Genomic DNA, 144,179 nt, shown 5'->3' with positions numbered 1-144,179 from the left:
TATAGCCAGCTCATGCTGGGAAGAACATTTACATTATTCACAGACCCTAACCCTATACCCTTAGGCATTCTTATGTTTACTGCACTCTCATGTTTAGTTGTCTCTCTTGTTCACTAGTCTTCCTCTCTGACCCACGTAAATTGGTGTGTTCCTGGCATTTGTTTTCTTCAAAACATCACCCATTCTCTGTGAACATTAACATACTGATGTAACGAGATAACTTGTGCATTCCTGTTACCTAGACCCACTGATAACTTTTTCAATTAAAGCCTTCGGAAAAAGGAGCTAGGGAGACTTCTTGAGGAAGAGGGAAGGACCTCTGCCCCTTCTCCCGGAAAACAGAGAAGCGTTTGCAATGACTTGTATTTATTCCCCCCATCCGTGACACCCTCCAGACGGGCTCTGCAGGATTCAGAATTTCCGATCCCATCTCAGCTGGCCCCAGACAGTAACCCTCAGATCCCATAGTGCTACACTCCCCGAGAAGCTCTCCGCTTCCGCGCGACAGGTGTTGCCCTTACTGGAGATGAAAGGCAAGCAGCGGTGGCGCTCCCCGACACACCCCACGCTACGATGACCAACCCCCATCCTGAGCCATCCTGTTAGCATAAGCTTTGCAGGGACTCCCAGTGAGGCACTTTGCTAGCATTAACCATAATGAATAAAAAAGACACTCCTATCACTCAGGAAATTCCAAAGATGTAGGGGTCAACTCCTAGGAACCAGGGACAATAATCTGTCCACATTAATCCCATCTGAAGGGATTTTTGGAACTAAAAAAGACCTCAAATAACCAATGCAATCTTGAGGAAAAAAGAACAAAGCTGAAAGCATTACTTTCTTAATTGCAAATTATATTACAAAGCTATAGTATTCCAAGCAGTATGATATTGGCATAAAACCTGACACATAGATAAATACATACCTTAAAATCATCAGAGACTTTATACTAAAGAGAACCTTACAGATAAATGTGAAAAAGAATTTAATTGAAAATCTAAAATAAATAAATATAAAATGATTCACATAAAAAAGCACTAAGGCACTAACACATTTTAAAAATTATTATAAATCAGATTATTTAGTATAGAAAAAAATACAAGACAAAGCTGTTAGATAACTAGATGCTCATGTTTCAGTGAGCAAGGAGGTGGATGTTTGGACAGGTAAAATTATATCCAATGTGTACTTTTTGTCACTGACAATATTTATGATTTTTAACAAGTAGATATTATTGACATTTCAAAAATATTCTAGTCTTTCAGTTATGAGAAAAATACTGCCATACAGAAGAATATAATTTTATATCCTGAAATTACATCTATTTTTTATAAGTTAATGTGAATGATTTGAAGTTGCCTTATACTTGACAATCTATATTGAAATATTAATCCTGCATTTGGCTTATTTTACTGTATAAGGAATAGGGGAGTTTATAATTGCTATGCCAAGTGATTCCAGAACATCAAAAATTAATGTGTTGCTTCTAAACCTGAAGCATAGGCCTATAGAAGTCAAGTACAGAAATGTAACAGCTATAATTGAAATTGGCTGAAAATCCATGCTAAAGATTTTAATAATAGAGCTACATGAATTTTGACTATTTCCATTCATAACATATTTGTAGGAATTCTTACACCTTCATGAGGAATAAATATCTTGAAATTCTTAATTTCAAGCTTTAATTAGGCTCCAAACAAAACATGAAAATCAAATGACATCATCTTTCTAACTGCTGAGATGCTCTTGAAGTTAATGTCCTTTATATACTTCAGTACTATAGACAAAAAAAAAAATCATGAAATCTATATTCTCTCCATTGTAATATCCGTAGTGATCAGTAGCTCATTAGATTTCTGATGGCTTTGATTACAAGAATTCAGCCCCAAGAATCTTTATCAGAATATCCTTGAATTCTATCTCACCATTAATGGCTTGAGGTTATATCTGGTTGATAGGAAATGTTTAATAATTGTCTAAAACATAATAAACACTCAATTCAAACCCCATGAAAGAATAAATACATGCTTAGATATCATCAGAAGAGATTCATACTTATCCCAGTTGCTTCCAAACATGCTGTCAGAGAGACCTAATCTTAAAGAAAACTTATTGGAGGGTATAGAGGTGATGCTGGAATGTCCATTGAGGCAAAATCTTGAGTTTCTGTGTAATTCTGCACAGAGGATAAAAAAAAACTCATGTAATAGAGTGGAGTCTTGGAGCCTTGGACAGACAGTGGAATCAACTTTTGCATATCCTAAGGGGTGAGAAGTGTGGTGGAGGCTCGAGAGTGTGGGCTGGGCACCCAGGGGCACCAGCACCAGAGGGACATTGAAATGGCCAGTTGGATCCCCCTATGAAGAACAGGGTCTGAATCATAAGCAGGGACCTCTAGACCACAACATCTGAACCCAAAAAAGCACACAGACAAAAGGCAACCGCAAAAAGCTTAGTGGTGCTCTCTGCCAGAGACAGGTGGCTTGAGACACAATGAAACATTTAAAGGGCCAACGCAAAAATTTGCAGTGGCAGCCACCTTCCTTGGTCTCTGGACAGTGGACTGGAGCCTGAGGAAAGATTGGTGAGGAAAGCTTTGTGGAAGGAATTGAGACGGCGGCCAACGGTGCCATGGTGATGATTCGCCTTCCACTCTGCAGCTTACATCTTGCTCAGGCATAAAGGAAACAATATCCTTGCCTTCAGGACACTCCACGCAGGACTTGCTCACAGGCCTGGGTGCTGAGTGCAGTGCAGCCAGCAGAGATAGTAGATCCCTGGCCAAAGGGGACACAGAGCTGCCTAGAGAACCTTGAGGAGAGACTGGAGACAGAGGCGTTGGGGAAAGAACTCTGGGAGTAGCTGGGAGGTTCCTGCTACTGACTTCTTCCCCATTCTACAATCTCCATCTCACTCAGGGAGGCCAAGCTCCAAAGAGGCAGCAGTGGAAAAGGGAAAAAAAGCCCTGCTCTCAGGACAGTTCAGCCGTAACAAGAGTTGTGTGCAGGCCTTGGTGCTGAGTGCAGAGCTGCCTGCAGAGATAGTAGACCCTTGGCTAAAGGGAGCATAGAGTTGCCTAGAAACTCTTGAGGAGAGAATGGAGTCAGAGGTGTTGGGGAGGAAACTAAGTGAGTAGCCAGGGGAATCCTGGTTATGACTCCTTCCCCATTCCCTGTCTCCTTCTTGCTTAGGGAAACCACTCCCCGGAGTGGCAGCAGTCTGTATAGACACAATAGCCCTGCCCTCAAGAGGCACTACCCTGCCCTGTAGTGCCTAAGCCGGACAACTGGGGGCAGAGTGAGTGGATTAACAATTGCAGGAGAAGACACAGACATTAGATTCCTGAAAGTCTCAAACAGGCTGCTTAAGATCAGATAGGGTCAACAACTGACATCATCAGAGGCACACCTAGAAAGAAAAGAAAAAAAAGTCATGCCTACCACCATAGAAGTTTAGTCCACAAAGTCAGGAAATCGAGACTGATCAATTTAAGAAGCAGAAGCAAAACAAAAAAAAAATGAAAAAATTGAAAAAAATTGAAAAAAAAAGAAGAGGAAGACTCTCACAAATAATGGGAAGGAAAAGAAAAATCCCCCAAATGAGGGAAAAGGAGGAATCCCCAAAAGATAACTAAATGAAATAGAGGCAAGTAAACTATCAGATATTGAATTGAAATCAGTGGTTCTAAGGAAGCTCAATGAGCTCAGCAAACTGAAAGAGAATTATAAGAAACTACAAGGAAACTATCAGAAATTTACTGCAAACTATATAAACCTGAAAAAGGACATAGAACTTATCAATAAGAGACAAGAGGAAATGAAGAATACCATTTACGAATTGAAGAACACAGTAGAAGGAATCAAAAGCAGGCTAGATGCAGCTGATGATCAAATCAGTGAGCTAGAGAGCAAGGTAAAAAAAAAAAAAAGCTCCCAGAAAGAGCAAGCAATGGAAAAAAGACTCAAAAGGAATGAAGAGGCATTTAGGGAAATGCAGGACAACCTGAAATGTAAAAATATAGGCATAATAGAGATACCAGAAGAGGAGAGGAGGAACAAGGGATAGAGAACCTGTTTGAAAAAGTAATGATGGAAAACTTCCCTAATTGGAGGAGAGAAAAAGTCTCCCGTGTCCAGGAAACACAGAAGGTGCCATTCAAGAGGAACACAATGAGGTCCACTCCAAGACACGTCATCATTAAAATGGCATCTATCAAAGACAAAGAAAGAATCCTAAAGGCAGCAACGGAGAAACAGATAGTAACATACAAGGGATCCCTGATAGGGCTAGCAGCTAACTTCTCAACAAAAGCACTACAAGCTAGAAGAGAATGTCAAGAAATATTGCAAGTCATGAAAAGCAAAGGCCCACAGCCAAAACTGCCCTACTCAGTAAGGCTGTCAATTAATATGGAAAGTGAAATAAAGAGTTTCCTAGACAAAAGAAGACTAAAAGAATACATCTCTACCAAACCAGCACTACAAGATATGCTTTAAGGAGATGAAGAAAAACAGTGAGAAAGAGAACACAGGTAAAAAGGGAAAAAATGAATAAGTTTCTTTCAATAATAACCCTCAATGTAAATTGACTAAATGTCCCAATCAAAAGACACAGGATAGCTGAATGGATAAGAAAACATGACCCACACATTTGCTGTGTACGAGAGACCTACCTCAGAACAAAGGACCTACACAGATTGAAATAAAGGGATGGAAAACAATATTCCAAGCAAAAGGACAGGAAAAAAAAAAGCAGGGGTAGCAATACTTATATCAGACAAAATAGATCTCAAAACAAAGGCCATAAAAAGAGACCCAGAAAGACACTTTATAATACTCATAGGAAGAATCCATCAAGAGGACATTGTATAAAATATATGAATCCAACATAAGAGTACTGAAGTATACAAGGCAAATCTTGGAGGACTTCAAGAAAGACATAGACAGCAGCACACTGATAGTAGAAGATTTTAACACCTCACTGTCAAAAAATGGAGAAATCTTCAAAACAAAACATAAACAAAGATATTGTGAATGATGCATTACATCAAATGGACATGACATATATAGAAACTTTCATCCCAAAGAAGCAAAATACACATTTTGTTCAAATGCACATGGAACATTTTCAAAGATAGACCACATAATAGGACAAAAAGCAAGTTTCAACAAATTGAGGAAAATTGAAATCATGACAAGCATTTTCTCAAACCACAAGGGCTTAAACCTCGAAACCAACCTCAAGGAAAAACGTCAAAAACTTTCAAACTCATGGGGACTGAACATCACACTATTAAACAATGAATGGGTTAATAATGAGATAAGAGAAGAAATGAAAAAGCTTCTGGAAACAAATGAACGTGAATGTACAAAAGTCCAAAACCTATGGGAAACAGCAAAGGCAGTCCTGAGAGGGAAATTCATAGCAATACAGATCTACCTAAAAAAGACAGAGACATTTCTAATAAATGTCCTAACCCTACAACTTCAAGAATTGGAGAAACAACAACAAACAAAGCCCAGAGCAACTACAAGGAAGGAAATAGTCAAGATCAGAGTGGAACGGATTGACGTACAGACTAGTAGAACAATTCAAAAGATCCACCAATCCAGGAGCTGGTTCTTTGAAAATATAAATAAAATTGACAGGCGTTTAAGCAGACTCATCAAAAAAAGAGGGAGAGGACCCAAATAATTAATATCAGAAATGAAAGAGGAGAAATAACAACTGATACCACAGAAATACAAAGGATTGTCAGAAATTATTAAGAACAATTATATGCCAAGAAATTTGAAAACCTCAATGAAATGGACACATTTCTAGAGAAATATAACCTTCCAACATGAATGAAGAAGAAGCAGAAAGCCTGACCAGACTGATAACAGCTGGGGAGATTGAAGCAGTAATCCAGAAACTCCTGGCACACAAAAGTCCTGGGCTGGACAGTTTCAGAGGAGAATTTTACAAAACATTTAAGGAAGAGCTAACCCCTGTCCTTCTCAGACTATTCCAAAAAATTCAAGATGAGGGAAGAATCCCAGACTGTTTTTATGAGGCCAGCATCACCCTAATCCCAAAACCAGTGAAAGACCCTACAAAGAAAGAAAACTACAGGCCAATTTTGCTGATGAACATAGATGGTAAAATCCTCAACAAAATATTGTCAAACCACATCCAGCAATACATTAAAAGGATATTCTACCACAATCAAGTGGAATTCATCACAGGGATCCAGGGATAGTTCAATATATGCAAATCAATAAACATAATACATCACATATACAAAAGAAAAGACAAAAACCACATGATCATCTCGATAGACGCAGAAAAAGCACTCAATAAAGTACAGTACCTATTTATGATCAAAACATTCAGCAAAATGAGAATAAATGAGGCATTCCTCAACATAATAAAGGCCATATATGAAAAACCTACAGCCAACATCATTCTAAACGGCCACAAACTAAAATCTTTCCCACTAAGATCGGGAACAAGACAAAAACGTCCACTTTCACCACTTCTGTTCAACATAGTATAGGAAGTCCTAGCCACAGTGGTCAGACAAATAAAAGAAATAAAAAACATCCAAATTGGAAAGGAAGAAGTAAAACTACCATTGTTTGTAGATGACATGTTGTCTGCATAGAAAACCATATTGACTCCACTAAAAAACTACTCAACCTAATAAGTCATTTTAGCAAAACAGCAGGATACAAAGTCAATATTCATAAATTGAAGGCATTTTTGTACATGAACAATGAAATGGAAGAAGTAGAAATCAGAAAAAAAATACCATTTGCTATAGCAACAAGAAAAATAAAGTACCTAGGAATAAATTTACCCGAGGAGGTAAAAGACCCATATGCAGTCCTCTACTTGTGTTCCTTTGCTTGCCGCTTCCTCTTTTTAGCCCTATAGTATCCCTTCACTCTCTCCTCTGGTCACTGTCAGTTTTCTCTTTATTTCCAAGTCTCTGGTTCTATTTTGCTCATTGGTTTGTTTTGTTGATTAGGTTCCACTTATAAGTGAGATCATATGGTGTTTGTCTTTTGCCCCCTGGTTTATTTCACTTAGCATAATGTTCTTCCGTTCCATCCATGCTGTCATGAAGGGTAGGAGTTCCTGCTTTCTTTCTGCTGCAAAGTATTACATTGTGTAAATGTACCAGTTTTCTTATCCACACATTTACTGATGGACACTTAGCTGTTTCTAGCACTCGGCTATTGAAAATAATGCTGCTATGAACATTGGGGTGTATAAGTTCTTTTCACTTGATTCAGGATTCTTAGGGCATAGTCCCAGCAGTGGGACCACTAGATCAAAATGCAGTTCCATCTTTAGTTTTTTTAGGGAATTCCATACTGTTTTTCATAGTGGCTGTACCACTCTGCATTCCTACCAGTAGTGTACTAGGGTTCCCTTTTCTCCGCAACCTTGCCATCACTTGTTCATTAATTCATTAATGACCATCATTTTGACTGGTGTGAAGTGGTATCTCATTGTGGTTTTAATCTGCATTTCTCTAATGGCTAGTGTTGTTGGGCATTTTTTCATGTGCCTATGGGCCCCCTGTTTGTCCTCATTAGAGAAGTGTCTGGAGGGATCACATTACTTGATATCAAACTATATTACAAGTTCACTGTAATCAAAACAGTCTGGTAATGGCATAAGAGCAGACACATAGACCAATGGAAGAGAATATAGAGCCCAGAAATAAACCTAGGTCAATAGAGTCAGTTAATATTTGACAAAGGGGGCAGGAACATAAAATTGAGTAAAAATAGCCTCTTCAATGGATGGTGTTGGAAGATCTGGGTAAGTACATGCAAAAAAATGAAACTTGACCACCCACTTACACCATACACCAAAATAAACTCAAGATGGATAAAAAACTTAAATATATGTTGTAACATCACAAAAGTTCTAAAGGAACACATAGAAAGGAAAATTTCAGATATCCCACCCATCAATAATTTCACTGATACATCCCCTAAGGCAAGGGATATAAAGGAAAGAATAAACAAATAGGATTACATCAAAATAAAAATCTTCTGAATGCCTAAAGAAAACATCAACAAAATGGAAAGGGAACTGATCGTGTGGGAAAACATATTTACCAGTGATACCTCAGACAAGGTTTGATCTCCAAAATATATAAAGAACTCACATGACTCCACAACAGGAAGACAAACAATGCAATTAAAAAATGGACAAAGGATCTGAACAGTAACAGCAATTTTTATAGTAAAAATACATTTTATCACATCTGAAACAGTTACATGAAACATAAAAATGCATTAAGAATCTCTCATCTATGGAATGTCTCACTTATTCACTTATTATTTTATGTACATCAGTCAGAGAGATTTTATTTTTGGTTGAAGGGTAAAATATGTAATAGTGGATGGAACATAAAATAAAAGAGGTTAAAAATAAAATTCGTATTTTCCCAAACTTAATCATTTCCTTTAAAACCCAATTGTAATTTTAAAAATGACTATATTTATAAAAGACAGATTTAGGCATTTTCTTGGAACTTTTTATTCTGATGTCCTATAATCCTAATGTTTGCAAAATTTTTACAGTAAATAAGAAATAGGTTAGAAGGATGTTATAGAGCCAATAAACAGATATTCCAAGAGGTGTTGTCAGTGTATTCTCATTGCACTTGCTACTGTTCCCAAAACTGAGGTAACCATGGTGATTAATGTTTACCTACATGTATTGAGATTCTGTTTACTTCTGAAAATATCCAGTGAGTTTGCTACAAAAATTGGCCTTGAAACAGCATGGAAAAAGCAAATTAGTAACTTAGACAAATTATTTTTATGCTTTTCATTGATGTCAGATTAATATAAAATGCTACAATCAACACAGCGATTCAGAAAAATGCTATAATCTAATCAGAAATGAACTAAATTTTAAAAACTCATTGAAATATTTGATGAGATACTATGTTTCTATGTAATGTAAACAAGATAAGTAAGTTACATGATTTTCAAGAATGTTTTAAAGTATAGGAATAGTATTTAAAATATTATCATTTCCTTTTCTATGTGTATATTTGTATCACTTTAAATCTATACATTTATTTCATTATTGCAGAAAATCTATGAGTTAAACAGAAAGGATTATTTCCCTCACATTTTTTCCCTAATTTTTTGGTCAGGAGTTTAACACTCAGAGAAAACATGTGATTTTCCTAGTGACATTTGGAGATAAAGCTAGCATTAAAATTAGGCTTATGTGCTTTTTACAAAAATTGAATGATATAGGAAATTAGCTTGGGGTTTTGAATAATTATTAAAATATTATCCAGGATATAATTAGCAGACATATCAATAGCTCATCAAATTTTACATATATAACCTTATTTTCCTTTATCAGTGATTGGGCCAGTTTGTTTTCTTTCCTTTGTCTTTTCATTATCTATGGTACAGTGACACTGTGGTTGGCTTTATCATCATTAATTATTTTTGAATGATGGTCATGCTTTCTTGCATGGCATTTATCCAATGTTCGTTGAAATAAGGGCTGGAGATAGAAACTTGGGCAAGGCATTGCCACCATCATATGAGTTGTTTCAGTGCTCTTCTACCACATTTTGTCCTGGAGTTTTCACTGCATCATCCATTGGCAGAAGTCCTTTACATGAGTGTCTTTTCTCAACTGACCACAACAGCAGTGAAAGCATAAATTTCTCCTCCATATCTCATTCTTTTATACCCCATTGCCCAGTAAAATTGAGGGATTCAGTAAGTATAGAGATCCTGCATCCAATCTACAAACCACACAGAACAGCAAGAATTTATGAGCTTCTATCTTCAGGGTGGTTTATCTATGGATGGAGACTGCTGTATGTAATTGACAGAATACATTTGTACTCAGCATTGTTCCATAACTTTGTCTGAACAAAAGTGTATTTAAAAGATAGCCCTGGCTGCTGTGGCTCAGTGGATTCAGTGACGGCCTGTGAACCAAAGGGTTGCTGGTTTGATTCCCATTCAGGGCACATGCCTGGGTTGCAGGCCAGGTCCCCAGTAGGAAGCACTCAAGAGGTAACCACACATTGATGTTTCTCTCCCTCTTCCTCCCTTCCCCTCTCTCTAAAAATAAATAAATAAAATCTTTTAAAGAAAAGATAGTTTTATTAGTTTCGAGTTTGAGGTTGTGGTCGTTGCTTAGTCTTATTGACTACTGAAATATTCTTCTTACTTTTTATCTCTCCATTTTATTGAATTTATTATACATTTGGTATTCAGAGTGGTTACTAGAGAAATTGTTATACTCTGCAATTTTAACCATATTTTCTCTATGTGTAGGGGTGGGGGATTGTATCAATCTTTTCCTTAGTTGTATGTATGTGTGTACATATTTTTGTACACACATATGTGTGTACATATTTAGTGTGTACTAAAAAGTTGAAAAGAAAATGTTTGCAGCAGAATAACAATTCTCTCTTTTCTTAGGTTTTTCTGGGCTCTTTATAGAGATAGAAATATAAGTAGATATATGAAATTGTTCTATATAGTCTATCTTCCCTGATAACTATTATGTAACTTTTTATTTAGGAATATAGAATTAAAATTTGGATGTTTAAAGAAAAGAAGTAAATAAATTGACTAATTTTCAAAATTTGTCACTTGATAGTAAGCCCTACTTTGTTAAATGTCGCCTGGATTTGTGGGAAGACAGTGATATCCAAGTTAATGTTATTGTAATGTCTAAAATCATGATTTTAAATAGGATCCCTTACAGTAGTGACACAGCTAAAAACAGGATAAGATTTGATAAATGTCCTAAGTGGGTGTGCAATTTCTAGCCCAATAGCTGACAGATTTATGGAACCAGATTGCCTCCTCAAAACTCATCCCAAACAATAGCCATGGCTCACCAGAACTCCATTCTTCCCAATCTCATCTACGTAACCTGTATTCTTATCTTGAAAAGTATTTTTTCTTTATTGTTCACACAAAATTCTTATTTTTTAAAATCCATATCCATTCACTCATTTAACATATATGTATAGAATGTTACAACGTATCAAGTCCTGTCTTGGGCAAAGTGAATTGAATAAAATTTTGACGATCATAGAGTTTATAATCTTGTATGGAGGAAAAGGCAGATAATAAATGAGCAACCAGATAAAAATATGATATTTCAGATGATGATAAGTGCTGTGAATTGCAAAAATTGAGATTAAGGGAATATTAAGTGTAGGCACTCTGATTTTCTGAAGAGTGTTCAACGAAGGCCTCCCTGATAAGGTAATGTTTCAGCAAAGATCTGGAAGAACTGAAGGTGCCAGTAGTTAGGATATATAGGGATGATCTTTAAAGATAAAGCTACAGAAATGAAAGTCCTGGAGTGCTTACTATAGAGTGCCATCAAAGAATATGTTTGACTTGTGTAGAGTGAACAAATGAAGTTGTGGAAGGAGATGATATCAATAGCATCTTGGAGACAGAGCACAGAGAGGTCTTTAGAATTTATTATGAGAGAGATGAAAAGACACTGGAGCCCTGGCTGGGTGGCTCAATTGATTGAAATGTTACCTTATGCACCAAAAGGTTGGGGATTTGATTTTCGGTCAGAGCACATTTCTAGGTTCCCGGTTCAATCCTTGGTAAAGGTGCATATGAGAAGCAACCAATTGATGTTATTCTCTCACATTGATGCTTCTCTCTCTCCCCCCATTTCCCTTATTCTTGTCCTATAAAAAATTAATAAACATAAATTTCCAAGAGGATTAAGAAAGGAACTGGAGATTTTATCAGAGATGTTATACGGTATGCCAGTAATCACTTTTATTGCCATGTGGATATACTTATGGAGAGTGAGGTACACAAAATAATGTGTGTGTGTGTGTGTGTGTGTGTGTGTGTGTGTGTGTAACTAGGAGGCTATTACTCTTTCAGATTACTTTGGATTAATATTACATATGAGAGGTACTTTATTTTCAATCAGTAAATATATTAATAGCATTGACATAGTTTTCTTAAATCTTGGTTCAGAATATTGACTAGACATTAAATTTTAAGATGACTAGAAAAAGGTATTATTTCTCTTTCTGAATACATATATATAAGAAAAGTACTGCTTTTATCAAAAAACATTCAATTTCTGTAGAAAAATCATACATTAGTCATTATTATTAATATAACTTTCCAATTTTAATCCTTTCATACTATGAACAAGCATATCTTAATAATTACAATAAGTAAAGAGGAAACAATCCAGATTTTCAAAAACTTACAAATTACCATCTGAAGATGTTTGAGTGTGTCTTTTCAGTTTGTTTAAATTATATATTCAAAAAATAAATTATTACCGCCATGAACAAATGAGTACATTTTTCTTAATAAGATGGATATCAGTTAAATATAAAAAAAAAGTTATTATTTCCACTAATAGAATCTTTGAAGCTGATGATATTTAACAGTGAAGTACTTATTGGAGCAGTTTCTGTATCTATAGATATATTTAATTCTATGTCAAAGATATAATAAGATCAAGATCCAAGAGGGCAGAGGAGTGAGTGGAAGTCACACTGACTTCCTCCCAGGAATAATTTGGGATTGCGACTAAATTGTAGAGATAGCACCTGGAAAACAACTGAACAATAGTGAAAGAGGAGCCTTAAAACCTCGGATAGACAGAGGAATCAGCTTTGGCACACCTTAATTGGTAAGGAGTAGGGTACAGGCTAGAAAAGGAGGGCTAGACACCCATGGGTGGCAGCGCCAGAGGGATATTGAAACAGCCAGTTGAACCCCCCCCCCCCGGAGAAGAGCAGGGATTAAACCATAAGCAGGGATCTCCAGCCTACACCATCAGAGCCCCAAAAGCACATAGATAACAGCCAGCTGTGAAAACCATCAGGATGCTCTCTACCAGAGACAGGTGCCTGGGGATGCAAGGAGCCATTTAAAGGGGCAGCGCAAAAATTTGTAGTGGCAGCCAATTACCCTAGGCTCTTGTGGAGACAGAAGAAGAGAGGGCTGGAGCCGCCTGGGGAAAGACTGGGGAAGGAGTCTTTGGGGAAAGAACTGAGAAAGTGGATGGCAGGGTCCCGGTGTTGACTCACCCCCCATTCTGCAGCTGATATCTTGCTTAGGTGGGCCACTCCCTTAAGCAGCAGTGGCATGAAAGGACATATTAGCCCCATCCTCATGAGACCCTGTACCATCCAGGCATTGCACAGGACTGGGTGCTGAGTACAGAGCAGAAATCACAGATGGTAGGTCCCTGGCTGAGGGAGATGCAGAGTGGATGGGAATCACTTGAAGAGAGTCTGGATATGGAGGCACTGGCAGAGAACTGAGGCAGTAGCCTGGGAGATCCTGGTGCTGACTCCTCCCCTACAGGGCAGCAGCCATCTTGCTCAGGCAGACCACTCCCCTGATTGGCAGCGTGAAAGTATCCAATACCCAGCCCATAAGAGGGACCTTGCTCCACCCTGACTGCTAAGGGCAGAGTGACTAGATTAACAACTGGAGGAGACAGACAAAGAGAGTAGATTCCTGGAAGAGTCTAAAGGACTGCCTAAGGTCAGATGGGGTCAACCGCTGATGTCATCAGACACAGAACAAGAAAGAGAGAGAGTAAAAAAAAGCGGTCTCCTACCATAGAAGCTCACACCACAAAGTGAAGAGAGATCAATTTAAGAAGCAGGAGCAAAAAGGAAGGGTCTCACAAATAATGAAAAGAAAAAGAAACACTCCCCAATTGAGAGAAAGGAGGAATCCCTACAAAGAGAACTAAATAAAATAGAGTCAACTATCAGATACTGACTTCAAAACAACGGTTCTAAGGAAGCTCAGTGAGCTCAGTGAGCTCAAAGAGAATACCAAAAACTAAAGGGAAATTATGAGAAATTTATTGCAAACCATATCAGCTTGGAAAAAAAAAAAACATAGAAATTCTCACTAAGAGGTAAGAGAAAATGAAGAATTCAACCTCTGAAGAACACAGTACAAGGAATTGGAAGCAGGCACGATGAAGCAGAGGATTGAATCAGTGAGCTGGAGGACAAGGTAAAAAAAAAAAAAAGCTTCCAGAATGAGCAAGAAAATGAAAAAAAGACTCAAAAAGAATGAAGAGGATTTGAGGGAAATGCAACAACCAGAAATGTAAAAATATGTGTATTATAGGGATATCAGAAGGAGAAGAGGAACAAGGGATAGATAACCTGTTTGAAAAAGATGGACAACTTAATTAATTTGAGGAGAGAAAGGTCATGCAAGTCCGGGAAACATAGAGGGTCTCATTCAAAAGGAACCCAATGAGGCCCATTCCAAGACACATCATCAGTAAAATGGCAAATATCAAAGACAAAGAGAAAATCCTAAGGCAGCAAGGGAGAAACAGGGAGTAGCATACAAGGGAACCCTGGTAGGGCTAGCAGCTGACTTCCTAACAGAAACACAAGCCAGAAGGAAATAGCAAGAAATATTCCAAGTAATGAAAAGTAAGGGACTGCAGCCAAGACTACTCTACCCAGAGAGGCTCTCAGTTAAAATGGAAGACAAAGTAATGATTTTCCCAGAGAAAAGAAGGTTAAAAGAATTCACCTCCACCAAACCATCTCTACAAGAGATGCTAAAGGGACTGTTTTAAGAAGTTGAAGAAAATAAGTAAGAAAGAGATATTCACAGGTACAAAGGGAAAAAATGAATAAGTTCCTATCAATAATAACTCTCAATGTAAATGGATTAAATACTCCAATCAAAAGGCATAGGATAGCTGAATGGATAAGGAAACATGGCTCTCTCATATGCTGCCTACAAGAGACCCACATCAGAACAAAAAACCTACACACACCAAAAATAAAAGGATGGAAAGAAAATATTCTGAGCAAATGGACAGGGAAAAAAATTAGAGGTTGTAATAGCTATATCAGAAAAAATCAATTTCAAAACAAAGGCTATAAAAAGAGACCCATAAGGATACTTTATAATACTCAAAGGAAGAATCCATCAATAAGACATAAAAATTGTAAACCTATATGCAACCAACATAGGAGCACCCCAATATATAAGGGAAATCTTGGAGGACTTCAAGAAAGATAGAGACAGCAAACCACTGATAATAGAGAATTTTAACATCCCGCTGTCAACAATGGATAGATCTTCCAAACAACATCAACAAGGATTTTGTGGAACTGAACCATGCATTAGATCAAATGTACTACACTGACATATATAGAACCTTTTATCCCCAAAAAGAAAAATACACATTCTGTTCAAATGCATGTGGCACATTTTCAAAGATAGATCACATGACAGAACACAAAACAAGCTTCGACTAATTAAGGAAAATTGAAATCAAGAATTTTCTTGGACTGCAAGGCTGGAAACTAGAAACCAATCACAAGGGAAAAAAATCAAAAACATTCAAACTCATAGAGACTGAATAGGATGCTATTAAACAATGAATGGGTTAATAATGAGATAAGAGAAAAAATCAAAAAGTTTCTGGAAACAAATGAAAATGAACACACCACAGTCAAAACCTATGGGACACAGCAAAGGCAGTCCTGAGAGGGAAGTTCATAGCAATGCGGGCCTACCTAAAAAAGACAGAGACATTTCAAATAAATGACAAAACCTTCCAGCTTCAATAACTGGAGAAAAAACAACAAACAAAGCCCAGAGCAATTACAAGGAAGGAAATAATCAAGATCAGAGCAGAATTGAATGACATATACTCTAAAAAAACAATTAAAAAGATCAACAAATTTAGGAGCTGGTTCTTTGAAAAGTTAAACAAAATTAACAAGCACTTAAGCAGACTCATCAAGAAAAAAAGGGAGAGGATCCAAATAAATAATAATAGAAGTGAAAGAGGAGAAATAACAACTGATACCACAAAAATAGAAAGGATTGTAAGAAATTAGTATGAACAATTATGTGCAAAGAAATTTGGAAATCTCAAAGCAATGGACAAATTTCTAGAAAAATATAACCTTAATGAAGAAGAAGCAGAAATTGAATCAGTCATCAAAAAACTCCCAACACAAAAGCTCTGAACCAGAAAGTTTCACAGGAGAATTTTAGAAAACATTTAAGGAAGAGCTAACCCCTGCACTTCTCAGACTATTCCAAAAAAAATTTCAAAAAGAAGGAAGACTCACAAACTTGTTTTATGAGGCCAGCATCATCCTAATCCCAAGATCAGATAAAGACACAAGAAAGAAAGAAAGCTGCAGGTGAATATCGTTGATGAACAGAGACACTAATATCCTCAGCAAAATATTGACAAACCACATCCAGCAATACATTGAAAAGATCATCCCCCATGATCAAGTGGGATTCATGCCAGGGATGTAGGAATGGTTCAATATTCACAAATAAATAAATGTAATACATCACATTAATGAAAGAAAAAAAAAACACAGATCATATCAAGAGATGCAAAAAAAGCATTTGATAAGGTACAGCACCCATTTATGATAAAAACACTCAGCAAAGTGGGAATAAAGTGGGCATACCTCAACATAGTAAAGGTCACATATGAAAAACCAACTGCCAACCTCATACTCAATAAGCAAAAATAAAAGCTTTCCCACTAAGACAGAGAACAAGAAAAGGATATCCCCTTTTACCACTTCTATTCAACATAGTATTGGAAGTCCTAGCCACAGTGGTCAGACAAAAAAAAAAGAAATAAAAGGCATCCAAGTTGGAAAAGAGGAAGAAAAACTATCATTCTTTGTAGATGACATGATAGTGTACATGGAAAATCCCATAGACTCCTCTGAAATTCAACTCAACCTAATAAGTGAATTTGGCAAAACACCATGATAAAAAGTTAATATTCAGAAATTGAAGGCATTTTTGTATACCAAAACTGAAATATCAGAAGCAGATATCAGGGGGAAAAATCCCCTTTGCTTTAGAAACAAGAAAAATTAAATACATAGGAATAAACTTATCCAAGAAGGTAAAAGACCTGTATGCAGAAAACTACACACACTGAAGGAAGAAATGAAGGAAGGCACAAATAAATGGAAGCATATACCATGTTCATGGATTAGAAGAATTGACATCATCAAAATGTCCATACTACCCAAAGGAGTCTATAGATTCAACACAATCCCTAGTAAAATATCAATGACATATTTCACAGACATTGAAATGTTCACAAACATTGTTCTGTTTCACAGAACAAACATTTCAAAAATTTATATGGAAACATGAACGACCCCAAATAGCTGCAGCAATTTTGGGAAAGAAAAACAAAGTAGGAGGGATCATAATACATGACATTAAACTATATTACAAGGTCACTATAATCAAAACGGTCTGGTACTAGCATAAGAACAGACACATAGATCAATGGAACAGAATAGAGAGCCCAGAAATAAACCCATGTCTCTAAGGTCAGTTAATATTTGACAAAGGGGGCAGAAGCATAAAATGGAGTAGAAATAGCTTCTTCAACAAATGGTGTTGGGAGAGCTGGACAGGTACATGCAAAAAATTGAAATTCGCTTGCCATTTGACAACATACACAAAAATAAACTCATGATGGATAAAAGATTTAAATGTAAGTCAGGACACCATAAAAGTCCTAGAGGAGAACATAGGCAGGAAACTCTCAGATATCGCATGCGCCAATATTTTCACTACTATGTCTCTTAGAGCAACGGGCATAAAGGAAAGAATAAACAATTGAGACTTCATCAAATTAAGAAGCTTCTGCGTGGCTAAAGAAAACATCAGCAAAATAGAAAGGGAGCCAACCATATGGGAAAATATATTTGCCTATGATACCTCAGATGGGGATTTGATCTCCTAAATATATAAAGAACTCACACATCTCCACTCCAGGAAGACAAACAATCCAATTAAAAAATGGGCAAAGGTCCTCAACAGACACTTCTCCATACACAGAAGAAGGACATACACGGGGCCAGAGATATATGAAAGAATGCTTAGCTTCCTTAGCCATTAGATAAATGCAAATTAAAACATCAGTGAGATACTACTTCACATTGGTCAGAACGACCATCATAAATAAATCAAGTAACATTGGGTGCTGGCGAGTTTGTGGAGAAAAGGGAGCCCTAGTACACTGTTGGTGGGAATGCATACTGGTGCAGACACTGTGGAAAACAGTGTGGAATTTCCTCAAAAAGATAAAAATGGAACTGCCTTTGACCCAGTGATTCTGCATCTGGGATTATACCTTAAGAATGCCAAAACACCAATTCAAAAAAACCTGTGCACCTCAATGCTCATAGTAGTATAATTTATACTAGTCAAGTTCTGGAAGCAACCATAGGGCCCATCAGTAAACGAGTGGATTAAAAAACAGTGGTATATTTACACAATGGAATACTGAGCAATAGTAATGAAACATTTCATTAATTTTTGAACTGATTGACTTTATAGAGATTTAAGTGGGAAGATTAATGTTGTGGTTTTATTCCATTTTGCCATTGAAATAATTATATGGGGGCAATCCTAAGATAGAAGTATTTTTTGGTTGTGAGAAGAAATAAAAGACTTTTTCCATGTCTATATGAGCTATGTTATCTGAAAGTTAAACATCTGTGGTTGATATACAAATGTATATGTTCATTAAAAATAATCCCTCCATCCTTAGAGTGCAAGCTTCTCTCATAATTAAAGTTAAATCACATAGTGATATTACAATTTATTAATTGTTGTTAATAAAGTATTAAATCAGATTGACTCAAGTTCTTTGTTCTACATTATTTGTCCTATTTAGTATTAATATTCTACCCTAAAAGCTCTGTTTTACAAATCATTTTAAATTTTTTGTAATGTTCTGTGAAGTATTTACAAAATAATCATTTGCACTAAGGAGATGTCATCATATTTTTCTGACAGAATCTTTGAGTTGATGGTTAGTTTGACAATGAACTTGGTTTTATCCAACATACGTTTTTCATGATGTATCGACACATTTTTCATATCTGTACAAATGTCATAGAAAGAGTTATGAAATGTATTTTCCCTTAACTGATCCACCTTCCTAAAGATGGTTATAACTGAATCTATAGCTTCAAACTTTTGTTGAGTTAAATGTATGAGATAAAGGTAAAATCGTGTACACAAGCAATATTTTATTTATGTGTGTATTGAAATTTAAACTGTTTTCAATTTTCCAGCACTTCCTGATTATATTAAATTAAATAAGTATAACACATTATCTTTTAAAGGTGCTGGTAAAATATTTTTTATATGTTTTTCAGATAAGTAACAATGAAAAACCCTTAGAGAGTAATATGATTTTTGAAAGTCAGGATGGTTTTAGATTTTTTCCAAGAATAAAAACATAAGAGGCTTATTTTTGTTGTCAACTTTTCTTTAAAAATAATAAATTTAACGTACTCCTATTACTTTTTGATTTTTTGAGGTGAGGTAGAAGGACATTAATTGAAATGTGTTCAAAACATTGAGTGCCAGTGATATCACAGATTCTTCAGTTTCCATTTATTGATAAACATAAAGAAAAGTTGGAAGTATTAGATCTAACAAAAAATGATTATAATGGAGAGAGGAAGATGGGGGACAAGTGAATGGAAGTCACGCTGACCTCCTCCCAAGACCAAACTAGAATTGTGACTAAATAGTGGAAAAATCACCTGGAAAACAATGGCACGATAGTGGGAGAGGAGCCTTGGAGCCACTGACAGACAGTGGATTCAACTCTCACACATCCCAATGGGTGAGAAGTGCGATGGAGGCTCGAGAGGGTGGGCTGGGCTGGGCACTCACAGGCACCAGCACCAGAGGGACATTGAAAAGGCCAGTTAGCTCCCCCTGAGAAGAACGGAGTCTCAATCATAATCAGGAACGTCTAGAGTACAGCAGCTAAAATCAGGAAAACACAGAGACAAAATGCACCCCCAAAAAGCTTAGGAGTGCTCTCTGCCTGAGACAGGTGGCTAGGGATGCAAAGAGACATTTAAAGGGCCAACGCAAAAATTGCAGTGGCAGCCACCTTCCTGGATCTCTGGGCAGAGGCAGCAGCAGAGTGGACTGGTACCTAGGAAAAGATTGGTGAGGAAAACTTTGTGAAGAGAACTGAGATGGCAGCCTGCGGAGCCCCGGTGATAACGCACCTCCCACTCTGCAGCTACCATCTCGCTCAGGCATAAGGGAATCAGTTAACCTGTCTTTTGTGCACTCCACATGCAGCTTGTGTGCGTGTGAGCTGGGGGGCTAAGTGCAGACAAGTTGGAAGAAATAGAGGATCCCTGGCCAATGGGGTCACACAGCTGCATTGAGAGCCTTCAGGAGAGACTGGAGATGGAGGTATTGGGGAAAGAACGGAAGGAGGAACCGGGGAGTCCCAACTCCACCCCCATTCCGTAGTCTCTATTTAGGGCAGGTAGGGAACGCCCCCAAAGAGGCAGAAGCAGGGTGCGCATGAACCAGACTGCCCACGATTGCAACGTGGTTTGCAGAAATAGTGGATCCCTGGCCGAAGGGGTCACGGAACTGCCCAGAGACCCCAGAGGAGAGACTGGAAACACAGGTGTCTGAGAAGGAATGAGAGGAGGATCCAGGGAGTCCCAACTCCTTCTCCTTTCCCTAGTCTCCAATGTGTGTGGGCAGGCCATGACCCCAAAGTGCCAGAAACTGAAAGCACACAATAGACAGCCCCAAACAACCCAGTGCAGGCGCTCCCACACGCACATGCCAAGAAGCCAGCGAGGGTTGGCGAGTGCGTATGCAGACCCGCGAGGGCTGGCCAGGGCTCCAGCAGGTTGGCACCCACGGGGCCTGCGAGGGAGTGCACAGATGGGCGAGGACAGGTGTAAACTGGCCTGCGTGGGCCCGCGAGTTCAGAGTGGTCCGCAGAAATACAAGATCCGGGCAGAAGGGGTCACAGAGCTGCCCAGAGACCCTGGAGGAGTGACTGGAGACAGCATTAACTGGAGACAGGATTAACCAGAGAAATCTGGGGCTGACTTCCTCCCATTTCTGTAGTCTTCATTTTGCGTGAGCAGAGGAAGCCACTGAAGAGCCAAAAGCGGGGAAAGCACAGAATAGAAAACCCTAAAAGGACTAGTGCTGTGGTGCCTGCCAGGTGGGGGGTCAGATGAGTGCACGAGGTCGCGAAAAGTGCCCCTAGGCTGGGGCAAGTGCGTGCGTGCCCAGGCGGGTAGGGGATCCTGCTGGGCGAGGGACCACACTCAAGGAGCCGGCCTGAGAGTGCAGAGCTATAGATAGAAATAGTGGATCCCTGGCTGAAGGGGTCACAGAGCTGCCCAAAACAGGAGTCAGACACACACAGTAGACTCTTGGAAGGCTCAAACAAATGACCCAAGGTCATATAGGGTCAATAACTGACATCATCAGAGGCAGGTCCAGAAAGAAAAGTAAAGCAAAAAATTAAAAATTAAAATTAAAAATAAATAAATAAATAAAAGACCTGCCTAATACCATATAAGTTTAATTCACAAAGTCAGGAAATCTAGACAGATTAATTGAAACAGAGGCAAAAATTAATTAATTAATTAATTAATTACATACTAGACTCTCACAAAAATGGGAAGAAAACGAAGTTCCCTCCAAATGAGTGGAAAAGGGGAATCCCCATAGAGGGAATTAAATGAAATAGAGGCAAGGGAACTATCAGATATTGAATTTAAAACAATGGCTCTAAGGAAGCTCAATGAGCTCAGCCAGCTCAAAGAGAACTATGAGAAACTGCAGAGAAACTATCAGGATCTTACAACAAACTCTATCAACCTGGAAAAGGACATCGAAACTATCAAGAAGACACAAGAGGATATTAAGAATACCATTTCTGAATTGAAGAACACAGTAGAAGGAATCCAAAGCGGGGTGGATGAAGCCGAGGATCAAACCAGGGAGATGGAGGATAAGGTAGAAAAAAGCTCCCAGAAAGAACAAGATGGAAAAACGGCTCAAAAAGCATGAAGAGGCATTTAGGGAAATGGAGAACAACCAGAAATGCAATAATATCCGCATAATAGGGATACCAGAAGGAGAAGAGGAGGAGCAAGGGATAGAGAACGTCCTCGAAAAAGTAATGATGGAAAATTTCCCCAATGTGAGGAGAGAAATGATCTCATGGATCCAGGAGGCACAGAAGATCCCACTCAAGAGGGACCGAAGGAGGTCACTCCAAGATACATCATCATTAAAATGGCAGCTATCAAAGTTGCCTAAAAAAGATAGGAATATTTCGAATAAAAGACCTAACACTGCAACTTCAAGAACTGGAGAAACAACAACAAATACAACCCAGAGCAAGTAGAAGGAAGGAAATAGTCAAGATTAGAGCAGAACTGGATGACAGAGACCAAAAGAACAATTCAAAGGATCAAACAAACCAGGAGCTGGTTCTTTGAAAAAAATAAATAAAATTGACAAGGCTTTAAGCAGATTCATCAAGAAAAAAAGGGAGAAGACCCAAATTAATATCAGAAATCAAAGAGGAGAAATAACAACTGATATCACAGAAATACAAAAGTTTGTCAGAAACTATTATGAACAATTATATGCCTAGAAATTTGAAAACCTGGATGACATGGACAAATCTCTAGAAAAGTATAATATTCCAACACTGAAGGCAGAAGAAACAGAAAGCTTGAACAGACTGCTAACAGCTGGGGAAATTGAAGCAGTAATCAAAAAACTGCTGGCACACAAAAGTCCAGGGCCGGACAGTTTCAGAGGAGAATTTTACAAAACAGTTAGGGAAGAGCTAACCCCTGTCCTTCTCAGACTATTCCAAAAAAATCCAACAGGAAGGAAGACTCCCAGACTCTTTTTATGAGGCTAGCATCACCCTAATCCCAAAACCAGATAAAGACCCTACAAAGAAAGAAAACTACATGTCAATTTCACTAATGAACATAGGTACTAAAATTCTCAACACAATATTGGCAAACCACATCCAGCAATTCATTCAAAAGATTATCCACCACGATCAAGTGGGATTTATCCCAGGGATTCAGGGATGGTTCAATATACGTAAGTCAATAAAGGTAATATATTACATAAATAAAAGAAAAGACAAAAAACACATGATCATCTCGATAGACACAAGAAAAAGTATTCGATAAGGTATAGCACCCATTTATGATCAAAACACTCAGCAAAATGGGAATAAATAGAACATTCCTCAACGTAATAAAGGCCATATATGTAAAACCTACAGCCAACATCATACTCAACGGGCAAAAACTAAAAGCTTTCCCACTAAGATCAGGAACACGACAAGGATGAACGCATTCACCACTTCTTTTCAACATCGTATTGGAAGTCTTAGCCACAGTAGTTAGATAAGAAAAAGAAATAAAAGGAATCCAAATAGGAAAGGAGGAAGTAAAGCTATCATTGTTTGCAGATGATGTGATAGTATACATAGAAAACCCTGTAGACTCTGTCAAAAAACTTCTCAACCTAGTAAGTGAATTTGGCAAAACAGCAGGATTCAAAGTCAACATTCAGAAATCAAAGGCATTTTTGTACACCAGTAATGAAATAGAAGAAGAAGAAATCAGAAAAAAAAAATACCATTCAATATACCAACAAAAAAAATAATGTACCTAGGAATAAATTTAATCAAGGTGGTAAAAGACTTATACACAATAAACTATACAACATTGAAGAAAGAAATTAAGGAAGACACAAATAAATAGAAGCATATACTGTGCTCATGAATTGGAAGAATTAATATCCTCAAAATGTCCATAGTTCCCAAAGCAATTTATAAAATCAATGCAATCCTTATTAAGATACCAATGACATATTTCACAGAAACAGAACAGACATTTCAAAAATTTATATGGAACCATAAAAGACCCTGAATAGCTGCAGGAATTTTGAGAAAGTAAAACAAAGTAAGAGGGATTACAAGTCTGGACATCAAACTATATTACAAAACCACTATACTCAAAACAACCTGGTACTGGCACAAGAACAGACCCATAGACCAGTGGAACAGAATAGAAAGCCCAGCAATAAGCCCATGTGTATATTGGCAACTGATAATTAACAAAAAGGGCAGAAGCATAAAATGGAGCAATAATAACCTCTTCAACAAATGGTGTTGGGAGAGCTGGACGGCTACATTCAAAAAATTGAAATTGGATCATCAGCTGACACCATACACAAAAACAAACTCAAGATGGATAAAAGACTTAAATATAAGTTGCAACACCATCAAAGCCCTTGAGGAGAATATTGAGAAGAAACTCCCAGATATCCCATGCAGTAATTTTTTCACTGATATGTCTCCTAAAGCAAGGGACATAAAGGAAAGGTTAAATAAGTGGGACCTAATCAAAATAAGAAGCTTCTGCATGGCTAAAGAAAACATCAGCAAAATGAAAAGGGTGCCCACCGTATGGGAAAACATATTTGCTAATGATACATCAGATAGATGTTTGATCTCCAAAATATATAAAGAACTCATTCAACTACACTCCAGGAAGACAAACAATCCAATCAAAAAATGAGCAAACGAATTGGGCAAATGCTTTTCCAAGGAAGAGGTGCAGAGGGACCCGAGACATTTGAAAGGATGCTCAGCATCACTAGCCATCAGTGAAATGAAGATCAAAACTGCAATGAGATACCACCTCGCACTGGTCAGAATGGCCATCATAAACAGATCAACAAACAACAAGTGCAGGCAGGTATGGGGAGAAAAGGGAACACTAGTACACTGTTGGTGGGAATGCCGACTGGTGCAGCCATTGTGGAAAGCAGTGTGGAATTGCCTCAAAAGCTGAAAATGGAACTGCCTTTGGATCCAGTGATTCCCCTGATGGAACTATACCCTAAGAATACCAAAACGCCAATACAAAAGAACCTATGCACCCCAATGTTCATAGCAGCACAATTTACAATAGCGAAGTGTTGGAAGCAACCTAAATGTCCATCTGTAGATGATTGAATCAAAAAATTATGGTACATTTGCACAATGGAATACTACACAGCAGAAAGAAAAAAAGAACTACTAAACTTCGCATCAGCATGGAGGGAACTCGAGAGCATTATGCTAAGCAAAATAAGCCAGGGGGCGAAAGACAAATACCATATGATCTCACCTATAAGTGGAACCTAACCAATAATCCAAAGATGCAAGGAAAATAAGACCAGCAACACTGAAAGGAAAAGAAACCAACAGAGACAAGAGGGAAGGAGTGCAGTGGGTGGGGGAAAGGGAAAGGAAATGGAAAGTCAAGGAACATATAACAAGGACTCATGGACAAAATATAAAGGGAAGAGTTGAGGGAGAAAGGGAGGGGACAAGGGAAAGTGGTGGGTGGAAGGTAGAGACAAATGTATTTGAAAAAATAAATTAATTAATTAAAAAAATAAGGTAGATATTGTTATTATCCACATTTCATGGATGAAGAAATTGAAGTCTTCATCTTCAGGGATGACACAAGTAGTGAGGAGCTTGAACGCAGGCCCTGTGGCTTCAGAGGCTGTTTTTTTACATCTTTTCATGGAAAATTAAAACCATAGATGCTGAGTGACCTTTTTAAACTGAGTGGTCTCAGCAGTCCTCTCTGAGGAGATGGTCAAAAGCTGATATCTGAATAAAAAGAAGTCAACTATACAAAGACTAAAGCAAAGAACAATATGTTAAAAGGTTCTAAGGCATAAATAAGCTTTGCATAACAGAGCATCAAAAAGACCAGTGTGGCTGGCAAGTCAGGGAATAAGAACAAGATGAGGTGATTATGAAGAGGTCAAGTCAGCTAGGACTTCATAAACCAAGAACAAGAATGTGAACATTTGTTATTTTTAAAAAATATTGCTATGCCAAAACAATAAATTTTAAAACTTGCATTTACTGTTGATTATTCATACTTTTTTTTTCATAGTAACTACCATGAAATTTGTACCAATAAGGGAGGAAAAAAATATGGACACATTGCAATAAAGGATTTTAAAATCAACTTTTGGATCTTTGAAAACGAATAGAAAAAAAATGCCTGGCTTTTGTAACACCTGCTTCTATGTCATCTTACATAGTTATTATCTAAATATTGAAGCTTGAAAGTTATTGGATTCTTAGCAAATGGTGGTAGTGCTTCAATAAGAGCTAAGGCCACAGTTGTTCTATATCACACACTTTTTTGCCTGCAGTTCTACAGCAGACATTTTCTCACATTCGAATGTTTTCAGAATTGGTTTTCATCTTACAATGAAGTTGTACATATATATACTACCAAAATAATTGGCAGCATCTTTCAGAAGTTGCAATTTCTGCATTTTGCTGGGAAAAGGAAATAAGAAAATTGAGCTATTTAAAATTCCTGGAGAAGCCAGTGTCACTGAAACAAATTGTTCCACTGTATCTGTAGCTCCTTGGAAAAGAGGTAGGCCTTTTCATCATTACACTCTAGCTCTGATTCCCAGAAATTAACACAGTGTGAAGATGGTGTTCCTAAAGTTAAAGCCTGGATTCTATGTCTTCAATCATCACTTGGCCTTGTATGTTTCACAGCCATAGATGGACCCTTCATATTGACCCCGTTCTTCCTCAAATGTGTCCCTCACTTTTATCTCCTGATGTATTCAAAATTATGTGGAACTTTTAGCTCAAATGCCTCATTGCCTTTCTCAAAATTAAAAGATATAACACACACACACACACACACACAAATGATTATAACGGATGTTTTATTCTAGCATTAGATTGACTTATAAACAATATCTTCAGATACATTTATATAAAATGTATAATAAATACTTATCAATATTTGTTGTAGTTTATGTTGTTTCAATATTTATTAACATTAATAACTCAGTCCATAGGAAATTCTTTAAAAATTAAACTTATATATTAACATTATATATTTTATATCTGTGAAATGTCATTGGTATTTTAATAAGGATTGAGTTGAATCTATAAATTGTTTTAGGTAGTATGAACATTTTGATGATGTTAATTCTTCCAATCCATGAACATGGTATATGTTTCCATTTATTAAGGTCTTCCTTAATTTCTTTCTTCAGTGTTCTATAGTTTTCTGAGTACAGGGTTTTTACCTCCTAAGTTAGGTTTATTCCTAGGTACTTAACTATTCTTGTTGCTATAGCAAATAGGATTTTTTTCCTTCATTTCTCGTATTTACCCCAATATTCATAGCAGCACAATTTACAATAGCCTAGTGCTGGAAACAGCCTAAGTTAGTGCCTATTATTAAGTGAGTGGATAAAAAAGCATACATTTACACTATGTAATTCTATGTAACAGAAAGAAAGAAGGGACTCCTACACTTTGAGACAGCATGGATGGAACTGGAGAATATTATGCTAAGTGAAGTAAGTCAGGCACTGAAAGACAAATACCATATGATCTCACATACAAGGGGAATCTAATCAACAAAACAAACTAATCAGAAAAATAGAACCAGAGACTTGGAAATAAAGAACAAACTGGCAGTGACCAGAGAGCAGGAAGAGGGGGATAATGGAGGGATGAAGTAGAAGGGTCATCAAGAAACATGTATAAAGGATCCATGGACAAAGACGTTGGTGAATGGGAGGATTGAATGTGGGAGTTTGGGGTGAGTGGGGTGGAGGAGAGTAATGGGGGAAAATGGGGACAATTGTAATTGAAAAACAATACAAAAATTAAAAATTAAAAACAGAAACAAAAAATTACAAATTTTAAAAATTAGTAAGTTAATTCTTATTTCTTTGCAAAGAAATGTGATGGGTAGTCAAATTAATAATTTACCATCATAAAACTACAATAAATTAGTGTGAATTTCTATGCAGTGAAATGAAACTAAAACTTAAAGAGAAATAAGACTTTTGACTATTAATGATGATATAATTTTAATAAATTGTATTATGAATCCATTATTATATATGGAGTATAGTATTATTGAAAAAGTCAATATTAATAGTATCAGGTATTACATTTTTGCAATAATATAAATGTTTGCTGAAATATTTTGGATATCTATTTTTGGTTTCAAAAATACTTTGTGATCGTATAAGAAAAGTTGAAAACAGGTGTAAAGGGACCAATTTAATCAGTTAGCTACTTTTAGCAGGGATTAAAAAAGATAAGTCTGAGTTGATTTTTCTATATTATATAAATTTAAAGTCAGGAAATAAAAATTATTGCACTTGGGAGAAACTGTGTAAAAGGCTAAAAGTAAGTATGGCTGGATTGTTAATCCTCATGGATGTCAATCTGCTAGCTGAGCTTCCAAAGTTTGCAGGTTTGTGAGGATTGTGTGATTAGTTCTGACCAATAAGTAGGAGCCACTGCAAAAGAGCTAAGTTGCTTTTCCATTTCACTCTTTCCTTCTTCAATGACTTTGAGGGCTATTAGTTATAGATGGCATAGTTTCATGTTTCAGGAGAACCTACAACCTAGATCACACTTTGTGCAAGAAATAATTTTGTGGTATTAAGTAACTGGTGTATGGTGTTTATTATAGAAGTATGCATTATTTTGATTAATACCAACACTGGTAGTTTGAACTGAAATTCTATTATATTGACAATCCAAAGAAAAAATATTTACTTAGTGTTTGATCAGTGAGAAGCAGGGAAAATGATGTTATTGCCTGGAAAGATGAAAATCCATATTATTGAGGCTAAAGAATTTGATCTATGTATCATTTAATATAAAGGGCAAAACAAAAAGGTGGAGGTGGAGTGTCAGACAAAGAGAAGAGTTACTGATGACTTGAAGTATTTTAGCTAAAGTGAGATGTAATCTCTATTTATTGAAGCCTGGAAACACTAAGAGAAGAAAAGTTTTGGTGTTGGTGAATACCACAAGTTAAGTTTTGGGTACATTAAGCTTAATGTGCTAAACACCCAAAGAAATGGGATTTTTGTTTTAATCTCTAGAGCTTTCAGACATTTAGAGACTGAAATATAAAGAAGGATCCTTAAAATAAACTAGAAAGGAACTGTCAATATTATGGAAGAAAAAAAAGGAAAAGGGAGCCAATGGAGGAGAAAAGAGAGGAAGTGCAGGAGGGGAGAAAGAGAGGAGAAAGGGCTGAAGAGAGTGGGATAGAGGGAGGAAGGGAAGAGGAGCAGAGGAGTGAGTTGGAAAAGCAAAACTGACAGAGGAGAACTTGTATGCTAAGTAAATATTTTTAAAGAGAGAATGTGAAACCAACTTTGACAGATACTTTTGCTAATTGGTCAGAAAACATGAGAATCATGTTACAGTGCATTTGACATGATATATTGAATAGAGATTGGTGTCCTCAGTGAAGGAGATTTGTGCCTGATGATCTCTATAATTTTTCCTTGTGCACTAAACTGTTTCTGTGAGTTTGACACATTGGAAATATTTAATAATCTACATACATTGCCAGTGGCTTCATCTAGGCTGTTATTGAGTGCTTCACCAAGTCTTATTTTTTCCCTTAATCCTATAGTCATTGTTAACTAGTTCCTTTTTAAATAGCTTTCTATAAAAAGTTTTGGGTGCTTCAACTATTTTTTTAGGACCTTTACATCTACATAGTATATCTTCTAACTTTAGACTTCTCAAGCCCTTTAAACTCATTTTTCTTTGTTCTTTTCTATGGCGTGATACAAGAATGAGCTGAAAACATGATTGGATCACGTAGCTCCATAGACTGATTGTGTCCTGAGGTGAAGCTCTAAGAAACTGACAGCCATTAACTTGTAGTTCAGTAAATTGCACTAACCAACAACTCAAGCCTGTACATCCTCTCTGAATGTTTAAGAGTTTTTATTAGATAATTTTTCATTGAATTTTGAATTATAATCAATGAATAATTCAAATTTTTCTGAAATACAAATTAAACAAATAAATACTATAAAAGTTACACAGTATATTATTTTATGTTGATATTGTTATTTATTAGATGTATATGTTTTATATAAAATGTTCAGCAAGTAATAATTTATGTCCTTTTTTGGGTATTTAACCTCAAATGTTAATTTTGCTATCCCTTTTTTAATAGTTTATTTTTATTGCAATTTTCCATTACCATTTATTCCCTCATACCCTCTTCTACCTCTAGCTCCCCTCCCCCGCCACCCCCCCAACAAGCTTCACACTGTTGTCCAAGTTGTGCCCATGAGTACTTTTTCTTTTTTGTTCTATCCCTCCACCCACAACTATCCCACCCAGATCTGTCAGCCTGCTCTCTACTTATGATTCTATCTTTATTTTACTTGTTAGTTCAGTTTGTTCATTAGATTTCACATGTGAGTGAAATCATATGGTATTTCTCTCTCTCTCTCTCTCTCTCTCTCTCTCTCTCTCTCTCACTGGCTTATTTCACTTAGCATAATGTTTTCCAGGTCCATTCATACTGTCCCAAAGAGTAAAACTTGTTTCACTTAAAAATGATTTGCGATTGAAAATGTTTTGCTATTTACCTTCATAATATCAAAAATATTGAAACATAAAAATACGTTATTGGATTCTGTCTAGGTGTGTATTGGGTTGAAAGGAGAAATATGCAAACAATGGGAGTCTATTCATGTAGTCGTCAAGTCAAGCTCTGAACTTTCATGTGATGAAGTTTCTGGAAATAGTTTGAAGTGAACATTGGTGGTAATATTTTTTTCTGACTCTAAAGTCAAAAAGTCACCTCCACCTTAGGGCTACTTCCATACTGGACACATATATTTTACTCCTAATGCATTCAATCCAGAAACATTAGTATGAAAAAAATGGTATTAAGCAAAAAATAAATATATTGTGTCCACTTCCTGACAGAGAAAGGATGGAATGCTACATTCCTGGTGATTATGCTAAAACATTCAGTCATTTCTACCCCCAGCAATAATTGATAGCTTGAAAAATATAAAGGGTCTGGCACAAATATTGCCCCATTTTTATTACAAAATATTTTATTACAAAAATCATAAGCATGTAATTGTATAATATAAAATATCACACCCAAGCACACCATATGACATTCTAGGTGCAATGTTCAAATTAAAGCTACAAATTATTATATCCATATTTTTAACCTATCAACAATGCTGAAGCAATTGTTATTTCTGCCAGATCCTATAGACTCTATACAATGAAGAAAATAGAATAAATGAGCTAGAGGAAAAGTAATTGCCAGGAAGTTGGGGGAAAGGAGATTAACACAAAAAATAGCAAAGTAATATCATAGAAAGTAGGTAGAAGTAAATAAATTCAATGAAAACATTAAATCAAGATCAATAAACCCCACAATATAAAGACTATAAAGATTTTAAAACCTGCTTCAAATAGAGATTGTGAGCAAACTCCAAAATCCTTAATTTCTTAGACAGTGACATTTGGGGTTATCTCCAAATGGGGTCAGTGAGAGCAGTCTGAATGAGGTTTTGGAAGATGACAACTAAACCAAAAAAAAAAAAAAAAGACAAGAAAAAGATCAGCTGAATAGATTCATTCCACCCTCCAAAATAAACTAATAATCAGCTCTCTGTTGAGATGAACCTAAAGGTTACCAATCACACACATATTTATAAGGTTCTCTTCTCATACTGAAAATTAGGTTTATGCTTCATCATCTTAGGAAATCTAGTTAAGTTTTATCAGTGTGGTATATGTTACATAATTTTGAAAATGCCTTTTTGCAATCACTTCCAGTGGAAAAATCGTGTTGTATTATTAAAAATATGGTGGTCCTTAGTGTTTAGGCAGGATTCCTTTGTTGCCTAACAGATGATTCTTAAAGAATATCTTAATTACCCTATTAGTTGAGAGAAAGGTAGACATCAGTTACTTAATTAATTAGGAGGTAGGAGACAAAGTAGTTTAGCGTCCTCTGAAATGTAAAACTCTGCATCTCAATAGGTACTAAATTATAGGATCAACCAATTAAATCCATTTGTGATATCATGCAGTTTATTATTGGATTTTATTGTAAAACAATGGTTAACAAAGTCCCGTGTCCACCCAAATTGTGTAATATGTGAATTTCTTTTCATTAAAAATAAAACCTCTTAGAACTCTGAAAATATGTTTCTGAAACTGTATGGGGTATGGATTCCATCTGTCTCAGTCTTACACAAATTGATTATAATAAATTCAACTTTCAATGACTCATTTACACGAATATCAGGACTGCAATACAAATAAATATAAAGCAAGTTAGGTTTTATATATTAGTCTGTGAGACCTTAAATTAAAGTGACCTTATCTCTAAGACAAAGCTTCATTTTCAGTCTATTGGTAAACAATTTTCCTGTGCCTTAGAAAATGACCTAGGCTCTGGATGTTAGTTATTTCTACAATGAGATACCAACATTAGAAACTTTCTAAAGGCCAGTCAGCCCTCTTTCCTGGAGGCACTCACTTGGGCATTGTTTCAAATTCAGTATGATCCAGTAATTAACTAGTTACCAAAAGTCACAAATTAGTCATGAGAAAATATGGATGAAATTGTTTTTATTATTATTTGCCTGTTCAATGTACTTTCTGTTTTTAATTTACTTATTCTATATATCTATTTCCTATTAAAACAATCATTTTATATAGATGTATTTCGTGGACTGAATTGGGTCAGATTTGCATTTTTTACAACATTGTGGAAGTACTTTTATAACACAACAGAAGATGAAATTTGGTTTCTTTCCTTTAGTGGATTTACAATTTGCTAACACTGCTATTTTCTCCCTGATAGCAACTTTAGAAATCTCAAATGCTGAGCTAGCAAACTAATCTGACAACAACTAATCTGACAGTAAACTTCAAAACATAGTTTTCTTTCATAGACATTCTTTTGCTCCATCTAATTATCCTTCAATAAAAAGTAATATTTTGGCTTATGCAAAAGCAAGTGAGACATATTTAATTCTGCCATGCATATCTTATGATACTGATCAGAATGCAGTTAAAACCAATGAGGAAACTATAGCTGAAAGATGTAAAACAAATTCAACTATCATTTGTCTGTGTTCCCTAAAGTTCACCAAAGAACCTTAAAACATGTAAAATGTAATCCATTAACTTTCAATGGATCCCATAGGAAGGTAATACAGATTCACATTCACAGATCACAATGTTACATGAATCCATTTTCTTTCAGCCCTCTGGGAAGATTTTAATTCAATATGAATTTCAAATTTAAAAATAGAAATGTACATGTAAAATAAAATTATTTCACAATCCTATAGTGACAGCTCTAGAAATAAACCCACTAAATAAACAAAGGTCATTATTCATTTACTGGATTAATCGAAGTGTCAGCAGAAAATGCAGAACACAAGGATAATTCTCTCAAGGAAAATCTCCATGAGGAAACTTCGGCAGCATCAAGATTTGTATATCTCACCTTATCCTCTTGGTGTAACCACTTGTACCATAAATACCCCCAATTCTTTGATGGCATTTAATCAGTTCTGAAAAGTTCTGCTTGAGTGCTTGCTATCCTGCAGAATTTTTGGTACTTTGTTTTTTCACAGAATTTATATGTAGATAAGTCTCTTGGACAACTAGCCACAGGGAAGTATATGTGTAAAGAGGAAGAATTGACTAAGAAAAGACTTGACTGAATCTTGTATTTGCATATCAGGCAAAATATTTAAGTGTCTTGAAAGGGTCAGATGAAAATTTTTTTAAGACTTATAAATGGGAAAGTGAAAAGCCCTTTTACCTTTCCTTGGGGAAGTATGGCTTCTATATGGTTTCTTTAATTACTCTTATATCTTAACATTTCTATTTTCCAGAGAGCAAAGACTGTTATTAAAGAGTTCAGATGATGTCAGCTTGGGCATCTATAACAAATCACCATAGACTTGGTGACTTAAAAATAAACATTTATTTCTCACAATTCTAGAGGCTGCAGAATTTAAGACAAAGGTCCTGGTGGATTTGGTGTCAGATGAGAGCTCTCTTCCTGGCTTGCAAATGGTCATGTCCTCATATGCGGGGTGGAGAGAGAGAAAGAAATCCTCTGTCTCTTTTTATGAGGACACTAATCCTATTCATGAGGGATTGCCTTTATGATCTTAATAACTATCAGAAGCCCCACCTCCTAATATCAGCACTTCAGAAATTAGAGTTTCAAAATATAAATTTGGGGTGACACAAACATTCAGTCCATAACAGATGACAAACTTTTGATATTAATGCAAGCTGTAAGATTTTTCTACAGCTATGAAGAAATTTCTCTCCAAACTATTATGGAATATTCTTCAATGTAATCTTGTAGGTATGTATGTATAATTCAAAACTTGATAATTTTCTAATTCTGACCGCTTAACAATCCTTATTTAACACTCAGGAGATACTTCCATTTTTCCCGTGTCTTCAGATACCTAAAAGTTAGCGGATATGAACCATTTTTAGATACAAAACACATAGTCAGTTTCTTTGAAATCCTTAAATCAGTTTCAGTAAAGTTTAGTCTTTGTTCTGTATTGGACTGGGAAGAAAGTAAAACTCAGAGAGAAGAGAGAAGAGAAAAGTAGGAGCAATCTATTAATCAAAGACTTTCTTTGTTAAAATCTAAATATAGAAATTTAAACAGCATATGGGACTTGGATTTGGAATCACAGACTCTCTTTTTACATTCTTCAGGTAGTATATTTTCTTTGTAATACTATAATTTGGGGGGCCTTGTTTAAAGAATTAGTAATCTCTCTACTTTCTTCACAGAGATGTGAAGAGCAAAGCAAGTAGTATATGTAAAAATAGAAGTCTTATAAACTGGAAAACCACTGAATTTTCATAATATCTTTTAATTGTTTAGTAGTTTAATTAGTGAGCATTTTTGAATGGCTGCTATTCACTATGCATTCTAGAGGACAGTGTTTATGCAAGATTATGAAACATTAGTGAATAAAATCGCAGGTTCTTAAGTTTTAAAATGGGTCCTAAAAAGAGTAATGAAATTTAAGAAAGGTAAGAATAAATGTTATGAAAAAGAAATACTCACTCTAATAATCCCCTGACAGGGTTTTGTTGGCAATAGAAATTTTAAGGATCTTGTGAAGAAAAGAGGAAGCATTGCAGCTAAAAGACTAAACAAATTGTTTTTTAAAAAAGAGATCAAAGAGCTAGCCCTGGCTGGGTTGGTTGTAGTATCATCCAGTACACAAAACAATTGTGGGTTTGATCCCAGTCAGGGACATATCTAGGTTCTATCCCAATCAGGGCATATATGGGAGGCAGCCAAATGTTTCTCTTTCTCTCTGTCTCCTTCCACCCCTTCCCCTCCCTCTCAAATCAATAAACATGTCCTCAAGTGAGGATTAAAAAACAAGATCCAAGGTCCAGACTGTATTCTCAGCCTGTCATCTGTGTCTGATTAGTTGCAGCTGAACTGCACCCTCATTCTCAGAATCAACTTTTGTTTATACTCAGTGCCATCTCCACTATTGTACAATTCTTTTTCTCTCTCATTTCTCCAGCTCAAATTTTGGAGAGAATCATATTGGCACAGGTATAATTTTGATCTATTTTGCAAAGATTTCTTGCCCAGCAGCACTTATGGGTAACTGTCAAGCCCATGGAATCCCTACCATTTCAGATTCAATCAGCTATTACTCAGGTGGCTGCTTTAGCTTATTAAAAAAATAACTACCAATTCCCAGGGAGAACCTTCCAAGCCATTTCTTTAATCAAGGAAATGCATTTGGCAACTTTGTTACATAAGGGTTACCATCTTGGCAGCCACCAAAACTGAACAGCTTCAAATGTGTAAGTCAAGTGAACTATCAAGGCAGCAATGAAAGACTGACGTTGGCCTTGTTTGACAGATAAAATTAGAAATTAATAACCTGTACTACTTCTCACATTGAGTAGTTATCTTGACTTTCAAGACATGGTTGATCATAATCGATAGGTAAATAGCTCTCTGTTTCCTGAGATATAAGCTTGAGAAAATCTGGCCATGCAAAGGTATGTGAAGTTATACTTTCAAGGTGCCAAGTTATACTTTCCATGTCTAAGAAAATGTGTTTCATAGTGAAGGTTATTCTTTCACATAAACATTTTTAAATGTTTTGAATTCATAATATAAGGCTATTTAAAAGGTTGACTCTATTGAAGAAACTATGATCAGTTTCTTTTATTCTGGATACACATTAAATTTTTACTTCATTTTATATTCTGGTTCATCTCTGACTGTTAAAAACCTGGAATTTGCTCCACACCTTTATTCCACAAGAATCTGGCCCTTTCTGATGGTAGTCCCCTCTGCTGGACTTCTCCTTACCTGTGTCATTTCCCCACAAGCTCCAGTTCTGCCCAGTACCCTGCTGGAGTGATGTTCCATTGCATCCTTCAAGTTTGGCTGCCTGCCTACCCTGCTCATGACAACATTTTTTTACTTAACTAAACAGTAACTGCAGATATTAAACATGCATCATTTCTGTCCAAGGTTGTTATTGTAATAAAACAACATAGTCTACATTAGTTATAGTTAAATATAGTTTTTAAGGTTTTTATTGAAATTTCAAAGGCTACTTTTCAAAGGCATTGTGAAGTTAGGAGTTTAAGGTCAAAGTCGTTTTTATTTTGAAACTCAGTCTTTTAAAACCCGGTTATCAGCAAGGTCTCTTCTGAAGAATGTATTATATATAAATGTTTCAATCATGGTTCATTTTTAAAAATAAAGATGGAAGGTCACACATTTTTTATCTGATTGCCCTTGGAAATATGGAACTGTGAGTGAGATTAGGAAACTGTTTCCTTCTTCATTGTAGTTATTACACTTGTAATCTCTAATGGTCTGTTCCCACAAAATATGAATGGCTCTGCTTCAAGGCCATCTGAACAATATTTAGTTTTTGATAATGAAAACAAAAGAAATATACTCAAAGGCAGAAGGATATTTCAAAATAATGATACAATCACATTCAACCAATGTATTGAATAGCACGTTATGTTATTGTTGAAAAATCTAATATCCCCTCCTATCAAAATGGGAAGCTTGTTCACACTTTTGTGAGTATTTTTTACTCTCACAATATAAGAACTGCAGCATTTTTCTGTTACCCATATCCATATTTACTGAAATATATTGATGGTTGGAAATATTACTAAAACTTTCTATCACTATATTGACTACAAAATTTAACTTTTGACTAAATATAAAATTAGTAGTGAATCAAAACCATGAATGAAGGATAAATTTCCAGTTATAAAATAAGTTACAGGGATATAATATATAGTATAAGGACTAAAGTCAGTAATATTATCATAGCTATGTATGGTGACAAATAGTTACTAAACATTTTGAGGTGAACACTTTGTAAGTTACATAAATGTTGAATTGCTATGTTTTACACCTGAAACACATATAATATTACATGCCAACTACAATTTAATTTTTTTAAAAGACCATGAATGATTACACAAAAAGAGCTTTCCAGTGTTTTTTCCAATTATTTGACATAGTTATTGTATAATAGTATTGATTTTTCTGCATGAACTGTACTGACTATAAATACAACTACTTCAAGAGGAAAATTGCATTTCTATCAATTACTTTTCATTTCTGTATATCTGAATCTTTTTTATATGTGACAACACTTTAAAGTAATGTATGACCAAGGCAATTGTCTTCATCACCTTAACAGTTTTATCTAAGCAATGGGAGAATATTGTTTAATATGTGTAAGATAGAAAACAAAAAGCCATATTGTCAATAGAGTTCCAGATCTGAAAGTTCTTTATCATTTGATTTTTCTACTAGAGTCCACTGACTTTTATCTAACTCAAAATAACACAAATTAAACATAACTGAAGCTAAACTCTATTTCCTGGTACCTAATGGCTTGGAATGAAGAAGTTCAAAAATTGGTTGAATGGAAAAATTGTTTGATCCATTCAAACAATTTTCTTGGTGAAAGTCTTATTTCATATTAGTGGCAGCAGATCCTGAGATATTAAAATGACACACTGTGCATGGGAGGATAAATACTTCATAATAAAAACTGAAATTAAATTGTAAAGCAAGTTAAGAACATTTCTTCTCACTCACTTATTCAATCAACAGAATTTGCTGTGTGTCTTTCATGTGCTGATCAGTTTCTTTGTGAGTGACACAAAAATGAATAACCAAAAGTTCCTTACCATGAAAATGGATAATCTATTAAAAGAGACATCCATATAAATCTATAAAAGTAATACAATGGGGTAATGATCTGTATGTTGTTATGGAAGGAAGAAGAGTGGAAACGACTTGATATTTCTGAGGGGCTTAAAAAATGGAAGAGTTGGCTTTGGACAGGTAGATCAGTTGGTTACAGTGTCATCCAGACACAACAATGAGCTGGTCAGGGCTCATAAAAGACGCAATTAATGCATGCATAAATAAATGGAACAACAAATTAATGTTTCTCTATCTATCTCTAAAAGTCAGTAAATAACCCATCTGATGTGGCTATTCATCACATCACATTATTCATCACATCACATTATTCATCACATTATTCATCACATCACATTATTCATCACATTATTCATCACATCAGTTGGTTGGGTGTCTTCCCACAAACTGAACGTTTTCTGATTCAATTCTTGATCAGGGCACATGCCTGGTTTACAAGTTCAGCCCCCAGTCAGGGCACATATGGAAAGCACCCAATCAGTGTTTCCTTCTCACATTGGTGTTTCTCTCTCTCTTTCTTTCCCCTTTCATTCTCTTCTGTCTAAAATAAAAAATAAAAATAATATTAAAGAATAAATACAAATAAAAATCAGTAAATAAAAATTGAAGGAATAAATGGAAGAGTTAGATCATATAACCTGAGGGGAGTTTTTCATTAAGAGATGCGGTTATTTTAATTGTTTAGAGCCCACTGTCATGTATCAAATAAATTACAGCACATAAAATCCACTTAAAAAATGTAGTTATTGCCTTGGTCAGGGGCTCAGTTGCTTGGAGTCTCATCCTGTACACCAAAACATTGTGGATTTGATACTCAGTCAGGGAACGTACAGGAGGCAACTGATTGATGCTTCTCTCTTACATCGAAGATTCTCTCCCTTCTTCTCTCTCTCTTAAAAAATTAATAAACATATCCTTGGGTGAGGATTAAAAAAGAGTAGCTATCAGCAAAGGTGGGAAAGAGAAATAGCATAATTGCACATTCCTTTAACTTTTCATATTTATTCCAACACCTAAACTGGCATAGCAGCAAACTCCTTTGGGGGAAATATGATGTGAAAGAAATACAACACTGATGACTCTTCCAAGACTGTGATTTAATTGTGTCCAAGCTTCACAAGGTCAGAGAAAACTGGAGTTATATCCAAAGTACCATCTAAGTAAAGAATTTATAACTGGATCAACCTTCTTATCAGAAACATTTACCAATCAGAAACATGCACATTGAAATGGCCAATTTCTCCCAAGATTTCTACCTGAGAGTTGGGTCTTCATTCTTTCAAACACCCAATTAAGTCAGTGAGGGTCTTATTTTTATTAATTAATCATTCAAAGATAGGTTTTGTTTTACTTGAAATCAAAATATTCTATGAGGACCGCTCAGCAGCTACTAAATTCTGCATAGAGCCAATATCCTCTCATATGTCTTCTGATGGTATAATCATATTAATAATTAGTAGGGATATTTACAAATTCCACCTGGTTTTTCCTTTCCTTTATTCCAGTCTCTGTACACAACCATATCTCTAAAAGAATTTATCACAAAGAAAACCCCTAAACATTGTAATGCATATTTTACAATCATGTTAATATTATGGAATTTATCCCATAATAAAAAAGGGAGAATCGATGTAGATGCCTAACAAAGGATAACACACTAAATTGCTTATGGCAAGTGTCACAAAAATAGCTTCTGTATCATATATAATGAATGATTTGTTTTTAATTTATATATGTTATTATAGTTAAAGTTACATACAATGTGCATGCATTACAAATAAAGAATATGTAGATAAACAAAAATTCTGTGAACACATAAATTTAGTTGCTGTGTGTTTTACATCACATTCACAAAAAAAAAAAAAAAATAACTGACTTGGTTCAGAGTAACCAAAAAGATGATCTGAGTTTCAAGGCGGCTATGAATTATGAATTAAAACACAATAAGTAGTCACTGTTTCATGAAAATGTAAAATAAGACAATGGGACTAAGCACCATCATTTTAGAAGCCTGGAAAAGAGAGTCAGTACACAAAGAGATGTTCATGCATATGGATCTCAGGAATGTCACGTTAATGAAAAACAAATGTGGTACTCAGTGGAGGTTAGAAAAAAATAAAAATGAAAAATGCTGTTTCCATTCTGACTAAACTGGTTTTTAAATAAAGTTAAAACTCACTATGCACTACTAAAAGAAACACCCCCCAATCAAAGGAAAAGGAGGAATACCCACAAAGAGAACTAAATGAATAGAGGCAAGTAAATGATCATATATTGAGTTCAAAATAACTGTTCTAAGGAAGCTCAAGGAGCTCAGTGAGCTCAAAGAGAAACTATAAGGAACTTACTGCAAACTATCTCTACATGAAAAAGGACAAAGAAGCTATAAATAAGGGACAAGAGAAAATGACGAATACACTTCTGAATTGAAGAACACAAGAGAAGGAATCAAAAGCAGACTACATGAAGACGAGGGTCAAATCAGCGAGCTGGAGGAGAAGGTAGAAAAAAGCATCCAAAGAGAAAGAAATTGAAAAAGACTCAAAAAGAATAAAGAGGCTTTTAAGGAAATGCAGGAAAATCTGAAATATAAAATATTTGTGTGTAATAGAGATACCAGAAGGAGAAAAAAAAGAGCAAGGGATACAGAACCTGTTTGAAAACTAATAATGGAAAACTTCCCTAACTGGAGGAAAGAAAAAGTCACACAAGCCCAGGAAGCACAGAGGGTTTTATTCAAGAGGAACCCAATGAGGCCCACTCCAAGACACATCATCATTAATATGGCAACTATCAAAGGCAAAGAGAGAATCCTAAAACCAGCAAGGGAGAAACAGGGAGTAACATACAAGGGAGCCCCAATACAGCTAGCAGCTGACTTCTCAACACAAACACTACAAGCCAGAAGGGAATGGCAACAAATATTCCAAGTCACAAAAAGCAAAGGCCTACAACCAAGACTGCTCTACCCAAAAAGACTTTCAATTAAAATGGAAGGTGAAATAAAGAGTTTCCTAGACAAAAGAAAGCCAAAAGAATACATCTTCACCAAACCAGCACTACAAGATATGCTAAAGGTACAGCTTTAAGAAAATGAAGAAAAAGAGTGAGAAAGAGAACACAGGTACAAAGGGAAAAATGAATAAGTTTCTATCAGTAATAACTCTCAATGTAAATGGACTAAATGCCCCAATAAAAAGACAAGGGATAGCTGAATGGATAAGAAAACATGACCCACGCATTTGCTGTGTACAAGAGACTTACCTCAGAACAAAGGACATATACAGACTGAAAGTAAAGGGATAGAAAAAAAAAAATCCCAAGCACATAGAAAGGGAAAAAAAAAGCATGGGTAGCATGGGTAGTGCTGGTTTGGTGAAGATGTATTCTTTTGGCTTTCTTTTGTCTAGGAAACTCTTTATTTCACTTTCCATTTTAATTGAAATACATTTGTCTCTGCCTTTTTGGGAAGAGCAGTCTTGGTTGTAGGCCTTTGCTTTTTGTGACTTGGAATATTTGTTGCCATCAGACAAAATCAATTTCAAAATAAAGGCCATAAAAAGAGGCCCAGAGGGACAATTTATAATACTCAAAGGAAGAATCCATCAATAAGACATAAACATTGTAACCTATGTGCACCCAACATAGGAACATCCTAATGTATAAGGAAAATCTTGCAGGACTTCAAGATAGAGACTGCAACACACAGATAGTAAGAGATTTTAACAGCCCACTTTCAAAAACGGATAGATCTTCCAAACAAAACATCAACAAGGATATTGTAGAACTGAACCATGCATTTGATCAAATGGACTTAACCATCATATATAGAACCTTTCATCCCAAAGAAGCAAAATACACATTCTGTTCAAATGCATATGGAACATTTTCAAAGATAGACTACATGATAGGACAAAAAGCAAGCTTCAACAAATTCAGGAAAATTGAAATCATGACAAGCATTTTCTCAAACCACAAGGACTTAAACCTGGAAACCAACCTCAAGGAAAAACTTCAAAAACTTTCAAACTCATGGAGACTGAATAGCACACTATTAAACAATGAATGGGTTAATAATGAGATAAGAGAAGAAGTCAAAAAGTTTCTGGAAAAAAATGAAAATGAACACAAAACAGTCCCGAACCTATGGGATACTGCAAAGACAGTACTGAGAGGGAAGTTCATAGCAATATACGCCTACCTAAAGAGATAGAAACAGTTCAAATAAATGACCTAACACTCCAGCTTCAATAACTAGAGAAACAACAACAAACAAAGCCTAGAGCAACTAGAAGGAAGGAAATAGTCAAGATCATTGCGGAACTGAATGACATACAGACTAAGAGAACAATTTAAAAGATCAACAAATACAGGAGCTGGTTCTTTGAAAAGATAAACAAAATCAATAAGCCTTTAAGAAGACTCATCAAGAAAAAAAGAGAGAGGATCCAAATAAATAATATCAGAAATGAAAGAGGGGAAATAACAACTGATACCACAGAAATACAAAGGATTGTAAGAAATTAATATGAACAATTACATGCCAAGAAATTTGAAATGAAGTGGAAAAATTTCTCAAAAAATATGACCTTCCAACAACGAATGAAGAAGATGAAGACAGTCTGAAAGGACCAATAACAGCTGGTGAAATTGAAGCACTAGTTAAAAAACTCCCAGCACACAAAAGCCCTGGATGGGAAGGCTTCACAGGAGAATTTTACAGAATATTTAAGGAAGAGTTAACCCCTGTCCTTTTCAGACTATTCCAAAAAATTCAAGATGAGGGAAGGCTCTCAAACTCTTTTTATGAGGCCAACATCATCCTAATCCCAAGATCAGATAAAGGCACAGCAAAGAAAGAAAACCACAGACCGATATCACTGATGAACATAAGATGCTAAAATTCTCTATGAAATATTGGCAAACTGCATCAAGTAATACATTAAAAAGATGACCCACCATGATCTAGTGGGATTCATTCTAGGGATGCAAGGATGGTTAAATATTCACAAATCAATAAATGTGATAAATCACATAAACAAAAGACAAAAACCACATGATCATCTCAATCGATGGGGAAAAAGCTTTTGATAAGGTACAGCACATATTTATGATGAAACAATGAGCAAAGTGGGAATAAAGTGGGCATACCTCAACATAATAAAGGACATACATGAAAAATCTATAGCCAACATTATACTCAATGGGCAAAAACTGAAAGCTTTCCTACTAAGATAAGGAACAAGACAAAGATGTCCGCTTTCTCCACTTCGTCTCAACATTTTATTGGAAATCCTAGCCACAGTAATCAGACAAGAAAGAAAAATAAAAGCATCCAAATTGGAAAGGAAGAACTAAAACTATCATTGTTTGGAGATGACATGATAGTGTGCATAGAAAACCCTATAGACTCAACTAAAAACTACTCAATCTAATAAGTGAATTTGGCAAAACAGCAGGATAAAAAGTCAATATTCAGAAATCGAAGGCATTTTTGTACAGCAGCAATGAAATATCAGAATCAGAAATCAGGAAAAAAATATCATTTGCTATAACAACAAGAGAAATAAAGTACCTAGAAATAAACTTAACCAAGAAGGTAAAAGACCTGTACTCAGAAACCTATACAATATTGAGGAAAGAAATTAAGGAAGACACAAATAAATGGAAGCATATACCATGTTTGAGGATTAGAAGAATTTACATCATCAAAATGTCCATACTACACCAATAAATTTATAGATTCAATTCAATCCTTATTAGAATACCAATGATGTATTTCATAAACATAGGACAGACATTTCAAAAATTTATATGGAACCATAAACTACCCCCTATATCTACAGCAACTTTGAGAAAGAGAAACAAAACAGGAGGGATCACGATACGTGACATAAAATTATATTACAAAGCCACTGTAATCAAAAGAGTCTGGTACTGTCATTATAACAGACACATTGTTCAGTGGAACAGAAGAGAAAGCCGAGAAATAAACCTATGTCTTATTTTCAGTTAATATTTGACAAAGTGGGTAGAAGCATAAAGTGGAGTAATAATAGCCTCTTCAACAAATGCTGTGGAGAGAGCTGGATGACTACATGCAAAAAATTGAAATTTGATCATCATTTGACACCATACACAAAAATAAACTCAAGATGGATAAAAGACTTAAATGTAAGTCACAGTACCATAAAAGTTCTAGAAGAGAACATTGGCAGGAAACTCTCAGATATTCCATGCAGCAACATTTTCACCTACATATCCTCTAAAGCTAGGGACATAAAGGAAAGAATAAACAAGTGGTAGCTCATCAAAATAAGAAGCTTCTGCATGGCTAAAGAAAACATCAACCAAATGAATAGGAAACCAATCATATGGGAAAGTATATTTGCCAATGATACATCAGATAGAGGTTTGATCTCCAAAATATATAAAGAACTCACACATCTCCACTCCAAGAATACAAACAAAAAATGGGCACTTCTCCAAGGAAGAGATACAGAGAGCCCTGAGACAAATGAAAGGATGCTCATCATCATAGCCATCAGAGAAATGTAAATTAAAACCACAATGAGATACCACCTCACACAGATCAGAATGGCCATCATAAACAGATCAACCAAAAATGGGTGCTGGTGAGGCTATGGAGAAGAGGGAACCCTAGTTCACTGTTGGTGGGAATGCAGACTGGTGTTGCCAATGTGGAAAACAGTTTGGAATTTCCTCAAAAATCTAAAAATGGAACTGTCTTTTGACTCAGCAATTCTGCTTATACCCTAAGAACCCCAAAATACCAACTCAAAAAAATACACACCCCAAAGTTCATAGCAGCACAGTTTACAATAACCAATGCAAGAAGCAACCTAAGTGCCCATCAGTAAATGAGTAGATCAAAAAACTATGGTACATATATACAATGGAATACTATGCGGCAGAAAGAAAAAAAGAACTACTACCTTCACAACACTATGGATGAAACTGGAGAGCATTACGCAAAGTGAAATAAGCCAGGGAGTGAAAGACAAATGCCATATGATCTCACTTATAAGTGGAACCTAACCAACAAAGCAAACAAGCAAGGAAAATATAATGAACAACATTGAAAGAAAAAAGAAACCAACAGAGTCAAGAGGGAAGGAGGGAAGTGGGGCGGGGAAAGGGAAGGGGAAGGGTCAAGTCAAGGAACACATATAAAGGACCCATGGACAAAAAGCCAAAGTGGGAAAGGATTAAGAAATGGAGAAGAGGAGGGGGCAGGGGAGAGTGGTGGCAGGAAAATGGAGACAAATGTATTTGAGCAATAAAAAGTAAAAAAAATAATAATAAAAAAATTTTACTCCCAGGCTTATGAGGACAGGAGAAACTGGATTAGATATATGTTTATCTAATCTCACAACATCGTTTTAAAAAATGGGCATGGGCAAAAGAAACTAAATATCAATCCAAATTGTCACTCTTCTAAATGTACTGATTCTTAATGTTCTGAAATATGAAATACTTATAACATTTAAAGTGAATGCAGCAAACGTTCTCATTATGCTCATCTCTCTTCTATCTAATTCAGATGTTGACCTTTCCGGAACCTCTTTTTCTGCCCCTACTTTCAATCATCAGAAAGGTGATTATTATTTTTTTCAAAGCTCACACTCTGATCTATAATGATCTAACAAGAGACCACTTGATAATATTTCAAATAACATAGGTTACTGTTTCTAGGAAATCTCCTAAAAAATGAAGTCCAAATTTTCATAATCTACTAATACTTATAACCAAAGTCTCCCCTGCCAAACAAACAAACAAACAAATAAACAAACAAGTGAGCTCACCAATGAATACAATTTCCAGTTAGAAATAAATAAGTCCTGGGGATGTAATATACAGCATGGTGATTACAGTTATTAACACTGTATTATATACTTGAAGTTTCTGTGAGGGTATATTTTAAAAGTTCTTACACAAAAATTTGTCAGTTATGTAAGGTGATGGATATGTGAACTAACTCTGTGATAATTATTTTGCTATATATAATATGTGTGTGTGTGTATAATTACTATGTTGCACACCTTAATCTTATACAATGTTATGTGTTAATTATATATCAATAAAACTGAAAATATTTTAAAAGTAAAAGAATAATATAAAGTAAATACAATTTTAACTCCTTTAAAACCTACTGTGATTTGTCACCAACACAATGGATTAGTCCACTGGCTTCCTAACTGATCTCAGTAATTCTAATGTCTTCCTTTATATATTCCCAACACAGAAGCTACCTGCATCTTATTAAAATGTAAGTGAGAGTGTATCAAATTTTTCTTAGGATTTACAAGTCAGAATTTAATCCCACAATGGCCTATAAACGCTTTTCCAATCTGACTCCTTATTCTACCTCACTCTCCTAGTGTTAACTTAAATTAGTATCTTATTTATCCCTTTTTCACTTCATACTTGCTGTCCTCTCTGCCTGGAATTTGTTCTCCACAATTCATCACCAAGCCCATTCTTTGACTTTTTTTCTGGTCTTTGCTTCAATCTCCCAGTGAGGCCTTCCCTGACTAAGTTTTTTATGTTCAGCTTAACTAACAACATCTATTACCCTTTCTTCATTGGCGTTCTCTGTAACAATTATTGTTATCTATTCTGCTATATATTTTTCTTACTCGTTTGAATAGTTGTAGACTTCCAGCAGAATTTGAGTGGTTAGAGGGTAGTGATTTGTGCCTATTAAGTCCTTCAATGTCACCCCAGACTAGAATATGTCGTAGTGTATAACAGGTCTGTAATAGATATATATTGAGTGTGTTGTTTAAATACAGAATTTCAGTCCCTCATAAAGTTTATTAAGGAAATTATTAATCACTGTGCTCCTATACTTTACATGGTATTAGAAGGATTTATAGATTTTTATAGTTTAGAAGAAATATGAGAGCTCCTGACCAAGGCCACAATGCAAGTTAGTGTCTATATAGCCTCCTAGGCTTATTAGAACATGGTTATAATAACTACCTACTGCACAAGTCAACATTTAGAGTTGCCAGTTTCTTAAAACTGATAGAGAATGAGTAAGTGAAACTATGTCATAAAAATAAAACCACAGAATTAAGAGAGACATCAATCATTCTAAAATAATAGATACAGATAAAAATAGAAGATGGTGATTATTAACATAATCACAAAATCTCTGTAAAACTGTCAGTAAGATAGATTTTGTGCCATTAATTATTGATACACCTATTACCTAAGCTTGACAACTTGAGAGGATTGACTATTCCTGACAGTAAATCAACTTTAGTACAAAGGTTCATAGAATTGGATCTAATGCCTCTGCTACTGTAAGATTATCCTAAGAAGTGTTACTGCAAATACCTATTTTATATATTAATTGTTAGGTATGTTATGCATAAACAATTTGTTCCATTAAGAGAGAGTACCTAAGGTCTTCCTATTTGGGATATAGAGAACTCATTTAGCAAGATGATTAGAACTAAATATTCATTTTTAAAATTGGACGCCATCCAAAAATTATTCCAGATTCACATTCTATCTATTTTGGGGAGAGTAATAAAACATTGCAATTGATTTAAAATTTGTATTACCATAGATACACTCTGCTTCATTCCCTCATGCATTATTAAAATGATACCACTTTGCATGGAAATAATTTATAAAATATAAAATTATGTAATGTCATAATTTCTGGGCCAAACTTTAATACAATTCATTTTATTATAATTATAATAGAATATTTAAGGTTGGAATAAGTGTCAAAGACCTAAAATCCACTATTTTATTTCTTAGTGCTGAAAAGTATCTGGTTTTCAATGATTAAAAAGGCAGCTCATAATTAGTATAAATAGTATATTAATATTTTCTATATAAAGTTATTTAAATTTATTTTAGTTTGTTAGAATTCCAATGGAATGAGAGAATGTGGTATATATATATATATATATATATATATATATATATATTAGAATCTGACTAATGTGTAGAAAACAATTTTAAAACTCAAAACAGAAATTTGGCAATTACTTGTCTCTGGAATGGAAAAGTTTGTAAGAATTACAATTTTTGCTTATTTGAACTATTCACCTAGGTCTTTAAAATGTTTTTAAAAATTTATTTAAATGCATAAATATTTCCTTTTAGCAGTTGTCATAAACATCAAATTCATCTATGTTTAATGGTAACATATTTCATGTATTTGAAATGTATGAAATGAGAAAATCACATACACTGACAAAATTTAATAATATATTTTTCATATAAAGATCACATTTATAACCTCATGCCAGTATTTAATCTGCTCATGTAATCATTTGGCATACAAAAAAATGTGTGTATGTGTGTGTGTTTCAGTACTTCATAAAGTAGATACACAAATGTACAGATGTGGTGAGGAAAAGGTTAATTATATTTCTTGTTAAACTCTGTCACAGAGAGAAATAAATCAGGTAACATGTACCGATTTGTTTGAAACTATGCTCTATAGACTGGCATGGTCACTTTAATTAATGGTTGTACCTGCATTTACTAGGAAAACTGGGAATTAATATTTAATACATTCATCATGCTTTCATGGGAAACGAAAATCACAAGATAGCATAAAGAACACAACGTATTCTAAGGAGTAAGGTAATTTTTCTACAAGAGGTGAAGAGTAGGTTGTGTACCGAGAGTTCCAACATCTGCAGCAGTCTGGACAAGCTGTAAATGACACTATTTCAATTACCGTGAATGGCTTGCTTAGTGCCATCCATCTCTGTGTCCTTTAATCGTCTAAAGTATACGCTGTAAGCTTTTAACAGAAACAATTACCTAAGTGTACTAGGGACCAAATAAGCTGATTGCATGATTTGGGGAATGGAACCAAGCATTAAAAAATAGTTCCCTGGCATTTTTAATTAATGATAGGACATGCTGGGACAGTTTGTTTTTAATTATTTCATGAATAAGATTTTCAAAAACTAAGCTGCAGCCAACTTACAACTTTTTTATAAAACTGATTTCTACAGCATATTTTCATCAACTTGTCAAATTTCTCATTAACTTTTTTAGCTCTAATCCCAATCTCGTTAGATAATGAGAGGCGTGTTCAGAATCTGGGGTAAAAAAGAATGGTAACCAATTTTAGTTAAAAACATGTTTTTAATCGATGGGTAGACACAAAAATGTTCAGCAAATTATTTATATTTATAAATTAAAAAATGGGAATTTGAGCCCTAGCAAGTGTCACTCAGTTGGCTTAACTATTGTACCATAAACCTAAAGGTTGAAGGTTGCGTACATAACCTAGGTTGTGAGTTAGGGTGCATTAGAGAGGTAGCCAATGGATGTTTCTCTCTCGTGTCTAAGTTTTTCTCTGTCCCTTCCTTTCTCTCTCAAATCAATAAGTGTATCCTTGAGTGAGATTTGTTTTTAAAAAGGAGAATTTAGAAGTTTTAAATTCTCTGTACTTGTTAAAAATAAAATAATCAGTAATGTTTCATCTAATTTTTTGTCATGAAAATTAGAAAAACTGGAATTGCTATCTATTTTGATAGGGAGTATTAGACATGTTTCTGAAAAACATGTCAGAGGTGAATTTGGAGGAAAGGATATTGTTTGTGATTCCTTTTTGTCAAGTGGACATATCTAATGGATACAAATATGATTAAAGTGACAGTACAAAGTTAGTGTTGTAAATATTTGGGAAGCTTCTTAATGTAGATGCTATTAGATCCATGAAATTATATTTCATCACCAAGAAACCAGTGTCAATAGAAAAAAAGACACCTAAGGTATTTTTGTACTAACAATTCTTAGACATAATTGTATTGACAAGGGGAAATGACAAAAAATTACCAGTAAATTTGCAGGGAAAAAAAGAAAGAAAGAAACACAGATTATGTTAGTCTGAAAGCCAAGTATTAGAAACATTTCATGGAAGAAGAATTTGACCAGATATTAGGTTCCCACTGTCAGGAAGAATGTGGACTGCAAATTGGCATTGGCCTCTAAAACACACAGGTCATTTAGTCATCTTAGAGTGAGTGGATGCAATTGTTTTACTGAAGTGGGTTTATAAAACCATGGTAGAGAGAACTTAGAATTGTATACATGGAAAATTATTTTGAGGAGTTTGCTATCAAATGAAAGATAAAAATAAGGCAATGATTGGAGGAAAGTAAAGTCAAGAGAGTTTTGTTGTTTATTTTTAAATTTTGTATTAATTTATTTTTTTAAATATATTTGTCTCTGCCTTCCCCCCTACCACTTTCCCTTGCCCCCTATTGTTATTGTTTTATTTGTTTATGTTTTTTAATATGGGATAAATAGTGGCATTTTTGTATGCTGATGAGAAAGACTTACTAAAAGAGAAGAATTGATAATATAAATAGCTGTATCCAGTGTATGCTAGGCAATTTTATTTTAGTAACTACCCTAGGAAATTCTTCTAACACATAAGTTCAAAACAATGATTTTTAAAAAGTAAATTAGGTTAGAATTTTCCCTTCCTTAATAATTGATACTATTTTATGTAATTATCTTCACATTTTCACTATGTCATTTTCCTGTGTGGCAAGAGTGTTTTTATTTGGATGGTAAACCAGTGATAAAAATCCCATTCCTTACCATAAGGATGGTACCAAGTAAACCAAACCTGAAATAATCAGAACATGGTATCCCTCTGGTTAAAAAGATTGAGTCTAGTCATGGGCCATTCAATGTGAAGCTTGTTCTGCACAAGAAGATCTGTTCATTGGAGACATGCAAGTGTTGCAGTGATTTGCTAAAATCACTGATTTAGATTTGAGAGAGAGAGAGAGAGAGGAAGGGAAAGAGAGAGAGAAAGATCAATTTGTTGTTCCATTTATTTATATATTAATTAATTGATTCTTGTATGTGTCCTGACCAGGGATGGAACCTGCAACCTTGGCATTTGGGACAGCGCTCTAACCAGCTGAGCTACCTGGCCAGAGCCAAGCTTAGAGAATTTTAAACAAACTATGCCAGAACCTTGAGCAACTGTACCTGGGAATTTTAATTATACAAGTCAATACATCCTCTTTATTGTTTAAATACGTTTGAATTGAGTTTTCTATTTCTTAGAATTAAAATTATCTTGAGTCAGTGATGGGCAGAAAAGCAAACCCTAGTTTAAATAGTGGGCACTTACTAATTGTGTAGTGATGTTGTTCATGGAAACTTTTTGTTTGTTTGCTTGTTTGTGGGTAGAAACATGTAACATAAAGAAGCATATTTTCCAGTAAAGAAAGCTTTGATTACCCTGGAAGGCCCAAGATACAGTCTATAAGCCTCATTTTTCCATTCTGTCTTACACAGCTTCCTTTGGTATAACTTTCTTTTTTTTTTTTTTAATTAATTTATTTACTTTTTAAATACATTTGTCTCTGCCTTCCCCCCACCTCTTTCCCTTGCCCCCTCCCACCTTCCCTCCCTCAGCTCTTCCCCTTTGGTTTTGTCCATGAGTCCTTGCTATATGTTCCTTGACTTTCCCCTTCCCTTCCCTTTCCCTGCCCCCCCCTTCCCTCTTGTCTCTGTTGATTTCTTTTCCTTTCAGTGTTGCTGGTCGTATTTTCCTTGCTTCTTTGCATTGTTGGTTAGGTTCCACTTATAGGTGAGATCATATGGTATTTGTCTTTCGCCCCCTGGCTTATTTCGCTTAGCATGATGCTCTCCAGTTCCATCCATGCTGTCGCAAAGTTTAGTACTTCTTTTTTCTTTCTGCTGCGTAGTATTCCATTGTGTATATGTACCATAATTTTTTGATCCAGTCATCTACTGATGGGCATTTAGGTTGCTTCCAACACTTGGCTATTGTAAATTGTGCTGCTATGAACATTGGGGTGCATAGGTTCTTTTGTATTGGCGTTTTGGTGTTCTCAGGGTATAGTCCCAGCAGGGGAATCGCTGGATCAAAAGGCAGTTCCATTTTCAGCTTTTTGAGGAAATTCCACACTGCTTTGTTGGTGGGAATGCAGACTGGTGCAGCCACTATGGAAAGCAGTGTGGTATACTTTCAAGTGAAAATTTTAACTAAATGACTTTTGTTTCTATTCAAATTTATCAGCCTTTGACACTGAGTAGGATGTAGTTGTGCACCACCATTGATATTCATTAATAAGGTACTGCTTTTATGAAATTCTTATACCTCTTGGCATAGTACAATATTTTTTCACAAGATCTAAGAAATGAAGAAAATAACTTGGAAGTGTATGAATAGATTGGAACTGAAAAACTTGTTAATTCAAAGGATATTGTTAATTACATACCATATGATCACATCTGTATAATAGATGGAATTAAAAACCAAAGGAAAAAATTCCTATTTTGATGAAGTTTAAAACCTAGTGTAATATTAGACATACAAACATGTAAAATTCAATATTCCGAATGCTATGTGCTCTTGACACATTTAAAAGAAGAATTTTGGTAATAATTGGAAGAACAATTACTTCTGCTTGAAAATGCCAAGTTAACCTACTACAAGATGAACACTTTTTAAATAAGACAAAATATAAGTAAATTTATCAGAAATAAAGTCAGGAGGAATATGGTGTTTATTGCTCTGAAACTGTATACTCCTCCAGAGAAAGATGGTGACTTAGTCTCAGTTTTATATGAGGTCTCACATTGTAAAGGTCATGAAGTAGATACCTCATAACTATTGCTTGAACTGTTCGTGAAGGGCAATTGAAAATGTTAGAAAGAATGGAAGGAAGCAGGAAACACACAGGAACCACCATTGTGGAAGAACTATTGACTGTTGTGTGTGCTGCTAGCAGGGTAAATGAAGAGCTGAGAGTAATCAGAAGAGTTTTGTTAACAAAAATTTACGGCAATGCGTAATTACGACCTGTGAGAAAATGAAAGTTATAGCACGGAGAGTCTTATGGAGCAGGCTAATTAATGTTGATTTTATCACTTCAGTAATGAGTAGCTACAGAAGAATTAGGAGAAAAGATGACATGATCAGCATTTTGGAGAGTTGACAAGAATGGAGGAAAGGTGAGAACATTTAGGAAATCATTGCAAAGGCCAGGGAAAGATTTTACTGCCCAAGCTACAACAATGATAGTGAATCTATACATAAGGAAAGAAGCCTGAAGTGTCTATCAGTATAATAGGGAGTAAAACAGATCATGGACGATGATTAGTAGCTGCAGTGGACAAAAGTACCAAGATTTGCAGCTTGTAGAGTTGAGTTGATAACAGAGTTCTCTTTTTTTCCTTAACACTGTACAAGACGGATGAAAGATGGTGAAGGGATTAACCAAAGAACATTTATGCATAACCCATGGACATGGACAAACAATATGGGAATAGGCTCTAGAGGGAGAGTATGGGGCTCGGTGAAGGTAGGGAAAGGGAGAAAAAGTGGGAACACCTGTAATAACAAACAATAAAATAAAATTTTAAAAAAGAAGAGATGTACATGAATAAGAATTAAAATTCTGTTTGGAATTTAGGACATAATCAACAATCTATCTAAAAGGTGTCAGAATGTATGGTTTCCAAAGTACAGATGCTTTTATGGGTCCTGTAATTATTCCAGAAGTGATTTTTTTTTTGGCGAGGTAAAAAAGAAAACGTCATAATAAAGTCTTAGCCTTCATACTAGACAATTCTTTGGCCCTGGACAGTCAAAAGGCCACCAGGTGCAGACAAATTAACTTTGCCAATTTTACATCTTTTTAAAATGTACCCATTCATCAATAATATGCCTGAGAAAAGATGCACCATCAGATAAAACGCAAGGGACTTCCTACTATACTCCAATTTCCTCCATTTTTACCAAAAGGAGCTAACTTCTCATCTGCCCCTAATCTTACTATGCTGCCATTATTGCAGAGGTTCATAAGTGAACAAAACTGAGAAAAATCCTCTAGTCTCATGGATTTTATATTTTCATGATTAAAAGTATAGTATGAAATATCAGTGTTGAAGTTGAGAAAGTAGATGATAATAACTGAATAATAAATTGTTGTGAAGCACATGTTGTTTCCAATTATTTACATTCAAAAGAATTCAAATGAGATATATAAAATTTCATCATATAACAGAAAAAGATCAAATAATTGAATGACATTGTCATGTCAACACTTCTGAATTTTTCTACTTATTTATAACCACATTTCCTAGTAATACACTATGAAAATCAAAATAGCTGATGATGCTGAATCCTGTCTTATTCTTGCAGGAAGCAATGATATTTACATGTAAATACTTTGCAAAGCAGGCCTTCTCATCTCAATAATGTGCATTTTCATAATTTTGTTTTAATACTCAGTAACTATTTACCACAAATGTAACATCTGTTGTATACTAGTTACATTTTTAATTATGCCTGATTCTAGAAGATGCTTTTGAAATGTTTAGCAAGTTCTGGTCAAATACAATTTAAAGGTATTTTCTATTTAAATTTATAAATATATAGAGACATGATATAAATGTAGGGATAGACAGATGTTGAAGATTGTAATAAAGTAATGCAAAAAACTTTAAATCATAAGATCATAGTATATTTGAGTACATCTATTTGTAGAAAGTTTAAGTAAAAATTTAAGATAAAAACAAAAGATATAAATCATTCTATTTAAAAAAAAGAGCTTGATTAAGTAATATTAGTGCTTCAGTTTGGCATTTAGAATTGTGTGTTTTTTCTAACACTAGAAGTGACCATATTGTGAATTACCTTCTCTAAAAGTCTATAAGCATCTTTGAGGGCCAAGTTCCTGCCTCATTCATTGTATCCCCTATAGCAATACTTACTAAGCTTATTAGTTATTTATTAATGAGTAACAAATTTTCGCCAAATTGAGTGTCTTAAATTAACAACAGTCACTATTTCAGAGATGCTCTTTGTCAAGGGTATGAATACACCTTAGCTGAATCTACTGATTATGGATCTCTAACTGACATAGGTCAATTGAAGAATTGACTGGGAAGGACTGACCTATTTGCTGACTTTTGTGTTTGTTGGTGAGATCCAGTTTCTCGTGGATGGTTGGACTGATGCCTGAGGTGATCACATGAGTTGTCTGTCTCTCTGTTCCTAGATTTGTGTGCTTCTCCATGGGCATTTCACAACATTTTTCACCTGATCAAGCAAGCAAGACAGTTCCAGCAAGAGAGAGATGACAGACTAGTAAGAAAGCCACCGTCTTTTGTATCCTAGCCATGGAAATGATATTGTATGATTTTTGTTTTCTTTTACCAATTAGAAGCAAGTCACCAGCCCACACTTACAGAAAGAAAATACAGGTATGAATACTGGAAAGAGCCATGACAGAGCTCCTGAAAACATGAGGTCAATATGCCTTTAAGTAATAAATCTTTAAATGAAGTAAACTCAGCACTGACCGGGCATTCACATACACCAGGATGGAAAGATGCAAACATTATACACAATTTATTTCCTAAACCAAATGCAATATTTATATTTATTTAGTGTAAAAAATGTTATAATGCATCATTTAAGTCCTAGACATGCAAATATTAAACTAGTAGAAATATAAACAATGCAGTTAATTTAGAGACATCATATTATATGAAAAAAATTATCTTTTCCAAGGAGGCAGGAGAATCTTTATGGTACCAGTCTCTTGGAGAAATTTTAAATCCATAAGAGACAACCATAGAGGTATTAAGATTAGGTTTTAAGGGAAGAATTATCTGCAAATTATTAGATATTTAACCAATTATATTTCATTGTCTTATTCAATGGCTCAGTGGTTTTAAGAACATGGCCCAGGCACCCCAAAGAACTTTTTCAAGGTGTCTGCCTGCCTAAAATTATTTCCATGGTAATATAAAAACATAATTCACCTTCCTACTTCATTCATTCAAGAGCAAACAATAGAGTTTCCCCAAACATATATTACGTGTGATCTTACAAAGAATGAAAAAGTAGACATGAAAATCCAGTTGATGTATATATTAAGTCAAATTTTAAATAGTATAAACAATTTTTTTGAAAAATATAATTACCTTTCACAAAAAATCATTTATGTTACATATAACATGTAATATTTAATGAAATAATAAATATATGCTATTAAATTTAGCTGTCATAAATATATAAATATATTTATATATTTATATTATATATAAATATAAATATAAATATAGCTGTCATAAACTAAAGATCTTTGGGATCCTTAATGATTTTTAAGAGTGTAAAAGCATCCTAAGACCAAAAGTCTAAGAAAACTGAATTAGATTCCTCCAAAAGCACCAGTGGGTTTTGTGGGGATTGGCGTGCCCCAGAATGTCCCCTCCTGGCATACAGGTTATTTCTAGCTGTAAAAAATTAAAACGCCAAAACTCAGGAAGAGTTTGTTTGTTTGTTTTTACCTCCTCCTTCCCTTCTTTAAAGAGATTCAGATAGAAAACCCCGCTCCAGGAAGAGAATTTGAGCATGTTTGCCTTTACATACTCACTTTAGCACCTAGGAAAAATCCATGCACATCTGTTCACTAGAGTCCCCTTGGTCCCATTGTTTTTGTTGCCTAACAAAAAATCTCTACTTTCTTGGCTATCTGTAAGTTGCCTATTTCCCCTTTGAACTCACAAACATGGTTCCCCCTTTCTTCTTTAGTCAAAATGACATATATGTATCTCATCTTGTCTTACTGTGTTTGGAATTTTCTTGTTCATGTGAATTTCCTCTATGCACATACCAATATTTGACTTTCTCCTGTTAATCTGCTGAGTGTTTGAATTATTCAATCAACCAACAACAACAACAACAAAACAGATAAAAGGGAAGTTTCTATGGCCCTAAACAGCTTAGATGAAAAACACTGTTTTTAGAAAAATAAATTTATATTATAAGACTTATTTTATAATTCAGTTTGCTTAATTACATTCAAAATGTGGACGTTATCACTTCAATAAGCAAAAACATTCTTGGAAATTATAATCATCTTTTAAATAATAAAATCATTATGTGTGTGAATGTAAAATCAATGGCCCCCATTAATCACAGCAAGAATATTTATTACATTAATGTAACTGGAAATATTAGAACAATAGTTTTACTATCTAATAGAGTAAAATTATAAAATCAAGGTCATAATTATTTTAACAAAATCAGTGTGAAGGCACAATATAATGGTTTTTAATTTATTTTGGGTGTATATTTTAATAAGGCTTGCACTTTATATTGTGGAAAAATAAGGACTGTAAGTGGCGTGGGATACATTTTACTAATCTACTGATATGAAAATACACTAATTTTTCACAATATATTAAAAAAACCTAGTATCTCTAGTAATATATATTTGGGAGATTATTTTCCTTCAATAATTAGTTTCAATGATATGCTATTGTAGGACATTATCCTCAATTGGTGTATTAAAAGTAGGAGCAGAAGTCATTACACTGGGCAGAACAGTATTGTTTTGTGATGAACTATGACACAAAAGCCTCCAAGACAGTTAAAAAGCCCAAATTTTATTTAATTTTATTAAGAGCCACTGCATTTAAAATGGGAAAGGGGCCAGTAACAGATTACTAGTTGCAGCTCAAATAAATTTAATTGCTAGCTTTGTATTTCTCTAATCACAGATTTGCTCGATTGTCCTCATTTGCTGTGTCCCAGGAAAAGCACTTATAATTTCATCAAGCATCATGAAGGTAGAATTCTTTTTTGTAAAAAAGCTAGTTCAATAGTGGATGAGTCTATAAAATAATATTAGTTATCTTCCTCAAGCACTTAATCTGTAGAGCAAAATTTTACAAGATACAATTTACATCGTTTGGCTTTCTATTCTGGTTAGATTATAGAAATTTGCAAGAGACCACATGACCATAATAACAAAGAAGAAAAGATTCCTAATTATGAAAAAACTAATCAGTGAGCTAAGCATGCAGATAAACTTTAATTGCTGAAGAAGAAAAGTCCACATTGCTAACAATTGTGAACATGACACAAGGAGAAACAAATATTACATAGAACAGGGTGGAGGAATCAGAGTAACTTCCAACAAAAACTGAATGGCCATGTCAGGACTAGCCTAACAGGTTGCAAATTTAGAGAACCACAATCACAGTAATTCACCTGCCAATTTTGTCTTGAGGGATCTTTGTGAGCACAGAGCAGTGCATTGAAAGCAAAGGCAAGAAAAGAGTACTGAGAAAGAAAGTCTAGAAACATGGGTTTTTGTGAAAACTGAAGGTCAGCAAGTGGCCAAGGACTCTGGATAGGGTAAGACTATTGAGAAAAATATCCAGGGGTATAACTGGTTGTACCTTGCAAGATCAAGGCAGGGGAGGCAGGTCAGAGGAACTTGTGGAAACTTTTTGCTGAAGGCACAGCGATGGTCATGAAAGGCTGAGGGTAGTACAGGAAAATGTAAATGAATTATTCACAAAACAGCCCTTTCTAAGCACATGGCAGCATTTTGAAAGTTATTGGTAGTAGAAAAAGAAAGCTGAGAGAGATACTCAAAACATCACAGGGACTTTGCTGAGCTCATAACGGCAGCCCAAAAAAGCAGCACATAAACCAGGATCATTTAACAAAATCACTCAACACACACAAAGTCCTCAACAACTGAAAGCAGCACCCAAGAAAGGAGGTGGAAAAGCAATATGATTAAGAAAGGCATCCTGAAGAACATAAAGTAAATACCTGAGCATCTCTGGAAGTGGTGACTGGGATGTAAAGAAGAGAGAGCACTGGAGTATTGACATTGCTTCAAAATTCAAGTCTTGCCCAAAATAAGGCGGGATAAAAAGGAGAAAATTTTGATTCCATCTTAAAATGTTTGAAGCCAGTAATTAATGAATCAAAATAAATACAAAAAGCAAACACAAAACAAACTAATCTATAAGGTACATGGTTTTCTTCTTCCACCCAGACAGCCTGATAGAGAAAGAGAGTATAAATATTTTCTATTTTAGTCTCTATATCTTTTTTTACAAACAGAGCATGTGGAGAAGTGAAAAAAGAGACCCATTATAGGAGATGAAACAGCAATCAAAGCCAGTGTGTAGAAATTTAAATGAGCAGAAAAAGGCTTTTTCAAAAAATGGTATAAATACATTAAATAACCTAGTGGACAATTTCTGAAACGTATAAACAGATGGGAGATATTCAAAAGGAAATCAAACTGTAAAAAGAAATAAAAAATAATGGAAAAATTCATTAGATGAGCTTAATCGTAGTCAGGGGAAAAAGGGAAAAAATGACAGTGAACCTCAAAACAAGTCACTAGAAATTAATCAAAGTTAAGCATATAAAAAAATCAAGAGTGGGTTTGAGACCTATGCAACAGTATCATGTGTTTAACATGTATGTAACTAGGGTCACAGAGAATGAGAGAAGATTAAATAGTAATGGACTTGACAAAATATTTGAAAAGAAAATAGCCAAAGTTTTCAAAGAATTGAACATTTGAGTATTTATATATGACTATATATTTAAAAAGTTTATTCAGAATAAATTTATATCTAATATACAAACACACAAACTGCAACAAACATATATGATATACCCATATATGACTGTAAGTCATGTTCATACATAGTAATATGTATATATATAAGAATGTTTTATATACTTATAAAGAACATGTATGTATGTACACACATTTAAATATTTTTATCAAGCTTCCAAAATCTAGTAAAAACTATATAAAAATAGAGTATCATCATACTTAGTTGAAACATGTTGAAAACTTTCTGCTGAATTGGGATAAAAATATATGTCTACTTTCATTATATACATAAAGTACTTCATGGGATCACATTCAGTACAACAATGACAAATAAATCAAAAGCATAAAGATGAGAAAGGAGGAGAAAAATTTTTGAAATACAATTCAATTACATATTTAAATATAGAAATATATTCATCTATATGTATATATGTAAGTGTGTATGTCTTTGTTCAAAAGCCCAGATATTTACAAAAGTACTTAAAATATTAAATAAATTCAAAAAAATTTCATAATGCAAAGTCAATATTAAAACATTAGTTGCATCACTGTATACTGAAAGCAAACAAACACTTGGACAGTTAAATTTTGAACATATTATTTACAGAAGCATTGAAAGTTATCAAAAATTTAGGGAAATCTAACAAAAGAAATGTAAGACTTTCATGCAGAATAAAACTAATCAGAAATGAGAAATACATTTTAAGACAAATGCCATATGATCTCACCTATAAGTGGAACCTAACCAACAATACAAAGATGCAAGGAAAATGAGACCAGCAACACTGAAAGGTAAAGAAATCAACAGAGACAAGAGGAAAGGAGGGAGGGGGGGCGGGGACAAGGAAGGGAAGGGGGAAGTCAAGGAACATATAGCAAAGACTCATGGACAAAACCAAAGGGGAAGAGCTGAGGGAGGGAAGGAGGGAGGGGGCAAGGGAAAGTGGTGAGGGGTTGGCAGAGACAAATGTATTTGAAAAAATAAATTAAAATTAAATTAAAAAATAAATAAATAAAACTATATTAATAGAAACACATACTGTGTTCATGGATTGCAAGTATACATGTTGTTGTCCTCTGTTCTCAAAATGATTTGAAACTTCAACAAAACCGTATAAAAATTGAAGTAGGCTTTTTTTTCAATGTTAGCAAGCTAATTCTAAATTTTATTTAAAATAGAGAGAAGCTATAATAGCCAAAATGCACTTAAGAAGAATAAGTTAATTTGGCAAGCTTAAGTTTATTTTATACATTTCTGTAAAGAAACAGCAATAGAGATAGTGTTTTATTATCATAAGTGTAGACAAATTGATCAATGGAACAAAATTTAAAAAGTTAGAACTAGACCAACTCATACATCATTAATTGATTTTTTGACATATGATAAAGTAATTTGACAGGGAAGGAAAATCAATTCTAGATATGGTGTTGGACGAGCTGGATACACACATGCAGAAATAAACTTTGAACCCTATCTTAATACTAAAATATAAAAATAACTAAAGATGAATCATGAACCTGAACCAAATTGGAGCCATAAAACTTCTAAAGAAAAAAATAGTACTTTAACTGTGATCTTGCAATAAACAAAGATGTGATAAAAACCACTAAACATTAGATAAAAATAATAAAATTTACTTAAATAACATAGTAACTTCTAATTAAAGAAAGTAAAACAGAAAAAGTAAATCTTTTCATGAGAAGATATCCTTAGCACCTATATTTCACAAAGCATTTATATTTATAACAAGTAAAGATTCCTGCAAGTCAATGATACAAACACATCCTAAATTATAAATTGACTAAAAGATCTAAAAAGACACTCCACAAAAGAAGATATACTAATGCACACATGGAAATGTGCTCAATAAAAATTAAATAATAAAATGAAAACTATATTATATTGTAATACCAATTTTTAGACTAAAAAAATGAAAATCATTAGTAATACTAAATATTGGCAACTTTGTAGAACTGAAACTGGCATTACATTTCTGATGGGAGTATAAAATGGTATAAACTTGTTACAAGGTTTTCGACACCTTCTCATAAAGTTAAAAATATATCTATTATGTTACTCAACAATCCTACCGCTATAAATTTACATACAAGAAACTTAAATATATGTTCATAGAAAGTCTTGCATAAGATGTTTTCTAGTAGTTTTATTTATAGTAGCCAAAAACTGAAAAAAAATGTCAAATTGTGATTTTTAAAATATATTCATGCAATATATTTTGAATTCATGAAATATTTATATATAACAATATAAAATATATAATATATTTGCAAACATAATATATTTGAAAGAAACAAACATGGATACATGCAACAACATGGATGGAGCATAAAAATAACAGAAGGACCTGGTGCTGGGAAAAAGAAGCTAAACAAGACATAGTGCATCATACTGTTATATTAGTTCAAGAACACAAGAGACATGAGAGAACATTCTCGTACAAAGGTAGTATTATGTCTCAGTTTGGATCGTGGTTATATGCGTGTGTATATCATTTTCAAAACTTATTTATCTGTTTACTTAATAGCTGCAAATATTATTTTATACATACCTCAACAAAAATATAATTCTGTGATATTTTTACATAGACATTAAATTATTAAATAGTTTATATGAAAAGGGTTAACTCTTAAAAGTAACTCCAGATCACGGCAATTCCATTTGGGCAGAATTTAAAAAACTGCTTTCTTATCACTTGTATAATGATCTGGACATTTTCTCAGTATTTACATAATAATTATAGTTCTTTAATGAGGACTCCCAAGCACCTACTATATGACAGAAACTGTGATATTTGTCAGGGATACAACAGTGATTATAAAATGATTATAGATAGGTAGTTAGATGATGATAGATAGATGATAGACAGATAGATGATAGATAGATGATAGATGACAGATAGATGATAGATGATAGATAGATAGATAGATAGATGGATAGATGGATAGACAGATTCCTGAGCGCCTACTATATGACAGAGTCTGTGCTGTTGTTTGTCAAGGGAATAACAGTGATTATAAAGTGATTTGTATTGCTTTGGAAGTATAGTAATGAGCAGACTGAAACTACTAATAACTAAAGGCAATAAGATATAGAATATTAAAAAATCAATTATTGACAAAATTGAGGCAATGTATACCTATGTTTTAAGATGTGTTTTACATTATGCTAAGTTTAAAGATCTCTCTCTGTGGTTATATTATTCAGCTCTGAATCTGCTTTTCAAGGCATTTAAAGTTTACATATAGTGTAAAGAATCTCTCTTCAAAATGTACTAATTACTTGACCTTCACATGACATTTAAAAATCAATCCAATGAGGAAAATTTTAGCAAATAATGGTAACCTCAAGAGAAAGAACACCATAAGCAGGTAGATAAGAGCAGTAATTATAACTTAGATCAATTTATATAAATAATACATTAATGTTCATTAATGGCATTAATAAAGTATATGGTGGTTGTTCCCTCTCATTGTTTCTATTTTCTCCTTCAAAGGAAAACAGGTGACATGCTGAGTCTATGTGTTAATTTCAGAGAAAAGAGGGGAATTCTTAAAATAACCAAGTAGACTTGTGGTATAAAAGTGACTGGTAAATAAGGTATGCTTTCTGAGAATCATGAAGCATCCACATGTGTCAGTGGTCATTAACCATAATCTGAAATTTATTTGCATTAAATTTGAGTTGCTTGCTCTGCATGGAACTTGCTACCATTTAACCCTTTTCTAATATATATCTTGTTTTTTTTTACCTTTTTAAATTAAGTTCATTGTGGTGACATTGATTAGTATGATTATATAAGTTTCAAGTAAACAGTTCTGGGATATATCATCTGTATATTGCAATGTGTTCCCGCCATCTTTCAGTGTCCTTTTTCTGTATTTATATATGTTATAGCATTTACCGCTGATGTGGTATGATATCTCACATTCACAAATCCCTGGTTAGAAAGAGGAGACAGCAGAAAATTGCTTAAAAACTTGTTTTAACCAAACTTCTTACCCTGTTGTTGTATTATAACCACTAAAGCAGAAATAATGGGAATACATGTAATTTTAAGACTATTTTGAGTAGTTTTAGTATGTGGGTGGGATGGTAGACCTACCACAAGGTCTATGCCTTCATAACCTTCAATTCATCTTCTATTTCTTGTGTCAATTTTCTTATGTGCTCCTTGTAATTTCATGAAGGTGTATGGTACACCAATGACAGACTTTATCACAGCAAGTCTCTCTCAAAATTTTGTCTTTCAATTTACTTTTAGTATAACACCAGTATTTAAGGGTAATATACTCAATTAAAACAGCATGTTCCACATAAAACTAAGAATAAATAATATTAATTTGATATTCCATCATTTAATAGATCATCATTCTTACCCTTATCTGTTAAATCTCATAATAAAGCTAAATATAAAAATGAATATGACAAAGATTATCTTAATACCAGGAAAAGACAGAAGATGAAGAAATGAAATACACCTTTAATTATGAATTTGTGAAGTCATATATTCTATATTTCTTTTTTGTTGAAGACATTCCACAGCTGTACCTATGTTTTGCTGTCCATTCTGTTGTATATGCTCAATACATTTGGTTAATCATTCATTTCAGGATTAGGTGGTCTTTAGAGGTGACATTGCTTTTACTCTGTATCATCTATTTCCCTTTAGAGTCAAACATAGTTTTAGAGAAAGTTCTGAACCTCATCAGAAAATGTGGAAACAAGCATTTTGTCTCAGTATACACTAAAATAGTATAGAATTGGTATAAGGATTACTCTAGGTTCAATCAATGAGAGACTTTTCTATATTCTTGGATGTTCCTCAGATGTAACATAGGTTCCTAAAAAGGCTCTCTTGCCCCAAATGTTTCCCAACCAATGGATTTGACTAAAATAAGAAACTACAAAATCTGTTGTTACAGAAACTGTACGTTCTTTGAGTAGCTTTTTTCTGTTTATAGATTTCTTTATCATTGTATCAACTCTTGTTCATCATTTGCTTGCAAAGTTATGGCTGTGATACCAGCATATCTCAAACAATCAAATGGGATAGGAGCTGACACTAGGAGGTATTTCTAAAATACTAGATTACTTCTGATACTGATATGAAAATAAAACATGAATATGTCGTCTGTTATTAAGAACATGTATAATGTTTGATGTTAGTTGAGAGCCCTATATTTAAAAAATCATAGTTGAAAATTTTGGTTTTCTAAGGTTTTTAACTTTAGCCTGTATTTTATACTTTTTTTCATGTCTTTAGTATGTGGAACCAAGAACTCTGTTCCCTGAAGCTCATAGAGAAGTTATTCAGGAAGACTAGTTTGGGCCTTATATTCATAACAAACTCTACTCTCTTTGCATTTTAAAAAATCGAAGTCAAGGAACATGTATAAAGGACCCATGGACTAAGCCAAAGTGGGGAAGGATTGAGGGTGTGAGGTAGGGGTGGGTGGGGCAGGGAAAAGTGGTGGTAGAAAAATGGAGACAAATGTATTTGAACAATAAAATTTAAAAAATCAATAAAAAATTAACAATAACAAAAAACAATAAAAAATTTAAAAAATCGATAATTCTTTTAGGGTTCCAGGTTTTTTTTGCAAATGTTAGGCCAGATTATTGACTGAATGTAAATTATGCACATAAGTAGATGAGAATGAAATTAGTTGTATTAACTTGCCAGGATTCATTGTTGCCACTGTTGCTTCATATTCAAAGGTGGTTTAGTGGACACCATTGTTAGAATCCCATGTACTCAGACTCTCTAAGTTTAAAAGATAAAAATGGACTGCTTTGTGCTCACTTAGTTATTCTCCACACTTATGAGTATTTAAAACTCACAGATACAGTTATTTACTGTGTTCTACTTTTTCAGAGAAGCCCCTTAAACATTAATAATTCCAAGAAGCTACATTACAATAATTTTATAATTATGGTTATAAATTACTTTGTATGATGTTAAAACTCAGTTTTAATATGTGACATCACAATTTATTGTTCAAGGTTCATCACCCACAAAACAATTTTAGTCACATAAAGGGAACTATACATTTAGATAATTGTACAAATGGATTTCATTTAATTATTTCTAAAACAGCTCAAATTCATAGCTCAATTAAAAGGTGATGGATTGCACATAATTTGTTCCCTTTTTATGGGTTATAGATTGGAGTCAAAATTACCTCAGGAGAGCTTTTTTTCCTGCCTGTGGTGGTTTCACAGTCTGTCGTTCTAAATATACAGTTACTGCACCCCTGATTTCATTTTGTCACAGCAGGTTTCTGGCTTTTAGTGTTTTTCTGTTTGTGTACTTACATATTTTAAGAAGATATGCTAACCAATACCCATACTTGAAAGTCTCAGGGTATCTAGCAGAAATTTATTGCAGATAATATATTTTAACTATTTTAAAGTCAGAACTCACAGTTATAAGGTACTGTTACTTATTTAGTACAAAAGCCAGTTCACAAAATCTTTACTGGTTTCAAAATCTTCTTTACACACTCTTTCAAAAAGATCTACTTCAGGGAATTTAGAATTTACTGCCTAAAGACAGTAAATTGGAGACTGACATATTCCATGTAAAATTGTAAAGAATAGGTAATTATATTAAACAAACTTTCTTTGCCAAAGACATAAACAGCCCAAGGATAACATTTCTTGAGCTTTTTCAGTTTTTGAAATATTGGACAATTCTGTAGTACAGCAGATTGCAACTTGAACAGTTGGCCACAAATCTTTAAAAACAAAGTGTTTGTCTTTCCTCAGCTGACAGTTGAATGAATACAAAAGAGAAAATTCAATTATATTTTGCAAATACAAGGGAAAGACTGCTCAGTAAAACTTTCCATGTTATACTAAATTAAGTAGAAGTGCATATGGCTATATCAGATTCTAACAACTGGTTTAGATAAGGATAGATAATGTACTTGTGCATTAAAGTTTATGTCATAAAGTCAGGCAAAAATGACTGGTCCTTATTGGATTGCAGATTAAAATTAATAATATCTTTTCAGAAACATTTTTCAATATTTCTATATACACTGTCACCAAGAGGACCCACTGTTCATTCAGCTTGACAAAAACTTAGATATAGTTCTGCCTAGCTTTTGGCCCTGACTTTCCTTTTCCTAGAACATTTACTTTAAAAAATTGTAAAAGTAAATTCTTACCCTTTGAGATATAAATGTTCTCCCACCCTCTGGCCAGATTTACACCACAGGAATAATGTCTTTCTTAAGGACATTGAATTGTAATTACCTAGAGAGACAGTGCTCCCAACACCACCAGTCTCTGTGGGAGGGTAGTAGCCCATAGGAAACAATCAGCAAACAATGATGGCCCAATCACCTTAATAAAACTAGTCTGCAATGTCCTCCATACAATTTTTAAAAAATTACGGTTGATGTTCATATTATTTTAGTTTCATGTGTACAGCATAGTGGTTACACATTTATATAATTTATGAAATGATCCTCCCAATATTTCAAGTGCCTACTTGGCACCATACATAGTTATTACAATATTATTGACTATAGTTCTTATGCTTTTTTATTGTACATCCCCATGACTATTTGTAACTGCCAATCTATACTTTTTAATCCAATACTTTTCCATTAGCTCACTCCAGGATTTAAAAATCTCCCAGACTTTTGTTTCATGGGAAAGCAGTTCAGTCTCCCTTCCTTGTTGCAATAATTTTGAATAAAGAAGTCCTTGTCTGTTTAACTCTTTATAATGTGTTTTCCTTTGACAACTTATGAAGTCCAACTACTTCAATCTCAACAAATGACTCAAGAACAAATACCATGATGCTGAGAGGTTCGCCTGCACTATGCATTTTCCCTTTTCATGGAAAGTGTTATGTCTAACATTGTTAAAATTAATTTGATTTCCAAATGCATTGACATCAATAACCAAGCCAGTAATTCAAAGTTTTATCTCAAATATTTTTAAAGTGGTTTTTAAAAAATGTCACTGCTTTGGGGAAATCAAAATACCCATGCTGTGGATGCACAGGTCAAGCTGAAGGAAACAGCCCACGTTAAATTGTATTCAGAAATTCAATATTAAAACTTCAAACAAGTGTACTGATAATGGCAGAATATCATCCACCATCACCCTGGGGATCCTCACCGAATGCAGTCCTGTGTACAAACATACACTAGGTTGACTTGAATTTTTAAATTTATATCATGTTCTCAGTTTATCTTCTAGCTAAAAGTGCTAATGAACAAGAGAAACCACAATATAGACATAAAGGAAAAAAGAAAACAAATTTGGAAGAAAATAATTTTCAAATTATAGAAGTTCAATGTGCTTAAATGGAGGAGAAAATGTGAAAATAAAAATTAATGTAAATAATTTCACACAAATTTGTTATTTTACTTTCCATTGTCTTACACAAATTTGTATCTTTTTTAAACAGATGTATATGCTTTGGTGAGTGCTTTCAAAAGTTAAAATAAATTGAACCAGCTTAGTTAAGGAAAGAGATTATCTTAGAATTTGATTAAAAAATACAAATGATTTTTTTTGTTTAATTGGAAAAATATATAATTTATTTTATTGTATTTTTCCATATCTTTTATTCCCCTTATACTCCCCTCACACACCCCACAATCACCACACTGTTGTCCATAGCTATGATTCCTTTTTCCTTTTTGATTGATCCCTCCAGCTCCTAACCCCCAGTCCTGCCCTGAGCTGTCAGCCTGCTTTCCATCTTAGTTGTCTCTATTTTGCTTGTTAGTTCAGTTCATTAGATTCCATATATGAGTGAAACCATATGGTATTTGTATTTCTGTGACTTAGCATAATTTTTCTAAATCCATTCATGATGACACAAAGCGTAAAAATTTATTCTTATTTATGGTCAGGTGGTATTCCATTGTCTAAATGTCCCATAATTGTTTTATCCAATCATACACTGATGACCAATTAGACTGTTTCTATATCTTGATGATTGTAAATAACTCGGCAATGAACATAGAGGTGCTTATGTTATTTTGAATTAGTACTCCAGGTTCCTTCAAATAAATTCTCAGAAGTGATATTACTGGGGTATAAGGCAGTTTCATTATTAATTTTTTGAGGATCTTCATACTGATTGCCACAGTGACTGCGCCAATCTGTATTCCCAACAACAGTGCAAAAGGGGTCCCCTTTATCTACATCCTTACTGGCACTTGATTTTTGACTTACTGATGATAGCCTTTCTGTCCAGGGTCAGGTGACATGTCATTGTGGCTTTAATTTGCATTTCTTTCATGATTAGTGACATTGAGGATCCATTCATATGTCTATTGACTATCAGTATGTCCTTTTTGGAGAGTTGTCTACTCAGGTCCTAGACGATTTTTTTAATTGGGTTGCTTGTTTTTTGGTGTTGAGATTTGTAAGTACTTTATAAGTTTTGGATATTATCCCCTTATTAGTTGAATCAGCTAATATGTTCTCCCATTCTGTGCATTGTCTTTTATTTTGTTGATGATTTCCTTTGCTATACAAAAACTTTAATTTTACATAATCCCATTCATTTATTTTTTTCTTTTATTTCTCTTTCCTCAGGTATATAGCCAATAAAAAATTGCTATAAGCAATATCTGAGATTTTCCTGCTTATGTTTTCTTATAGAATTTTTATGGTTGGAGGTCTAACATTTAAGTGTTTGATCCCTTTTAAATTTATTCTTATATGTGTTGTGAGAAAGTGGTCCAGTTTCATTTTTCTGCATATATCTGCCCAATTTTCCCAATACCATTTATTAAGTTAAGTATCTTTAGACAGTTGAATGTGCGTACTTCTTCTGTTGCATATAAATTGACTATAAAGGTGCGGGTTTATTTCTGGGCTATCTATTCTGTTCTATTGCTCTGTCTATTTTTATGCCAGTACCATGTTGTTTTGATTACTATGGTCTTATAGTATAGTTTGATATTAGGTAACCTAATTACCCCAAATTTGTTCTTCTTTTTCAAGATTGCTGTTAAGCATACAAGATGCACCAGGAGTTTTGACCACCAGTCAGACAGCTAGAAGGGAGAACCCACCAATGAATTAGCCACCAACGAGCAAAGCTAAGTACAAGAGAACCCGCACAAACTGAATAAAGAGCAACATTAAAACACCCAGATCAGGAGTTCAAAGGGACTGCAACAATGAGTCCCACAGAACTCCTACCATAGCAGTCCTCCCCCATGGAGATAGGCCGGCAAAGCAGACCATCCTCACATGCAGAAATAAACAAAAAGAATCACCTAAAGTAGGGAGAAAAAGAAAGAACCTCCAGTCAAAAATAATGGCGAAACCCCCAGAAAAAAAAAAGAGCTAAATGAAATTGAGCTAAGCAATCTATGAGACATAGAATTAAAAAAAAATGGCTATAAGGATGTTCAAGGAACTCAGTGACAGCTACAAGGAAGTGAGTGGGAAAAAGGAAATCGAAACTATGAAAAATTACCAGGATAAAATGAAGAATACAATATCTGAAATGAAAAACACACTAGAAGGAATTAAAAGCAGGCTGGATGAAGCAGAGGACCAAATCAGTGAGCTATAAGACCAGGTAAAAAGAAATATCCAGGCAGAGCAACAAAATGGAAAAAGATTCAAAAACAATGGGGATAGTTTAAGGGAACTTGGGGACAACATGAAACGTAACAACATAAATATCATAAGATTACCCAAAGTACAAGAAAGGAGCAAGGGATAGAAAACTTGTATAAAAATAATGTCAGAAAACTTTCCTAACCCAGAGAGGGGAAAAGCCATTCAAGTTTAGGAACTACAGAGGGTCCAAATCAATATAACCCAAAGAGACCTCCAAAACACATCATTATTAAAAAGCCAAATGTCAAAGACAAAGAAAGAATCTTAAAGACATCAAGGAAGAAACAGCAAGTAACATACAAGGGAGCTCCTATAAAGCTATAAGTGGATTTCTCAACAGAAACACTACAGGCCAGAAGGGATTGGCACAAAATATCCCAGATGATGAAAAACAAGGGCATACAAGCAAGACTACTTAATCCAGTAAGGATCCCGTTAAAAATAAGTGGTGAAGTAATGAGCTTTCCAGACAAAAGAACACTAAAAGAATATATCTCCACCAAGCCACCACTGCAATAGGTACTAAAAGGACTGCTATAAAAAGAAGACTGATAGAGAGAGAAAGAGAGAGAGAAAAATAGAGAAAAACATATGGCACAAATGCCAATGAATAAGAGTTATCAATAATTACCTTAAATGTGAATGGATCAAATGTTCCAGTCAAAAGACAGGGTAGCTGAATGTATAAGAAAACATGACCTGCATATATGCTATCTATAAAAAGACTTAATTCAGGAAAAAAGATGTATACAAATAAAGTGAAGGGATAAAAAAAAATCTATTCCAAGAAAATGGACACACACAGAAAAGCCTGGGTAGCAATACTTAGCAGCCAAAATAGATTTCAAAACAGAAGACCTCAAAAAGAGACAGAGAAAGACAAATCATAATAATTAAGGGAAATATCCATCAAGAAGATATAATAATTATAAACATATACACACCCAACATATGAGCACCCAAATATATAAGGAAAGTCTTGGAGGACTTCAGGAAAGATATAGACAGCAATGCATGTACAGTAGGTGATTTTTACACCCCACTGTCAACAATGGATTGATCTTCCAAACAAAGAATCAACAAGAATTTGTGGCACTGAAGGACACAATAGATTAAATGGACTTAATTGATACATACAGAACATTTCACACCAAGGAAGCTAAATGTACATTCTTTTCAAATGCACATGGGACATTTTCAAAGATAGACCACATGGTAAGACACAAAACAAGCCTCAACAAATACAAGAAAATTGAAGTCATAAGAAGCATTTTCTCAGATCACAATAGCTTGAAAGTAGAAATGAGTCTCAAGGAAAAACTCAAAAAACATTCAAATTCATGGCGACTGAATAGCATGCTATTAAACAATAAGTGGGTTAATAATAAGCCCAAAGAAGAAATCAAACAGTGTCTGGAAACAAATGAAAATGAACACACAACAGCCCAAACATATGGAACACAGCAAAAACAGTCCTGAGAGGGAGACTCTAATAATACAAGCTTACCTTAAAAAGCCAGTAAAATTTTAAATAAGCAACCTAACCCTATATATCTACAAGAAGTAGGGAGACAACAACAAAGCCCAGAATGAGTAGAAAGAAGGAAATAATCAAGACCGGAGCAGAATTAAATGACATAAACACTAAAAGAAAAATTCAAAGGATCAATGAATCCAGGAACTGGTTCTTTGAAAAGATAAACAAAAAATTGTCAAGCCTTTTACCAGACTCATTTAGAAAAAAAGAGAGAGGACCCAAGTAGATAAAATCAGAAATGAAAGAGGAGAAACTACAACTGATACAACAGAAATACAAAGGATTATAAGAAATTATTATGAAAAATGATATGCCAAGAAATTTGACAACCAGATCAAAATGGACAAATTTATAAAAACATATAATGATCCAAAACTGAATCAGGAAGATGCAAAAAACCTAAATAGACCATTAACAGCTAGTGAAAAGGAAAAAGTAAAAAAAAAAAAAAAAACCAAAAAAAAAACTCCTGCACATAAAAGCCCTGGAATGGATGGTATCACAGGAGAATTTTACCAAACATTTAGGGAAGAGCTAATCCCTATACTTCTCAACCTATTCAAAAAAAATTCCAGGAAGATGAAAGACCCAAAACTCTTTTTATGAGGCCAAATTTGCCCAATTCCAAAGCAAGATAAAGGCACAACAAAGAAAGAAAACTATAGGCCAATATCGCTGATGAACACAGATGCTAAAATTCTCAAAAAAATATTGGCAAACCACATTTGGCAATGTATTAAGAATATCATCCACCATAATCAAGTAGTCTTCATCCCAAGGATATAAGGGGGGTACAAAAATCCATAAACATAATACATCATATAAACAAAATGAAAGACAGAAACCACATGATCATATCAATAGATGCTGAAAAAGCATTTAATAAAGTACAGCACCCATTTATGATAAAAAAAATACTCAGCAAAGTGGGAATAGAGGGACTATACCTCAATATAATAAAGACCATATATGAAAATCCTACAGCCAACATTACACTCAATAGGCAAAAACTAAAATCCTTCCGCATAAAATCAGGCACAAGACAAGTGTATCCGCTTTCACCACTTCCATTCAGCATAGAATTGGAAGTTCTAGCCACAGCAACCAGATAAGAAAAATATATAAAAGATATCCAGATTGGAAAGGACAAAGTAAAACTGTCACTGTTTACAGATGACATTATAGTGTACATAGAAATCTCCATAAAATTCCTCAAAAAACTACTCAATCTAATTAATGAATTTGACAAAATAGGAAGATATAAAGTGGACAATCAGAAATCAAAGGCATTTTTGGATACCGAAAAATGAAATATCTGAAACAGAAATTAGGAAAAAAATGTCATACACTAAAGCAACAAGAAATCTAAAGTACCTAGGAATAAACTTAACCAAGAAGGTAAAAGGCCTATATTCAGAAAATTATAGAACATTGAAGAAAGAAAGTAAGGAAGAAACAAATAAATGGAAGCATATACCATGTTCATGGGTTGGAAGAATTAATATCATTAAAATGTCCATACTACCTAAAGCAATCTATGGATTCAATGCAATTCCTTTAATATACCAATGATTTATTTCAGAAATATAGAACAAATATTCCAAAATTTACATGTAACCATAAATGACCCCAAATAGCCTCAGCCACTTTGAGAAAGAAGAACATAGTAGGAGGGATAAAGGCCACTGATAATGAAAACAATCTGGTACTAGCATTAGAGCAGACACATGGATCCATGAAACAGAATAGAGAGCCTAGAAGTAAACCCATGTCTCTATAGTCAATTAATATTCAACAAAAGGAATAGGGGCATAAAAAGGAGTAAAAATAACCTCTTCAATAAATGGTGTCGGGAGATTTGGATAAGTACATACAAAACAATATATGACACTAGACCACCAACTTACGCCTTACAACAAAATAAACTTAAAATAGATTAAAGACTTAATTATACATTGTGACATCATAAAAGTCCTACAGGAGAACATAGGCAGGAAAATTTAAGCTATCCCACACAGCAATGGTTTCACCAATACATCTCCAATGTCTAGGGATATAAAGGAAAGAATAAACAAATGGGACTCCACTAAAAATTTTCTGCATGGCTAAAGAGAGCAACAGCAATTTAAAAGGGATCCAACTGTATGGGAAATTATATTTACCAATGATACCTCAGACAATGGTTTGATCTCCAAGTTATATAAAGAATTCACCTAACTCTACACCAGGAAGACAGTCAATCTAATTAAAAAATATGCAAAGGACCTCAACAGACACTTCTCCAAGGAGGATATTCAGAGGGCACATAGACATATGAAAGAATGCTCAACATCAAGAGTCTTCAGAGAGGTGCAAATTAAAACCACAATGAGGTACCAATTCAAACCAGTCAGAATGGTCATCATTAACAAATCAACGAACAATAAGTGCTGGTGAGGATATGGGGAAAAGGGAACTCTGGTGCACTATTGGTCGGAATGCAGACTGGTGCAGCCACTGTGGAAAACAATATGGAATTTCCTCAAAAATTGAAAGATGGAACTGCCTCTTGATCCAGTATTCCCACTGCTGAGATTATACCCTAAGAACCCTCAATCACCAATTCAAAAGAATTTATGCAGCCCTATGTTCATAGCATGTTATTTACAATAGCCAAGTACTTGAAACAGCCCAAATTCCCATCAGTAAATGAGTGGATCAAAAAACTTTGTTACATTTTGGTACATAATAGAATACTATGTAGCAGAAAGAAAGTAGGAACTCATACCTTTGCAACAGCAGGGATGGAACTGTAGAGCATTATGCTAAGTGAAATAATCCAGGTGGCAGAAGACATACACTGTAGGATCTCACCTATAATTGTAAACTAATGTAAAGGACCTGTGGTAATAGACAACAGGGTGGGGATTGACCGAGTGAGCAGAGTGGGGGCAGTTGATGGGGAGGGGAGAGCAACAGGGGAAACGTTGGGACAATTGTAATTGAACAATTAAAAAAAGATTGCTGTTTATATGCGTGGTTTTTAGGAGTTCCATATAAATGTTTTGAAATATTTATTCTAGCTCTGAAATACATCACTGGAATACAATCACTGATAGAAATTGTCTTGAATCTATTGATTGCTCTGAATAGTATGGACATATTAGTGATGTTAATTTTTCCTAACCATACACATAATATGTACTTCTACTTATTTGCCTCTTCTTCAATTTCTTTCTTCAGTGCCCTATAATTTTCCAAGCATACATCATTTACATTCTTGGGTAGATTTATTCCCAAAATTTCTTTTTGAAGCAATTGTGAATGTGATTGTTTTCTTAATTTCCCTATCTGATTGTTCATTATTGGCATACACAAATGCAACTGATTTCTGCATATTAATGTTTTATCCTGATATTTTACTTATTTCATTAATCAGTTCTAGTAGTTTCTTGGTATAATTTTTAAAGTTCTCTATGTACAATATCATGTCATCTACATGTAAAGAGAGTTTTACTTATTCCTTTCCAAGTAGGATGCCTTTTATTTCTTCCCCTTTTCTGATGTCTATGGCTAAGACATCCAGTACTATGCTGAATAAGAGAGGTGACCAGAATAAATCCCACTTGATCATGGTGTATAAGCTTTTTGGTGCATTGCTGTATTCAGTTTGCAGATATTTTGTTGAGGATCCCAGCATCTATGTTCATCAGTGATGTTAGTCTGTACTTTTCTTTTGTAGTGTCTTTTTCTGGTTTTCTAGTTAGGATAATGCTAGCTTCATAAAATGAGTTTCCCCTCTCTTGAATTTTTAAAATTAGTTTGTGAAGGAAAGTTGTTATTTCTCAGAATGTTTGATAAAATTCACCTGTCAAGCTATCCAGACCAAGGTCTCTCATTCTTCCTGATTTAGTTTTGGAAGAATGCACATTTATAGAAATTTATCCATTTTGTCCAGGGTGTCCAATTTGTTGGTACATAGTTGTGTATAATATTTCCTTCCAATGTTTTGTCTTTCTTTGGTGTCAGTTATTATTTCTCCTTTCATTTCTGATTTTATTTATTTGGGTCTTCTCTCTTTTTTTCTTGATGAGTCTGGTTAAAGGTTTGTCAATCTTGTTTATCTTTTCAAAGAACCAGTTCTTGGATTAATTAATCTTTTGTATTTTTTATAGTCAATATCATTTATTTAAGCTTGGATATTTATTATTTCCTTCCTTCTACTTTGGGCTTTGTTTATTTTTTTTTTCAGACTCCTTGGATGTAAGTTACATTGTTTGTTTGAGCTTTTTCTTGCTTTTAGTTTTTTTAGGTAGATCTGTAATGCTATAAATTTACATCTTAGGACTTCTTTCCTTGTGTCCCACAGATTTTGGGTTATTGTGTTCTAATTTTCATTTGTTTCAAAGTATCTTTTGATTTCTTCCTTGATCTCATTTTTGACTCTTTCATTTTTTTAATAGCAAATTTTATTTATTTATTTCCTTTTTTTAATTTATTTTTTTATTTTTCCTTTCTTTCTTTATTTATTTTTAAATACATTTGTCTCTGCTTGTTATTTACCTTCCACATCTTAGCGTATTTTTTCTGCTGCTCTCTTGTGATTGACTTGTAGTATCATAATATTGTGGTCAAAGATTATGCTTGATATAATTTCAATCTTTTTCAATTGACTGAGATTTGTTTTGTGTGCAATTTTAGAATATGTTCCATGTGCACTTGACAAAAATGAATATTCTGCGGGTTTGGGATAAAGTGCTCTCTAAATATCAACTAAATCCATTTGATCTAGTGTATCATTTAAGGTCATTGTCCACTCTTGATATTCTGTCTGGAAAATTTATACATTGATGTCAATGAGGTATTAAAAATCCCATAATATGCCCATATTTTTGTCAAACTCTCCCTGTATGTCCATCAAAATTTACTTTACATATTTAGATTCTCTTGAGTGGGATGCACAAGTGTTTACTAGGTTTATATCCTCTTGGATTGTTCCCTTTATCATTATGTAGTATCCTTCTTTGTCTCTTACTATAACCTTGGTTTTAAAGTCTATTTTGTTAGATGGAAGTATTGCTACCCCAGATTCTTTTTTCCCTTTCCATTTGCATGAAATATCTTTTTCCATCCCTTTACTGTTAGCTTGTATCTTTTCTTCTGAGGTGGTCCTCTTGGAGACAGTATATATACGGGTCTTGTTTTCTTATCCATTCAACTACACGCTGTTTTTCAGTTGGAACATGTAAGCGTGTTTATTGATAGATTATACATTTATTGCCATTTTACATTTTACCTACTTTCTTGTTTTTTTTGTTTGTTTTGTTTTTTCTTCTTTTAATGTAAGCCTTTAAAATCTGTAGCAATACTGCTTTGGTCTTAACTAAATCCTTTAGCTTTTTCTTATCTTCGAAGCTCTTTATTTGCCCTTCAATTTTAAATGGATAAGGTAGCCTTGATAGTAGGTCCTTCCTTTTCATCACCTTCAATACTTCATGACAATCCTTTCAGGCTTAAATTGCTTCTGTTGAGAAATCAGATGACAGTTTAATGGGTGCTCCCTTGTAGCCAACTAACTGCTTTACCCTTGCAACTTCTAAGATTCTTTCATTGTCTTTTAGCTTTGCCATTTAAATTAAGGTATATCTTGGTGTGGGCCTCTTTGAGTCAATTTTGTTTTAGGCTCTCTATGCTTCTTGAACTTCTGTGTCTTTCTTTCACCAGATTAGTAGTGACATGTTCAGTCATTATTTCTTCAAATAACTTCTTGATCCTTTGCTATTTCTCTCTCTTTGTGGTATTCTTATGATGCAGATGTTGTTACATTTCTTGTTGTCCCAAGTTTCTTAAACTCCTCTCATTTCTTAAAATTATTTTTTAAAAATTTTTGCTACTCTGCTTGGGTGTTTTTTTCTACATTTTCTTCCAAATCCCTAACTTGATCTTCTGCTTTGACAAATATACTGTTTATTCCTTCCAGTGTATTATTTATTTCTGATACTGCATTATTTCTGACTTGTTCTTTTTTATGATTTCTATGTCTTTTTTCATGCTGTTGAATATTCTTATAATCATTACTCTAAACTTTATATCTGATAAATTGCTTACTTCCATTTCAATTAGTTCTTCTCTGGCAAGTTCCTTGTTCCTTCATTTAGGACCTGTTTCTTTGTCTTACCATTTTGGCTCCTTGGTTGTCTTTCTTTCTATGTATTAGGTTGATCTCCAGAGACTTTGATGAAGCCTTATGTCAGTTGCTGCCTGTAACTGGCCCTGGGCAACCTTTTTGGAGCTACCAGTGATCCACAGCTTGTGGCTCCCTCTGTCAGCCTGGCTGTGTGCAGAAAGAACCAAGGTTGGCTTTTACCAGCACTGGGTCTGGGAGGGGGTCAACCAAATTCTTAAAGCTCCCAGAGATCTGCCTTGGTCTGTAGACTCTACATTATGCTTTGTCACTGATATACTCTCAGCTCTACTCCTCAGCAGCCTGGTTTGAGCTCCATTGAGTAGAGTGAGAGGGGTTCCTACAGGTGGGGCAATTGCTTCCCCTCAAGCTGATGTTACTTTGAGGGTAGTGCTCTGCCCATAGAAAGGTGGCTTCTACAGTGCAGTGAATGTCTGAGCACAGGGAACCTGGAGGCTGACCCTTCAGTTCTCTCTCTAGAGCCAACAACCCCAGACACTCCTCACATATGTCTACCATTCTGCCCTCCCTCTGTCAGAGCCCTGGGTAAGTAACTGCAAATGAAATTTTGCCTGTTGGCTCTTGAAGAGTCTCTCTGTATTTCTAGCCATTTCTCTCTGGTGGATAGAAACCTTGTTGCTTTTCACTGACAGATGTTATTTGGCTTCCATTTCCTATTCTAGTGCTTAAGGCTGGGGAACTCAGCATGGGGTTTAGACCCCACACTTCTCAGGGGGAACACCGCACCCCGGCTGCTGAACTATCCCACCCAACATTCTCATGCCTCTCCATTCATACCAGTCTTTTTGTGGCAATGTTTCTTCCATAATTCTTTGGTTATAAGGATTCTCTCCAGCTAGTTTTAATTCCAGTTTGGTCAGGGGAGGAGGTTAGAGTAGTTTCCACCTATCCCTCTGCCATCTGGGATCTCTCAGAACATCCATAATTTAATTACTACATAGTCTGGCTTGTAATGAGCATTCAGTGGATGCTTTTTAAGTATTCTTTCTGTTCACATTACTAACTACAACACTGAGTTGTCAGACAAAAAAAAATAACTTGAGTTTACATTTGACTTTAAGTATTACTTGCTTGGACAAATTGCATATACTCTGTGACTTCACTTTCTTCTTCTACACAAACGTGAGCTCTTTCCCCAGCTTTGTGTCCAATGTAGGAATAACTTGGAACCCTTTATTGTAAGGGAGTTAAAAATAAAAGTTAAAAAAAACCTATTAAAAGCCCCTGAAATTTCCTTTGTTTCCAGACTGAGACACACACTTTAGCACCTTTATAGGTCTCCCTCAGGTCTCTCTGGATGTGCCCTGGGCCACAGTCCTTACCTCAGTGAGGCACAAAGTCCTATATAATAACTTGGGCTGGCCAGAGATACAATCCTTCCTCTTGTCTTTTATCCATAAATAGTCATCCAACTTCTCATATAACAGAGTAAAGTCAGAGAGAAAGGGAGGGAATAAAACAGAAATGATATTTAAAATATTTTATAGTTAAAAATATATGATTTTTTTTACTACATATTAGTGTGCCCATCTAGCAGGAATAAAGAATCACCTTGAATTATATGACAAAAAAAACAGACACACACACTCAATGCTTTAGTAAATAAAAAGACAAAAATAGTAGTTTTAGTTTAAGATATATGCCAAAGTGAGATCTGGGATAAGAATTATTTGATATTCTTGGAGAACTAAAAGATAGAAAATGAGATAAATGCTGTGTTTTACACAGGAAGCACATTTTAAAGATTTGAAATGAACTCTCCAGAATTAAATCATACAGTGATTCATGTTGCAAAGTTGAAAAATTATTATTTAAATGTTGCAGAAACTTTGAGAATGGAAAAAAATGCTAGCAAAATACAATGTAAAATATACAAATATCAAGGGTGTAAATTTGTATTTATCAACTACATCTAACTCCAAGCAGAAAATGAAAAACATACTAGGAAAACACCATTCTATAATCCACATTCTTGGCATAATAGATATGGATGCTTAATCAATTTTGTATTAATACTATTGACTTTCAGGGTTCAAATGAGATGAAATTCTTTCAGTGAATGTGCAGTAAGTATTGTTTTAAAATATGTGCAAATTAGGCAAATACATGGTGTTTTTCCATTTTATTTTTTTGAGAACAAAAAAACTCAGAAATTTTGTTTTAAAATATTGTGCCTAATATACATTTAAATATTTCAGTGTTGGACATGGGTTTGAAAGCAGTGGAACACACACATCAAAGAAAATATATTCAACTGATACTTAAGTCACTTTGGTTGGGAATAAGAGGTTCTCCATAGTTAAGAGCTTGCAATGTCTTTGACTTGACTTTTAAGAACATGTAAAACAGATAGCATCATTGTTGGAGCTGCCTAAATGGGAAGATGGTTCAGTCAAATTTATTCTTCAGAAATAAATAAATAAACAAGAGAGGGAAGTGGCTTCAAATTAGTATTTTATGTAAGTAACTCAAGTGAAAGTTATATCTTTCAGCATGTTTTCTGGTAAGAAATAATTTTTAGGTAGATAGTAACCATTCAACAGGAAAATTTCATATGTAATACCACTAAAAATTATAAGAATAATGGTCTACCACACAAATTAAGAGTATATAAACCCAGCAAAGTCCTTGTTATGCATTTACAAAACTTGTTGTAATATCACTTTCCTTATAGTCTTAACCCTAATTCTTCACATTATCTTAAACCATCCAATCAGAAACAGATCTAATAAGACATTATGGATCAAAGAGTCCAACCAGTTAATGCTACAGTGAGGGCAGTAATGTAGATAGCTTTAGGCTCAGATTGATAAAAATAATTTTGGGGAAAATCTAGATAAACTAACAAGGTCTATAGACTCATATCCCAGTAATACCTTTAGAGTAATTGTGCTGTTTCATTCACCTTGTCTTTTGCGTATTACTTGTTGGAAGCTTTTTGTTGCAGCAGTAGAGATACTGGTGAAATAAAACTTTCTTAAAAACAGTGAAACACTTCACCACTGTAAACAGGTTAATGCAAAACAGACAGGAAAACAAATATCCAGCATCAAAACCAAATTAAAGGAGAAAAGGCAGGAGACTGTTCATAGGATGCTCTAGTCAATTCAGTGGGTCTCGTTACAGAAAACACACACACATACATAACACAAAATAAATACAAAGCAAACAGTCTAGAAAAACTACTTAAGTCAAGGAGTTTTAAAGAATCAATTCTAGCTGTTTAAAAAAGGGTTAAATTAAGTCAGTTCAAAGTGCAAAAACTACGCCTGGAAAAACATCAGTAATATCTGCAAATGGATAACTGACAATGTGTCAGCCAGCAGAAATGTGTCCTTTGTAAAATAAAGAAAATAGATCACATAAATAAAAATGATAACTGGTGCATGAGCCATTGTTCTGTGAGTATGTTGCTGTAAAACATTGAGGCAAAACTTTAAATGAAAGGAAAATGTAAATACCTTGGAGCATACTACATTTAATGATACATCAATATTTTTGTTTGTTTTTCTTTTTAATTAATTTATTTTATTTTTTATTTTTAAATCATGTTTATTCTATTACAGTTGTCCCAATTTTTCCCCCTTTGCCCTCCTCCACCCATCCCACTCCACCCCCCTCTTCCACAGGCAATTCCTACTCTGTTCTCCATATCCATGGGTCATTCATATATGATCTTCATTTAGTCCTTTCTCCTCCTTTCCACCGTTGTCCTCCTTCCCCATCTCCACTGGTCACTTTCAGTCTGCTCCATGTTTCCATGCCTGGGGTTTATTTTGTATGTTAGTTTATTTTCTTGAATAGATTCCACTTATAGGTGAGATCATATGGTATTTGTCTTTCACCAACTGGCTTATTTCACTTAGCATAATAGTCTCCAGTTCCATCAATGTTATCGAAAAGAGTAAGAGTTCCTTCTTTGTTTTCTTTTTTTTTTCCTTTGAATTTAGATTTACTTTATTTATATTTTTAAATTTCAAAATCCATCATAAAATATTAAAAATTTAAAATCCATTTTAAAGCCTCAATATTAAAACAACATGACACCAGCAGAGAAATAATCAAGAATATCAATGAAATAAAATGAGCATTCTAGAAACAAATATATATATCTAACAATGTGATATATGATTAAAATTAAATATTTCAAATCAATAGGGAAAATAAGGCTTATTCAACAAATAAGGTGTATGGACAACTGTATTACTTGAAATAAAACTAATACAGAGCTCTATTTCACACATTAAACAGAAAATATTCAGGTGAGTTAAAAATCAATATGTAAAACCTGAAGAGTTTTAGGAGAAAATACAAAATAATATTTTACGCAGCAATTTTTTCACTGATATGTCTCCTAAAGCAAGAGACATAAAGGAAAGAAAAAACAAGTGGGACTTCATCAAAATAAGAAGCTTCTGCACGGCAAAGAAAACATCAGCAAAATGAAAAGGGAGCCAACTGTATGGGAAAATATATTTGCTAATGATACATCAGATAGAGGTTTGATCTCCAAGATATATAAAGAACTCACTCAACTCCACTCCAAGAAGATAAATGATCCAATCAAAAAATGGGCAAAGGACCTGGGCAGGTGCTTTTCCAAGGAGGAGATACAGAGGGCCCAGAGGCATTTGAAAGGATGCTCAGCATCACTAGATATCAGAGAAATGCAGACCAAAACCACCATGATGTACCACCTCACACCAGTCAGAATGGCCCTCATAAACAGATCAACAAACAACAGGTGCTGGCGAGGCTGTGGAGAAAAGGGAACCCTAGTCCACTGTTGGTGGGAATGCAGATTGGTGCAGCCACTATGGAAAGCAGTGTGGAATTTCCTCAAAAGGCTGAAAATGGAACTGCCTTTTGATCCAGTGATTCCCCTGCTGGGACTATACCCTGAGAACACCAAAACGCCAATACAAAAGAACCTATGTACCCCAATGTTCATAGCAGCACAATTGACAGTAGCCAAGTGTTGGAAGCAACCTAAATGCCCATCAGTAGATGATTGGATCAAAAAGTCATGGTACATATACACAATGGAATACTACGCAGCAGAAAGAAAAAAAGAACTACTAAACTTCGCGACAGCATGGATGGAACTGGAGAGCATCACGCTAAGTGAAATAAGCCACGGGGCGAAAGACAAATACCATATGATCTCACCTATAAGCGGAACCTAACCAACAATACAAAGATGCAAGGAAATTATGACCAGCAACACTGAAAGGAAAAGAAATCAACAGAGACAAGAGGGAAGGAGGGGGGGCAGGGAAAGGGAAGGGAAGGGGAAAGTCAAGGAACATATAGCAAGGACTCATGGACAAAACCAAAGGGGACGAGCTGAGGGAGGGAAGGAGGGAGGGGGCAAGGGAAAGTGGTGCGGGGGAGACAGAGACAAATGTATTTAAAAAATAAATAAATAAATAAATTTAAAAAACAAACAAAAAAACACAAAATAATATTTCTTTTATCCTGAAGTAAAATATTCAAACCTAGAAGCTATAAACTAAAATATTGACAATATGACTATATTAAACATGTAAGACCATACTGTAATATACACTTAAAATAAGTTAAAGGACAAGTAATAGAATAGGAAAGTATTTGCAACACATCTAAAACAGCTTTAATATTATTTTTTTTAGGGAAAAATTTCTACAAATTTTAATCAAAAAAGGGATAAAGAATACCAAAAAGTCATTTCAGGTTTTTAAAAAATAATAGATATAGGCAATAAATATACTAAAACAGGTTTAGTTTAAACAAATAATAAAATAACAACGAAAATAACACATCATTATCACAATCAGATAAATAAGTATTAAAAATATTGGTAATATCAAGTATTGGTGACTGTGAAAGGAACTGGGTATTCATAGACTCTTTCCCTTCATCTTCTTAAAGCAGTCCCATTAGCATATTTTGCAATGCTGGTTTGGTGGAGGTGTAGTCTTTTAGCCTTCTTTTGTCTGAGAACCTCCTTATTTTGCCTTTCATTTTAATTGAGAGCCTTGCTGGATAGAGTAGTCTTGGTTGCAGGCCCTTGTTTTTCATGACTTGGAAAATTTCTTGCCATTCACTCCTGGCTTCTGTGTTTTTGCTGAGAAGTCAGCTGCTAGCAGTACCGGGGCTCCCTTTTTTATTACTTCCTCTTTCTCCCTTGCTTCCTTTAGGATTCTCTCTGTCTTTGATATTTGTCATTTAATTATGATGTCTTTTGGAGTGGGCCTCAATGGGTTCCTCTTGAATGGGATCCTCTGTGCTTCCTGGACTTGCATGGCTTTTTCTCTCCTCTAATTAGGGAAGTTTTCCACCATTACTTTTTCAACTGGGTTCTCTATCCTTTGCTGCTCTTCTCCTTCTGGTATCTCTATTATATGGTTATTATTACATTTCAGGTTGTCCTGCATTTCCGTAAATGCCTCTTCATTCTTTTTGAGTCTTTTTTTCATTTTCTTGCTCTTTCTGGGAGCTTTTTTTCTACCTTATCCTCCAGCTAACTGATCCGATCCTCTGCTTCATCTAACCTTCTTTTGATTTCTTCTGTGTTCTTCAATTCAAAAATTGTATTCTTCATTTCCTCTTGTCTCTTTTTGATAGTTTCTATATAATTTTTCATGCTGATATAGATTGCAGTAAGTTGCTTGTACTTTCCCTGTAGCTTTTGGTAATTCTCTCTGAGCCACTTTTCACACCTTGCTGTTATCATTGTACTTTTTGGGCACTGGTGCTGCAGGCTGGAGATCCTCATTTATGGCTTAGACCCTGCTCTTTTCAGGGGTATCAAACTAGCTGGTTCAATATCCTTCTGGTGCTCCACCCCTGGCCGCCCCGCCTGCCTCCCTGAGTCTCTACCATACTCTTTACCAGTTAGGTTGCGCTAAAGCCGATTCTTCTGTCTGTCCGAGGTTATATGGCTCCTCTCTCACTATTTTTCATTGTTTGTTCTAGGTGATTTCTCCACAATTTAGTTGTAATTCCAGATTGGTCCTGGGAGGAGGTCAGTGTGACTTCCAGTCACTCATCCTCCATCTTGATTTTCTCTAATGATATAATAATTTTTAAGAGCCACTCATGAACTAGTCAGAATGATGGTTGACATACTGGAAATTTCACAAAACCTATTTTCGGAACATATATGTCCAACTAGTAAAATACATGCCTTGAGCAACTACTTAATTTCTACTAAGTTTTGCTTTTTATTTGCCTATAAAAGTGCCTTGCACATATTTGGTGCTCAATAAATACCAAAAACATGAAAGGAGATAGATTATTGGGTCATAAACAATGTCTGCTGAGGAGCTCTATAGCATTTCCGAAAACTTATAAAGAAAGCATGATATATTTAAATATTTTACTGAAAAACAACTATATATTTGATCCACACAAATTAATATTATTTTGTACTTTAAACATAAACAATTTAAAAGAGAATTTGTTAGGTATTTCTTTTGCTCAGAGGGACTGTGATAAAAACATTCAGACATTAAGGAGTAAGCAGGTTTGGGAATTTGGGAAATATAAGATCTTTGCAGTCCAGTCCAAACTAATGCCAGTCTGAGGACTAATTAAAGTGGATTTAGTTGTTTAAATGCAATATGCTCATTCTTAGCAGAAAATTTGCATTTTTTCCTGAAGCTGGGAAATTAACAATTTGGCTTTCTATTCCTCAAGAAACAGGTTTACATTATATTTTTTTAAATAATAATTTTTTAAATTTATTTATTTTTTCAAATATATTTGTCCCCACCTACCCGCCACAACGTTCCCCTGTCCCCCGCCCCCTACTCCCTACCTCAATCTTTCCACAGTTTGACTTTGTCCAAGAGTCCTTGCTATATGCTCCTTCACTTGCCCCTTTCCCTTACTTTTCCACGCCCACCCCTCGCTCCTTTCCTCTTTCTCTGTTGGTTTCTTTTCTTTCTTCTTTCTTTCTTTCTTTCTTTCTTTCTTTTTTTTTTTGTTGCTGGTATTAATTTCCTTGAATCTTTGTTTTGTTAATTAGGTTCCACTTATAGGTGAGATCATACGGTGTTTGTCTCTCACCCTCTTCCTTATTTTGTTTAGCATAATGCTCTCTAGTTCCATCCATTCTGTTGCAAAGTGTAGTAATTATTTTTTTCTTTCTGCTGTGCAGTATTACATTGTGTAAATGTACCATAATTTTTTGATCGAATCATCTACTGATGGACATTTAGGTTGCTTCCAAAGCTTGGTACTTTAAATGGTGCTCTTATGAACATTGAGGTGCATAGGTTCTTTTGCATTAGCATTTAGGGATTCTTAGGATATAGTCCCAGCAGGGGAATCACTGGATCAAAAGGCAGTTCCATTTTCAGCTTTTTGAGGAAATTCCATATTCTTTTCCACAATGGCTGCACTAGTCTGGATTCCCACCAACCATGTACTAGTGTTCCCTTTTCTCCACAGCCTTGCCAGCACCAGTTCTTTGTGGATCTGTTTATGATGGCCATTCTGACTGGTGTGAGGTGGTACCTCCTTGTGGTTTTGATCTGCATTTCTCTGATGGCTAGTGATGCCAAACATCCTCTCAAGCGTCTCTGGGCCCTCTGTATCTCTTCCTTGGAAAAGCATCTGCCCAGGTCCTTTGCCCATTTTTTGATTGGATCATTTATCTTCTTGGAGTAGAGTCGTGTGAGGTCTTTATATATTTTCGAGACCAAACCTCTATCTGATGTATCATTAGCAAATATATTTTCCCATATGGTTGGCTCCTTTTTCATTTTGCTGATGTTTTCTTTAGCTGTGCAGAAGTTTCTTATTTTGATGAGGTCCCACGTGTTTATTTTTTCCTTTATGCCCCTTGCATTAGGGGACATATCGATGAAAAATTGCTGCATGGGATATCTGAGAGTTTCCTGCCAATGTTCTCCTCTAGGACTTTTATAGTGTTGAGACTTATATTTAATTCTTTTATCCATCTTGAGTTTATTTTTGTGTATGGTGTCAGCTGATGATCCAGTTTCATTTTTTCGCATGTAGCCATCCAGCTCTCCCAACAGCTTTTGTTGAAGAGGCTATTATTACTCCATTTTATGCTTCTGCCCCCTTTCTCAAATATTAGTTGCTCATACAGACCCGGGCTTATTTCTGGGCTTTCTATTCTGTTCCACTAGCCTATGGATCTGTTCTTGTGCCAGTACCCGATTGTTTTGAGTATAGTAGCTTTGTAGTATAGTTTGAAGCCCAGTATTGTGATCCCTCTTACTTTGTTTTTCTTTCTCAAAATTGCTGCGGCTATTTGGGATCATTTATGGTTCTATATAAATTTTTAAAATGTCTGTTCTATTTCTGTGAAATGTATCATTGGTATTTTAATAGAGATTGCATTGAACTTATAAATTATTTTCGGTAGTATGGACATTTTGATGATATTAATTCTTCCAATCCATGAACATGGTATATGCTTCCATTTATTTGTGTCTTCCTTAATTTCTTTCTTAAATGTTGTATACTTTTCTGCGTATAGGTCTTTACCCTCTTTGGTTAAATTTATTCCTAGGTACTTTATTTTTCTTCTTCTATATCAAAAGGTGTTTCTTTTCCAATTTTTTTGTCTTCTATTTCATTGCTGGTATACAACTATTGCCTTTGATTTATGAATATAGACTTTGTATCCCATGTTTTGTACAATTCACTTACTAGATTGAATAGTTTTTTGGTGGAGGCCTCAGGGTTTCCTATGTACACTATCATGTTATCTGTAAACAATGGTAGTTTTAATTCCTCCTTTCCTGTATGAATGCCTTTTTTTCTTTTCCTTGTATGATCATTGTGGCTAGATCTTCTAATACCATGTTGAATAGAAGTGTTGAAAGCAGATATCCTTGTCTTGTTCCCAAGCTTAGTGGGAAATGTTTTAGTCTTTGCCCATTGAGTATGTTGCTAGCAGTAGGTTTTTCATATATGGCCTTTATTAGGTTGAAGAATGCCCCATTTATTCTCATTTTGCTGAGTGTTTTGATCATAAATGGGTGCTATACCTTATCGAATGCTTTTTCTGCATCTATCAAGATGATCATGTAGTTTTTGTCTCTCCTTTTGTTTATGTGATGTATTATGTTTATTGATTTGCATATATTAAACCATCCCTGCATCCCTGTGATGAATCCCAATTGATCATGGTAGGTGATTTTTTAATGTATTGCTGGATGTGGTTTGCCTATATTTTGTTGAAGATTTTAGCGTCTATGTTCATCAGCAAAATTGGCCTGTAGTTTTCTTTCTTTGTAGGGTCTTTATTTGGTTTGGGGATTAGGGTGATGATGGCCTCATAAAAAGAGTCTGGGAGTCTTCCTTCCTGTTGGATTTTTTGGAATAATCTGAGAAGGACAGGGGTTAGCTCTTCCTTAAATGTTTTGTAAAATTCTGTGCAACCGTCTGGCCCAGGGCCTTTGTGTGCAAGAAGTTTCTTGACTAATGCTTCAATTCCCCCACCTATTATCAGTCTGTTCAAGTTTCCTGCTTTTGCCTCCTTCATTGCTGGAAGATTATATTTTTCTAGAAATTTTTCCATTTCGTCCAGGTTTTCAAATTTCTTGGCATATAATTGTTCAAAGTAATTTCTGACAGTCCTTTGTAGTTCTGTAGTATCAGTTGCTGTTTCTCCTCTTTCATTTCTGATATTTTTAATTTGGGTCCTCTCCCTTTTTTTCTTGAGTCTGCTTAAAGGCTTGTTGATTTTGTTTATCTTTTCAAAGAACAAGCTCCTGGACTGGTTGATCCTTTGAATTGTTTTTTTCATCTCTATGTCATTCATATCTTGACTATTTCCTTCCTTCTACTTGCTCTGGGATTTATTTGTTGTTGATTCTCCAGTTCTTGAAGTTTTAGTGTTAGGTCTTTTATTTGAATTGTTTCTATTTTTTTTAGGTAAACCTTTATTGCTATGAACTTCCCTCTCAGGACTGCCTTTGCTGTGTCCCATAGGTTTTTCAGTTTCATTTGTTTCCAGAAACTTTTTTGATTTCTTCTCTTATCTCATTATTGATCCATTCAGTGTTTAATAGTGTGCTGTTCAGTCTCCATGAATTTGGAAGTTTTCGAGGTTTCTCTTTGAGGTTGATTTCCAGTGTCAAGCCCTTGTGGTCCAAGAAAAAGATTGGTATTATTTCAATTTTCCTGAATTTGCTGAGGCTTGTTTTGTGTCCTATCATGTGGTCTATCTTTGAAAAACTGCCATGCACATTAGAAAAGAATGAGTATTTTGCTTCGTTGGGATGCAAGGTTCTATATATATCAGTTAAGTCTATTTGATTCAGTGTGTCATTCAGAACCACAATATGCCTGTTGACGATTTGTTTGGAAGATCTGTCCATTTTTGACAGTGAGGTATTAAAATTCCCTACTTTCGGTGTGTTGCTGTTTGTATTGTTTTAGAAGTCATCCAAAATTTTCCTTATATACTTGGGTACTCCTATGTTGGGTGCCTAGAAGTTTACAATGTTTATATCTTCTTGATGGATTCTTCCTTTAAGTATTATAAAGTGCCTCCCTGGGTCTCTTTTTATGGCCTTTGTTTTGAAATCTATTTTGTCTGATATAAGTATTGAAACCCCTGCTTTCTTCTCTTGTCCATTTGTTGGAATATTATTTTCTATCCCTTTGCTTTCATTCTGTGTAGGTCTTTTGTTCTGAAGTGGGTTTCTTGTAGACAACATATGTGTGGGTCATGTTTTCTTATCCATTCAGCTATCCTGTGTCTTTTGATTGGGGCAATTATTCAATTTACATTGAGAGTTATTACTGATAGAAACATTCATTTTTTCTCTTTATACTTGTGTTTTTCTCTTTCTCACTCTTTTCCTTCATCTTCTTAAACCAGTCCCTTTAGCATATCTTGTAGTGTTGCTTTGGTGGAGACGTACTTTTCTAGCCTTCTTTTGTCTGGGAAACTCCTTATTTCTCCTATTTTAATTGAGAGTTGAGCTCGGTAGAGCAGCATTGGTTGTATGTCTTTGCTTTTCATTACTTGGAATATTTCTCACCATTCCTTTCTGGCTTGTAGTGTTTTTGTTGAGAAGTCAGCTGTTAGCCATATCAGGGCTCCCTTGTAAGTCACTACCTGTTTTTCTTTTGCTGCCTTTAGGATTCTTCCATTGTCTTTGATATTTGCCATTTTAATGATGATGTGTCTTGGAGTGGGCCTCACTGTGTTTCTCTTCATTGGAGCCCTCTGTGCTTCATGTACCCATGAGACTATTTCTCTCCTCAAATTGGGGAAGTTTTCCATCATTACTTTTTCAAATAAATTCTCTATCCCTTGCTCCTCATCTTCTCCTTCTTGTATCTCTATTATGAAGATATTTTTGAGTTTCAGGTATCCACCATCTGTCTAAATGCCTCTTCATTCTTTTTGAGTCTTTTGTCCATTTCTTGTTCTCTAGGAATTTTTTTCTACTTTATCCTCCATCTCGCTGATTCGATCCTCTGCTTCATCTAGCCTGCTTTTGATTCCTTCTACTGTGTTCTTCAATTCAGAAATGGTATTCTTCATATCCTCTTGTGTCTTCTTGATAGTTTGTATGTCCATTTCCAGGGTGATATAGTTTGTTGTAAGATCCTGATAGTTTCTCTGCAGTTTCTCATAGTTATCTTTGAGTTGGCTGAGCTCATTGAGCTTCCTTAGAGCCATTGTTTTGAATTCAGTATCTGAGAGTTCCCTTGCCTCTATTTCATTTAGTTCTCTCTGTGGAGATTCCCCTTTTCCAGTCACTTGGGGGGAATTCCTTTTTCTTCCCGTTTTTATGAGAGTCTATTAAGTAATTTATTTATTTATTTATTTTTGCTTCTGCTTCAATTGATCCGTCAAGATTTCCTGGCTTCATGTATTAAACTTCTATGGTAGTAGGCGGGTTCTTTTATTTATTTATTTTTATTTGTTTATTTTTTAAAATTTTTAAATATTTTTTGTTTACTTTTCTTTCTGGGCCTTCCTCTGATGATGTCAGATATTGACCCTATGTGATCTTGGGTCATTTGTTTGAGCCTTCTATTGGTCTACTGTCTGTGTCTGACTCCTGCTTTGGGCAGCTCTGTGACCCCTTCAGCCAGGGATCCACTATCTCTGTGGATCGCTCTGCACTCTCACCTGGCTCCTTGAGCGTGGTCCCTGGCCTGGCAGGTTCCCCTGCCTGCCTGGGCATGCACATGCTTGACCCAGCCCAAGGGCACTTATTCGTGACCTCTCATACTCCTCTGGCCCCCCACCCCGCGGGCACCCCATCACTGGTAAGTTTAGGGTCTTCTATTTTGTGCTTTCCGCTTTTGGCTCTTCTCTGACCCCTTCTGCTCAGGATCTAGTATTTCTGTGGACCACTCTGCACTCGCAGACCCTCACGGGCCAGTTTACGCCTGCCCTGGCCGACTTGTGTACTTCTTCGCAGGCCCCATAGGCGCCAACCTGCTGGAGCCCTCGCCAGCCTTCACGGGTCTGCACACGCGTTCGCCCACCATCGCTGGCTTCTTGGCACTCATGTGTGTGTGCGCACCTACACTGGGTGGTTTGGGGCTTTCTATTGTGTGCTTTTCAGTTTTTGGCTCTTTGGGGACATGGCCTGCCCATGCACAGTGGAGACTAGGGAAAGGAGAAGGAGTTGGGACTCCCTGGTTCCTCCTCTCATTCCTTCCCAGACGTCTGTTTTTCCCGTCTATCCTCTGGGGTCTCTGGGCTGTTCTGTGACCCCTTCGACCAGGGACCCACTAATTCTGCGGACCGCTTTGCAATCGCGGGCAGTCTGGTTCCTGCGCGCCCTGCTTCTGCCTCATTGGGGATGTTCCCTGCCTGCCCAAAATGGAGACTAGGGAATAGGGAGGGAGTCGGGACTCCCCGGTTCCTCCTCCCGTTCTTTCCACAACGCCTCCCTCTCCAGTCTCTCCTCAAGGCTCTCAATGCAGCTGTGTGACCCCATGGGCCAGGGATCTTCTATTTCTTCCAGCTTGTCTGCACTTAGCCCCCAACTCACTTGCGCACGAGCTGCATGCGGAGTGCACAAAAGACAGGTTAACTGATTCCCTTATGCCTGAGTGAGATGGTAGCTGCAGAGTGGGTGGTGAGTTATCACCAGGACTCCACCGGCTGCTGTCTCAGTTCTCTTCACAAAGTTTTCCTCACCAATCTTTTCCTAGCCACCAGCCCACTCTGCTGCCGCCTCTGCCCAGAGATCAAGGAGGGTGGCTGCCACTGCAATTTTTGTGTTGGCCCTTTAAATGTCTCTTTACATCCCTAGCCACCTGTCTCTGTCAGAGAGCACCCCTAAGCTTTTTGGAGTTGTGTTTTGTTTCTGTGTTTTCCTGGTTTTTGATGCTGTAGTCTAGAGGTCCCTGTTTATGATTTAGACCCTGTTCGCATCAGGGGCATCCAACTGGTCGTTTCAATGTCCCTCTGGTGCTGGTGCCCGTGGGCACCCAGCCCACCCTGTTGAGCCTCCACCGCACTTTTTACACCTTGGTATATGTGAGAGTTGAATCCACTGTCTGTCCACAGCTCCAAGGCTCCTCTCCCACTATCGTTCCATTGTTTTCCAGTGATTTCTCCACTATTTAGTCTCAATTCCAGTTTGGTCTTGGGAGAAGGTCGGCATGACTCCCATTCACTCCTCTGCCATCCTCGTTCCTCTACTTACAAACTTTTAAAAGTAGATATTGAATATTCTACAAGGTCACCATTTCAATATATTTTCAAGCGAATGACTAAGGTTGGATAAAATCATTAACAACAAAAATACAACTGCAAATTTACTTCAGAATGTGTTTTTCCCCCACTTCTTTTAGATAGGGTTTATAACTCATTAGTCTTTTCCTTCCCATAATACAAAGATATAAAGACAAAAATATATTTTGCACTTAAAAATAGTGCTGACCATACTGCAAATAATTCATGTTTTTTAACCATCCAATCATCCTGTGTAATTACTTTATGTATGTTTTCCAATCCATTAAAAAATAAATGCCTCATTTTCTTAAATCATTGGTTCATCAGAAGAATGTATGAATTTTTATCAAGAACCCAATGTATGTTCATTATAGACACAGTTCACATTCAAGATAGTAAAATCAATGGAAAGGAAGTCAATGGAAATAAAGAATTATTATTTACTTGATATATAATAAGGGCCAGAAATTATAGAACCAATTTTCAGTATTGGTCTCATTAAATTATCACAATTATCCAATGAAATCACTCTTTTAATGGGTTAAGAATAAACATTTTATCCATAATAGTACAGTCAATATGAAATAGAGGAAATTCAAACCTACATTTATCAAATGTCATTCTATCCCTCTCACTGTTTCATAATATATATTATATATTATATACAACAGAATGAATACCCAACAACAATTAATCTAAACCCTAAATAATAATTTATTTATATAGCATGTATGGTTAATACTATTTTTTAATATTCTGCACTATTAACCAAATTTATTTAACAGAAATTTGTTTGAGCGTCATATAGAATCAATAGTACGTATGTTAATCATTGGGTACATTTACTCTGAACAATAGTTCCCAAATTTTTTAATTGCTATTAGAGAAATTTTATAATGTAGTTTTCCTGGATTCATAAACCAGTTCATATTCACCTTAATTCTCTGTTTGGATGCTTAAAATCTTCTTATGAATCCTAATTCTGTTTTGATCCATTCTGAGTATTACAGTCTCAAAAATAATTTAACAGCATTGGGAAGAATATTTTCTGTACATCTGTAAGGATCTTTGCTAATCAAATATCCTTATTAAGAGGATGTGGCCTGAGACTCTGAAGCTCCTGGGATCTTACACATGGATTCCCATGAAATCCATGGGAGGTCTAAATGCAGAGCACCTACCAAAGGAAAGATCTAGAAGTGTCTGAAATTCAAGAAACCAAACCTCAATGTAAAGTGAAATATGACATGTCATATATGAGAATTCTGACATACTAGCTAAGACTCTAGATTTTACCTTATTGTATTGACAATCAGACATTTTTGTACAAAGCTGATATGCTCCAAATACAACATTGTATGAAGTTGCATGTTATGTGTATCAAAGGATATTCTGACAACAAAATAACAGACTTTTTATGTAGTGAATTTTCATTTTTATGTAATTGTCTTATTTTTTTAATTTTATTTTAATTTTATTTTTTATTGTTCAAATAATTTGTCTCCATTTTCCTGTCACTACTTTCCCCTATCCCCTCCCTCCCTCAGTCTTTTAATTTAACCTTTAATGTATTTTTTACATTACCTTTTAGAGCTCTTGTACCCCCTCCCCTAGCAATCACCACACTGTTGTCCATGTCCATGAGTCCTTTTTGCCCAATCCCTCTATTCCCTAACCTCCTCTGCACCAGCTGACATTTTGCATTCCATCTATGAGTCTGTCCCCATTTTCCTTCTAAGTTCAGTTTGTTCATTAGATCCTACATATGAGTGAAATAAAATGGTGTTTCTATTTCTCTGACTGGCTTATTTCACTTAGCATAATGTTCTCCAGGTCCATCCATACTGTTGTGAAGAGTAAATCTTTTTCTTTTCTTTTTTTTTTCTTTTTTTTACTTTTTTATGACTGAGTAGTATTCTGTTGTGTAAATATCCCATAGTTTCATCCACCCATCTATTGATGGACACTTGAGCTGTTTCCATATCTTGGTGATTGTAAATCATGACACAATGAATATAAGGGTCCTTATGTTCTTTTGAATTAGTGTTTTGAGTTCTTTTGGATATAATATCAGAAGTAAGATTTCAGGGTAAAAAAGCAAATCCATTTTTAATTTTTTGAGGTATTTACATACTGCTTTCCAGAGTGGTTGTACCAGTCTGCATAAGCACCAACAGTGCAAAAGTGTTCACCTTTCCCCAAATCCTTGTCAGCACTTGTTGTTTGCTGATTTATTGGTGATAGCCATTCTGAGAGGTGTAAGATTTAAGAAGATTTAAATCATTTCAAGCATCTTTTCTACATTATGCACATAGACGTTAAATATCAATAACAGCACTAAACTGAATTTGTTTTAACTTTTGCTTTTGTTCTGTATCAATCACTGATCCGTAGAGGAATGTATGAGTTGAATAAATGTGGCTCAGGACTGGAACTAGATACATCTTTATACTCTGTTCATGGTTTGTAGGGGGAGAATTTGATCAGATGTCTTAGTTGTACATGCCTATATGTCTACATTTCTGATTGTTTTAGTTCTGCCTACTACCTATGATGGGTAACATATAACTGTAAGTCATCCCCATTCCTTAGAATGAAATGTACTTGTGTGGCTTGTATTGGTCATGTGAGCAAGGAAGGCAATTTAAATTACACTCTGATCCTAAGACATCACACAAAGCTCAATCTAATACTATTCTTAAAATTGTTGTTGTGATAAGTTCATTTTCATATTTTTGAGGCAAGCCTATGGTACTTTATATAAATAGAAGGAAGCAAATGTAATTGAATTGTAAAAGTCTGAATTTTAAAAATGATGTGCGTTTTCTTCTATTTGTTAAATTCAGATAACACTAGAATCTTTATTAAAAAATTATATTACATCAACTTAAATGCAAGGATTTATTATGAGAAAAGTTATACTTATTTTCTTCATACATTATTTTTCTTGTAATCAGTTAAAATACATATTCAACAAGATACTTAACAATATACAGATATATACATTTTTTGTCAGAAGTCAAGGATTTATAAATATGTGTAATTTTTATCATTTCAAGTTGTGTTTGTTAATAGTTCACATCATGTAAATGATTTTAACCAGATATAGCTAAAAATAATAAAGATATGACAACAAAGATTATTAGGAGTTCTTCATTATTGTCATCTTTCAGCAAAAATTCAAAACATTTATTAAGAAAACCGTGTCTTATGATCTTAAGAATATTCATTTAAGAAAATGAAAGAAAATATTTTCTATATTTCCCTTTTCCAGGTACAGTAAGATTTTAACAGTATTTATAAAGCCAGTTGTGTTAAACATTTAAGAGCATGGTTGTAATTATCAATTTAAATACATTCCTTAGTGCCCTAATTATAAGTTCTGGAGACTTTTGGCCTTCAACTTTTGTAGGAGTCAGGTCCACCCTGGATGAAAGAATCCCTATGGAATTATAGGGAGTGGTCTTAGATGGAAATTCAAGTGTTTTTTTTTTCCATTTGTTAAATGATTTTATTTATTTTTAATTGAATTTATTGGGTAATATTGTTTAATAAAATTATATAGGTTTCAGGTGTACAAGTCTATAAAATATCATCTATATATTATATTGTGTTTTTACCACCCTAAGTCAAGTCTCTTTCTATCACCATTTATTTCCTCATTACCCTCTGTTGAATCAATGAAACAAATTATCTCATAAACTTTGTTTGATTGTGATATGGAGTATGTATTTATTTGTATCTCCAATGTACATGAATAGTGATGACTGAAGCTGTTACTTACTTAGATTGTGTCTTCCATGTTCATTATTGTTCCAAGGACACTATGGCACTGAGTCTCAAAGGTTTGTTTTATGACAACTGGTATTTCATTTTAACTACACAGAGCTTCAGTGTCCCTCATCTTTGATCATAGCCTGACACATAACTAGATAATATTTAAATTTTATATCCTGTTTCTTGTCTTTCTCTGACTGGCTTATTTTACTTATCATAATATTCTCCAGGTCCATCCATGCCACAAAGGCTAGGATTCCTTCTTTTTTTATGGCTGGGTAGTATTCTGTTTTGTAAACATACCACAACTTTTTTTATCCACTCATCTATTGTTGAACACAGGCTATTTCCAGATCTTGGTTATTATAAGTAATGCTGCAGTGAATATAGGGTGCATATGTTCTTTTGAATTAGTGTTAGGGGATTTTCTAGATATATTCTCAGAGTGGAACAGCTGGGTCATAAAACAGTTCCATTTTTAACTTTTTGAGGAAACTCCATACTGTTTTATAGAGTGACTGCACCGGTGTGCCATATAATTTCACTTATATGTAAAATCTAATGAACAAAATTAACAAACAAAATAGAAAGGCTCTTCGATCCAGAGAACAGACTGACAGCTGTCAGAAGGGAGATGGGCTGTGGGGTTGTGTGAAAAAGGTGAAGGGATTAAGCAAAAAACAAAAACAAAACAAAACAAAAAAACCTCATAAGCATAGACAATAGTATGGTGACTACCACAGAAAATGGGATGGGGGTGGAGAGAGAGGGACGAGAGGGTAAATAGGGGATAAATGGTGATGGAAGGAGACCTACTTGGTAAGCACATTACCATCTACCAATGATGTATTATTGAATTGCACATTTGAAACATATATAATTTTATTAACAAATTATACCACCCAATAAATTCATTAAATAAAAGTGTAAAACATAAATAAATAAAGGAAAAATTTTGTATCCTGTTGTAAGTATCTCTAAACTTATCATAATTTATTTGATTTCAAGTTAGAAAAATCAATATGAATAAAAAATGAAATTGTGTTAATAATTAAAGTGACTGAAATTTGGCCAAATAATCATTCTTCTCTTCTATTGTAAAATTTTGACAGTTGTAGGCAAATAGCTCAGTTGATGTAATTATCTTGAACCTAAATCCCTGTGAAATTAATCAACCATCAGTTATTTACCTATGTAGCATTTTTAGGAAGTCTATGAAGAAATGGATTAACCAAAAGTGTTGCACGTGACTACATTATTACTAGGCTAACATCTTATTGAAATTATGGCCTTTCCAAATACTGTATAAATTGTATCAGAAAACTCTATCATCTATCTGTCTACCATCTAGCAATATCCATTTATACCTTAATTTTTAACTAAAATGTTTCTGAATATAGATTATAGGGAAAAACACATTATCAGTTGTTCTCAATATTAGTCTCATAAAGAAATAATGTAGGTTCCAATATATTTTTATGTCTTCAAATTTTTAATAGTATTTTATTTGTATTTATTTTTAGACAGAGGGGAAGGGAGAGAGAAAGAGAGGGGGAGAAACATCAATGTGTGATTGCTTCTTTCTCGCCCCCTACTGGGGACCTGGCCCTCAACCCAGGCATGTGACCTGACTGGGAATTGTATCAGTGACCCTTTGGCTCAAAGGCCAGTGCTCAATCCATGCAGGCACACCAGACAGGGCAGTTCCCAATATTTCTTAATAACCTCTGGAATATTAGAACAAATTTGTATTACAATGTTCTCTGTTCCATGTGTCTATCATGGATTTTTATTTCCTTAGGTAGTGCTTTTACATAGCACATTTGCAGATATATCAAAACAAACATATCACGTTTTCCTTATAAATTATTCAGTAAGAAAAGTGACATGTTTATATTTGAACTCCACTATTTTGGGTTGAGCGAAATATTTAATTTGCATCAAATTAAATAGTTTATTAAAATTCATGTTGTACTTCCATAAAATATTTATAACTCAACATTTCACATCTTGCATTATTTATTATCTCTTTTGAATTTTATAAATTCCTACATTTTTATATTATCTTCTGTAATTCATTCTTATCATTTTTATATATTTGCATAATGTATTGATTTTAGTTCATTTCCTACCTACCTTCCTATTATAAGATAAAATGTCTAATTTCAAAGCTACATACGATCTCATATCCTTTATTTACATGTCTTTGACAATGGGTATCCCCTAATTAGTGACAAGTTTAAGCAATGTAAAATATTCTAATACCATATTTCATCTGGACATCTACTATAAATCTTATTTTCCACATATAATCTATTTATTATAGAAGAGTTATCAATGTTTAGATAATTAATAGATTTCAGCTGTTGTTATACTGAAGCTTAACCATCAATTTTTCCATGAAGTCAAATCCATATCAGAATAAATTAAATATTCAAATATTTATCAATATAATTAATCCTATAGTCCCATCTTGAAGTAGAGCTGAGTCAAACAATAACATAATAAAATAAATATTAAAAAGTAAGCAAACACTAATAAAAGAAGAAATATCAAATATAATAAAGAATGACTTTCACTTTAATTAATGAAGTAATTATCTCATTCTATTAATAAAAATGTATATAATCCCTATGTTGACATCAGGATCAAGCTATTTGAAAATTTAAGACCTAAAGTGTGATCTGGGATAATATTTTAGGGAACATTATAAAATGTGACTTAATCATACCAATGAGGTTTATTTAATTAAAAAATAAAAGAGTTTTTGTACCTTATAGTCATAAATTCTTCCATCAGATAACACTGGCCAAATACAACCTAATTTTGAATCCGTAACCCAAGATTCTTTAAGATGATATCCCTCTTTAGTAATGCTTCCCCCCGCCCAAAGTCTTTAAACTTATTTAAGAATAAACAACCTTACACATTAAAGAACTCTATTTTTAATTATAATTTATTTTTCTTTATCTAGGATTCAATTAACATACTATATTTTATCTATGATATACACTTTATAACCTTCTTTACTATCAAAACTTTTATTTTCTATGTAAATAGATGAAGCAAGAAGAGCCTCTAATTCTTTTTTTAAATGACTCTGACCTACCCCACTGTTGAGTGAAATAAATTGAAAGAGCATTATCTATTCTTAGTTAATCCTTTAGCTATTTAAAAATCCGTAATTGTGGTTGTTAGTATTTCTAATAGTGACTTGCCAAAAATCTAAACAGTTTCAGTACCTTTGTTAATTACTATGTATTTGGTTATTAAAAATATATGCATTGATGCTGAACAATGACATAAATGATTTTCATGGATTCTTGTACTTTTTCTCCATTTACCTCTTTTACTTTTTATTTTCACAAGTTTTTATTTACTGCCCAGGAAATACTTCTTTTAAATCTCAATGGGGTGCATTTAAAACTACTTGGCAAGTTGATATTTATCAGTACATTATCTTTCATTCATGAAGCTATGGATATCATAAAATTTATGCCCTGTAGTGACTACCCAACATTTTTGCATTTCTTATTTTCAAAACATATTTTCTGGTTTTAGATTATAATTTGATAGACTGTAACAAACATTTTGACTTGCAAAAGTCAACATATTGTGACTATAAAACTGTTGGCAGTAGTTTTAATAATTTCCTAAAACCCTGATAACATAACTTTAAATTAATAACAAAAGAAACAAAGCAGGTAAATATTTGTCTTTCCAAGAGACAGTTATTTTTTGTGTGTGGTTTTTTTAATGGGAAAAATTTCTGATAAGAAATAATCAATTATTTTTTGCAAATAAATATGAACAGGAGAAAAATAGTTGCCTGAATTTATTATTATACTAGGATCAATGAGTGGCAAGTGCCTTGGTGTTACATTTGTCAAGTCTTTTGCAAAAGTGGTTAATGATAATCTTTTGATATGGATATTATATTTTGCAAATACCTCCTGGGACTTGGGGTAAATGTTTCTTTCTTAAATTTCTTGATTACTGAAAATAAGAGCTTATGCCACCTTATATCAAAAAGAATAATTTGACACTAAAGACAAAGGAAATAAAGGCGAAAAAAAATGAGTGGGACTATATCAAGCTAAAAAGCTTCTGCACAGCAGAAGAAACTACCAATAACACAGAAAGGCAACCAACCAAATGGAAGATGATATTTTCAAACAACAGCTCTGAGAAGGGGTTAATATCCAAAGTATATAAAAAATTCAGGCCACTCTATGCCACACAATCTAATTGAAAAATGGGCAGAGGAACTGAACAGAAACTTCTCCTAAGAATATATATAAATGCCAATAGCATATGAAAAGATGCTCAACTTTACTAGTTATTAGGGAAATGCAAATTAAAACTATAATGAGCTCTGACCTGTGTAGCTCAGTTGGTTGGGCATTGTCCTTGAAAAGGAAAGGTCATTGGTTCGATTTCAGGTTAAGTTGCATGTCTAGGTTGCAGTTTGGTCCAGGTAGAGGCACATAGAAGAGGGGATGGATCAATGTTTCTCTCTTACATCTTCTCTCCCTCTCTTTCTCCCTCCTTCCCTCTTTCTCTAAATATAAATTTAAAAAAAAGATACACCACCACATACATGTTCGAATGGCTATTATCAAAAAGGCAAGCAATAACAACTGCTTGAGAGGGAAGCCTCATTCACTGCTGGGGGGAATGTAGACTGGTATGGTCACCATGAAAAACAGTCTGACAGTTCCTAAAAAATTAAGAATAAAGTTACCATATGACCCACCAATCCCTCTCCTGGTGTATCTATGTGAAAAATTTGAACACATTTATTTGCAAAGATATATACACCCCTATGTTCACTGCAGCATTATTCATAGTGGTCAAGACATGGAAACAACCAAAGTGTTCTTCTATACAGGACTGGAAAAAGATGTGGTACATATATACAATGCAATACTACCCAACCATAAGAAAAGGTGAAATTCTGCCATTTGCAAGATCATGGATGAAAATCAAGAATATTATGTTAAATTAAACAAGTCAGTCATAAAAAGCTAAGAACCATATGACTTTATCATAATTTTATATAAAGCTTAAAGCAACAAACAAACAGTCATACAGACAACTGTATAGTGCTTACCAGAGGAAATGGTGTTGGGCTAGTAAAGGGTAAAGGAGGTCAAATATATGATGATGACAAAAGATGATTTGACTTTGGCTGGTGGGCACACAAAGCAACACGCAGGTAATGTATTATAGAAATCTGCATTTGAAACCTATATAATCTTTTAACCATTGTCACCATAAAAAATTAATAAAAAAAAGAACTCAGCATTTCAGAGAAGGTTGTAAACTAATGTTTTTGTAGGAGACTAAATTCTATACACTAAAGAAGGTACTCTTGGGAGGTGAAAGATGTTTTAACTAATCTTATTTTTGCAATCATTTTGTAAGATATACATGTATCAAGTCACCAGATTCTACCCATTAAACTTACATTACATCAGCTACGTTTCAGGATTTCTAAACAAGAATGGGCACTGGAGTCTAAGCATGAATAGCCAAGAGCTGATTCACAGAGCCCCCCATACAGCTCAAGCCCAAGATTGCCTTCAATCCTCAAGTCCAGAGTTCCAGAATGTTGGTAGCCCAGAACCCTGAGGTCATCCTGTGTTTGATATGACTTTAGGCCATCAAATATCAGTGTATCAGATATTCTGGTAGTCCAATCCCTCAAAATTCTGGAATGAATTACCACATCAGTTGGCAAGAACGATCTGTACCTTGTGCCATCCTGTACAGCCTTAAAGCTTGGGATACCTTGTAGACATGAGTCTTTAACTTTGGTACATCTGGTTGACCCTAGACACAGATGCAGGTGAGAAAGAATCTCAGAAAGGAAAAAAAAATGGGACCTGTGTCCACTTGAGACCTGGTTTTTCGTGCCTCATCTTGGAAGGTGCTGCTGAGTCAGGAGAGTCTTACACAAGGGAAAAGCACTTAAACACTGAAGCCTATTGAGGCAAGGCAAGGATGTCACTTTCTTGGGTCTAAGAATGGTATTGAGAGAAAGCTAAATCTTCATCTTCTATAAAATGCAGTACTAAGAAAACAACAACAACAATAACAATGTAGTAAATTCAATGAATAATAATAATATCACGTTATTTAGAAATACGAGGTAAATATCATAACAAGCAACTAAATAGCTTTCAGAGTAGATACCTCTTGGGTGCAGTAATTGGTGGAGGAAAGAATGTGGGCTGTAGAATAATCCTTTGTTTTACTTTTTATATACATTCAAAAAAGTTAAATATCTATTCATAAGTTTAAATGTTCACATGGATATAAGTTTAATTAATAATCTGTGGTTCTAAGTTATACAAGGGAACGAGTTTTTTGGTTGCTTGCCTAGTTTTATGAAATGATTTGAAGATGGTATATGAATCTATATTTTGAAAAGGAAGGAAAGATTTTAAAAGATTCTTATAAAGGCCATCCCAAAAAAGAAATAGCCTTTATTTTAGAGACACAATTTATGTGCAGATTTCATTAAATGTCAAGGGTAGAATAACTCTATCAACTGTAAATTAATAATTAATAAGCCAAAACTTGGTGTGCAAGTGGTGAGGAAATAGAGAAAATAGTCAAGAGAATGTCCAAGTTTGCAATATCCTGAAAAAGGAGTATATTTATAATCATTATAAGTAGGGCAAAGTCTAATTGAAGCAGCACTTTTTGATGTGGTTAGAACAGTTAGGAAAAATGCCAAAACAAAGAAGTTTTGGAAAGGATACAGGATATCATATTTTAAGAGGTATTTTTTATTATACACAAGTTGTTTTATTTGTGAAGCATTCATACAGCTTTTTGACATCTCTCTTAGTTCTTATGCTCCATAAATTCTCTGCCATATTTGAAACTATTGTTTGTTCCAGTCTCTTAAAACTCAGCTAGAAGATTGAATTATTTTGTATCTCTTTTACTTCTTCTTTATATTTTTCATCCTGTTTTCATTTCTACACTCTGAATGTCCTATTTTTACTTTGTTTTCTTCTTTCTATAGTTCTTGCTTCAGTGATCTTAAACTCTCTCCTTTTTAATATTCTCCACTTCTGTGGAGTTTAATTACCTAATGCAATTAAAAGCATATTTTAATACAACCATTTCTTATTCTCAAAATTAATTATAAATTGATGTTTAATGTATAATGATGTAGAAATTATTAACCTCATTTCTCAATGTCTTTTAGGCAAATCTCCGAGTATTGATTAAATAAACATATCAGCAAAGTCTGTAATGGAAAATTAAAATATCTTCACTGCAATTTGTATAGAAGGTTATAGTTAAATCACAAATTTAGTCGTTGGGTTCTACAAGTTGCTAAAAGGAGTATATTCATCAGCATAGGTTCATATATGTCATGTGGGATTCCAGCTTCACCGTAGCCTCACTCACGTCACAGGTTGATTACCAAGAATTTCAGCTCCTTGCAGTTAAGGACAAGATGTTTTCCATCTTGTGAGACCACCTGCTTTTATGTAGCCTCTGAGATTAACCATAAAGTGGAAAAGAAATCACAGGCAATAGGGGTTGTCTCAGTCCATGAATCAGAAATGGAACAGGGCTTGATCTAGTATCAGCAGTCGGTGCCAGTGTACTCTGGGTCCACCAAACATTCACTTCATTCTTTATCTTATGCATAGAGGACTTGTACTCCTCCAGGCCTAGTTTATCCAGAACATCAGCATCTAGTAAACATACAGTGTGATACCTATGACAAACATGCAGTACTCTTGACTGCTCAGTCAGAATGTGACTCCTCTTGGTTTGATTAACCTACCATCTAAAGGACCCCCGAATATCACCAATACATTATGGCAAATAAGGGTAGCATTACTGTCATAAAATATTCCAATTAGAGTTAAGAAAATAAGATATTTCAGCAGTTCAGGACTGCTAGAATCTTTAGGAGTGATTATGAGGTCCTGCCTTGTCAGGAAAAGGTGGAGTTCTGTTTCATTAGTTCTGTTCCTGTTCTTTGGAAGAAAGAAAGGAAGTCTCTCTCCTTTTTTTTTCCTGAACCCTAGTTGCTCTCTTGAATGGATGAGAGTGAGTTTTCTTTGACCACATTTGAAATAGATCTTGGAGGACACACACACACACATGCACGTGGGCACAAGGCCTGTCCAGAAAAAATCCAGCCATCGTTAATTTAACCAGAACAATTTGCACATAGATGTAACCTGGAAGCCAAAGAGAGTGGACTGGAACGTGCATGTATGAACACTGAAAACTTCACTGTACTAAGCAGTGGAAGTGGTAGATGTCATTGACTGAGTATGTGTACTGTGCAGCAGTCACATTCAGAATGACTGAGAGAGTAGAGCAAGGAATCTGCATAAAATTTTGTGTTAAGCTTGAACATTCTTCCACGGAAACAATTTGGATGATTCAGAGGGTCGCAGCTATGGGCATCTGGTGATTGGCAGCATCATCACCAAAATACCCCCAATCATGCATCACATCTCCTGCAGAATTTTTTGGAGAAATATCAAATCACCCAGGTGACTCAACTCTGCTACAGGCCAGATTTGGTGCCCTGCAACTTCTAGCTTTTCCCAAAACTAAAATAGCTTTTGAAAAGGAAGAGACCAGCAGTGAGATTCAGGAGAATATTATGGGGCAGCTGATGGTGATTAGGAGGACTGTGTGAGGTCCCAAGGTGCCTACTTTGGGTCTGAGGCTTTATTTTCCTATGTTAAATGTTTCTTGTATCTTGTATCTTCTTCAGTAAATGTCTATTTTTCATATTACATGGCTGGATACCTTCTGTACAGACTTGTATAATTCCTCTGGAACTTAATGGGCTTCTGATCTATTGGTTCCCAGTCTATTTCTGGTGCCAAAAACTAGATGATGGATGATGATAGATAGATAGATAGATAGTTACGGATGTAGATATAGATAGATAGATATAAATATATAGATATAGTTTTTTATATCCATATTTTTTAAGTCTGCATCATTTCTTAGTATCCTTGCCCAGCATTTATCTCTATGAACTAAATGGCTGCTACTTTGAGGCTACAGTAGTTTGAGTGGAAAAAATAAAAGCCTGACTCTTAATAGGTCTTTGCTGTTTTCTCAAATTTACTTCACTTTTCTTTTGCTTAAAAGCAGACATATTTTCTAAGACTTCAATGCCACAAATTCCCAGGTTTTTTTCTCCTCTGGATTGTTGTATTGTGTCCAATGGTCTCTGAAGTTATGTCCTTCTTGCAAAATATAACTAATGGTAGTCTATACACAGTAAGTTTTTAATTCTTTCCAATCACTTCCCCTGGAGCTCCTGGCATGGACTTTCTTCCAGGTCAATATAGGGGATAGTGTCACCCAAAGTTCTGCCCAATGTAACATGGGTCATCAGTTTACCAGCCTTGAAGTCATCTTCTTCACTGTCCAGTCTCTGATCACAAAGTCAAAGCCATGTAGCCAAAGTTTTCTACAGTGGGACTCTATTTCTGGTATCAAACTGTGTCTATCAGGGTATGATAACTGCTTATAGCAACCTTCAGATGTCAATGGCTTACTTAGTCCTATAACTTGCTCATGTGACAAACCACTGCAAGTGGCAAGGGCGCTCTTCTTCTACAGTCATTAAGATATTCTAGTTCTTTCTGTCCTAGCGAATGATTATCTTTGATGTATGATGTTCACAGTCATCAAGGAATGTGAAGGGGAGGAGACGCCGGGTTTAGTATCTGTATACTTACTTCCCTGACTTACAATAATATGACTCACAAATTTTTGACTTTATGGTGGTTCAAAAGTGATACACATCAGTAGAAAGTGTACTTTGAATTTTGAATGTTGATATTTTCCCAGGCAATGGATATGTAGTAGATAATTTCTCATGATGCTGGGCAGCCACATCAAGACACAGTTTCCCATCAGCCCCACAGTCATGAGTGTCAACACCTATACTCTATAGTGTGTTCATTGCGAGAGAAGATTTTCTCAGCTGTGAGCTAATTCAGGTGCTTTGAACACATTTAAGGTGGGCTAAGCTAAGCTTTGTAAGTTAGGCATATCAAATGTATGTATGTATGTATGTATGTATAGAGAAGAAGGGAGGGAGAAAGAGAATAAGGGAAATATTGATATAAGAGACAAACATTGATTGGCTCCCTCTCACTCATGCCCTGACCAGGAACCAAATCCACAACCCAGGTATACGCCCTGGCTGGGAATTGAACCTGTGAATGATTCTCTTTGCAGGAGGATGCTCAACCAACTGAGCCACACTGGTCAAGGCTTAAATGCATGTTTGACTTATGATACCTTTAAGTCAGATTTATGGGATGTAACCACACCTTAAGCTGAGGAGCATTTATATATCAAATTTGCCAGTATTTCATTTGCCAGTACTCAGTCCTATGACCCTGGTCTCATTTAAGAAGGATGGGCAATAAAACTGACATTTGTGCAATTGAGGACAAAGGAAAAAATATTGGTGAACACACTAGCAGTTCTTTCTATGAAGAATCCTTAGACTCTGTTTCATAGTAAGTATTTTGAAGTTACTTGTTGTCTTCAGAATATAAGGAAAAATAAAGCAAAATGAATAATTTTGTCATGAGTTGTTCCTAGATATTTTAAAAACTCCTCTGCTTAGAGTTTTTATAAAGTCTACATCCTTCCCCACTCGTCTTTTGTCATTGGGCATTGCTGTGGAAAACAACCCTGATGACTCAGGCCCTTGGCTTCTTGGTCATAGCCCTCTGTACTGTTGGGCTGATCCTCTTCCCTGTCTCCTGTGAGACCCATATTCTGTCTCAGTGAAAGTGCAACCAGATTCTCAAACACCCATAAAAAATTTCAGGTTTCTTTTTTGGCTCTTACACTCATGTACTCCAAACATCCTTAATTTCATTTAACTGTACTTCACTAAGAGCTCCTGAAACCACTACCTTCTCTTACCTGCAGGTTACCTTTCCTAACTGGTGTCTATGACCTCAGCCTTTGCCTTTGGCAAATATGCAAACAGGATTTCCTGCTTCTCTCATCACTCCTTTCACCCTCAATACACAGTAACTCATTTTACAGAGCATTCATGTGTTTTCCGGTGTCCAGATCCCAGGGCATCTTCCTTATTTACCAACACGGCTCCTGATTACTTCCAGCCTCCAGTTTCTGTCTATTTCTTTCTTTTTACTCCTATAACACCATTATTTCCCACATATTTCTGCACTTTGATTTACTTAAAGCTTGCAAGATCCTTAAGGACAATGGCAGTGCTTCATGTATCTATCTACCCATCACTAGGCCTTGTTATATTCTTAAGCATACTGTAAGCACTTAATATTATTTGATGAATGATTGAATGGAAATTAATTTTAGGGGCTAATCACTTTCTACCTCACCCCCATCTATCACCCAAGTATTGCAGGGAGCAGTAGATCCCTTTCTAACAGGACACTTTAGAAATCTCCTCACAATGCACATACCTTGTAAATGAGATTAGTACCTCAGTGTCTCAAGGGTGCTTTGAATTAAATATTTGAAGACCATATGAGAAAGTATATCATATATGACAAATAGTTACTGAAATAAAAACTTCATAACAGAAGATATTAGTAGCAGAGAGAGCCTTTTTTGTTAAAATCATTTTTTTAAATTGAGATAATATTTATTTATAATATAGAAGCTTCAGGTGCATGACCGTATAATTTGCCATCTGCATATATTTGGTTGGCCAAAAAGTTTGTTTAATTTTTTTCCGATAAGGTAGCTATAGTAGTTCTTAGTTGTCTCTAACTTCATTTGGAACAATTTTGTTAAATTTGTATTGTTGTCACAGGGGTCAGCATATTGCTGGGAGGGCTGTGGTGGAGTGTGGTGCACCTAGATCTGAGAGTTACAATCCGGAGCCAGCTGAGGAGGGAACAGGGCTCTGAATCTTGCAAAGCCTGTGCTAGGGTTGTCAGGGATGAGGTGAATAAAAATGAGTCATTGCAAACACTTCTCTGTTTGCCAGGAGACGAGACAGGGATCTTCCCTCTAAGGGAAAGAAGGTCCTGAACTCTCATGCCCAAAGGCTTTTATTGAGAACCTTATACACAGGGGTATACAGCAAAGCTCATCAATCAATGTCAAAAGGCTATGTTTAGAGAGAACAGACAGAGACAATGGAAGGATCACAAGAGATCTGCCTAAGGTCAGGGTCTATGAATAATGTAAATCTCCTTCCCAGTCTGCATCGGTTATCATTGCTTTTGAAGGAAGAACAGGCATGATTAGAGGAACGTACTTCTAGGCCTGATTATCCCTCGGAATCACCGGATCCAGTTTAGGGCTGTACCTGCCTTTAGTATTGTTTCAACCCTGAGCCAGGAGGGTGGGGCAGAGCCACCAAGAGATAAGGAGACTTCTTTCTGATAGAATAAGGACTCTGGCCAAGTCCAAGCCAAGCTAAAGGGTGTGGGCCTTTTTGCCCTTTCTCCATGTCCCCCCAAGTCCTTGTCCTGTTGCCCACACAAGCCGATGTCTGGCTTAGGTTGTCTCTCCTCGCAAGAGAACTTACCTGTCATCAACAACTGACTATCACAGGGTCAAGCAGAGTGATGTGAGGGAGGCAGAGGCTGCACCCCTGCCAGGAGGACAGGTTTTGTCTCCTTAGTGGCCGGTTTTTCCAAAGGCCTCCTTGATTAGCTCCAGCCTTAGGATCCTCTTACCTATTGGCAAGGCTACAGCCCCTGAAACCAGGCAGGACATTTCCCAACATATTGTGACAACAATCATATCAGCATGCATTTAAAAAAAAAAACTTAACAAAATTGGTGAATTTTTGTGTAGTTATTTTTGAAGATGGAAGAAAATAAGCAATATTTTGGCATATTATGCTTTATTATTTCAAGAAAGGTATAAAAACATTAACTGAAACACAAGATTGTGCAGTGTATGGAGAAGGTGCTGTGACTGATCGTATGTGTCAAACGTGGTTTGTGAATTTTCTTGCTGGAGATCTCTTGCTGGATGATGCTCCATAGTCAAGTAGAGCAGTTGTTGATAGCAATCAAATCAAGACATTAATTGAGAACAATCAACAGTATATCATGTGAGAGATAGCCAACATACTCAAAATATCCAAATCAATAAAATTATTGGTAAAAATTAAAAATGTGTATTTTATTTTACAGAAAAAATTTAATGGACTTTTTGGCCAACCCCATACTATAGCATGCTCACAATTAAAGGTCCAATTTTTATTTGTCATCATATATTTCACCCCCTTTTTCCATCTTGCTCTTCCCTTGTCCCCCTTCTGCTCTGGTAACCACCAATCTGTTGTCTGAATTTATGATTTTGATTTTGTTTCGTTTGTTCATTTGTGTATATATGTGTATATATGTACATTTATATGTATATATACATGTGTGTATATATATATCTGTTTATATACGTGTGTGTGCATACCACATGAGTGAAATCATATGAAATTTACCTTTCTTTCTCAAACTTATTTCACTTAACTCTCACAACAACCATACACAGAAGTTAACTCAAAAAGGATTAAAGGTTTGAATGTATGATCTGAAGTCACAAAAAATACATAAAATAAATATAGGTAATATGCTCTTTGTCATAGGTCGTGGCAATAATTTTGTAGATTTGACTCCACTGGCAAATAAAACAAACCCAAAAATCAATAGGTGACACTACTTCAAACTAAAAAGCTTCTGCACAGCAAAGTAAGCCATCCTCAAAGCAAAAAAGGCAACTGACTAAATGAAAGAAAATATTTGAAAATTATGTACCCAGAAAAGGATTACTATTCAATATATATAAAGAACTCATTCAAACCAATAACAACAATACAAATAACAAAAATTGTGTAAAAGATCTGGGTAGACATTTCTCAAAAGAAGATATTCAGAAGGCAATCAGGCATGTGAAAAGAGCTAAAACATTACTAACTATTAGGGAAATGCAAATTAAAACCACAGTAAGATATCTCTCACACCTGTTAGAATGGCTATTATCAAAAAGACAAAAAAAAAAAAAGGTTGGCAAGGATGTGGACAAAAGGTAAAACTTGTGCACTATTGGTGGGATTATAGATTGAAAACCACTATTGAAAATAGTATGGATGTTCCTCAAAAAATTAAGAATAGAACTACCACATGATTCAGTGATTCCACTCCTGGATATTTATCTGAAGAATATGAAAACACTAATTTGAAAAGCTACATGCTTCTTTATGTTCACAATAGCATTATTCACGATAGTCAGGATGTGGAAACAATCTAAATGTCCATCAACAGATGACTGGATAAAGATAATGTAATACACTCGTACACAAAATACTACTTAGCCATAAAACAGATAAAATCATGTCATTTGTGACAGAGGTTTTTGTTTTTTTTGTTTTCCTTTGTTTGTTTGTTTGTTTCTGTTCAAGAAGAGAAGAGAAAGAGGATGAGATGTCTGTAAAAACAAATATTTCTCTGCTACCTTCTTTTTTTTCCTTCTCTCCTTAAAAATTATTATAGCTGCTTTAGAGGTCAGTGTATATGTGGAATATGAAACTTTGGGTAGGAAAAATGGTAGATATGATTGTGCAACCTGCATTTGTATAAGGGGTATATTGCTAAAGAGTCATCATAGCAAAAAACAAGTCATTGGTTTTAAGATTGGTTCTCAAAGCTGATTCTGGCTGAGCTTGTTTTATACAAGTTTTTGAATACACACACCACCAACACATAACACTAGAACAAGAGAATACAAGACAAAAACACACATTGAAATTTAGTAAGTTAGAAGGAGACCCAAAAACCAGTATTTTAAAATAAACATTCCAGGTCATTTTAATGTACCTGACTTCATTTTAAATGTGATGATGTAATATCTACAGCATATGATTAGAGTTAGACTGGTCAGATTGAAATTTCTTAGTGACTAATTTTTTTGTCTTTGGAAAAATACATATATGTCTAAACCTTAAATGTCCTTTTATGCTCATCTTGTGACTTCTAAATAAGTTGGTTATACTTTCTGTTATTTTTTTTAACAGATCCAACTTACTCTGTCTCACCAAGACAGTTATATTCCTGAGAAGGCAAGTTCCTTATTTCACTGGGCTAATTTATATAGATTTTTATCTCTTAATGAAGATTGATAAAGGGTCATAATTATACCAAATATAGCATTTCTTGGCCCACAACAGCCAGAGTCAGAGAAGAAGAGCTGAGTGGGGCTAAGTGATAACATCTTCTATCAGCCAATATAAAGCATATTACACCCCTTATCAACCAGGAATGGTGAAATACTGATTATGAATTACCTTCTATTTTTTTATTTTATATTTATCCGAAGGAAACAATTAATTATTCTATTTACACATTGTAATAAGACAGAGGACCAAAAATGAGCCAAATATATCACTCTTCATCATTTTTCCATTTCACATAGATAATGATATATTCTTTATCATGTTTATCAGTCACACAGAGAGTTGATTATATTATTTAACATGTTCCTCAGTCATGCAGAATTGGTTACATTCATTAACCTGTTCTTCAGTCACACAGAGTTGGGTATCTTTATTAAGATATCTTCAGAGCTTATTTTCTTTCTGCTATGCTCAAAGTCTGCATAGCAATGGTGAAGGTGAACTAGACAGTGTAACTATGAAACATGGTCTATTTTCATCATATGCCTAGCTTAGCCCCTTCTCTGTTCTCATAGAATTTTCTATGGCCCCAATAAATATGCATTCAGTTTAATTTATGTTTTCATTTTATTTTCTATTTATTTGGAGTCAACATTTTCCACTAAGATGAAGTTCTTTATGAGCCAGGTTAGATCACTTTGTGTCCACACCATTGGGACTTTGCACACTGAGCGTCTTACATAGAAATCTGCCAGGAAGGGAGTGTGTCCAGGAAGAAGGCAGACAGGAGGAGGGAGAAGAAAAGACCATGGGGAAGAAAAGGAGAAATGTAGAGGGAAAGAGAGGAGGAAAGGAGAAACAAGTGAGAAAGGGGAAGTGGAAAGGGGCAAAAAAATCCTCTTTGCATTGGAAGTAGGTCAGAGGAGGTCACAAAGCAGCACAGTGATGAAAGGCAGGACTGGTTTCCAAATAAATGGATGCAGAACTCCTCACCGAAGGTTGATGTGTAAGCACCTTTTGAATTTGCATTGAGTTCAGTGGGTTGGTTCCCTGAGTCTTGGTTTCCCCTTGCTTCAACCTCCCCCTTGCACCCCGTTATTAGATGCAGAAGTGTTCACTGTTGCTGAACTCAGATTAGAGGGGCAAGGCATCCAGGACAGGGGAAGACAGTGCCCACCCTAGTGCAGAGGCCATAGAATTGTTTTGCTTTCATAGGATTAATTATTCAGACACAGTGCTACTTCTCAAAATCCTCTCTTTAAGTATCTTAAATCATCTTTAGAACAAGGTGCTGTATTGAGGAAACATAGACAAGACAACAACGTGGTGATAACCAGAGGGAAAAGGAGGTGTGGCAGTTAGAGGTGGACAAAAGGCGGAAAATGGGGACAGGAAGAGACTTTGCTTGGGGTGATGGGTGGATGATGTAGTGTGCAAATGATGTTTTGTTGAGTTGTTCACTTGTAACTTGTATGTTTTCATGAATCGATGTCACGCCAATAAATAAAAAATTAACATTGCTAAAAGAAAAAAGAAACTTTCCCAGAGAATGTTCACTGAATGAACAAATACAGAGCAAAAATGTAGGAAATCATAGAATTTCATCAGAGACGAGAAAAAAAGGGTAAAATCTGCCAGTTTCATAAACAAGTACTTATTTACATTTCCTTCTTTTCTAGAATCTGATTTTGAGTTCAGTTTGAGATTTGAGATATGAAACTTTTTTTTTATTTTGTAAAGATTTTATTTATTCACTTTTAGAGAGAGGGGAAAGGAAGGAGAAAGAAAGGGAGAGAAACATTAATGTGTAAGAGATACCTCAGTCGGTTGCCTTTCACATGCCTCCAACTGAGGACCCGGGCCACAACCCAGGCATGTGCCCTGATGGGGAATCAAACCTGCAAACTTTTGGTTCACAAACTGGTGCTCAATCCAGTGAACCACACCAGCCAGGGCTGAAACTTCTTAACCATGAAAACTGAATTCTTATGACAAATTGATGAGGAGCAAAATGGTTAGTAAAATCTATCATTTGGTATTTAAAGGTAAAATATATATATATATATATATATATATATATATACACGTATTTATCAATGTACTTACCATTTTCATACATATTTACAAAACTGTGCTCTGAGGATAACTAACTTCTTGTAATTTTATCACCAAAAATATTTTGTCAATTAAATAAAATTGGACATGGTGACTATGCCCATAGAGTTAGATGTCCTTGGAAGAGACACTAGGAAAAGCTTCTTAAGGTAACTAAAGGTGATGAGAACCCACTCTTCAGATACCATCAGATGAAAAGCTGGCAAGTATTGTAGATAAGGAATGAACATTTGAATACATAAAATAAAATAAGATGCCATTTTTTTTCTTACTATCCATTCCACATTTTTTAGTTATTTCTTTTAGCTAATCTTGACAGTGGCCAATTTGATTATAACTTTAGCAATTTCTAAGACTGTTATATGTTTGATATGTAAATTTTGGAAGGTGCTCAATGTCAAGCAATAAAAGTTAAGTTCTTAAAAACAAAATCTAATCAGGGGTGCAAAGTATAGCACAGGGTATATATTCAATAATATTGTAATAACTGTATGGTATCAGATGGATACTAATTTATCAGGGTGATCACCTCATAAGTAATATAAATGCCTAATTACTATGTTGTACACCTGAAACTAAATAATATTGTTTTCCAACTGTAAATAAAAGTATTTTATAAATAAATTTATTAAAAATGTTTATTTTAAAAAATGTATTTGTCCTTCTAAAAGTAATTCTAAATATAAAAGATTTCTGATAGCTATCCCAAGAGGAATAGAATTATAAGAAATTAAAGCTGAATAAACCTCAGATTATTCTTGGTTCACAAAAAAATAAACTGTTTCTGCTGAAGATAAAAATAAATGCAATAGCATCATTCTAAAGTTTGCTTGAATTTCAAACCTAAGGAAAATAAAGCATACGTCTTCCAGAGGGAGTCCATTAGTTAAAGAGTTAAATATGTAGTTGGATATTTTTAACTGAATCTTCTGATTGTTATTTATACTGCTTCAAGACCTGTCAACGGTTTTTAGGACATGAAATATGATATAAATCTGGCAATATGTAATTTATATAGAAAATATTCCTGGAGAAAACAAGGAGAATGATGTTTATAGATAGAATGTTGTATGACAGCAATAGATCATAAAATATTTGAGATTCATAGCAATTTTCTTCCCATTTAAATACTCCATTTTTGTTCTAGTGCTTGTTTTTAAATCATCCAGTTTTCTGTACTTAAAAAAAGTGAAAGACTGCTAATATGATACTGGACTACTTCAGAAAACTATCTATTTGTGCAAACTATTGTACTATTGGCAAATTATAGCACAAAGAAAGTTAAAAATGTCCAGATAAACTTTTGCCTCTATGATGTGACATGAATGATGCAAGAGAATATTAGAGAAATATGACATTTAAAACAAGAACAAATAAATTTTAATCAAGATTTGATTAATTGAAATTGTATCAATTAAGTCACTTGGAAGTTTCTCAAGTACTCGGTGGGAACAAAACCATCCAAACCTACTGAGTTAGTATGGTTTCCCTTAAATGTCATAATACTTTATATTTAAGAAATAGTTTTAAACCATCCTTCATTACTTTGGAATTAAATAGTTTAAATTCACTGTTTTTTTCTTTTGTTAGTTTTACTTTCTTTCCCAGAATAGTAGTTTACGGTCTTCTTGTGGAATTATTGATTTTCCTGAATCATGGTTAAATGAGATGGCAGTGACCAAAATGGAGGCATGTTACAGGAAATGTTCTCATGCTCCCCTTCCCCTGCTCCACTGTCTCTCTTCCACCACCACCTCCTGTCCCAGAAGTCCGGGGGTGGGGGGACCCCTCTCAGCCTCCTGCCCTCCAAACCCCAGTACCTCAACCTTGGAGCAGCCACCTTGGCCCAGGGAAGATGGCTAGAAGGAAAGGCCCTGCCTACTCCTTCTGCTGCTGAGCTACCTCCTAGTCACCCTGGGCTAAGCTGTTTTAACCTGTCAATGCCTAAAGGAGACCATGGCCTCCAGATTAGAGTGGAAGAAACTGGGGGACAATGTCTCCTTTGTCTACTATGAATAGGCTTTTAAAAGCAATTTTAAAGATCGAACTCAGATGCTAGATTTCAATGTCAGGATCAAAAATGTCACAAGAAGTTAGTACCCCCTCTGAGCAAGGCCCAAGACTGGAAGAGGATACTGTCATTCTAGAAGTATTAGCAGCTCCAGGAGTCCTATCGTGTGAAATACCCAACTCTGCTTGGAGTGAAACTGTGGTAGAGCTACAAAGTCAAGACAAAGAAGCGAATCCAACTCCTGAATACACATGGTTTAAGGATGGCATTTGTTTGTTAGAAAATCCAGAACTTGAAGCCCGAAATACCAACAGCTCCTACACAATGAATACAAAATCTGGAACTTTGCAATTTAACACTGCCTAAAAACTGGACAGCAGAGAATATTTCTGGGAAGCCCGCAGGAATTCTGGTGGATCTCTCAGGTGCCGTGGAAAACAAATGCAAATAGATGATCTCAGCATAAGCGGTATCATAGCAGCTGCAGTAGTTGTGGCCTTGGTGATTTCTGTTTGTGGACTTGGCCTGTGATATGCTCAGAGAAAAGGTTACTTTCTGAATAAACAAGTGGGACCTCATAAAAATAAGAAGCTTCTGCATGGCGAAAGAAAATATCAGCAAAATGAAAAGGGAGCCAACCATATGGGAAAATATATTTGCTAATGATACATCAGATAGAGGTTTGACTCCAAGATATGTAAAGAACTCACTCGACTCCACTCCAAGAAGACAAACGATCCAATCAAAAAATGGGCAAAGGACCTGGGCAGATGCTTTTCTAAGGAGGAGATACAGAGGGCCCAGAGGCATTTGAAAGGATGCTCAGCATCACTAGCCATCAGAGAAATGCAGATCAAAACCACCTCACACTGGTCAGAATGGCCATCATAAACAGATCCACCTCACACTGGTCAGAATGGCCATCATAAACAGATCCACAAACAACAGGTGCTGGCGAGGCTGTGGAGAAAAGGGAACCCTAGTCCACTGCTGGTGGGAATGCAGACTGGTGCAGCCACTATGGAAAGCAGTGTGGAATTTCCTCAAAAAGCTGAAAATGGAACTGCCTTTTGATCCAGTGATTCCCCTGCTGGGACTATACCCTGAGAACACCAAAACGCCAATACAAAAGAACCTATGCACCCCAATGTTCATAGAAGCACAATTTACAATAGCCAAGTGTTGGAAGCAACCTAAATGCCCATCAGTAGATGATTGGATCAAAAAGTCATGGTACTTATACACAATGGAATACTATGCAGCTGAAAGAAAAAAAGAACTACTAAACTTCGCGACAGCATGGATGGAACTGGAGAGCATCATGCTAAGCGAAATAAGCCAGGGGGCGAAAGACAAATACCATATGATCTCACCTATAAGCGGAACCTAACCAACAATGCAAAGATGCAAGGAAAATAAGACCAGCAACACTGAAAGGAAAAGAAATCAACAGAGACAAGAGGGAAGAGGGGGGCAGGGAAAGGGAAGGGAAGGGGAAAGTCAAGGAACATATAGCAAGGACTCATGGACAAAACCAGAGGGGAAGAGCTGAGGGAGGGTAAAAATTAAAAAAAAAAAAAAAAACAACGAAAAAAAATAAAGAAAAGAAAAAAAAAAGTTACTTTCTGAAAGAAACCTCCTTCTAGAAAGCACCTCTGCATCCATAGCCACTACAATGAGAGAAAATGATTTCAAGCACTCAAATCCTTTATAATTTAAAAGAAATCTCCTTTGAGAAACATCAATACCACAGTTGTTACACAAGTTATTTAAAAATGATAAAACTCTGCTTTGTCTTACATTTGCAAAGAGGTACATAAAGAGATAAAATTGGTATTTCATTAAAATTTTTATGAACACTAAAACATAAAAAATGTTCTCAGAGAATCCTTGCTGCATTTAATGCTTTCTTATTTTTGAACTTGTGTACCATCACAGTACATGACATTTTTTTCATCGGAATCCATGAGAATAATTCCTTTCACATTCAAGAATATTTGCTATTACTCTGACAAAAGGTCCTTTAATCTGTTTTTATATCTTGGATTCTGTGGATATTGCAAATATAAAATGGCTTGGTAACTTCTAAAAAATATAAAATATAGGTATCTTCTAAAAAGATAAAATAAATGAAATAGCTAAGGTAATCAAAATGCTGAGACATCTCTGCCAACCATAAACAGAAGGAAATGCAAACAGTTGGGGTGAAGACCACCAGCCTGTAGGGAGCAAGACCAGACAGGTTGGTCTCTGTGATAATACTAGATAGGGGACAAGTCCCACCCCAGCTCACCAGCTGAAGAAAAGATGCTGGAGAAACTATTAGGAAGCCACTGCCTTGGAAAGCTACTGCCAAAATACAACATGGACACAGTTTACATGAACTGAACAAAGTCACTCTATGGATCAGGGACTCTGTTGCAGCATCACAATATCACTGACACCTCAGACCCAAACTGCCATTATTAGATGTGGTTCAGGTCCTAGACTGGACCCCTTAATCCTGGGCAGGAGGAACTATAAATACAGAACAAGGATAATACTGGAAAATCAGTAGGAAGTTGATGATAAAAGATTTTCATAGATTTAGTCACTGAACTCTATTTACAAAGCAACTATAACAATAGATATTAGTATAATTAAAATAATTATGAGTTGTTAAAAACACTGAGCTATGTCAGCCTAGACCTAAAGCTATTCAAAAAAACATCAAAGTTTGTTTCAGTTATTTTTATTTTTACAGAAACACCTTTGTTTCTTTTCATTTTCCATTTTTATTACATGAACTGTTGTATGACAAAGGGATATATCCGAGTTAGAGATTCCTGACAGGAACAGCTCCTGGTGATGACAAGATCCCAAGTGTGACTCTGGAGGTAGGTGCATACAGCAGAATGAAGGTGAAGTTGCTAACAGGAAGGAGCTCACAAGGTATAGAGGGTGGGCTGTCAAATAAATTATCAAGGATGATTATGAATTTTCTTATAATGATGGAGAGGAAAGTGATAAATGAGGTTTCAAGATGTCAATTACTAAGCTTAATTTACCAGGATGTCAGAACCTGACAGTCATAAGGAAGAGAGAAGCCAACAACTTCTTGTTTTCATATCAAATGCTCTATCATTGATATTCAATAATTTCTTCTTCATTATTCATTAATTTACTCAAATTACTTAGGGGGGAATCCACTATGATGGCTTTACTTTCTATTTTTTCCTTCTCTGAAGACCACTTCCTTTTTTACTATCACATCTTCTACACTTGACAGTGCCCCCAAATTTATCTCCCCTCAATTCTTTACTATTTACACCAACCTTTTTTTCTTATAATCTATATTGTCATATCCATAAACATCATCTCTATACTGATGTCTCATGCCCCTGAAATTCAGACTTAATGTGTCCTTCTGATTATTGGACACTAAAACATATTATTTAGATGGGATTAATAATATTGAAAAGAAATCTCATTATTTCTGAACTGGAGAGCATTATGCTAAGCAAAATAAGCCAGGGGGTGAAAGACAAATACCATATGATCTCACCTATAAGTGGAACCTAACCAACAATACAAAGATGCAAGGAAAATAAGACCATCAACACTGAAAGGAAAAGAAATCAACAGAGACAAGAAGGAAGGAGGGAGGGGCGGCGGGGAAAAGGAAGGGAAGGGGAAAGTCAAGGAACATATAGCAAGGACTCATGGACAAAACCAAAGGGGAAGAGCTGAGGGAGGGAAGGAGGGAGGGGGCAAGGGAAAGTGGTGGGGGGTAGGCAGAGACAAATGTATTTGAAAAAATAAATTAAAATAAAATTTAAAAAAAAGGAAAAGAAATCTCATTATTATCATGTGCTAAACTATAATCTGTAAACTTCCTGGTTCAGTCACCTCCATAATAATAGACAGTAATTCCCTTCTTGGAATCTGAAGAAATATGCACTGAATAATTATAGAGTTTAGTATGTTTAGGGCTAATTCAAAGACCCAAAGATACTGAAAAACAGAATTATGTTTAATGCTCAAATCATAACTTCTCTTTCCATGCACAGAAATTTTCTCTATCTAATCCCAAATACTCATGTTAAGAAGTTTTAATTGTGGTTGCTTTGTGTCATTTCTAGGAAGGAAGAATTTATGTAAAGCTGCCAGAGGTCAGGAAGATGAATGATCTAAGACTTATTTAGACAGTGGTCTTTCTGCTCCTTTTTCAATCTGTTCAACTGTACCTCTAGGCTTTCAGAAAAAAATTCAAAGTCCTTATCAGTTAAATTTACCTTCAACCACATTTTTTAAACTCCCTTTCCTCCTTCACTAAGCAGTACCTTGACTGTGCTGATTGTACCAATTTTCTTCTGGTATGCAATGATGTAAAAATGTGGGGTTTTCTGTAACAGCATTCCTGTACCCAGTCTTCTCTGAGTGGTCAAAGGCCACTGAAGAAAGCAGTGGATTCTTGATGTACAGATTTCAACCAATTGTGATAAATAGCTTATTTATCTTTAAATATTTCTCAATATCTAACACAATAGTTTGCATGTCATATTTTAAAAATATGGTTTGGTAGTAGTTTGATTTTCAGATATTTTTGTATTTTCTAAAACACATATTTACCCCTCATTATTTGTAGACCTAAAAAGAAATGGACAGAAAAATTGAAATCTTAAGGTCAAACATATGGCTCAAATTTCTTAAAATGCTACCTCATGTTATTACTGCTTCTATAGACTTATGCTTTTCTTTTTGTAAATGAAAGAAGTATGAATGACAGTTACAATAAGCCTCAAAAGGATTCTATGAAACGTAACTATTGAATCTGCCATCATCTGATGCAATTGGAAGACAACAGGGATATAGTATGACAGATGATTGACAGACATAACTGGCAGCCCCATGCCAGACATTCCATTATATGGGACCCCCACAGGAAGCAGGCAACAAAACCAATAGTCACTTTGATATGTACAGTACTTTATCATTCAAAGACATCTCTAAAAGTACCTTATAGAATTGCACAATGACTGAAGGAACAGATAGCAATACCAAGACAGCACCTGAAGCTAAACAAGTAAGGGAAGTGATCCTTATGGGTTTGACTGAAGAGAACAGAACATCTCTGAGCATGCTCATATGGAGAAAGAGATGTTAACTAGTGAAGACATGAAACCCCACAGTGGGATGTTTGTTCAATGCTCATTTCAGCAAAACCATGCAAATAATACCAGAAGATACTTAGATTTTTGCAGAGAGAGTCAGTTCAGAGAAACATGTTGAAGAAAAACTTATGACACATATAAAAAGGTCAGAGAGGAGGTATAAAATAAATGAATCATAGAAACTCTACGACAACTCCATATTTGCTCTTGTGTAACCACAGGTTGGATTCTGTAAGGATAGAAAACAAAATAAAAGGAAAAAAAAAGCAAACCAAAACGCTGTCTATGCCTCTATTTACACTTAGGGCTAAAATCATTATGGTGAAAATAAATCTATTAAAATATGTTTTCTCTTGTATGGACATTGTAATGGTACATTTTATTGGTGACAAAGTATATATTTCTGTGTTCGCCAACCTAAACTGGGCAACTTAAATTCACAGCTTTATGAAAGAGAAAATTGATGGCTCTGCCTTTAGACTTTCGTGTCCTTGCTTTAGTGCAAGGTTTCTCAATTTGGATACTATTGACCTTTAGAGAAGCATTGGTGGGCCATAGGGGAGTTGGACGCTCTCCCAAACAATTGTGTGATATTTAGCAAAATTTCTGGCTTTTCCCATTAGATGCCAGTAGTAACTCCTCAATCACAACAGTAAGAATTATCTGCAGATATTGGCAAAAATTCCCCTCAGTTAAGAAATACTCTGCTTTACTGCCCTAGAAGATCAGTCTTTAGACGTCACTAATGTAGAAATTGCTACCGACCTTCCCAAGTCTGCAATAGGTCAGTTTTAACAGCAGGTGTAACTTATCACAGCACACTGTGATTGCCAATGTCCCAGAGGTCTGCCTCACCTGCTTCCAAGGACTGGGAGGGCAGAACCAACATCTCAGTGTTGATCATAAATTCTGAATGACAACACAGAATATGGCACATAGGGCTTAAGCAATAAGCAATAGTTATATATTTAGTGAATTATTGCTTTTTTTCCTTATATACAGGGACCAGTAGAAGTAATGTTTTCTTGAGTGTGGTTGGTAGGGTAATAATATGGGTGTAATAATTTATAGTTTTAATTTGAACATTTCACCTAAAATATCATATGGTGTGTTTGAGTGTGATATTGTTATGTTACAGAATTGCGTGTTTATGATTTCATAACAAAAAGAGGTGTTATTTGTGCCAGACCCTATATAATAAACTCAAGTATAAAAATTAAGAACATAGCCTGCACAAAATAGTTTGTAAATGTACAATATATTTCTTTTACAGGAAAAGTAGCTTAAGGCTCTGATAAGCAACACAGCACCTAAAAATTAATGCATCATTTTGCAAAGGCTGAGTCTAATGGTTAAATTTATCATCTCAGTTTCCTAGTCATAAATATCACATTGTCCTCCTAAGGCAAGGAAGTCTTAACTCAGGCCTCCAAAATTAAATAATTTCAATAAAAATAGATTGGTCTTATTCATGCCATTAGAGACTGTAGGGGTGTGCTGTTACAGGCATATTAACCTGTTTTATAGTGAAACTCATAACATCACTGTGAGGCCATTGAAATCATTTATCAAGATTATAAAACATAGTCCAGAGGGAAGGGTTATCAGTTTAATGTAAGCTTGCAAATAAAAATTTATAGAACTATATGTCTTCTGTGAGGTTTTAATCTCTTTAGTTTGTTTGGAGGATAAGGAAAAAATAAATGAATTGCACATATTTTCTCTTATAAAAATGTAAAGTACAGCCACATCATATAATACTTTATTCTGAAATTAGACTCCCAGCTTAAAAGCTAATGGCTATGAACTCCTTATTTTTCTGTGGACCTAGTTTCCTTTTCCTGGGTTGAAAAATATCTTTAAAATGGAGAAAATAATTTTTTCTGTCCTTTGATACGTGAAAAAAAATTTCTCTTGCCCAGTGTATGGTCTCATGGATTACCCTGCTTATCCTGGTTTAGCTTCAGCTAGGTAAGTTCATGCCCTTCATTCTTTCTTTCCTCCTAATACTTCTAGGGATGTGTGTGTTGCTAAACATATCCTTTAAACAATATATATTCCTGTAGAATTTATGGGCTAGGCCTTAATATTTTCTGTTTCCTTTCTTTCATATTTTTCAGAAGTAATTCAAAAACTGTCTTAAGATGGTGAAAACAACCAAATACATTTGTAAAACAGTTATGTATAGCATTATATAATTCATTGATTTTCAATTTTTATTTAATTTTAGTTATCTCTAAAAATCCTTTTTATGCCTCTATACCATTTTATATCTAAGAAAATTTTAGATGGACATTTTCTCATTTATTATTCAAAAAGCTGTTTTGTATATTTTTTTCTTAAGAGAATATGTGTATGCACCTATTATAGCATTACATTATTTTATACAAAAATATATTAAATATAGTCTTTGTTTTCTAGGTGGTCCTACTTACTAGTTTATCCAACAATAAAAATATAAATGTAACAGTTTGTATTTATTAAACATCCAAAAAGTGCCTGGCACTCCTGTGGACATGTGATGTATATTAACAAACCTGGAAAATGTAGCCACAGTAGTGTTATCTTTGCCCTGAATTAATACACCAGAATGATTTATAATGATCATATGTCATTTAGCTTGGGCAAGTCTAAAAGTTTTAGTTCCTTTGGTCTATGATGGATCTCTGTAGCTTCGTAAGAGTGGCAACTGAACGCCAATAGCTAGCTTTTCGTCCAGTTTAATACATTACTTAACATTGTTATACCCTCTGCTGGTCTATAGAGAATGAATTAAGGTCAGAGGTTGTTAAATATCTAGAAAATGCCGTGTCTATTTGTTTGTTCAGTTTTTTTCTAAGTTTGTCATATATGCCAAGCAGAAATAGTAATGTTTAAAAGTGACTAGAATATGTGGGCAAAAAGTATTATAAGCAAACCAATACTAGAAACCAAGTTGTGGAAGGTGTAGAAAGGAAGAACCTTAAAGAAAGTCAGGAAAGACTTCACAGAGGTGTTGATACTGGAGATAGACATGAAAACGTAGATGGAAAGTCACAAGGTGGGAAAGAGAAAGAAACATTGAGGTACGTTGTGCATATAATCATGGAAAGCTCATGCCTAGGTTCAGTGAGAAAATGTAAAAGTTGTCCAAAAGTTGTTTTAAGATATAAAATATTAAAATAGACAGATCCTTAAACGGATCATTGCAATTTTAATCTCTCAACACTGGGAAATCAGGTAAAACTTCAGGCAAAGAAATAACATGATCAGATCAGTATTTTGGGGAGATAAAACTCATGGTAGTATTTATTGGAAATTGGTCTGGAGAAGAAATTTAAAGATGACAGTTTGGAGGTGAAATGAGGATGAGTTGCCTGCCACCCAGCACACCTCCCTTCCCGACAGTCCACTCTTGTGGCTGTGAGGACCCACCTCCTCTCCACTGTGGGCACAGAGGCAGGTTAAATGGAATTCACCCTGCCTGGCCTCACCAGTGCTAACTACTTAACCTCCACATTCCCCGAACAACATTTCCAGGTGTGTTCTCTGTTCCAGGCCTAAACCAGTAAGTGCATGGCACTCCCTAACTTCAGTGCTTGCTTCTTCATGCTCAATTCCAAAGGAACTTAGGACTTTTGCACAATTATTGGGTGAAGCATGTCTCTCTCTCTCTCTCTCTCTCTCTCTGTTTCTCAATATGAAAGAATAAACATGCAGTCCTTCAGCCTGAGTATGAATTTTATACCTAGATGAGCTCATGGAACATGAGAACTGCAAAGAAACTAAGTCAAACACTTCATCAACCTGTATCTAAAGCATAGCATTCTGAGATATCTTGGGAGCCTTTATTTGTAAATAATAGCACCATACTGATAAACAAAAAGCAGTAATGTTGATAAATTATGAATTAATGGACAAGATAGAACAGTGCACCAGTTCAAAAGTCCATTGGGAGACAAAATGTTTTGGCCAGTTTTCTGAGTGTATAATAGTTAAATCTTTAGTCTGTGAATAAAAATAGATACAACTATTATCTTGTTAGTGCAAATAGTTTTACGGAACCAAGACTTTTGGTGACTGCACTAAATAAAGTACACTTTACAAAACCTTTTTAAAGAAATAGAAATTCATCTGGAGATCCATAAACATTTGTATAATGTATATAACATATACAAACACATAGATAAGCACATAGATCAAAGTATAGGAAGCTTGAAATCTGTTTGCATATTGTCTCTACATTCCATTGTTTTAACATGTTAACACTGGTGTTCTTAACTCTGTGTTATCTGTACATGTGCATACATGAATACACACACATATAAGTGTATTATATATTGCACTGTATTTATTTATTTCCTAGTGCTGAGATACTAGGTTACCTATATATAACATTTATGAATATATAATATATAAATATAATTCATATATAATATAAAAATAGAATGTAATGCCTAGAATTATATATGAGACCAGTGATGTCTCTTAAGTTACAAAGTACTTTCAAAGAAAAAAGTAAATTTTAACAGATGAATTAACAGATAAATTTTTAAAAAATCCTAAGTATTTTCTAAAGATACATCAAAATTGGATTGACAGAACATATATTACATATATGAAAATGGACATCTAGGGTGGAAACAAAATAAAAAAAGTAAAAAGTAAAAAAAGGTAAAATAAGTAAAAAATGGATAGGTGAAACAATAAAATATTAGGTGTCTGGCATGATTATATCACTAGTTGCACATTAATAAAAAACTTAAAAAGTTATCAAAACAAAACTTAAAAACATAGAACGAGAGCTGTGAGTGCTTATTTAAAAAAGAATAATTAATTTAATGGCTTGATTTAGAGAAGGATTTACTTAATTCTGGACCTTCTTTTGAATAAGTGGACAAGAGGTTAGCAAAAACTGAGAGGTATTTTGTGCTAAGGATGGAGTCACAGGGACTAAGTGTATCTGAGGTCAGCAACATGTTCAATGAGAACTCTGAAATGCATATTCTCATGGTAACCACCCAAAGTTAGCACATACTACATAGGTTCAAGAGCACAGTCCCAGCAAAACTGCCTTCACTTCACTTACCAATCACAGCTTCAGGGTCTTGAGGCCCACCTACACTTCTGTCCACCCGGCTGCAAATTCAGGGGTTTTCATGACTCCTTCAGCTTTGCTCGCAGAATTCAGAAAATTGCTCCTTCCAATTAGTTTTCTTATAAAGGATGCAAATCAGGACCAGCCAAATGAAGAGATAATGAGCACATAACAAATATTTCTAGGCAGAATAGTGACCTGATTGGTTCATGTCTTTAGGAAGAGACAGGAGAACTGGTGGTACCCCTTTCCTTTAGTGAAATATGGGTACAAGCGAGTCAAGCTAACATAACACACTCAAGCCCATGAAAAGAAGTGGCTAAACACCAGGGACATCTCAGAAGAAGAATCAGGGACCTAAGATGATGTGCTGGCGGGAGGACACTGCTGCCATGTCTAGCTTGGGACCAGTTCAACCTCATTTCACTGTGTGGGTTTAAGAAGAGATTTGTGCCAAGGTCAGGAGAAAACATTTATTTCTTAAGTATCTGAGCAAAATTAAACACCTTGCATTACTGATTTAAAAAACATACTTAGATGGACTTTGAAGAAGTGACATCTGTGCTATGGGAGAAGCCATGCACATGAATATGATAATAGCTTCTTCCCAGTCCCCATGATCATGTCCTTCCTGAGAGAGGCTCCTCTTGGCATTCAGCTTTGGGTTCTGGCAGCTGGAGTTTTTTTCAGTTCCCAGCCCTGCAGAGGGACAGGCTTTATGAGCAAAGGAAATCATATACCAAATGTAAGTGACAGATGAAAGCATAATGTACTCATTCTGAGCAGTGCCAGAGATTCTTTGTAGCTGCTTAGAGACATGAAAGTGTTTTTCAGGGAAAGCAACCACACCAACACCAGTGCTGCCTTGCAGAAGATGTACCGGAGGAAGTTTTTCCTTGACTCAAAGGAAAATATTGGATTCAAATTATTTGTGAGGGATAATTTGAGCCTTGGGAAGAAAGTTTTCTTTTTCAAAAGTGTTAAGAACATAAATAAGCCCTTTGGCAGCTAACAGCTGCATCCCCCTTGCTGAGAAGGAATGCATTATGCAGCTTTGGAGTGCAAATGCCTGTTTATCAGACATCACTCAAAAACTAAAATCTTCCAAGAGCCAGACAGCTGGCAAGAGCCCTGAGAGAAAGGGTAAGGTTTCCTTTGGGGGTAAACTGATAACAAATTGGTGGGGAAGGTGGAGATACCTGCATTAATATGCTTATGAATACATTGCTGTGTCTGAAATTTTACCAGCTAAGAACACAAATTTAAGTGTGAATCAGGTCAATGCTTTGTGCTCACTTCATTTCTTAATATCTAGACTTTATATAAATAAAAAAGAGAGGGCATATAATAATGGCATTTTAACTCAAAGATCAATAATTAATATGTATATTGATATACGTAAGATTAATATATATTATATATAGAGAGAGAGAGTAGCCCAGAACATATTTTCAGGTGTCTTTTTAAAGGCTTCACTTATTCCTGAGATTTCAAGGATATTGTAAGAAACAAAGGTTCTCACTCTATTCCGATTTCTGTCTGGAGGTGGCTTCCAGGATGAGGCCAACAACATGGATCTGCAACTTCTCCTGCCTTTTGACTTCCTGTTTTTTTATTCTGACTCTTGAGAGCACTATGACGCTGCATTTATTGCACATTCTCTCTAACATTATTCTCCAGGACTTAACCACATATTGTAGTAACATTGAGAAAATGGAATTTTCAGTACCTGCTCAATGTTGGATGTGATTATGTTAAATCCACTAGAAGTCATTTTTTATGACTTATATTACACTGGAAAGCACTTCCTGTTCCTATCACCAAATCGTATTTTTATCTTAACTAAAATAGACACATAGAAAGGAAAATGAAGCTTTTTCTTTTTTTTAATTTTTATGGTTTGGTCTACTCTTACATTTTACAGAAGTCTAGTGCTTTGATTGTATATTTTAAGCAAAGTTCATATACATTCATAATTTTACTGATTTTGATATATGTTACAAATATTTTCACATATTTAAATTTGGCATTTGGTAATTAATCACCACTTAGTTGCACATTAGTAGTTGAAAACTGCATTATCCGTGGATAGAAGGCTCTTTATCTAGAGCCAAAAGCTGAGCAAGATCATTTCTCCTCTCTTTGGAGTTTAGCATCCAACTTCAATATTTATTCCACCTCAGCATTTTAAGACTTAATTTAAGTTTCTTGATGTTCCCAAACACCTCAGACACATTAGCACTATTCCTTTGCTTATGCTTTGTCTCTGCCAGTGGACCTTGTCCTTAAATCTCCTCTAAGAAAACTTATTTTTTGTTTTGTTTTGAGAAAGTTGGCAAATAGGATTTGTGAATTCTTGCATTCTTTGGGCAAATATGATCGAAAAGTATTTGAACACCATCATTATTTCCAACAGGTCCGCTCTTATATTAACACCAAACTGCACCTGATACTATTTTGTGTTATACCCACTGTTGGGCTGTTGGTGTCCTAATGACTTTCATACTTTCAGCATTTGATAGATAAATGCATACATAAATTGGAAATGAAGTTGAATAAATCATTAGGTCAAATTAGTAAATTGTACACTCTGTATCTACCACTTACTGTGTATATAGAGAAAGTAGAATTTAGTTTCCTTCAGAAAAATATGTTTGAATAGCCTTTCCACTAGTCCTGAGGATGAGCTAAGCACTTAATATTGATTCCCTTGTTCTACTTGTGGCCAGTGTACTTATTTATGGAACATAAGACAGAATAAGTTGTACAGTGTAAATTCATGGGACAGAATGGCTGCCTTTGCATGAAGTTTGCTGTCTCATATGGAAAATGAACTCTTAACTTTGGCCTCATTGACACCAAGTTCTAATGAGCTGAGATAATGGTCCCAGATTGTTTCACCAGCAGATATCAAAATTAATTTAATTCTACCATGCCTCGTTTTCATAAGACTGATCTTTAAGAGTGCTATATTCAGGTATATATAGTTCCTAAGATTTCTGGTAGACTCCACATTAGCATTCTGGTAGTGGGGGCTTTAAAGTGATTGTCAGCTTACTAATTGATTTCTACTTATTCATTTCAAGTAGGTTCCTGAGTTGCTGCTGCAAATAGTATATTCAAATAGAAGTAATCCAGTTACAGATTCTGTGCTTAGTTGGTCAGGCACCAACAGAACAAGGAAAAAGACAGGTTTTAACAATATATGAGGCAAGTAGAAATTCTGATTTTGTACATAAATTAACTTGATAAGATGTAATACTCAGTGATTTTGATGTTTCTCTTATGCTCTCAGGCAACTTAAAACTCCAAAACAACTTGGTCCTCACTCAAGCAACTTGTTAAATAATAAAAAAGCCAGTCCAGTGGTACCAAGCTATAGCATCCTTTGGGCCATATATGAAAATTGTTGGCTATGCTCATTGTCAGTTTTCTACTGCTGCTTTCATGCTACAACATAGGCTGTGTGGTCCACAGTCAAAATAGATATTATCTGGCACCTTGCAGAAAAAAGTTTTCTGAAGGCTAAACAAGCCAATTAGATATTGGCTGACTAAAAATTAAAGTTTTCATTTTCACCAGGCTGACTTGATTTATCCCTAGAATGAGAAGTGCGTACAGATATAATTCCAGACCTCGGTACCTGTTTCTGTGATTCTTAGATTGGCAAGCAAGTAAGTTCTTTCGGTCTTGACTCCTTTATAATTTTATTGGGTTAGATGATCTCTAAAAGATTTTCTGTATTCTGCATTTTTTTAAATGTTAAATTATATCATTGTCCTTGAATACTGTGATTCATCCAAATTGTTATTCTCTCTTTCTGACAATTCAACCTTTGCAACCTGGAGGGAAAGTTGGAGCATCATTCGGAATGTCCAGTGGAAAGCGCAGAGCTGGTAACAACACAGTTTTCTAAGTGCATAAAGGGACCAGATACACTAAACTAGATCAAGCTTTATAAAGGAAGAGAATGGCCACTGCAAAAACTCAAGTATCCTCTGTCATTATTTATATTATATGAATTATATTTGTATTTCTTATTGATGCCCATAGATTGTCTATCATGTATTTAATCTCCCCTGGACTGCCAAACAGTCCACAATTCTCCATGATAGAGATCCAGCTTTTTCTCCATTAACAATTTTGTTATAGAACTGCAATGTCCCATGTCTTTCCTCATAATATGTAATAGCTGGCATTTGGTGATGCAGAGGCACAGATATTTCCCATCTCACCTAGATAGTAGAACGTTGAGTGGGAGAGAAATATGTGCCTTGATCTGAAGTCAATGCTTAGTAGACTGGAAATTTTGAGATTCTTCTCCATAAAGAACAAAATGGAAATAGTGTATATACATGAGTGTTTGGGTTTTATTTTCTTATTTGGCAAAGAACTCATGTGGCCTTTTATTGCAATGCACAATCGTTGCAGGGCAATTAAAAAAATCACAACAAAAATTAACCTCTAGAGATTCCATTTATGTGGGATACAGTAAGGCATGACTATGTTCAATACTCATTGTGGTTCTCATCTTAAACAACACACCCATAACTACGATTTACCAGAGAGAAAAAGATTACCAGAGAGAAGAGACAACAGAAAATAACAATCTTAGGTATGAAACTATCATAATGATTATTTTTATCCTATATCATTTAAATGTAGAAGTGGACAATTTTTGCCTTTATATTCTTTACTATATTCTGCATCCTAAGGTCTAAAAAGAAACCTCTCAATTTTGAATGTGATTTTTTTATTGAGGTATAATTGACATACTTTATATTAGTTTCAGATGTACAATGTAATGATTTGATTCTGTACATATTATGAAATGATCACCATGATAGTCTAGTGAACAACTAAAAATTGTTTTTCTTGTGATGAGAACTTTTAAGATTTATTCTATTAACAACTTTCTCAGAAACAATTTAGTAACAATAGTCACCATATTGTGTATCACATCTCCAGGACTTAATTTATTACTGGAAGTTTGTATCTTTTGACTCCCTTCATCCTGACTTGAAATGTTTAATAAGTTAAAGCCTCTGAGTATTTCTAGCTAAGGAAATTTTATGTTGCTCCATAAGAAGTAGAACTCATGGACAAGGACAATAGTGTGGTGATTGTGGGGACAAGAAGGGTGGATGAAGGTGGAACAGAATACAGGGGGATATATGGTAATGGGAAAATACAATAAAAATAAACTATTTTTTAAAAAGATGCTATGCAAGTGCAGGGGATAAGGAGGTGATGATACATTGAGTAGAGCTGGCCTCCCTACCTTTGTATAAAAAGCTTGTATACATTTAAAATGGAGATCCACTATAAAGCCATCTATTTTGAGATGCATAAACATGGAAAAATATTTCATTTGTCAGTTTTTGGTTCTACACGCTATTTCACATTTTTCTCCAAACTCTTGTCTCTAGGCTGAATGGAAGCAGTATTATAATATATCTTTCTCCTAAATGATACCTGTGTGTGAGTATGTGTGTATATATGAAGTATGTTTAGAAATTTAAGAGAGACAGTGATTCAGTACTCTAGTAATATAATCTATCCTTTTCACAAATTTTATATGATAACGTGGAAGATTATGAGAGATCTTATGAGAGTAATACATAATTTTCCTTATTAGTTTAGTTGATTTTCAGAAACATAAATCCAAATAATTTTGACAAAATCTAGTGAAAATGCTTCAATAAATATATTATTTATTTCATAATCAGAGCAACTACATTTATATTTAATTATATGCATTGTTTAATGAGAAATTTGGCATCTTCTTGCTTTTACAAATATAAGCTACTTACTGTCACTTTGCATTTGACTACATAGTGCCTTTTAATATGCAGATTTTCTTGTTTCAGTGAATACCCAAGTAAAATTAAACAAGACTGCTCCTTTCTCCTTGCTTGCTGCTGTTTTTATAAGCCAATTTCATGATCCCGTAATACTCAGACATGACAAAAGCTTCTTGTACAGATGTTGTTGAGATTTTATATATTAGGGTAATCTCCAAAGCCAAGAAGAACTAAAATGTTAATGCAATTGAATGCTTAATTTCAAGTGGAAATATTTTACTTCTTTATAATAAATTCTGCTTATTAAGCACATAGCACATATGGGCAGAAATAATTCTTGCTTATCCAGGGTTCTCTAGGGCCCTTACTTAACCATTTTTATTTTGATAATCAAAATATTGTAATAGTAAAAAAACTATGTATTCATATATTATTATTAATGGCATGGCTTAATAATTAGGAATGTTATCATATTAAGAATTACTGATACCCATTTGGATGTCAACTTAGAGGAGGAAAAGTGGGGACAGGGAAAAGACTTAGGGGATTGTAAACAAATTTAAAACAATATATTGGATTCTAACAGAATTAGGTCTCCCCTCTGCCTTGTGAAAGATAAGTGTGTTCATTGAAACAAAATCTTTAAAAACTAAATTTAAATATGCTATAATAGTTTATATTTTTGTCACAAATAGAAGCTATAGGGAAACATGATTTTTTCTAAATCTCTTTGGCAGCTGATGCTGATATTTTCTGTCTTGATTTATGGATTTGATGGTTTTACCTTTGTGGGAACTGACCCATGTCAATCTAATGCTTGCTAGTGTCTGATTAATTGTCCTCATTACAGATACTAACTACTCTGGCGTCAGCACCTCTTCATCCTTAGTGACTCTTTTGTGGCTCTGAGACCAAAAGTGACCCTTCCTTTTTACTGTTGCATTAGAATCTGTCTCAGTTTGCTTGGCTACTTTCTAGAGCACCAGGGACCTTTTTCAAAATTCCTTCCACATCCTCCCTCAACCACTTCTTGACCATTGTTTTCAGAGAGCTTGAGCCACCTTCTCACTGCCCAGCAACAAAAAACCTTCAATGAAGCTACCTTAGCATCTTTTGTTTTATCTTCTTCCATTCTTGGCCCTGCTCCTTGCCTTTGCTTTGCTTTTCTGATCATTAGTCTTAGAGAATCAAACATTTTCTTTCAGTGGTCTCAGCTCAGGTCTCTGAAAAATTCTACAGCAAGTATTTGATCCAGTTGTATTTTTTACCCATACAACCTATCCCTCTGGTCTGAGAGAACCAAAATTTGACAGCAATGAACATTCCCTGTATGTACGTACACCATATCATGATTGAGCAACTAATCTCAGCACATATGGAATAGCAAGGTACTTATCTTTAAAGACCCAACATGAAAATTTTCAAAGTTAGTATTGAAAATGATTTTTTAAAAAAATAAACAATACCCTTATGAAGGATACGTGAAAGTGGTCTGGCTCCCTCATCCAGATGAGGGAGTAACCATAGGGAGCAGCTCCTTACAACCTTGGAGGAGTCTGATAGAGCAGTGTTCCCATAGCCTTGAGCCCAGGTCTCACAGCCTTGAGCCTGGGTGCGATAAACTGCCCTATAGCTTTGAGGAGGCGCACATGAACAGCTAATGCTAGTTACTTCACCTTCTGGTCTGTAGCATGCTTTGTTTAGGGCTAGTATTTAAGGGGTAGGAGCTTGGCACAGGTTGAGAGGGGAGCATCAGGTGCCAACTTGGACAGAGGCTTTGTGGCCTGTGTGACTTCCTCCACACTGGCTTATGGTCTGTGTGATCTCTCCAGACCCGGGCATGTGTCTCTGTGATTCTCCCAAATGAAGGTACGTCAAGCATCCCCAAGGCTCCATGCATCTTCTTCCATCTACCTGAGCCCTGAGTGGACGTGTCCAGCCCAGAGAGGCTGCAACATACCATAGGACCAAAAATGATTCGTAGAAGGAGGTGATGCTGACAGTGAATTCTACACCAATTGTTTTTCTATTTAATAATTAGTAATATCCTTAATTATCTTTCCCAGGACTGCTATCATTTTTAGGATGAAAATCTACATCCCTCAAATTACCCATCCCATAATTTAGAATACAACAGGATCTTGATACATATGGGTTACATGAAAGACAGAAGTGTGAGCAAAAAGGAAAGAGAATCACTTCTCATAGTTTATTTCCCTGTGCTTTGATATCCTCTAGCCTATAATGTTCATTCCAACCAGACTCTACCTCAGAGATAACATTAGGCTGTAATATGAACAAGGACCATGTCTCTTTTGATCATGGTTGTATCTTCTCCTAACACAAGACATGTGCACAATAAATATTGAGTGAATAAATGAATCCAATGTAGATAAGTATAGGGTGTAACATATAAATATTAATCCTCAAGAAGAACTAACCACAGGAAAACAAGAATTCAAATTATATTCACTTTATTTCTACTGATTTCTTCAATTATGGGCCAATTTATCTGGATAAATTTTAACATATAGGTTAAAATCATTATGTTTTACTCAATAAAATGTTTTATTGATAATTTTTGATAGACAAGGTTTATTCAATTCTGTATAATTTAAAAATCATAACTAAATATGATTTTTATAGAGCATTAAGAGTGATTGGCTCAGTTTATAATTTTAACAACTTAAAATTTTTTAAAAACAGAAGCAATTTGTAGACTTCCTTTCTCTTTTAAAACATACCACTCTTTAAATATGATTTTGGAAACTAATTAGTCTTTTTGGTTTTACAAGAGAAAAATAGCTTATAATTGATACAATTACATGATTATAACAATTGATAAGATAGCTAAATAAAGGGAATATATTCTAAGTTCTTCAAAGGAAGAGTTTCTTCCTCGTGCATGAAAACATGTGGTCTCCCACAATTTTTAACATTTGTTCTACTTGGAGCTCAATAACATTTTGATGATGTTATATTTAGGTCAGTGAGATAAGAAAAGACACTCAGTAGATATCTATAAGGTTCATTAACTTCAATTTTGGCTCTTTTATATTGGGCTACTAGCCCTGGTCTTTAGGGTAGCCAACCATCCACAGATATTTTATATCCTTTATTTGCCTTTTTCTTGGAAAATTGTTAATTTTAATTAAATCTATATTAATCTGGAACAGTTGCTTAACCTGCATTACATTTCAAGACATTACAGGATAATTATCTGTCAGGATGTCCCTCAATTTGAGTATGTCCAGTGTTTCTTCATTATTAGATTCAGGTTTTGTATTTCTGCCGTAAGCAATATCAAAATGGTATTTGATTCTTCTTAGTGCATTATATCAAGAGAATTGTGATGTCATATGGCACTATTACTAGTGAGGTTACATTTGATCTATTGGCTAAAGTAGTGTTTGCCAGATTTCTTCTCACTAAAGTTACTATTTTCCTTTGAAATAAATAATTTGTGAAGGGATAGATTAAGTCTACATAATTATCTTGTATTTTATCAAGCTTCCACCTACACATAAGTTGACCAATGTAAACATTTAATATATATTGGTACCCAAGACCTAAACTGTGTATCCAAGACTAAGACAAAAGTGGGGATTGAAGATAGTGATAAATACTATAAATAACATAATGATTGTTCTTTTTGAAAATTATGCCATGGGATGATGGGAGGAAAATTAAGTTGGATGTGTCTTAACCAGTAACAGATGAGCTGACAAATGAATGGACCCAATCATACAGAATCTGGGAGTGCTAATTTTCAAGCAGAGAGAAGACCTAGACCAAAACCACAGAAGAGAAAACATTGGTATGTTCAACCAATAGCAACAAAGTCTGGATGAAACAGAAACTGAGGTGGACAGTGGAAGAAGTCAAGAATGGATATGTAGACAGGTTGTATCATGGGAGGCAGGCAGTGTAGACCTTGGTAATGATTTTTAATTTTATGATATATTCAATTAATGGATATGGGACAGATAAATAATAAACTGCTTTTCTTTGAAGATACATATACACACATTTTAATACTACATATTTTTGGGGGGGAGGTTTGTCCTACACTGCTCCTAAATACTTATCTTACTATTGGATTTAGCTTAACTTCAGGAAAATATTTCTTTAAATTGATACACTTGCACCATACTTGGTCATCAAGAACAAGCAAATTTGCATATAATGTTTTGAGCTATAAAAATATTGATAAAACTTTGGAGAATCAACATGTTCATCAATTAAATAATCAATGATTCAAATACAGGTAAAGGCAAATACATGCAAAGAAATATACTGTAAATAAAAAATATAAAAGTAATATTCAGGACAATCATTTCAAAAAACTTTTTCCATTCTAGATTTGAAAAAGTGGTAATTTTCTTGTTCTTTTTGAATTTTTTCCAGAGGCACATATATAACATATTATTTAATACATGATAAGGGATGACAGGTTCCCATATATCCTAATAGTTATTGTGCTTCACTGGGTCAGCCAAGGTGAGTCTTTTATCATCCATCATACGCTTCACAAATCTAGGACATAGTCACTTCACTGAACTTTTTGTGTTCTGTACTCTCTCATGATTATATATTTTTCAATTAATTGGAGAACAATTATTAGCTTAAATGAAATTTTAAAATTTCTTGTCTGTTGCCCCATCCCAGGAGAATAAAAAGCATGTCATATTGTACAGATAACTTTGCAATTATTTCATTGTAGCATAGCACAATCTTTATAGCATGTAGCAATTACTGAGCATGACCACAAAATAATGTCCTCTTTTCCCACAGCTCTTCCAGCATAAATCAGACTAAAAAAACTGGAGTTATCATAACTTAGTGTATTAAATAAAGTCTGGTATCAAATTTCCATAAAATTGTATTAAAAGTAAACTTTCCAGACCAAGGTCAATCTTCAAAATTTTTTTTTAGCTCATAACCTGCTTATTTTAAAAGAGTAAAAATCAGAAAAGCTCAGCAGGATAATTTCAATCTTATACCCCAAGAGAAAAGAAGCCAATAATTTTTTACATTTATTAAAGCTGTTTGTTTTCCTAATCATATATCTTGAATGTTTTATTGGAATTTGATTCTTGATCAAAAAGAAAATGGAAACATCACTAAGCATGAAAAAACAAATATGAAAATTGTGTTGCAGCCTCTGTTGTATTGTAGGCTAGACAGGTCCATTTGGGGCTCAGGTAGACAAAAGAAGATGCGTGGAGCCTTGGGGATGCTTGACATGCCTTTATTCGGGAGAGTCACACGGGCACAAGCCCGGGTGTGGGGAATTCACACAGGCGCACAAAGCCTGTGTCCACACTGCACACAGGCCACGAGCCCATGTAGAGGGAGTCACACAAGCCACAAGCCTATATCCAAGTCTGCACCCCGACTCCCCACTTTGTCCAAAGCTCCTACCCTTTAAATACTAGCCCCAAACAAAGAAGGCAACAAACCTTCTTTGAAGGTGAAGTAACTATCATGAACTGTGCATGTGAGCCTACTCAAGCCTACAGGGCAATTTATCACACCCAGGCTCAAGTCCGTGAGACCCGAGCTCAAGGCTGTGGGAACACTGCTTTATCAGACTCCTTCAAGGTTCTGAGGAGTTGTTCCCTCAGGTTACCCACACATCTAGGTGAGGGAGTCAGACCACCTTTACTTACCCTATAAAAATATAAACAAAATCTCTTATTATTTGACTTAATTTTACCGAACTATGAAAAAAAAAAAACAACTTTGTATGTAATTCTGTGAAGATAATCATGACTTATCAGCAAAGCAAAGCTAAGAGAGGCAGACAGACTCAATTTGAAAAGACAAGTCTCACGTTCTGACCTTTGAGTTGGAAAGCTTAGTTATATCTACAAATGAAAGTTCCCTATATTAGTAAAAGTAAGAAAGACCTACACTGTAGAGAGAGACCTTTCTGTTTGTGTCAAGCATACCCCCCCCCGCCAACAATATTTCATTAATATGTCAATTACCTAAAAAATGAATGGAAGTTTTTAGAGCTTCCATCTGTTACTGCGGAGATGTAAAACTATGTCAGGAAGGCCAAACACACACACACACAACACTTCAAATACTACTAATTTATATAGAATAGTAAGAAAACTATTAGATTTATAATTAAGCCTGTATCCAGATTCTAATTCTTTCAGAAGCCAAATGTGCTAACTTAAACAAATGACTCATCACACAAGGTGAGGTTTGAAATACTCAAATCATTTTTTGTGGTAGAGAATAAATGTAATGGTGTATAAACATGTTTGCAAGCTAGAAGGTGTTTAATTTCATGTTGGTTTCCTGTCATCTTCATCATGTTAGGTATTTCTCCTATAGCTAAATGAGAACAGCCAGCACATAGAGTTCTTATTTGTTTTACAACATTGTTTGAGTTCCAATGTCAATAGTAAGCCCTAAGATAGAAAGGGATGAAAAGAAGAATTCTGAAGTAGGCTACCAATCTGAAAGATGTTGAAATAGCACACTCAAGGTAAATTTAATATAACACATTTTTAATCTCGGCCTTTCTCACTGTGATGGCTAAAGCATTAGTGACTCTCTAGTTTGGTCTATGTGTTTGTGAACTTTGATCAGTTATATTTCAGGTTCACTAAAGATATGAGTATCTTCTATATAATTTCAATACTAGGATTCTAGAATCAGAAATGACCTTAATTGAAATACAAACCTCTTAAGTGCTGATTACCTTGATCAGTTTAACCTTTCTAAGCCTTAGTTTCTGCTTCCATAAATTGAGAATTATTTGTCACTTTTTGAATAACTTGAGATAATGTATGCAAAGTCTTTAGAAAAGTGTAAAAACATAGTAAGTGTTCAATAAACATTGGCTACTATTATTATTATCATGATTACTGTTATTTTCTATACGGACATGATAAAGAATAGAAATCTATAAAAATTTTAATAAGATAATCTTCAGAGAGGATTTCTAATATAAGCTTCATTGACTTTTCACAAGAGCTAATATAAAAATTCTTGGAAATTGCCCAATCTATTGTTGCATTATTTGTGTGGGATAATGCATTGCAGAAGAATAGCACAAGGTTAACTCTTTATATATCTATTCCTTGGAAATAACTCCAGCAGTATTAATAGAAGCCCCTAAAATAGTGTCTGCCAACTAATAAAGGTTCATATCATAGAAAGAGAGAAGTAAAAAGGAAATTAAAACTTTTACATATGACACTTGTAACAAAATTCCATGTTTTTTAAATAAGAAGTAATGTTTTACAGATTAATATTCATTTTTCATTAGATTTGGTTATAAAAGAAAAGCAAAAATTAACATTATAAGGTATCGAATAATGGAAATTTTAAAATTTTCTTGCCATTTGTAAAAATGTTTGCTAATAGGAATTAAATTTCTATATTTTGTTATTATTAAAAAGCATGCTCAGTGTCTACATTGGTTTTCACAACAACCCTGTGAAAAAAATCATTACATAAAATTACATTTTTGAACACAGACCGTAAATGGTGAAGTTGGTACTTGAACACATGTCTTCTAGATATTGCATTTTTTTCCTCTTAATGCTCCTCTCTGCTGCATTTCCTATTGTAGAAAAATAAGACATAGAATAAAAGTAGAGTTTTTGTTTCCTGCTCTAAAACTCTATCCTGGGTATACCCTAAATTAACATAAAGGAGACTTTTATGCAGAGTTTAAGGGAGTTTACAGGAATAAAAGTAGATGATAAGCAATTTAATGTATTCACTATATTTTAAAATAATTATATATTTTAGAATAAAAAATAGATGGTCTCTTATTGGAGGACTAAATCACTGGCAAGGATAAGTAAAAAATGAAAACAATTGACTGTAACTATAAGGGAATAATGGTTGTCTTGTTTCATTATCTGGTCACATAACATTTGCTCTCAGAACACAATGTAAAATGTGGTATTTGTCCCCTAATTTTATTGACTTCCCTAGCATACCGGAATTATCACTAATATTCAGTGATTAAAAGGGCTTAAGCATTTAGGGGAAAAAAAAAGACTTCTTATGCATATTTTATCCTGGTTAATTTGAACTTGGATGTTATAGCAAAACAAAGCCTTCTGCTGTGCACCTAAATTGTAGGTGGGATTCTGGGTTTCATAGATAACCTTGAGGCCTAGATGATGATACAGCGGAACTATTATTGGTTCATATTTCTCCAGCTAAAGTCTGTCTGCCTACATGTATTGAGAGCTTTTGGCACCACTAATTGTATCTTATCTCCAAAAATATTCTTTTGGAATATTGAACACTGCTGGAAGCAAGATGCAATGTCACAATGTCATAAAATTCATAATAGGGCCTATTCTAAAATGTTTGCCCTGTCAGGATCATAGTTAAAGAGACAGGAAGCTTGAAAGTGTTCTTAAGAGAATACTGTCCCTTCTCAGCTACGTTATTTGCCATCAACTTTTCTCATGCAGAAAGAAAAATGAAATGTGTTCTGTTTACATTTCCATAAAACTTTTCACCTTGGGAACCACATTAATCTGTGCGTGTAGGAAACACACTGTCTCCCAATCATCTAACTTCTCATTCCACATATGGTTATCCAGGTTTTAATTTTTTTTTCATTGGCATTTTAGGCCATTATACATGTCAAGAGGTAGAATCAAAGACTAATAAATGTGTGATTTTTTTTTCCCTCCTGGCATCACATTAAAAGAATGGATAGAAGAGAAGATAGAACCCTTGATTGAGTACATTTGTTTGGTGACCTGTGTCACAAGTTTCTCAGGACTGCAGAGTCCCTTCATGGTCAGAGAAACAGAACTTTTCTTTACATAACTAAAGATCATTTTCTATCTTATGTACAGAAAGTAAAATCTCCCTGCTTTCATGTTTGCTGTGGAAGATAATTAAATTTAAATTAGCTTCATCTTGTATTTTATGCAATGGTATTTCAGCAGAGAAATATAAAATAGTATCATTTGATCATCTTTACTATAGATTATAATATTTAACCTCCTTTTACCTATTTTGAACATTTTAAAATTGCACATTAAAATAAAGAGAGTATGATTAGGTACTGTTCATCTCAGGAGACAGCAATATTTTCAACATGCAGACTTCAGGAACCAAACAAAACTAAAACTAGATCTGAATTTCTCCCTGCAACTACAGCCTCAGTTTTCATCCATATGTCCACAGATATTTACATTCAACAAACCACCAGTATATTTTACTAATGAATCTCATCTTCCTATGTTCTCCATTTCAAATGATAGCACCCAGATCCATCCTAATATTCAATCCAGAAACACAAAAGCCATTCCTTGTTCTTATCTTTACTTGATTTTCTACATTCTACCATTGACTGATCCTAATGAATTTACCCCAGAATTTTCAGACATTAAACCCATTATCTTTGCATTAACTCTGAGTTTTACCACTCATCCACTTAATTCATCTGTATGCTTTAAACTCTGCTCTCGTCAAGTCATTTTTATACAGCCTAGAAACATCTATTTAAAATGCAAACCTAGTATGTCATTCTCAAACAATACTTCTAAGTTCACTCATTACCTAAAGGCAAATTACATTTTCAATGCCCATATTCTCATGCATTTGTAGGGTGTTTCCTGTCCAGACTCAGAACTCAGAATGTATATTCTGAACAAGTTATACTCTGCAGAGAAGATCTTTTTGTCCAAGGCCAACGTGCCACTTCTTGGTTGCAGACTGCTATAGAAACTAGGTTAAAATGCAGTAGCAGATTTAGAGAAACCTACAGAGGTGCATGATGGATGGGGTTAAAATAGAATGCTGATGGTTACCATGTCCATTTGGGTTTGTATAAGAAGATACTCCAGATTATGTACAAACAATAAACATATATTGCTCACAGTCTGGAGGCTGGAAGTCCAAGATCAGGGTGCCAGTATGGTCAGGCTCTACTGAGGGCCCTCATCTTCGTCACAGACTTCTTGCTATGTCCTCACATGGGTGAGGGGAGTGAGGAAGCTCTCTAGGTCTCTTTTATAAAAGCACAGATTCCATTTGTGAAGGATCCACCCTTCTGAACTCATCACCTCTTAAAGGCCCTTTCTACTAACCCTACTTTCAGGGTTAGGATTTCAACATATGAACTTTGAGGGCATACCCAAACATTCAGACTTTAACAAGAGTCTGTGTTAAAGAGGTTATAAGAAATTTGAAAAAGATAAAAAAACAGAAAAACATTTCCTATAAAGAGGGAGAACTTGAAAAAACTGCCACCTCTGTGTCAAAAATCAATTCTAGAGAAACTGTTGAAAAAGAATAGATCCTGTTATGAAAGTGATAATAAAAGCACTGTAAGGAAATCTAAGAAGTCATGTGAAATGATGAATGAGTACAACCTGGAAGGAAGGGTGGTGGAAAAGAAAGGGTAGGTTGGACAATGTGATTTAGTTTGTTATGTATTTCCCTTTCATTGACTTGAGGAAACCACTAATTTCCTCCTTATCAAAGAAACTGCCTTCATAAAGAATTGCTTTTGTTTCTACAGTGCTTCAGATAACTTTTACTACCTACTTTTGCCTAGTAAATCTGTGTGTGTGTTTCTGTGTGTGCGCGCGCGTGTGTGTGTATGTGTGTGTGAGATGATGGTGAGGTAAAGGGTGATACCAGAACAGCACATTTTTTTCTTACAAATTAAACAGTTTACTTATTTATTTATTTCTTTGTTTTTAATTTCTTCAAATACATTTGTCTCTGCCTACCCCCCCCCAATTTCCCTTGCCCCCTCCTTTCCTCCCTCCCTCAGCTCTTCCCCTTCGGTTTTTTCCATGACTCCTTGCTATATGTTCCTTGACTTTCCCCTTCCCTTCCTTTTCTCTGCCCTACTTCCCTCCTTCCGTCTTGTCTCTGTTGGTTTCTTTTCCTTTCAGTGTTGCTGGTCTTATTTTCCTGGCATCTTTGTATTGTTGGTTAGGTTCTGCTTATTGGTGAGATCATATGGTATTTGTCTTTCGCTCCCTCACATATTCACTTAGCATAATGCTCTCCAGTTCCATCCATGCTGTCACGAAGTGTGGTAGTTCCTTTTTTCTTTCTGCTGCTTAGTATTCCATTGTGTTTATGTACCATTATTATTTGATCCAATCATCTACTGATGGGTATTTAGGTTGTTTCCAACACTTGGTTATTCTAAATTGTGCTGCTATGAACATTGGGATGCATAGCTTCTTTTGTATTGGCGTTTTGGTATTCTTAGGGCATAGTCTCAGCAGGGGAATCACTGGATCAAAAGGCAGTTCCATTTTCAGCTTTTGAAGGAAGTTCCACACTGCTTTCCACAATGGCTGCACCAATCTGCATTCCCACCAATAGTGGACTAGGGTTCCCTTTTCTCCACAGCCTCCCAGTATCTGGTGTTTGTTGATCTGTTTATGATGTCCATTCTGACCAGTGTGTGGTGGTACTTCCTTGTGGTTTTGATCTGCATCTCTCTGATGGCTAGTGATGCTGAGCATCCTTTCAAATGTCTCTGGGTCCCCTGTATATCCTCCTTGGAATAGCGTCTGCCCAGATCCTCTGCCCATTTTTTGAATGGATCGTTTGTCATCTTGGAGTGGAGTCGAGTGAGTTCTTTATATATCTTGGAGATCAAACCTCCATCTGATGTATCATTAGCAAATATATTTTCCCATATGGTTGGCTCCCTTTTCATTTTGCTGATGTTTTCTTTAGCCGTGGAGAAGCTTCTTATTTTGATGAGGTCCCACATGTTTATTCTTTCCTTTCTCTCCCTTGCTTTAAGAGACATATCAGTGAAAAAATGCTGCGTGGGATATCTGAGAGTTTCCGGCCAATGTTCTCCTCTAGACTTTTATTGTGTCGAAACTTATATTTAAGTCTTTGATCCATCTTGATTTATTTTTGTGTATAGTGTCAGCTGATGATCCAATTTCAATTTTTTGCAAGTAGCCTTCCAGCTCTCCCAACAGCGTTTATTGCCGAGGCTATTATTGTTCCATTTTATGCTTCTGCCCCCTTTCTCAAATATTAGTTGCCCATAGAGACCTGGGCTTATTTCTGGGCTTTCTATTCTGTTCCACTGGTCTATGGGTCTGTTCTTGTGCCAGTACCAAATTGTTTTGAGTATAGGGGCTTTGTACTATAGTTTGATGCCCGGTATTGTGATCCTTCCTACTTTGTTTTTCTTTCTCAAAATTGCTGCGGCTATTCGGAGTCATTTATGGTTCCATATAAATTTTTGATATGTCTGTTCTATTTCTGTGGAATATGTCATTGGTATCTTAATAGGGATTGTGTTGATTCTACATATTGCTTTGGGTAGTATGGACATTTTGATGATATTAATTCTTCGAATCCATGAGCACGGTATATGCTTCCATTTATGTGTGTCTTCCTTAATTTCTTTTTTCAATGTTTTCTGCATACAGGTCTTTTACGTCTTTGGTTAAATTTATGCCTAGGTACTTTATTTTTCTTCTTGCTATATTGAATGGTATTTATTTCTGATTTCTTCCTCTTCTATGTCATTGCTGGTGTACAAAAATGCGTTTGATT

At 34.9% G+C, this 144,179-nt stretch overlaps 1 pseudogene; it reads left to right on the top strand.

The window, feature by feature from the left end:
- Positions 1-28,152: 28,152 nt before the first annotated feature.
- LOC129088167 (junctional adhesion molecule B-like) lies at positions 28,153-120,050 on the top strand (annotated as a pseudogene).
- Positions 120,051-144,179: the final 24,129 nt, after the last annotated feature.

This window comes from Pteronotus mesoamericanus, unplaced genomic scaffold (genome assembly GCF_021234165.1).
Source record: "Pteronotus mesoamericanus isolate MK-2021 breed Mesoamerican mustached bat unplaced genomic scaffold, CSHL_Meso_final scaffold_54, whole genome shotgun sequence".
Classification (NCBI taxonomy): domain Eukaryota; kingdom Metazoa; phylum Chordata; class Mammalia; order Chiroptera; family Mormoopidae; genus Pteronotus; species Pteronotus mesoamericanus.
Note: the sequence above shows the minus strand (reverse complement) of the source record. Positions and strands in the feature narration are given on the sequence as shown.